Here is a 144,179-nt window from a genome sequence, read left to right as displayed (position 1 = left end):
CAGCATTTACCAGCAAGTAGCCAATCAGATGCTAATGATAGCATAGCTATGATGCTAACCGGGGCCTGAGAGCAACTCACATGGTATTTTACCTTTTTGTTCTCAGTTTGATAAGAGGCTAGAATTTTTATTTATTTTCCCTGTTGTCTTTCAAGCCACTTTTCATAAATTCCGAAGTGAGAGATCATCAATTTAATTTTTAAACACTGGCAATTTTACAAAAATTGGAAGCTAGGTTTAAATCTGCCCTAACATTTTCTGGAATCTCTCATCTGGCGGTGGTCTCACAGCTGTTATCTCGCTGGATCTCACTGGTTAAAGTTGTTAAAAACAAACAACTCGAATGTTAAAATCAATATTCAAATGTAAAAAAAAAACCACCACAACGGCGCGACTGTCTGCTTAGCGGGTGGGCGCGTGCCTGTACTGACTGCACTGCTTTGATTATTTGCTGTTTCGTGCCAAAGAAAAGTTCCGTGTTTACAGCACAGCTCGCTCGGAGCATTCAATGTCGGTACTGTAACACTTTCAGTTTCAATCACTGAATGAAGGCGGACATATTTGGGACAAGAATCGCGACCTTAAATTGCTTGCACAAAGCTCTTGATCAGCACTCAGCATTTGTTTATTGTTGTTGTTCATTTAAGCCACTTTGCGGAGAGAGATATCTCGAGATCGAGATCTGCGGTCTTGGCCGTTAGGTAATTTACCTATTTTGTGTAGGTAATATGTTAAATCTGTTTAAACTTAAATTAATTACCTATACAAGTAGTTATGTCTTGTTGTATTAATTTGTCCTGTTATTGACGTGACTAATGCGCAACCAGATATTCGAATGTTTTTTTTAAAGCGAATATTTCTTTTTTGACCAATTTTTACAGCCCTATCGGACACACTTATAACAGTAATGAAATAATTAATAATTGCTTTCATTTTCTTTAATTGTCAGAGTAGTTAGTGTTTTGTGAAAAACCGATTAGAAAGTATTGGCGACCTCAAATGTTCTCTTAAGATTAATATCTGAGCAAGATCGTAGAAGGTTTGGTTCTGATTTCATGACAATGAATTCTCATGTGTTTAAACAGGAACCAAGGTGCAGCGGAATCACAGACATCGTCTTGCCTCTCACGCTTCAAAGGGCACAGCAGGACAGTCTCCTCACCAGAGAACTCTTGGCCTTCCATGTTGTGCAGAATGTTAAATGTTACTAATACGTCTCACAACTACAGAATGTCTGCCGATTGTTATTTCTTTGTGTCATGTCACGCTATACAAGTTTTTTTAAAATAATTTCTGGCTCCTTAGAGAAAAAAAAAAAATCTGTGATTCTGTTGTAAGAAACTGCAGTGAACAACGCAAGACACATTTAAGAATGAAAAATTAGCTTTTGGAAGACGCCATACCAATTTTAATGTTCTTAATCTTTTTTCATGCCTTTGTATTGTGAAACATCATGGATACTAACATGATAAACATCTTTTTTTAAACCTGGGGTCTGTCTGGTTTTATCTGCTGATGTGTAAAAATATCCATCCATCCATCCATCCATTGTCAAACCGCTTATCCTGCACGCAGGGTCACGGGGGCCTGGAGTCTATCCCAGCCAACTTTGGGCGATAGACGGGGTACATCCTGGACTGGTCGCCAGCCAATCCCAGGGCTCCACAGAGACATACAACCATTCACACTCACATCCACACATCTACGGGCAATTTAAAGTCCCCAATTAACTTGATCCCCAGAGCATGTCTTTGGAATGCGGGAGGAAGCCGGAGAGAACCCACGCAGACACGTGGAGAACATGCAGACTCCACACAGAAGGGCCTCTGGATGGAGTCGAACCCAGGACCTTCTTGCTGTGAGGCGACAGTGCGAACCACCACGCCACCGTGCCGCCACTGTGTAAAAATAAAGACACACAAAATGGAGAGTAGAGTAAAAATAGCTAAACACCTAAACTATAAGTAAAAATCTGTCTGTAAGATCTGATAATCGCAGTTGCATGAACCTTTCTGTGGTTAACACTTTTGGATGTTATGTGATGTCATTCTTTACATGAACAAAGATGGAGTACCAAGGAAACAAATTCCCAAACAAATTCCCGTCATGGATTTCTCGCCATTTGGGAAGTGCAGCACTACTTTAACTTTCTTTAAGTTTACAGTGAATCAGCAATTCACCAGAGAAATATTTGCCTTGATTTGGAGCTGTTGTGTTTGCCTGATAAATGTTGGTAGAAGAGATAAATATATGGCCCTCAAGCTGCTAGCTCCACTGTGAGCTCTTTTGTTGTTTGGTGTCACACTGGTTACAGCCTTTAAAAGCTTTTTTGGTTGTTGTTGTTGCTAAAGGGATCCAAAATATTAGTTATGGGCCAGAAAAAAACAAAACGAGCTAAAAAGAAAACTAGAAAAAAGTTTAGTTTACATTTGAAAGAAGCCGCTATAATAGTCAACTACCAATTCTCTTTACTTCAGTTATCTGATCCATTGGTGATATCAAAACGTTGATAAGCAGTATTTATTTCTCTAGCAGTAAAGAACACATACAGAAACTGCATTGCTGCTACCAGACACCATTGTTTCGCCTCCGCAAATTGCACAACTGTAACAGTAGCAGCCTCGTGGGGAGGTGCTGCGCTTATGTGATTGGTAGAAACAGATTGGCTCAGTGTTGAAAACTGCATTTGCGAGGACATGAAATGACTAAAGTATATTGTATAAATGTTAGACGAATGTTTACTTTCGAGAATCTTTAACTTGTATATACAAAATATTCAGTGAATTTATTGTCATGAAAGTGTTGTACGGATAAATGTAAGGAATCATTGATAAATCTTTGTATTGCAGTTCAAACTTGGAGGAATGGTGTTTTTGAACTTGCCAAAATAAGGCTTTTACTTTGCAGAAATCTCCAAATCTGTACAGTGAAAATGTTTGATATTCATCATGGTAGTAGTCAGAGAGGTCCTTAACACAGGTGCATTGGTCTTGGTCTGGAACTATTGATCAATCTGATTTTATTGGAGTTCAAACTTTAAGAAAGTGTTTTTGAACGAGCAAAACTAGGGCTTTTACTTTGTAGAAATCTCCAAATCTGTACGGTAAAAATAGTCAGAGAGGTCCTTAACAAAGTTACATTGGTCTTGCCTTGGAACTATTGATAAATCTGTTTTTATTGCATTTCAAAAATGGAGATATGGTCTTTTTGAACATGCAATTATATGGCTTTTACTTTGGTGAAATCTCCAAATCTGTACAGTAAAAATGTTTGATATTCATCATGGTAGTAGTCAGAGAGGTCCATAACACGTGTGCATTGGTCGTGGTCTGGAACTATTGATCAATCTGTTTTTATTGCAGTTCAAACTTTGAGAAATGGTGTTTTTGAACGAGCAAAAATAGGCCTTTTACTTTGAAGAAATCTCTGTACAGTAAAAAATACTTAATATTCTGCATGGTAGTAATCAGAGAGGTCCTTAACACAGGTACATTGATCTTGGCCTATTGGTAAATCTGTTATTGCAGCTCAAATGTGGAGAAATGGTGTTTTTGAAATTTCAATTATAGGGCTTTTACTTTGGTGAAATCTCCAAATTTTTACTGTACAAATATTTCTATTATTGTACACCAGTAGTCCTGTACACGCTTAGTTCTATCATTGTCTGGAATTTGATATTTAAATAGCCTTTTTTCGGGTTACTTGTTTAATACTGTCAGCATATACGTACACTAAAATTCAAGCATTGGCTGAGTTGACCGTAGTTGACCACTATGGTATTGCACAAAAGTAGAATAAAAAAATCCAGGATAAGTGAAAAAGCACGGCTTGACTTGTGAGTGTGATCCGCTCGTCGCGGCTTAATCGTTTGCACGTTTGCTGAGCCGGGATGAGAAGGGGGAGCTGCAACTAATTATAGAAACGTATGAGGAGGTGAAGCATATAACGTTAATATGCAAAAAAGGGGGAAACGGCAGCTGTAATTAAACAGATAAAAAGTCTGGCAGACAATCGCGGAGGATTTTAAAAATATCTACTAAAGGTTGGCGCATGCTTCTGCGTCTGCGTCGTTGCGTCGACACACTCGTTTCAATTCATGGTTCTAATGACGGCTTGTATAAACGGTCATATTTACGCATTTCTTCCGACAAAAGCTCTTCAATCTGATCCGTTCTCTCGTAAACATCCTTCGTTTTAATAATGGCGGTATTGTGCTCTGAAACTGGAAATGTGAGACTCCGTAAAGGCTGTAGTTAGCGGGCCAATCGCAGCCTTCCGCGCTGCGGAAAAATTAGTTGACACACATAAGGACGCAAGGAGGTGTGAAAAGACACCCAAGGGGCACGCAAGGGGGTCTCGCGTCTGCGTCGCTCTGAAAACGCAGAAGCATAAACTAGGCTTTACTAGGAAAGTTCTCTATAAGCTGTGTCAAATATCTTAATATACAATTAATGTTCATACAAAACAAACAAGACTGAACAAAAACGATCCTGGCAACAGGTCAAGATAAAATATAAAAACATTTTGCAGGCTGATAAGTGCCTTAACAGTTTGCAAATGGTTTATAAATGACTGATTACTGACTGAAGATGCCTGCTCACATATTTTATCTAAACTGATTTTAGCAGTTAAGAAGGCTCATTTGTCTGGCGGGGGGAGGGGGGCACCAGCACCAGTGTTACGTGCCTGGTTTGTGTTTGCGCGTGAGTGGGTGTGATTTTCTTCAGGTGTGCTGGCAATGTCACTCCTGGACCTGATCAGCATGGGATTAAATGGCTGTGCCAAGCCAGAGTGGGGTGTTGCTTCAGTGGAAGCCAGAGAGGTGTTAGGTGCTGCCGTGAGGAGTTTTTGGGAGCCAGTGAAGGAGCCATACGCCATACCCGTCTTCTTTTCGGAGATTGTTTTCAGTTGCCTTGTGTTGTCTTCCATCATTAAATATCCTTTTTTGCCATTGGTCCAGATCTCCCGGGTTTATTATTTTAACTTAACACGCCTAGACACTTTAGGGACGTATCAACCAGCCTTCACCCCAGCTGAGGAATTGGCCTGTGATGGAAGGGATTCAGGGTGGGACAGCTACTGACTTTCACCTGCAGAAACTGTCCTCTTCATACATGGTGTAGAAGCTAAGCCAATGCTTTAAGCCACTGAGGCATTTTAACAGGAAACCTAATTGATATGCTGCTATTTTACCATGAGGGATGAATGAGAGTCCAATTGCTTTTCAGCAAATGAAAAGCAATTGGACTGTAAATGAGTCCATTTATTTGCCACATTATGCTTTAAATCACACGTTTCACAGATACATCCAAATGGAGCGTAACATACTAAACATGGAGCGTAACATGATACTAAACAGTGGTCAAAAACTGTTTTTTCCTAGTCCGGTTGGAAACACCTGACGAGCCCCCAAAGGCAAAGAACAAATCGCCATGGTTACTTGGCTCGGTTTAATTCAACCTGCTTTCCTGCAACCAAGTCAAAGCTAAATTCATCCAGGATGACCTAAATATCCCGGCTTACTCACTTATCCTGTTTTTGTGCAATAACCCTCTGGTTAAAATTAACAAGACTATTTGAGCGCGGATCAGCTTTTGAGGAACTGAGATAGCCTGTCATCAATCATCTCGTTAATTTGAGCTGGACAGTGGGACATTTGATCGACTTAGTTGAACCTCGTACCAGGAACAGGGCCCAAGTCCACTAGTAAGACTAGCTTCATGGGCATAACAGCTCACTGGATGGAGCTGAAGGTGAATCAGTCATTCTTGCATGCAGTAAATTCCCAAGTTCACACCACTACAACCGCATTGCTGAGATATTGGAGGAAATCCACTCAGAATTTGGCCTGTCAAATAAAAGCAGTTCAACATATGTTATAGCAGATGAAGACAAGAATGATGACACAATCGGATGGACTATCCTTTGCAACCATCAATGCTTCATAAGAAAAAGTGTGCAATCATCACTCATCCTACCACCTGCCACTCATACACTGAGCTTAGTGTGTACCACTGATGCAAAAAAGACGATGAACGACTCTCTCACACTCTCCCGCCTGAACCACACAGTCATGGGCAAGTGCTCAAATATGTGGAATGCATCAAAAAGACCCAAGACGGCAGATCTTCTCTCCAAAATGAACAATTTAAATGTTGAAAACACCAGCTGAAGAAACCGAAGGCCAGAAAAGACAGCAGATCACAAGCCACAGCAAAGCTGAGTTAGAGACCCTTTGTTTCATGGAAGACACCAGAAAATACCTACTTTCTCTTCAGCAGTACCCGCTTATCAAGTTCATTTTTGTTTAACACAACCCTCACTTTTTCAGCTCTGGTTGAGACTTCTCTTGTGTGCACGACTAATACTAATATTCCATTTGCATAAGAGGTAGTTAACACCAGAAATATTTGAAAAGTTGGGTGTTCTTAAAGGTGTCACACGCGGTGAGGTCAAGTTGGGGTTTTTCTTGTCTCCATGTTTGTCTTGTCATCTCCTGTTTTAATTTGAAAGATTAACCTTCCTCTCGTTTCAGGTCACTTGCCCCTCATGTGTCATCAGTCGAATTGTCTTCCCTGATTCGTGATCGTGTCCACCTGTTTCCCATTGCCCTCATGTGTCTCATAGTCTGCGTCTCCCTTTGTCTTGTGCCGGAGTGTTCGACCATTCGTCCACCCGAGCCTGCCACCACAGACGCAGTGTGGTAAATGGACTGTACTTTTATAGCGCTTTTCTAGTCTTCCGACCACTCAAAGCGCTTTAACACTCCATGACATCATTCACCCATTCATACACTGATGACAGAACCATACACAGTGACACCTGCCCATCAGTAACTAACATGCATACACTGTAGTCGCAGCTACAGGAGCAATGTTGGGTTAAGCGTCTTGCCCAAAGACACGACATGCGGGTTAGCCGGGCCTGGGTTCAAACAGACATCCCTCTGATTGGAGGATGACCGTGCTCCCCACTCACCCAGTCGCCTCGTCCCGGCTTGCCTTTCCTCCTTACAAGGGCATTTTTGTTTATCAGTTTTCTTAACATTGACCTCAAGCCTTTTTTATAGAACTTTTGGTTTTCCTCCTAATGGAGCGATTGAGGTTTTTTTAGGAATTCCTCGATGAAGCGATTTTCGGTTTATAGATTACATGTCATTTAGCTGACGCTTTTATCCAAAGCGACGTACAATAAGTGCATTCAACCATAGGGTACAAACTCAGGAGAACAAGAAACAAGAAAGTGCAATTTCCTCAAATAAGCCAATTTACAATTTGCTATAGATGAGTGACGTTACAAGTACAATTTAAGTGCTACAATTTGTTAGTCTTTAGTCGAGGTAGAGTCTGAAGAGGTGTGTCTTTAGTTTGCGGCGGAAGATGTGAAGGCTCTCTGCAGTCCTGATGTCTTCAGAGAGCTCGTTCCACCATTTCGGCGCAAGGACAGCGAAGAGTCGAGATCTAGTCGAGTGTTTTGCTCTCAGTGAGGGAGGGACGAGTAGTTTTGCAGATGCGGAGAGTGCGGGTTGGGATGTAGGGTTTGACCATGTCCTGGATGTAAGCTGGACCCGATCCATTCACAGCATGGTACATGAGCACCAATGTTTTGAACTGGATGCGGGCGGCCACCGGTAGCCAGTGAAGAGAGCGGAGGAGTGGAGTAGTGTGGGAGAATTTTGGAAGGTTGAAGACCAGTCGAGCTGCTGCATTCTGAATGAGCTGCAGAGGTCGAATGGCGGTGGCAGGGAGACCAGCCGCGAGGGAGTTGCAGTAGTCCAGGCGGGAGATGACAAGAGCCTGAATCAGTACCTGCGCTGCCTTCTGAGTGAGAAGGGGACGTATTCTCCTGATGTTGTAGAGCGTGTATCTACAGGATCGCGTTGTCGCGGTGATGTTGGGAGTCAGGGAGAGTTGGCTGTCGAGTGTGACGCCGAGGTTCTTAGCGGTCAAAGTGGGCGTTAGTACGGAGTTCCCAAAGTTGACTGTCAGGTCCTGGGTAAGCGAATCTTTTCCGGGAAAGAGAAGTAGTTCAGTCTTGTCGGGGTTGATTTTCAGATGGTGGGCGGACATCCACTGAGAGATGTCAGTTAGACAGGCAGAGATCCGAGCCGCCACCTGGGTGTCCGAGTGAGGGAAGGAGAGAATTAGTTGGGTGTCATCGGCATAGCTGTGGTAAGAGAAGCCATGCGAGCGAATGACAGCGCCAACAGAGTTGGTGTAAAGCGAAAACAGGAGGGGACCCAGCACTGAACCCTGAGGAACTCCAGTAGTAGAGTGGAGATAAGAGGAGAGTTGATTAAAGATAGCACGTTCAAGGGTTTTGGACCAAAAGGGAAGAAGAGAGCCCGGTCTGTAGTTGTTTTCTTCAGAAGGGTTGAGGGTGGGTTTCTTCAGGAGAGGGTTGACTCTTGCCTCCTTCAGAGAATTGGGAAAACAGCCAGATAACAGAGCGTTGTTGATGAGACAGGTGAGGAACGGAAGAAGGTCAGGTGCGATAGATTGTAGAAGATGTGATGGAATGGGGTCAAGAGGGCAGGTGGTCGGACGGGCAGAGGTTACTGGGGTAAGAATTTGGTTAGGAGAGAGGGCGGTGAAAGAGGAAAGTGAGGGCGAAAGGTGAGGTCGGTGGGACGCGAGAAGTAGGAGGTGGGTTTGAGAAGGAGGAGCGTATGTCAGCTATTTTCTTGGTGAAGTAGTTGACAGTCTCCCGGAAGAAGGGTGGAGGGGTAGGGGGTTCGAGGAGATTGGAGAAGATCGAGAAGAGTTTTTTGGGGTTAGAGAATGAGGATTTGATTTTGGATTGGTAGAAAGAGCTTTTGGCAGCAGAGATAGAAGCAGAAAACGAGGAGAGGAGAGATTGAAATTCAAGCAGGTCGTCAGGTCGTTTATATTTACGCCATCTCCTTTCCGACGCTCGCATGGTGGCTCTCATGGCACGGACCGGTTGAGACAGCCACGGAGCCGGAGGGGATTTGCCAGTCCGTCGTGTCGTAAGAGGGCAGAGAGAGTCTAGAGAGGAGGAAAGAGTTGAGAGGAGAGTCTCTGCAGCAGCGTTCGGATGCAAGAGTGAGAAGGAATCAGTTGAAGGGAGAGCTGATAAAACAGAGGATGCCAGCGAGGAGGGAGAGGGAGCGAATATTGCTAGATCATTTTATGAGCCTAATAAAGACTGCCTATTCTGTTCACCCTTCTGCCAGAGTCCTCTTTTAAGTCCAGGTCTGACAAAAGGGATCTAAACTGGCTTCTCATTGTTTGGTCCTCAATAATTATGTCAGAAAGATGTCAGTGGGAACCTTTATGATACACTGAACAATATGGTGTTTTTTTTTTATTTTTTATTTGTGGAGAATGCGGTTAAATAACTGCAATTATTTCCAGACACAAATGAAGGTTAATAATCTGCAGACTAGCGATCAGGAGAGAGGAGAAAATAGAAGGAACAGATCACTTAGTGCAAGCCAGACTGGTAATGCGATGAACACCAAATTAAGTTTATTAATGGTCCTTGAGACAACAACACTAGATCAAAACTCCTAGATGTACACAATAAATCTTTTTGAATTGAACTGACATTTGTTGTCACCAGAAGATCAACCCTGCGATCTTTCCTCTAGCCTCAGGACAATTGTTATATGCACTATTGATACGCCGTCAAGAAAATTTTATATCAATAGTGATTGACCGGGGGCAACAATGACACTTCCAACAATAAAAACACTGCACACTGTTAAGAAAGGCTAAAATAACCAACACAATTAATGATCCTGGTTAAAAGACACAACACAATAGAAGTGGGGAAGGGGGAAGCAACGGTCATCAAAAAGGCACGATATCAGTTTGTTATTTCTATAAATAGAGAGCAAGATGGAGGCACTAGAGCATAATACTAAACTAAAACTATGGTCGGAGAAAAAGAGCAGTGGCTGCCCTGCTGACCACTTAGTGTCACAAGTTCAGCCTGCAATGTACAAAACAGCCATTAATCAGAGTACCCATCATCCTTCTTATTACAAAATGCATAATATGCTGGCAAGCCCAACCTCCTAGGCCCAATGCACCTGTGCACCAGCAGGTAGGACTATAGGCTCACCAGGTCTGGTTCAGGTCTGACATTCTATCATAGGAATAAAAACATAATATTAATTTCCCCATGGTATGCAGGATGTAGATTAAAATTGCACAACCTACCTCCTTAGTATAGTTTGCACACACACACACACACGGTACTGGCGAGCAACAAACAGAGCAACCCAGACTTCAGCACATGCCGGACAACGAGAACAAACATGAGTTGCTCAACTCTCACGGGATCTCCTTTATATGGAGAGGCTCTCCTTGAGTTTAAGCCTCCCGCTCTGTGCTGAGGCTCCCAGGTCCGAAGGTCCCACCTCTCACACCTGTTTTCCAGTTCCTTTGTGCATCCTCTGATTGGATAACACAAACCGTGTATTAAAGCTTCTCTTACAAGAAGCTTTGTCAGATCTTCCTGCTGCTATAAGTTAGAAGGAACAATCTGTCCCTTTTCAGCTGAATTGAGTCATTGGACACCTGTCTGTACTTACAACTTGTTTTGATGGTTTCTGTATTCTTTATAATTGTTCTATGTACTAGTTAGTCATAAATACCTAATCACAAATGAGTGTAAGATCCTTTTGATTTCTCACAAGGGCATTATCCACAAATTTCCACCACATCCAACACCTTCAAATTGTTTGGCTTTGTACAAATCTAATCGTATTATGTGCAAGTCTACACTAGACCATAGAAGCAGACCAACTCACAGTCCTCCTCCAACTCATTTAGCATGGCAACATCCGTTGTGATAGTGGTGAACAAAGCAACCATAGTCTGTATTAGCGGTTCATACAGTGCATCCGGAAAGTATTCACAGCGCTTCACTTTTTCCACATTTTGTTATGTTACAGCTTTATTCCAAAATGGATTAAATTCATTATTGTCCTCAACATTCTACACACAACAACCCATAATGACAAAGTGAAAACTGTTTTTTGCACATTTTTGCAAATCTGTTAAAAATAAAGAACGAAAACATAACATGTACATAAGTATTCACAGCCTTTGCCGCGACACTCAAAATGTAGCTCAGGTGCATCCTGTTTCCACTGATCATCCTTGAGATGTTTCTACAACTTGATTGGAGTCCACCTGTGCTAAATTCAGTTGATTGGACATGATTGAGAAAGGCAAACACCAGTCTATATAAGGTACCACAGTTGACAGTGCATATCAGAGCATAAACCAAGCCATGAAGTCCAAGGAATTATCTGTAGAACATTGAGACAGAATCGTATCGAGGCACAGATCTAGCGAAGGGTACAAAAATATTTCTGCAGCATTGAAAGTCCCAATAAGCACAGTGGCCTCCATCATCCGGAAATGGAAGAAGTTTGGACCTACCAGGACTCTTCCTAGAGTTGGCCGCCCAGCCAGACTGAGCGATCGGGGGAGAAGGGTCTTAGTCGGGGAGGTGACCAGGAACCCGATGGTCGCTCTGACAGAGCTCCAGTGTTGTTCTATGAAGAGAGGAGAACCTTCCAGAAGGACAACCATCTCTGCAGCACTCCACAAATCAGGCCTGTTTGGTAGAGTGGCCAGACGGAAGCCACTCCTCAGTAAAAAGCACATGACAGCCCGCCTGGAGTTTGCAAAAAAGCACCTGAAGGACTCTCCCACCATGAGAAACAAAATTCTCTGGTCTGATGAAACAAAGATTGAACTCTTTGGCCTGAATGCCAAGTGTCATGTCTGGAGGAAACCAGGCACTGCTCATCACCTGGCCAATACCATCCCTACAGTGAAGCATGGTGGTGGCAGCATCATGCTGTGGGGATGTTTTTCAGCGGGAGGAACTGGGAGACTAGTCAGGATTGAGGGAAAGATGAATGCAGCAATGTACAGAGACCTCTCCGATGAAAACCTGCTCCAAAGCACTCTGGACCTCAGACTGGGGCGACGGTTCATCTTCCAACAGGACAACGACCCGAAGCACACAGCCAAGATAACAAAGGAGTAGTTTCGGGACAACTCTGTTCACTCTGTGAACTTCAACAAAGTATTGAGCAAAGGCTGTGAATACTTCTTTATTTTTAACAGATTTGCAAAAATTTGCAAAAAAACAGTTTTCACTTGGTCATTATGCGTTGTGTGTAGAATGTTGAGGAAAATAATGAATTTAATCCATTTTCGAATAAGGCTGTAACCTAACAAAATGTGGAAGAAGTGAAACGCTGTGAATACTTTCCAGATGCACTGCAAGTTATGCTTAATAGCAAAAGTAGAGTAGTTATACATTACTACCTCTCTTTTTGACCATACATGTGTGTTTGCATCCCTGGTTCACATTCCATACCAGTATTTGTTAAAAATTATTTGCGGCAACTAAAGAATGTTTTTGGGAAATTTGACATTTTACCACGGCACACAATGTTTCAAGGCACACTGGTGTGCCCGTGTTACAGTGGTTGAAAATAACTGCTGTATGCACCACAGCTTTGTAAATTCTGTATCATTCTCCAACCACTTGATGGTGCTGCTATCATTGCTGCCATCGAAGATGGCTGAGGCCATCTGTCAAAGAACGTCTTGAAGTGCTCCCTGCCCTCAAATACCTCAGTCGCCTTCGTCCCTTTTTTTAATTTGAATTTGATGTGAGTCAAGTCCAGTATATTGTTCAAGTGCAAAAACAGAAAGTACTTGCAAGATTTTACTATCTCAATGTCCATTTCCTGGATTTTAACTGGTTTTACCCAACGGAAATCCAACACCACGCTTTTGAGTTTTACCAGATCTAAGGTGTATGTGGAGAAGAGGAATGGAGCGGGTTCCTTGTGGGGCCCCAATGCCTCAGGACACCAGCTCTGACTACGGTATCCGCCCGTACTGACGGTTGGTGAGAAAATCCAGGATCCATCAACAATTCTGAAGCATGCAGATTGTTATTTTTTAATTTGTTCAATACTTGGACCAACAGAGCTACCAACTCACACAGGGAGGGCCCTCTATTGGACTAAATGGTTTCCTGGAAGTTTTCCATTCAATAAGAAAGTACCCTCCTTGGTGAACCCCCACCCCCCTCCCCCTGGATTCCTGTCTGGTATCCTCACAACATACTTACTAGGTTCTGCCATCTGTTAATTGATAGAACCCGGAACGGACGTTTGTGACTATTTCATTTGATTTTCGGCTGAAAATAATCCATCAGGTATCACTCTAAAGAGCTGGGATATAACCCGCCGGCAGTTTTAAAACTATTTCAAAACACTCCTGATAACAAGGCGGAGCAACAGGAAACGCAAGCTGCTTGTCTGCAGGTAGTAGTTGCCAACAGATTCTTTGTGTTTGAGGTTCAACTTCTGTTACAGCAGGACTCAGGAGGCCAGCTGTGCTGACATAGCTGAGAACAGCTGGGGCGTAATGAGACATGCAGGACCTGCACACACTGCAGGTTTATTTGGGTCACTTTAAGACTCACCGAGACCTCAGCAGCACTAACACAGAATTTTAATTTTTTTTATTAGCTATTAAACTCAACGCCATTCTTTTTTGCATGTAGTTATTCCAGTCTCAACAACATCTTGTGGGAAGGTGAATAAACAGCATGCTACTTATCAGTAATATAAACATGAGTACAATCAGCCACAACTGAAATATGAATGTTTGCATGATTGAGCACAAAAATACTTTTTTTCACACAACATTCGGTGGAGCAAGGCTGGTTTGCTCTATTAGTATTTGGACACACCTGTAAAAAAAACACAAATAGGAAGCACAAGTTTGGCTATGGGTGTCCGGACTCCTCCAAAAATACTAAAATGTGACATCCGCACACTGGTCCGGTTGTTGGTCAAAAAATTAAAAGCAAAGAAAATAATTGTTAAAACTGCAATAAATACACTAATATATATATATAATGTGATGACTCCGTTCATATCTATATACTAACTACATACTGAAAAGTAAGACAAAGTCAACAGGTATTGGCAAAGGGGATCGGTCCTAGGTGTCATCTAATCAGTGTTGTTGGCTTTCAGGCTATTTGGTCATTGCACCAGTTTAACTTATTGATATGTTGCCTCTTTCCTTTTTATAAATTGCATTTAAGGTAACGAGACTGCATTTAGACGCAGCATCGTGTTGGGCACATATCAGCTGTCCTTTGGGACAACAGGATGCGACCTCTCACCAACAGGAAAAGGATATGAGCTAACAGTAAATGGATTTCTTCCTTGGAGCAGCCTTTTGTAGGTCCACAACCAGTAACCACATTTGGCCTGAGTGACCTCATCTCTCATCAACTACTTGCTTAACAAGACAAGAGACACACAGTTATACATGTAAGTAAGCAGAGGGAGGATCCGATAGAAGAAGACTTGATTCTTCCCGTTTGTTCTGCTTTGTTTAGCATTCCTCAGTGTGTTTACAGACTCCTGATTTGTCAATATAATTTATTAGCAATGCTTTGATTGTTTGCACAAACAGGGCAGAGTGTGTGTGTGTGTGTGTGTTCATCTCTCTATTTATAATCCAGTTATTCTTGCTTCGCTGAAAGAGATTAGAGAGCAGATCACAAAGAACACAACTCAGAGCTATGTAAAATTCAGTTCACTTAAAAGTGGCAATCTGTCAACACTACGGCATCATTATTTTTTTTCACACTGGTTTTTGTCATGAATCACCCAAATCAAATATATGATTGCATTTTTTTCTTTCTTCTGCATTGTGCATCGTAACCCTTTCAAAAAACACGCTATTGTGTACAATAGCACCGGTCCTTGGTCCGAACAACGAAAGCAAACCGTTTTATTCCTGCAAGTGCACTCGGAGGACCAAGTTAAATCAACACAAAGGTCTCTTCAGAAAGAGCTAAATCAGCTTTAGCCGGCAATGGGCTAAAGTCAGCCGCTGTTATGGTGAGATCCTCTTGAATCGAACACAACATCTAAACAATTGGATCGTAGAAGGAGACAGGAGTTGGCGTTGGTGGAGTTAATGTACTCGTATCATGCAGAGTTTTTTATAAGCGCTTTTTTATGAGTGCTTTGAACAGACAAGTCACTCTTCCTGCAGAAGAAGCTGCCGTGTTATATGGCGTGACTATGTCCAATCATCACCTCCTCTTGTATCGCTATAAAACACTCACGCTGACATCGATCCAGCGCTTACACGTCGAAAACCGAAAATCTCCTCAACACCTTGCAACATCCATAAAGAGCATCACAGTTTAAACCCGGGGTGTCAAACATACGGATCCGGCCCGCCGGCGGGTCCAGTGCGGCTCGCCGGATGACTTTGTGGTTGTGTAAGCCTGCTATTCCTAAAAAGTCCACTGGGGGTCGCACTCCGAGTGAGTGCATGCGTTAGACCAGGAGGATCGATGACAGCGTTCCTTCAGCCAACCCCCGTCGACCAGACCATTATTATCCTGGTCCAGCCCGCGTGACATCTAAGTGTATAGACAGTAGACAGTATGTGGCTGCCTACCTAAAATGAGTTTGACACCCCTGGTCTAAGCTCTACCATCATGTGTGCGCAGAGTGTTCAAATGAAATGCATAATCAAGGATGTCCTATAATTCCATACATTCAGTATTTTGGAAAACGTTCAGAATGTAAAATACATTTAATTAGAATGCCCTGCAGGATTGTTAAGGCATGGGTTTGATGCAGCCTCCCAAGTGCATTGCTATTACACATGTCCATTGTGCTACCTTAATTAAACCACATAAAGATGACACCAGGCTACTACCAATTTACCACACACAAATGGGGCGGTTGGTTTACAATTTGTATTCTGACAATGAAGGAATGTTTCCATCATCTTGGTGCAGTACCCCCCTTTTAAAACTCACCCCATATTATGCCTAATGGTCAGAAAGCTTGTTAAATGACACTCAAATCAAATTAATTGCAGTCAAAGTATTATGGTATTGTGTAAACAGAAAAAGTTTCCTCACTGAAGGGACTATTCAACTGAACTTAAAAAATAAAGAAGGAAGAGGAAACGCTGCAGAGGATCAGATTATCATCCTCGACTGATAAAGCAACTGCCGTAAGTGTGTGTGTGTGTGTGTGTGTGGGCGTGCGCGCGTGGGTGCGCGTTTGCATGTGCGGAAAGTCATAACAGGAAAAACACATGGCAGAGACATCAGCAAGCTGTAAATCAGCAAGTTGAAAGATATGACTTCTGTTTTCATTTTCAAAGTGTGTCAGAGCAGCAGTAATAACATCCTTGCTTATCTCATCCCTCTTCTCCACTCTGCTGCTCTGCAAATACATTCACATGTTCTTGCAATTTTGAAATCAAGATTGTTTTTTATAAACAAACAAAAGCAATTTTGGCCATCTAATGAAAGGAGTATTGAAAGCAATCTGCAGTGCGTGCAGCAGAACATATGATATCGTCTTTTTTAATCAAAACTGTGTGCCTATGTTACATGAAATGTAGCACGACGGCCGACACTTGGCCTTGGACCTGAGGCAGAGTTTAGCACTATGCGATGCTGTCTGGTAAACACACTGCTTTCTAACTTGTAGTCTTCAGTGCCAACTGAGGCTGACTCAAGTGACATCACATCAGACTCATGCATATCCTCTTGTCTATGTCACTCTATTCGTGAGCAATTACAGACTAGATTGGGGTGTGACATTTAAAAATGGTCAATGTGCTACAGCAAACTTTTGAAAAGTTAAACTCATCGATCTGCATAAATAGTTATGATTATTGATTATCTGGTACTTTGCATTAATAAAGTAGACAATAACAAACATTTTCCAACACATGATGATTTAATGAAGTTGTCACAGTGACATGACATTTTGTAGTTTCCTGCCTCTCGTTGTACCTCGTTTAGCTTCACTTTCTGCTCTGTTGTGTCTCTCCTGTGATTGTCTGCCATGTTCCTGATTTTCTTCCTTTTGTCCAGTCACCGTCACCTCGTCTCTTGTTGGTCTCGTTGAGTTTTTGGTTTGTGTTTATTATTGCTATTGAATGTAGATGGGTGTCAGCCCTATTTTTTAAGTTTATTAGTTCATGTTGCAGGTCATAAGGCACCACCCTTCTGTGTGGTTCTACGGTCTACTTTGTTTTAGTTTCAGTTTGGAATTTGGACTATGGATGGATTTATGTCATCCATTGGAATGCTCTGCGTAATTCATTTTTCTTGTTTCCAGATAACCAAAGATAACTTTCCCAGTCTGCACATGTACATTATATTAGATATCTAATCTAGCCGGCCCGAACTCCGTCTCTCTCCGCATCCTGAAGCATTGTGCTGACCAGCTGTCTCCGGTGTTCACTAACATCTTCAACACCTCCTTGGAGACATGCCACGTACTAGCCTGCTTCAAGGCCTTCACCATCATCCCTGTTCCCAAGAAGCCCAGGATCACAGGACTCAATGACTACAGATAGATGTAGATACACACAGAATATGTCCCTTCCTCACTCAGAAGGCAGCGCAGGTACTGATTCAGGCTCTTGTCATCTCCCGCCTGGACTACTGCAACTCCCTCCTGGCTGGTCTCCCTGCTACCGCCATTCGACCTCTGCAGCTCATCCAGAATGCAGCAGCTCGACTGGTCTTCAACCTTCCGAAATTCTCCCACACTACTCCACTCCTCCGCTCTCTTCACTGGCTACCGGTGGCTGCCCGCATCCAGTTCAAAACATTGGTGCTCACGTACCATGCTGTGAATAGATCGGGTCCAGCTTACATACAGGACATGGTCAAACCCTACATCCCGACCCGCACTCTCCGCTCTGCAAAACTGCTTGTCCCTCCCTCACTGAGAGCAAAACACTCGACTAGATCACGACTCTTTACTGTCCTTGCTCCGAAATGGTGGAACGAGCTCTCTGAAGACACCAGGACCGCAGAGAGCCTTCACATCTTCCGCCGCAAACTAAAGACACACCTCTTCAGACTCTACCTCGACTAAAAGACTAACAAACAAATTGTAGCACTTAAATTGTACTTGTAACGCCACTTATCTATAGCAAAAAAAATGTCCCTATGGTTGAATGCACTTTTTGTATTGGGGCCAACAGGTCTGTAGATGATGCTGTCAACATGACCCTCCACTGCATCCTCCAGCATCTGGACTCCCCAGGAACCTACGCTAGGATCCTGTTTGTGTACTTCAGCTCTGCCTTCAACACCATCATCCCGTCTCTGCTGCAGGACAAACTCCCCCAGCTGCACGTGCCCGGCTCCACCTGGAAGTGGATCACAGACTTCCTGTCCATTAGGAAGCAGCACGTGAAGCTGGGGTAACATGTCTCAGCCTCCCGGACCATCAGCACCGGTTCCCCCCAAGGCTGCGTTCTTTTCCCTCTGCTCTTCTCCCGTCCGTCAAGCTCCTGAAGTTTGCAGCTGACACCACCCTCATTGCACTGATCTCTGGTGGGGATGAGTCCGCCTACAGGTGGAAGTTGACCATTTGGTGTCGTGGTGCAGCCAGAACAACCTGGAGCTCAACGCTCTAAGGACAGTGGAGATGGTTGTGGATTTCAGGAAGAACAGAGCCCCACCCTCCCCCATCACCCTAGGTGACTCCCCCCCGTCACCCTCGTCTTTAATTCCTTCCGTTCACCCAGGACCTCAAGTGGGAGCTGAACATCAACTCCATCACCAAGAAGGCTCAGCAGAGGATGTTCTTCCTGAGCCAGCTGAAGAAATTCAACCAGGCAAAGACGATGATGGTGCACTTTTACAAGGCCGTCATCAAGTCCATCCTCTGCTCCTCCATCACCGTCTGGTACGCTGCAGCCACAGCCAAGGACAAGGGCAGGCTGCAGCGCGTCATCCGCTCTGCAGAGAGGGTGATCGGCTGCAATCTGCCGTCTCTTCAGGACTTGTTCGCTTCTAGGACCCTTAAGCGAGCTAAAAAAAGATTGTAGCCGACCCCTCACCCCGGACAAAAACTTTTTGTGCCTGGCAGGAGGGTGAGGTCCATCAGGACTAAGACGATGGACACATAAACAGTTTCTTCCCGTCAGCAGTCAGGCTCATCAACAGAGCCCGGTCCCCCACTTACTGACACTGTCATTCCACCGGTCACTTTCACTTGTCACTTTCTGTTCGCTTGTGCACTTTATTATTTTTTTTAATTTCTAAATATTTTTTAAATTGTATTGCATTATTTTTAAACTAACCCATAGCCTTATACTACTAACTCATAGCATTATATTTTATTTTATTCCTCGTGAACTGTTGTCTTGTCGTCCATTGTCGTACTGTCTGCTGTTACGCACCAACCGCCAAGACAAATCCCTTGTATGTCTGACATATTATGGCAATAAATGTTTCCTGATTCCTGATGAGGAATCCATCCTAGGAACCTGAGGATGGATTAAAAAGTTAAAAGGAAATTAGATAGATAGATACTTTATTGATCCCTCAAGAGGGAAATTTTGGAATTAGTTGGCTGAAGAAAGCTTGTTACTTGTTGTTATGACTGGGGTCATATGTGTAGTGTTTGTGGGTTTCCTTTTGTGTCTTTTTGTTTTCGCTTTATTCAAACAGGGATGTGCCACCACCAGGCGCGGATTGGTGGACTGTCTCCCACCCGTCCTGTGATTGGCTGCAGCTGGCATATAATGGAAGCCAAGATGGCGTCTGAGGCAGAGCAGGCCAGAGCAGGGGAGGACAGCAGCAGAGCACAACCCTCCTCCTCCTCCTCCTCCTCCTCCTCCTCCTCCTCCTCCTCCTCCTCCTCTTCAACCAGCCAGCCACTTGTAGCATACCGTGAAGCCGAATAAGTATTCTGTTTTTCTTTGGTTTTCTCCTGTTTTAAAGTAGTTAGGTAGGTAAGACTGATGTCATTATTTTTCTCCTTTGTTTTGGTAGGTCAGCGTCTTATTTTTTAGCTAGGTTCGTTTTTTTTGGTTTGTTTGTTATATTGGGGATGGGCAACAGCGAAGCCGTGGTTTGTTTTTTTCTCAACATACCGGGTTTTTCTCAACCTAGAGCTTTTTTTCAATAAATATCCCCTATATAAACTTAAAGTGTGTGTGGCTACTTGGGAGACGGGGAAGATCTGGGCCTGTTCATGTTGCACCTTAGGCACCCCTAGACTGGGGCGTAACATGAATTGGGGGCTCGTCCGTCTTGTCTCGCCTCGTTTTCCGTGTTGTTCTATGGAAGATTTTTTGTCTGGTTGGCAGTGATTTGGTGTGTGGGGGGAATTATGGAGTTTTCACTGGATGAGTTTGTGGCTGGTCCATCTTTTGCTAAAATAAAAAAAATGTAAGAAAAAGGACCTGTTGATGGTGGCAAATTGTTATAATGTGCAGGTGCCCTACAGTGCCAATAAGGCGGAGATCAAACGGTTGCTGTGTGCAGAGTTGGTGGAGCAGGGCGTCATACCTGAACCAGCTACTGATGTTGCTGTTGCGGGCGGCGTGGCGGGTGACTCACCGATGGCAGACGTGAAAGCGGCAGGGGCTGCTGGCATGCTCGCTACGGGTGTAGGACTTGAGCCGGTCATAGATCCTGTCATGGGTAACATGACCAAAGAGGATCTCCGCATAGCCCTCCAAATAAAGGAGGTAGAGACCAAAAACAGACAGCTAGAGGTGCAAGCAATGCATCTGCGCATCAGGGCTCTCGAACTGGAAAAGGGAGCCCCGGTAGTCTCCACCCCGATGTCTCCTCTTGACCGCAGTGCTATTTCTACTCCGGCTTTTGACATTAGTAGGCACATAGCTTTAGTCCCTCCGTTTCGCGAGTCAGAGGTTGACTCATATTTTAGCGCTTTTGAGCGGATAGCTGCTGCCCTGAGTTGGCCCAAAGAGTTCTGGTCCCTTCTTCTCCAGTGTAAATTAGTGGGGAAAGCTCAAGAAGTCTGTGCCAGTCTGTCTATTGAGGATAGTCTTGACTATAAAATACCGAAAAAGACAGTGTTACAGGCCTACGAGCTGGTCCCGGAAGCATACAGACAAAAATTTAGGAATAGTGATAAAACTGCTAACCAGACATATGTTGAGTTTGTGCGTGACAAGAGCATTCTGTTTGATAAATGGTGCCAGGCGTGTAATGTTAAAAACATGGCGGAAATCAGAGAGCTCATTTTGCTTGAGGAATTCAAAAAGTGTTTGCCGGAACGAATTGTGGTCTATTTGAACGAACAAAAAGAATCATCGGTAACGAAAGCGGCTGTTCTGGCTGATGAGTTCATTCTAACTCATAAAAGTGTTTTTTCTATGCCGGCGCCTCGCGTTTCTCAAGTAATGCCTGCGCGCAGAGTTCCGTCGCCAAAGATGATGCGTAAAAGCACCTCACCAACAGCGGGTGAGGGCCGCGAGTGTTTCTATTGCCATGAGCCAGGCCATTTGATCGCGGTTTGTCCGATTCTTAGGAAAAAAGGACCACACAAAGGTACTAAACCTCCTGCCGATGTGGGTTTCATAAACAGTGTCACCACCGGTAAAACATACTGAGCTGTTACCTGAAGAAAAATACGCAGAGGTTGACCCTCGTTTCAAGCCGTTCGTATCTCACGGGTTTGTTTCTGTAACTGGCGAGCAATTGGAAAAAGTGCCAGTAACTATTCTTCGAGATACAGCCGCCTATCATTCCTTCATGCTGGCTAATGTGCTGCCGCTCTCCAACGAAACGTCGAGTTCTTCTGATTTGCTAGTGTGGGGAATCAAAATGAGAACTTCATGCCCCACTGCACATGATTCACTTGCATTCAGCGCTTGTGTCTGGACAGGTGAAAGTTGCCGTGCTCCCACAGTTTCCGATTAGGGGCGTTTCGTTTATTTTGGGTAACGATTTGGCCGGAGGAAAGGTGTTTCCTCTGCCCGAAGTAGTTAGTGACCCAATTTCGCCGGTGTCTGCTTGCTGTTCACCCTTTGCCTCTTCTGCTGTGTCTGTGCCAAATCTGTTTCCTGTGTGCGCAATTACGCGTGCACAGGCTCGTAAATTGGGTGAAAATGTGGATTTGTCGGAGTCGTTTATGGCTACGCTAGTTGAGGGTGAGCCCTCCTGTTCAGTGTCATCCGATGAGTGTGAAAATGTATTAAAATGCATCAATGAGTTTGATCTATTTCCTGCTGACACAGACCTAAGTTTAAATGTGACCCGAGAAATGTTGACTAAAGCCCAGATGAGTGATCCGTCTCTAACTTCGTGTCTGTCCTCTGTTGTAGCCGCCGAGGAAGACAGCAAACCAGTTCGTTGTTTTTTTTGGACAACGGTGTCTTGATGAGACGGTGGAGTCCCGACTCCAGTGAGATGTGCGCTGTAAATCAGGTGGTTGTGCCAACCGACTACCGAGCGCAAATTTTGAGTCTGGCAAATGACTCCAGCTTAGCTGGCCACCTGGGTGTTAAAAAGACGTACCATCGTGTGTTGCGCAATTTCTTTTGGCCCGGATTAAAAACTGACGTTTCGAAGTATTGCCGCACCTGTCACACATGTCAAGTTGTGGGAAAGCCCAACCAACCTGTTCCGCCGGCTCCTCTGCATCCGATCCCGGTGCTTGGTGAGCCGTTTGAACGAGTGTTGATAGATTGTGTGGGGCCGTTACCCAGAACTAAATCTGGACATCAGTATATTCTAACGGTGATGTGCGCCGCGACGAGGTATCCTGAAGCTATTCCCCTGCGCACTCTCGGAGCAAAACCAGTCGTGAAAGCTCTCTCTAAATTCTTTTCAATGTTTGGCTTGTCTAAAACTATCCAGAGTGACCAGGGCACGAATTTCATGTCCAAATTGTTCGCACAGGTAATGAGAGAGCTAAAAGTTAAACATGTAACATCAAGTCCTTACCACCCGGAGTCTCAAGGCGCACTTGAGAGGTTCCACCAAACCCTAAAATCTATGTTGCGTAAGTATTGTCTTGAGTCTAACCGAGAGTGGGATGAAGGTCTCCCTCCTGTTATTTGCCGTGCGTGAAACTCCTCAGGAGTCTTTGGGGTTCAGTCCTTGTGATTTGGTCTTTGGCCATACTGTCCGCGGTCCCCTTCGGCTACTTAAAGAAAAGTGGTTAGCAGAGTCGCCAAAAACTGAACATAAGCTGCTAGATTATGTCAGTTCTTTTCCTGAGCGTCTCAATTATGTGTGTCAGTTAGGCCGTGACAACTTGTCACAAAGTCAAGCTAAAATGAAGAGTCGTTATGACAAAAAGTCTGTCCTCCGTGTCTTCCAACCAGGTGACAAGGTTTTGGTGCTTCTTCCGTTGCCGGGATCCAGTTTGCATGCTCGGTTTTCGGGTCCGTACACGGTGGAGAGGAAAATTAGTGACACTGACTACGTTGTTCAAACTCCAGATCGGAAAAGAAAATCTAGAGTGTGCCATATTAACATGTTGAAACGTTATTTTTCCAGAGTGAGTGAATCCCCGTTGTCTCTTGCTGCGCCCGTGATGTCCGTGTCCGCTACTCCTCCTCAGTACCACCTAGCCGATGATGGGTTGGCAGAGAAAAGTTGTTTGATGCCGGCCTCGCGTTTGAGAAATTCAGAGGTACTGAGTAATTTGGAGGGTTTTTTGGCCCATCTGTCGGACTCCGCTCTTGCAGATGTTAGGGATTTGATAGAGGATAACCTGTTGCTTTTCTGACCATCCTAGGCAAACGTCTGTCCTGTTCCATGACATTGACGTGGAGGGTCACAAACCCGTTAAGCAACATGCGTATCGCGTAAATCTGGCCAAAAGGGCTATGATGCAGCAGGAGGTGAGCTATCTGGTTGAGCATGGATTAGCTGTTCCCAGTACTAGTGCGTGGAGCTCACCCTGTGTCTTGGTTCCGAAACCCGACCACACTCCTCGTTTCTGTAACGATTACCGAAAAGTAAATTCAGTCACAAAACCTGATTCATTTCCGCTCCCCAGAATGGAAGATTGCATAGATCGTGTAGGCTCCGCTAAATATGTGACAAAGCTGGACCTGTTAAAAGGTTACTGGCAAGTACCGTTAACGCCACGGGCCTCAGAAATTTCAGCTTTCGTCACACCCGATACTTTCCTCCAGTACACTGTTATGCCATTCGGGCTGCGTAATGCACCCGCTACTTTCCAACGGTTGATGCGTATCGTGTTATCTGGTGTAGAAAATTGCGAAGCTTACTTAGATGATGTTGTTGCTTACTCCTCCACCTGGGCCGACCATCTCCACACATTGTCCCTCATTTTCAGTCGTCTCCGTGAGGCCTCACTCACCCTCAACCTCGCAAAATGTGAATTTGGTAGGGCCACTGTTACCTATTTAGGTAAACAGGTAGGTCAGGGGCAGGTGCGTCCTTTGGCTGAAAAAGTGCAGGCGATTATTGATTTCCCGGTCCCCCGTCCAAGAAAGCGTTGCGCCGTTTTCTTGGAATGTGTGGGTATTATCAGGGTTTTTGTCGAAACTTTTCGGACGTTGTTGCTCCTCTCACAGGACTTGTGAGTCCTTTAAAATCGTTTATTTGGTCCCCCGCCTGTCAAGCTGCCTGCGAGTCGACCAAGGCATTACTGTGCAATGCACCAGTTCTCGCGCCGCCCTGTTTTACGCGACCCTTTAAGTTAGAGGTTGACGCCAGTGCGTGTGGCGCAGGGGCTGTCCTCTTGCAGGAGGACAGTCAGTCCATTGATCATCCCGTGTCTTACTTCTCAAAAAAGTTTAATAAGCACCAGCTTAATTACAGTACCATTGAGAAGGAAGCTCTTTCGCTATTGTTAGCCTTACAATATTTCGAAGTTTACCTTGGGTCTAGTTCACAGCCTGTCTCGGTATTCACAGATCATAACCCATTGGTATTTCTGGCTCACATGCAAAACTCTAACCAGCGGCTGATGCGCTGGTCTCTCCTTCTGCAGGATTTTAACCTGCAGATCCGCCACAAAAAGGGTACGGAGAACGTAATCGCAGACGCCTTATCCAGGTGCTCAGCTTTATAGGAAGTAAACCTTTTTAGGGGAAGGTTTACGTCTTGGGTGTGGGGGTGTTATGACTGGGGTCATATGTGTAGTGTTTGTGAGTTTCCTTTTGTGTCTTTTTGTTTTCGCTTTATTCAAACGGGGATGTGCCACCACCAGGCGCGGATTGGTGGACTGTCTCCCACCCGTCCTGTGATTGGCTGCAGCTGGCATATAATGGAAGCCAAGATGGCGTCTGAGGCAGAGCAGGCCAGAGCAGGGGAGGACAGCAGCAGAGCACAACCCTCGTCCTCCTCCTCTTCCAACCAGCCACTTGTAGCATACCGTGGAGCCGAATAAGTATTCTGTTTTTCTTTTGAGTTGGTTTTCTCCTGTTTTAAAGTAGTTAGATAGGTAAGACTGATGTCATTATTTTTCTCCTTTGTTTTGGTAGGTCAGCGTCTTATTTTTTAGCTAGGTGCGTTTTTTTGGTTTGTTTGTTATATTGGGGATGGGCAACGGCGAAGCCGTGGTTTGTTTTTGCCTCAACATACCGGGTTTTTCTCAACCTAGAGCTTTTTTTCAATAAATATCCCCTATATAAACTTAAAGTGTGTGTGGCTACTTGGGAGACGGGGAAGATCTGGGCCTATTCATGTTGCACCTTAGGCACCCCTAGACTGGGGCGTAACACTTGTTTTCAGAATTTATTGCTTCAGGAGTTGTTCCATTTAATTAATGTCATGTCAAGCTTGAACAGGACCCAAACGCAGACTGGATTGGTGGGGTGAACAAAGATCCAAAAATAACGAAAAACACCAGTAGTCCAAGACGTTCTGGTTTCTGGGGCTCGGTGGGGAAGAGTCCAGCAGGGTGGACGACGGTAGTCTCAGGCGAAGTCCTGGCACGTAACGATCCGGCAGGGACTGGCTCTCCGGACGGCTCTTAAATACCCCCCTGATCGGGAACTGGAGCCAGTTGCGTAATTGCCAGCAGCTGAGCGTCCTCAAGGTCCACGGCCCGTTGTCATAACTCCTGGAAAAACATCAACAGACGGCCGCGCACACCAACAACTTGATCACGGCGTGGCTGTCGTGACAATTAATGAATCTTTGATGACAAGTTTAGGGCGGCTCCTTTGGCCAAAAATTGATCCAAAGCGGATACATTTCTAAAAAAGATATGCAGTCTAAAATCTGTAGTGGCCACCACAGCAGTTACTTACGGAGGAGCAGGGTCTTCGAGATCATTTGACTGAAGGCCAAATGTAACCCTTTTGATGTCATGTCCTCCAATGTTTTATGAAAATAAAAATAATGTACCAAATCAAACAAAGGCCTTGTGGTTGATACGCTGTTCATCTCGTTCAAAGTTTCGTTGAGAAAGATATGCCCAGGTAAATATCCCACCCCCTGGGTCCTAACGTAGGCTGCCTATTAGCTGTCTGCAGGGAAACGGCGCGTTTGATGGGCGGATGCAACTCGTGTCCGCAACGGGTCCCCCGTTTGACGATGAGATATCAGTAGGCGCGGAGGATATGGTGTGAATGGCCAAAACTGGAGCTGGCTCCAAGGCGGAGCTTGCAGACTGACGCTGGATCCGCCTTGGAGCCGACTGCAATAGGAACACACAGGGTTACTATTGTTACTTTACTCAGACAGAAATTAAATGAGTTAATTTCCAATCCCTGACTTTAAAGTTGAAAATACTTCTCATAATCAAAAAACGAGACGATTCAAAGAGTCTTCCCTTAAAACTAGGAGGTCGGGCTACTGAAATGTCTTTGGCCTCTTTATTACTGTCACACTCCAAAGCACTCAGTTCTTTCACAATGATTTAACTCACAAACAGGATGTAAAGTCAAAGGTTTCTGACATTGAGAGAAATATGTAATAAATCATAAGAGAAAGTAAAAATGAGATAAACAGAGAAAACAAAAGGAGGAAGACATTGAACAATTGGAATGTGTGCTTTGGTGTCCTGCCAAAAAAGGATTTTTGTGTGTGCGCGTGTGTCTGTGTGTGACCGCGGAATTATCGTGTCACATGTGCTGGCAGAGATTTCTAAAAGTTATCTAGATGTTGTTTGTTCCTGTTTTATAATGTAACTTGTCTTTACATAATTAATTTTTATGTTGAGATTTACAAGAATTCTGCTATCCCCCGGTGATTTTTTTGCATCAGCTTTCGCTTCAGAGCTGGACGCGGGGGGTGGTATCTGGAGCTGCCTCCGCCATTCTTTCAAATCAACACTCTGCCAAGAGACCTGCCCTCCTCTGACTCTTGCATTGACGACAACTCGGAAAATACGGGACAAACCCCGTCCCGTATTGATTCAAAACAGGACAAGCTATTTTATTCTCAAATACGGTACGATTCTGTATTTTAAGGAATGGATGGCAACCCTAATCCTGATGCACTACTTTAGAAATGTATTTTGTTGCTGCAGAAATCTGTTTTCTGATTGCACTGTGAATATTAGTTTTAGTTCATCACAGAAATGGCACCTTGTGGGAAAGTACTGACCATATAAAGTAAATGTTACACTGTAAACCACTATGAGGGTGGAGGAAGTCAATTGATGGGAATGCTTTTAGTATTTATTCACATTTACTTCCACCTTCTCAGAAACGGAATGAGAGAACTCCATGCAGTAGTACATGATCTAATCAAACCACTGTGGCTGTTGAGTAAGTAACTCTTACAACAAACTGAGATTTTCACTACCCGACAAATAGATGATGGGACTTTTCTGGGAAGACATTTAAAAGCACAAATGTTGAAATCTTCTGTGGCAGTATTAAGAGTTTTTACGGACAGAATAGATGATGTGGGTCTACATCTTTCGTCCTTAAGTAAATACTAAAAAGCGGGTGACATTCTACAGTAAAGTTGCATCAATACCTAAAGGATTGTGTGTCGTTTATTTTAGGTAAACACTAAATTATTTGATTGTCACACCATAATAACTTAAGGTTGAGCCGGAATACTTTTGAAATGAGGCATGAGAATCTGATAGAAGGCATCTTGTCTTCTGACAAGGCATGTTGGAACAGACACTTGATTGTTATTGTCATTGAAGGAGGACAGGAGCAGTTTTAGGGAAATTAAAGCTGTAACTAACCAGCAGGCATGAATACGTACTTGACATAACAAGTTAACAAGTGACCTGCCCCATCTGTTGCAGCCACAATTTGAATAGCAATTCTCAGCAAAAGCCTGTTTCCCAAATGCATGCAGCAGAATGGCCTGAAGCCTAAAGCACAGCGCCTCAGCAACAACAATGAGGTCATTGAGATAAAATCCAACTTAATTCCACTGCATGGTTGCTTCAGACAGACACACATATTCTGAAGGTGACGGTCCAGTGAATAGCCAAAAGACCACCTATTGTTGTAATAGGCTAACCCCTGGGCGGAGAAGCGCAATAATGTATGATTGTTTGCTGGCACCTCAACATGTAAGTATGAGTCCTTTCACGGCGGAAAAAATCTCACAGCTGAACCAGTTTCGGTAGCTGGTCAGCATACCGAACATCTGGTGGAAAATGCACAAGTTCAGGTAGTGGGATCTTCACTGTCTTCTAGGGAACCAAGAAAATATGTAAAATGTTCTCATGGGATTTTTGATCCGGCTCAAAGGCCACAACAAATTCAAGAAACCACGCTACAGGGATTATCAGCCGACGATGTTTATTCTCCAAATTAACCGATTAGACAAATGAAACCGCCATTGCGCTGGGGAACAGGAGAAAGCCAGAAGTCACGCCCAAACACTCAGAAAGGGGCAGGTTTTAATGCACTCAAGACAGTGGCCAGCTGCGTCTGATCTGCCTGATGGCCTCAGCTCCACTCCACCAGAAAGTTCACCCTGTAACACACACACACACAGACAGACACACCCACAAATACCCTGGCAGTGGCCCTGGGGCCGTCACCCCAAAGTCCCCCAAACACTAGTACTTGCTCCTTTCGCCTTCATCCTGTAGCCTCACAACTCATCTCTGCAACTGGTACCTGGAAGCGATTTAAGAGTGAGATAGAGACACCACAATGAAGAACTACAGAACGATCACTGACATGGGGCTCTGGACAAATGAGACAATACCCTGTTTAAATCCGAAAGTACCTCAGAGTTCTTACGCCAAACCAGTTAACAATGCAGAGTCATGATTTGGTAAATCCTCCTCACAAGCAGCTTCACTGCGAGACAAAACTGTGTTACCAACACACTGAATGAGGATCATCTGCCCGTGCACTCAATTCCTGAGATACCCGAGTATGATATGCCTTCAACATTGATTTTAAAGTTTGGTGGACACGTTCCAGCGCTCCTTGGCTTTGCGCATGGTACGCAGAAGACTGGTTGTGCTGCACATGCAACAGTTTCAATACCTGTGCGAACAAGTGAGAGGAGAAATTTGACCCTTGATCCCTCTGAATGGTTCTAGGTATGCCGAAGATGGATATGAACGGACCCAGCGCACGCACCACTGATTTTGCTGTTAGCGGGCGTAACGGATATGCTGCTGGGTATCTGGTGCTACTGCACATAACAGTTAACAAATACATCGCACCCGACCTTGAATGAGGAAGAGGGCCTACACAATCAATAATCAGGTGCTCAAATGGCTGGTTTACAACAGGAATCGGATACAGGGGAGCAACTTTCACTTTCTGATTTGGCTTACCAGTTAACTGACAAGTGTGGCACGTTTTGATGTAGCTTGCAACACTTTTCTTAAAAAAATGTCTAAGGACCCGATCATGCGTTTTACCAACCCCCATGTGCCCCGACTCATCATGAGCAACACGCAAAACCAAATCACGAAATTTGGAGGGAACGACAATCTGATACACAGGATCTCCAACAAAGCTCTCACAATGTGGCACCCACTTCCGAACCAGTACATCATTTTGTACGAAGTAACCATGTGCCCGATCTTTCACCTCATCCACCCGCAGAACAGACTGAAAAAGCTCCTTCAGGGTTACTTCGGCTCTTTGCTCACGCGCCAATTCACTATGGGAGACAGACAAGGGAGTGTTAGACAAAGTCATTACAAACAATTCAGATGCCTCACCCTCTACGTCTTCCACCTCTACAGACTCTGCATCATCAGTGGCCCGCTTCATGGCGCGGGTCACAGCGCAGGCCGTGAACACTTCAGGAAACTGCTTTTCATTCTCATCAGGGCTGTTACTACCTAGCCGTACTGGGACCACCACTGGATGTACCGGGCTATTCCCCAAACATTCCGTAACTTAAACGCCACGCAGTCTCTCTTCCAGTGACTGTATTTATGACAAAAATGACACTCAGAGTCAGACTCCATGATCAACTCTCTGTTCTCGAGGAAAACCCCCACCTGACGTCCTAGAAAAAAACATCCCTCCTGCAGGTGCAACATTTCCCCCAGACAAAGCATGCGTGCGGACATCGACACCGCTACCTTGTGGGTCAAGAAATAATCATCCGCAAGGGCAGCAGCCTCCCTTCTGTCCTCACCTTCCGTTCACTTATGTACATGGCAATTCGTTCTGGGACTGAATTCTTAAACTGTTCAAGCACCATCCAGTTACACAAGTCATCAAAATCCTTCACTTCTGAGGCCAAGCACCATCGACTAAAGTGCATCCCCAAATCACGGGCAAATTCAAGATTTCCTCCTAAAACGCTGACGGTATGCTTCAGGGACTAACTCATACGTTCTCAGTACAGCCGTTTTAACCGTGGCATAATCACCGCTGTCTTCCAGAGACAACGAGGAAAAAACCTCCTGAGCACGCCCAGTTAACACACATTGTAGCAAAACGATACGGTCTGAATCAACCCAGCCCCTCGCGTCTGCAATCGACTCAAACAACGTGAAGAATACATCAACATCCTTCTCACTAAATTTAGGCACCAAGCGCAAACTATTCAAAATATCACGGGAATTATCGCTGCTTCGAGCAAACTCTTCATTCCTGGAGAAGTCATAGAATTTACCTTCTTTAACTAACCTCAGTCTCTCACTTTCCAACTCTAGCTTTGCCATTTCGGTTTGTTGCCTCATTTTTTCTAGTGCCAACACTTTCTCAACTTCTGCTTGCTGCCTCATCTGTTCCAACTCCAACTCTTTCTCCAACTTCATCCGCAATATCAACATTTCTTTTTGCTGTTCAAAGTTTAAAGCTACACTATGAGCCATATCCTGCGAACACCCATCCAAACCCAAATTAGTAAGATTTAGTAGTGATTTTTGTACAGGTGTTAAAACACCCCTCTCATACATATGTGCCTTTATAGTAGATCTAACATTTTCCTTTAAAGTTCTGTCGCCTACACTGATTTTATAATGATCAGCTATCTTTAACAACTGATCCCTAGTACACTGATCCAAAAATTCCTCCAAAGGAATAGCAATGAACTCATCTACTCCTGCCATGATGATGAACACCACCTGACAATGCACAACAGCAATCATTCCCCCGTAAACAAAAGAATGTATAGTATTGACCTAAATAGTGCGCAACAGAGACCACAAAATAACCTCAAAATTGAGCATCCCCTCTAAACTGCCTAACCCGTTCTATCTAACTCAACCCTAGTCTTCAGGAGTTACTTGCGGCAGGTATTTACGCACTAAAACCCAGTAGTTTGGTTAAGCGACCAGCAAGCTGGCAACTTCGCCACAACCATGGACGTCCTCCCGAGACAACCGCTCCAGCCACTTTCACCCCACACTACATTCCTGTGCACACGAATCCTAAAGAGGAAAACGCGCTATTCCTACAGGGGAATTGGCTCAATATATACATTTGCGCAACCAAAAAGGTCAACACTTACCTTCCTTGTCCCGTGACTAGACAGAAACCAACATGCACCAATGATTCCAAATCATTCCACAGCCTGGTAATTTCCCTTACGTGGGTTTCCACACAAAAAAACACATCACTTAACCTCTGCTAATAGTACAATTTCCAAATTTGTAATTTTGTGCAATGCAAAATTAATTGGATCTAATTATATGTTTTAAATGAAAGATTCAGAAACTTCAAATTGTCAATGTTTCGAAGCTAATTGGCATAATTACGGGAGCAGGACCACGCCTCCAACTCTTCCGGTCCCTGTAAATACCTCCCTAACCCTCTTCCCATCCTGTTGATGCATTCCAAACCAGAACGGAGGTCAGGGAACACACGCTTGAACGTAAGCACTACTAACGGCCACCTTATCTACGTTATGTTAGGTAACCCCTGACACCGAAATGCCAACGCAATTTTCCCCTTCAGACGACAACGGCAATCTCTTCAGAAAGGACCAGCACTCTGAAGTTTCCAGGATAGTATAAGACCCGAAAATTCAATCGGCGTCTCCTTGATTCAGATGGCGCTTACCTCACCAGAGAAGCAACCAAGTAAAGTAAGCCAACCTCACCTGGCTATTCCAGGCTCACAACACCTAACGTTAGCCAGAATCTCCATCGCCACGCTGCTAGCGATCCCCATAAATCTAGCTTTAACCAATCTCCAATTGTGCAGATTTGTGTACGGTGCCTCTGAACTTCTCTTTAAATGCAGCATTGAATTTTAATTAAATACCCAAGGCATATGTTTTCGAGTTAGTGAAGACGTTTTTGCATTTGTTTTTTTATCTTTTATTGATGTGTTCTTGTTTAACTGCAATTTAAATATTGATAAAATTTTAAGTTATTGTTTACAAACCTCATAACAATTCATCCAAGCCAGTTGGCTTGAATTGTGTTTCAAGTGTTTCCTGATGCTTCTCGGTTAGATTTACATTTATGTGCACACTTCTGACAGAAAGAAGATGAATACTGATTAAGTGCGTTGCATCTTGGCTGATCTCCCTGCATGCTCAACGTGTGGGGATGACAATTACTACGCATTGCTTTGCCTCCTGCCAGGCAGCAGCTTGTTCCTAAGACCTTCAGATTCCTCACTGTCACTGTGTTATTAGGACTATTCATTTATTTATTTGTGATGTTTCTTACTTCATATTTTTCCCTTTTGGGGATCAAAAAAGATTATCCCAACATCTTATTTTTTATCTTGTCAGCTTTCTAATGTTATTACATTTCGTTTTACAGTTATTTTAATGTAAATAGTTCACTTGATAAAGGTTGTTGAACAACAATATACAATAATTAAAATTAGTATAGAACAGAAGAGTAAACAAACATACTGCTTAAATTAAAAAATATTCTAAAAAGAAAATATCTAGGGAGTATTTATGGTTGATGATTATCTTTGACATACACTCACCGGCCACTTAATTAGTTACATCTGTTCAATTTCCTGTTAACACAAATTGCAGCATTTGGTGTAGACAACATGTAAGCATGGATCTATCCTGCCTTGTATCGGTAATGGTTCAGGCTAGTGGTGGTGTAATGGTGTGGGGCACCAAGCGTTTTTTTCAACTTATACAATTGCTCACTACCCGCAGTGCACTGCAGTTCTGCCCACTAGTGGACAGGGATTGCGCGACCATATCCCCCCACCCCTGTCGGACGGTTATTTTGCGCCGTGTTTATCCGCCACACCTCCAAGACCGCAAAATATTGTCTAACATGAAAATGGTCCATGAGGCAAAAAAATTAAGCATTGTTGAAATGCGGCAGCCTACCTGAGTATGGTTGCTGACCATGTCTATCCCTTTATGACCACAGTGTACCATCTTCTGATGGCTACTTCCAGCAGGATGATGCACCATGTCACAAAGCTCACATCATCTCAAACTGGTTCCTTGAACATGATAATGAGTTCACTGTACACCGTACGTACACACGTGGCCAGATCTCCATCGAATAGAGCACCTTTGGGATGTGGTGAAAAGGGAGATTCGCATCATAGATGTGCAGGCGACAAATCTGCAACAACTGCGTGATGTTGTCATGTCAATATGCATCAAAATATGTGAGGAACGTTTCTAACACCTTGTTGAAAGTATGCCACGAAAAATTAAGCCAGTTCTAAAGGCAAAATGGGGCCAACCTTTTACTAGCAAGGTGTAACTAATAAGTGGCCGGTGAATGTATAAGATAAGAGATATAATACCAGTGTAGGATTCTCTCCCAAGATCCAGCTCTCTTTGGTTTGTCTTAAAGTTTCTAAGCAATCCCTTTCGGCTAATCTTGAAATTCATTTTTTAGGCTTGACCCTATCTACGAATAGGGGTCACATTGAGATGAGTTAATGATTCCCTGTTGTCCATCAGAACCAACTACCAAAATTTAAGGAGAAAAAATGTCTGTTTTTGTCATTTCACAGTTACCATGTTTAGCATAGTCTTTGTAGGTAAGGGTTGATGAGTCAAGAACAGGACTGAGTCTAATGTCCCACATAAACCCAACAGATCATTTGACATGTATTTAGCTTGAATGAAATTCTTGTGCAAGGCATTGATCAAAAACCCTAACAGAAGAACAAGAAAAAACAAGAATAATTTAGACATTATACAATCAACACAGTAAAGATATTATACTAAAACAGATACAAGATGTATTTCCAACAAGGTTCTAAAAACAGTTTTAACTGCAGGTCGACATGGAGGCTGGAGTTGACTGAACGGGGCCGTGTGGTCATCGCCCTGCACCTGAGGTTCAGATGCAACGCCGATGGCCCCCTTTCCAATGTGTTGGAAGTCTTTGTACAAACTGTATGCTTAATATTAGAAATGCTCCAGTAAATGCCTCAGTTAACCGGCTGCATGATGCACTGGAAAGTTAAATAAATTAAGCATTGATCTGAAATCGGTGTTTAATTGCATTCTTATTTACCAAACTCTTTTCTGTTTCACATGAATAAAAAGCTTAACACAAAACTTATACATGCAACTAATTACAACTTCCTCAGTTATACAGTTTACCACTTTGAATTATTTTTGGAGGGGTTTTGGATGGTTGGTTGGATATTCAACCTATGCTTCAAAGAAATTGTGATTGGCATGCTTCCACCTTTGATGCTACCGGTCTCAGCCCGAGCTTCCACCGTGTCCATAGTCTTCTCTCCGGGGCTCCGCTTGTCATCTGCGGTTGTTTGTGGTACATTGTGGAAGTCCATGTTAACACAGGGGAAAGCATGTGCACCTCACAGAGAAGGGCCAGCAGGGGATCAAACCCTGGCCCCTCCAGCTGACAGTGCCAGCCTCTATAGTTCCCATTTCAACCAATGTTTGCCTGTTATTTTTGGTGTTTTTTTTTAACTTATTTACCTCCCACTGTATATGTACAATGTTGTGTTTTCATCATAATGTTAGTGTTGGGCATGTACTCCTGTAACCAGATTTGAATTGGCTTATTCGTTGAGTGCAGGACAATGACTTCAGAGGTGGAAAGTATTCCAATGCAAAACAGCAGCAAGGTAAGAGGAAACCATTGAAGATTTCATTTCCTTGGTCCCTTTCATTTTCAGGCTAGTGGGACTTTGGTTATAGCCGTTTTAGCAGAGTTGCCTGACTGAGGATGTTATAAAAATGGTATGCTAAGTAAGTGCTGATGATAATAAGTTTCTATCAGACTGTTCCTAACTTGTTATGTTGGATGAATGAGGCCCTGTGTAGTGGATTGGTAGGGTTTCACTCTAAAAAGCTCAGAAATCAACCTTCCAGTGTGTGTTGTTGGGTGAGGGAGATGTAGGGGGGGGGGAGACAGGTGCTGCGGTTCTGTTATACTCATCATTCCCTTGGTAATGTCCTTCCAGTCGTCACGCCAACTCATCCTCCTGAAAAAGTTCCCACGATGGGCGGGGTCAAAGGTCGGCACCTAGGCGGATGTAAAGAGGGAAGAGGAGCACGATGGTGGGAGAGAGATGGACGGATAACATGTCACTGATCTGTCTGGGATATTGTTGATTTGAGGGGGTTTTATGGGTTTCTTTTGCCTTTTTTTTCTTTGTCATGTCTGTGAACAAATCAAACAAATTTCATATCTACCAACATGCTGTTCATCAAACGTTTGATGTTATGTGTATTGGTTCTTTATTTGCAATTTCTTCTTAGACTACAACTTAAAACTCTTTTTCATATGTAGAGGTACAAAGATATATATTTAAAGGTCCTGCTGAGAGGCATGTGGCGTGTGAAATGTCCAATTTAAAATGATTGATTTTGCATCCAGATCCAAATTAGCTATATTGTTAATAACTTTGTTTCTTATTAAATGTTATTGGAGGGCAGATTCTGAATCATTCTGCCAGTTATTGACTTTTGCATATAGACTTAAGGTATTTTTTGTGGCTATATTGGCAAAATTAACCATTCACATAAAAAACAAAATAAAGGTCAATAGAGTAGATTAATTCATACAGATACATCACAACCCTGGATTTAGCAACCACACCCGTACACACAAACCCATACAAATACACACACACTCTAAACACCAATAAACTAGACTCTTGCTGGCCCCCGCTTCCCGTGCAGTGACCTGCAGAGAGATGGGTGGCCCTCAAAGATTTATGCCTCTTAAAACGTTGAGGTCCAGCTGAGACCAAGCAGGTTCGTATGGGGAGTAGAGGGGTCTGTCTGTGCGTGTGTGTGCATGTGTGTGTGTGCATGTGTGTGTGACCACAGTTGGCGTCTGCTTTCAGAAGCAGTTCCTGTTCCACGTTGAAGCTAAAATCACTTTCTATCCTGTGAACAACAAGTTGAGAGCTTTGTCAGACATGCAGGTCAGACAAGTCTGACAACTGTCCAAGCAGCAGGAAGTGAGGAAGAGGAGGATGTGAAGGAGGGGGAAAAGAGTAGAGAGAGAGAAGAAGCAGAGGAGAGAAAGAAAGAGGACAACGTCCGGCTCACACAGCTTGGTACTGTGGATGGAAGGTTTTCCTGTCTTAACTAATTGAAATGTATCATTATATGTACAGTACATGATAATACAAGTTTTCTTTTGTGCATACGGTTTGAACATGTAATAAAGTACTTTTGTATGCATACCTTTAATTATTTATTGATATAAATATCCAAATTATCCACTTTATTTGCAGGTCAAAATGTTGTTCATGGCCCTAGAAAACTATGCATGTTCTTAAATTAGTGTCAGGGTATTTTCTAAATGAAAAGGTAAGAGTGGATTGTATCTAAATGGGATGCAGTTGTAGCTGCATCCCCACTGGTCATAAAAGAGTACATGCTTGTTGACATTTATTTCGTCCTCTCATGGAAAACCTTCAAAACTAGAAGACACAAAACAGCTTCATGCACAAACACAAAGGAAACTAATACTCCTTCAGTACATGAAGGCAACCAGTACAGTTATGTTGAAATAGCAATTTTTACATAATCAGTTGGTAGACCAGCAGCAGATACTTTTGCCTTAACTTCCATTTCTCGCGTCTTTCTGAGTTCCGCTTAAAATTCCAGATCGTAGGGTCATATTTACGACAGCAAAGTGGTTTATCATAAAAGTAAAAAGGGCAAAAAGTTAACCGTTTTTCCACAAAGTAGGTTTCAGTAAATGCAAGCTATTACAAACTACAAAATAATGACAGAAGTTGCAGAAGTCAAGTTTACGGTGTTGTTATGGAAACGTATACAGGCCACTCTCAGCTACAGCATCAGACAGAGCATCAGTATGGTGCACAATTCTGGAGAAGCTCACATTCCTGACCGCTAACCACGGCTGACCTCTAACACTTCGCTCCCACTCTGCCCGCCTGTCTATTTCTGCTCCTCTCTCACTTCCTCCCTGGATGACCTCTGACCTTCCTAAGTCACACTAGCTGATGAGTTTTCTGTTTGTGTTGTGACTTACCGCAGTGGTCCTCAACCACCGGGCTGCGCACCGGTACCGGTCTGTGGGCCATTCGGTACTGGACCAACACAGGAAGAACATATATGTATACAGTGATCCCTCGCCACTTCGCGGTTCACTTATCGCGGATTCGCTATTTCGCGGATTTTCATAATGCATTTTTTTTTTTTTGGTGCATTGTGCTCTGCATTCTGATTCGCTAAAAACTCACTCCCGCTTCTTGTATCAAAACATGCTACGAATTGTGCTATCATTTTGTCGTCTCGTGCAGTTATGTGTACGTACATAAAACAGCTTGGCAAATTTACATTAGGTTGGCCAAATTATCTTGTAATTTCGAACATCTCCTAAACCCATAATGTCGACGAAACGGCCTGGACCGACAAAAGCACCTGCGGATGGGCCCAAACGGCGGAAGATGCTACCTATCTCAGATAAAGTTAAACTTCTGGACATGCTAAGGGAAGGTAAAAGCTATGCAGCCGTTGCTCGCCATTACGGAATCAATGAATCTTCCGTTCGTTACATAAAGAAGGAGGAAAGAGAACACTGCAGAGCGCAGTCAGGATGCAGCGGCCCAGTCTGAAGAGCAGTGAAACGGCCTACACGTGAGTCACTGTATTTGTATACATGTAATAGTTGCTAATTGTAAAAAAAAAAAAAGAAGTTTTCTATTTCGCGGATTTCACTTATCGCGGGTCATTTTCGGAACGTAACCCCCGCGATAAACGAGGGATTACTGTATATTTTTTGTCATTTGACTTTTTTTCTAAAAAATGTTTTATTTTGTAAATTGATCGGATTCTCTACTATTTACGTGCGCTGGTCCCTCTTGACCTATTTCCTAATCGTTACCCCCCACGAAATATTGTCTGACATGAAAATGGTCTGTCTTGAAAAAAAAGGTTGGGGACCCCTGGTTTACTATATCACAACTTGGAACTTATTTTGGTAATTTTACATGCAAGAAACTTCTTGTGATTTTATGTGTTCCCATGTCTGAAATAATCATTGTGACAGAAAGAGAAACAGAAAAAGACTTGATTCATGTTCTCTTTCATTCTGGCAAATGTCTCACATGCATACACCACACACATACACTGACTGTCATGCAGGATTGAGGGCAGAGCAATTGTGTGTATCCAAAACAAGCTGGGAAAGAGAAAGGGAGGAGAAAAGGTCAGAGGTTGAGGACGGTGATGGAGTGATGACAGGTGAATGTTCTTCACCCTCTCTCTTCTTTCATCTGCCCCTCTTTTTCTCTTTCCCTCTTTTTCTTCCTTTCTTTTCTCTCTCTCTCTAAGTCTCCCTCTGTGTCTCTTACATTCTCTTTACGATTTCTGTACTGTCCTCCTTTCAGTTTGCTCCTTGCTCTAACACTAAAGTTGATGTTAACGGTAATCAAATGTGTCTTTAGTCAAATCTGATACTAGTTTGTCATATAGGTGTTCAATTCAATGATACAACTATTAAAAAGATAGCTCACTAATGTTTCGCAGAGCACAGAATGAAGTTACTGTCTGTGTGTGCGTTTCACAAAATCAGAGATTGTTTGTTTGGTGTTCTATGTATTTTTATTATCAATGCTTGAGTGATTAAAACAATGGTTGGCACAAAGTCTGTGTTAGAAACACATTACTTCAACTACAACTCATGAGAAAAAATAGAACATGGGATCGTACATCGTATACTTCTATCATAATGTTCTATGCCCTTGTACACTTTTACAAAGGTCTTGCAAAGGGTTAGAACATAATGGTGGATGTATTTATTTCTGATTCATGAAAAATAAATCTTTATTTTATCAGCAGTCAGATGACACTTACACTGTTGACCTGCTATCTCTCGCTAAATATTCAGATTATGTCGGTGTCTCAAAAGTAAAAGTACTCCGTTGATTCTGTTGGTTTTCATTTCCACCAGGTGAAACCCAGAGGAGTCCACAGTGAGTGTGTGTGTGTGTGTGTGTGTGTGTGTGTGTGTGTGTGTGTGTGTGTGTGTTCGTTTGTGTGTGTGTATTTGTTTCAAAGAGAAAGTCAAAAAGGTGAACAGCAGGTTAGTCAGAGTCTGAAGTTCTCTTTCCTGTTTGTTTAACTGTGACATGTGACAGCAGCTACTCATTAACCAGGCGAAAATGCTAAAACTCTTGAGAATAGAAAGTAAAAGTAAAATAAAACAAACACATAGTCATACCAGAGCATGGGGTAATGACCGGGCGTGAAAAGAGCAGCCAATGTCTAAGTGCCTTACATTTCTTCTAATGCCAATATGAGAAAATGACTGTGGTGGCGGGCGTGGTTTTGGCTCGTCTGCAGGGGGGAGAGAGCGACGGAGTGAGCGAGCAAGACGCCGGGAGACCTAGCTGCTTTTTCAAAGAAACAGGAGAAATAAAAAGGATATTTCACTTAAAGCTACTGTGTCGTGCCGACTCTGTACCCCCCAAGAACCTACGCCGTGACAGTGGCACCCAACGTAGCGGGGAGACGACGAGCGACCGCAGGGGATGCCGGCTCAGCCGATCATGGCGCTGGGACAGATGATCGGCGAGCTGGCGGTCATCCAGCACGACCAGGCAGAGACCAACCGGCAGTTCCTGGGAGGACTCCAAGCCCAGGTGGGAAGACAGGCCCAGGCTCTGGAGCAACTGGCGGCGCGACCGGCCGGACTGGCGCTCCATCAAATGACGGCGGAGGATGATGCGCAGTCCTTTTTGGAGGCCTTTGAGGCGATGGCGGAGGCGTGCGGCTGGCCGGCGGAGGAGTGGCCAGTCCGGCTTTTGCCTCTCTGGTCCGGGGAGGCGCAGACGGCGGCCATGGGGCTGCCACCGGCGTCCGTGCGTAAGGCGGTCATCGACAGGCTGGGGCTGCTGCCAGAGGACCACCACCGGCGGTTTCGGCAGACCAGGTTGGAGCCAGAGGACCGGCCGTTCGTGTACGGACAGCGCCTCAAAGACGCCACGAACAGATGGCTGCTGCCTAACAGCGACGGGGGGGTGGATGCCGTGATGGAGAAGGTGGTGTTGGAGCAGTTTGCGGAGGGGCTCCCAACCCGGACGGCAGCGTGGGTGAAATACCGTCCGCCGACCCTCAAAGCTGCCATCACCCTCGCGGAGGATCACCTGGCGGTGCACCCCAGCAGACAGCGGGACCAGGGGGTTACGCCATCCCCGGCCCGACCAGCACAACGGGGAGGGGGGCAGCAGCAGCCGGTGGAGCGACCCGTGCCGGCCCCACAACGGACATCGTTCCTCCCGGCCCGCTACCCACTGACAGCAGAGAGCTCCGGCGCCCTTCCCGACCCCACAGAGGGGCTCTCAAACGCCGGGGCAGGTATGTTGGAGGTGTGGGCAGCCCGGACACCTCCGGAGAGAGTGTCTGCTGATGGAGGTGGGACAGGTGATTCGGGTTGCCGGCGTTCCAACACCCTCCCCCGGTCCGGGAGCGACGTACCGCGTTCCGGTAAGAATCCAGGGGGGTATACGGCAGGCGATGGTGGATTCAGGCTGTACGCAGTCTATGATACACCACAGCCTGGTTCGGCCCGGGGCATTGGTGGAGGCATCACGGGTGAAAATAAGGTGTGTGCATGGGGAAGTTCACGCGTATCCCATAGTGTCCGTGGAATTTAGGCATAGAGGGAAAAAGCATAGTGTGAAGGTAGCGGTTAGCTCCCGCCTGACGCACCCCGTAATTTTGGGAACAGATTGGCCAGGGTTTAATAAGCTAATGGGGCTGTCCGCGGGGGTGCGTTCACGACCGACAGGGTTATGCGGTATGTGTGCGGTGCTCAGCGGTGACGGAAGGTTGTCCGACGCTGCAGACGGGGAGGGGGAGCCAGCGGAGCCTCCCGTAGAATCTCCGCCGGTTCCCAGGTTTCACTCCATGGAAGATTTTCCACTTGAGCAGTCTTGTGACGATACTCTACGCTCAGCTTACGACCAAGTGATTAGGATTGATGGTCAGTTGGTGCGCCCTAACACAGCGCAATCATATCCACACTTTTCATTGATTAGGGACAGATTGTATAGAGTGAGTCGTGACACTCTGACGGGGCAGGAAAACACCTAATTGCTGGTGCCGAAAAGCCGTCGGGAAATGATTTTCCAGGCGGCTCATTATAACCCGATGGCGGGGCATATACGGGAAAACACTACACCGGATAATGACCCGATTTTATTGGCCAGGCATCCGGCAATCCTGTCCGGAGTGTCAATTAGTGAACCACCCGGCCATTCCGAGGGTGCCGTTGCGTCCTTTACTGTTGGTAGAGGTCCCGTTCGAACGAATCGGCATGGACCTCATCGGGCCATTTCACCAGAGCACACACGGATATCGCTTTGTGTTAGTCATTATTGGATTTTTATTATGGAACGCTTTATCCGGAATCAGTGCCATTGCGTAACATTTCTGCTAAGAGCGTCGCGCAGGCTCTGTTTCAGGTGATCTCCCGAGTTGGAATCCCTAAGGAGATTCTGACTGACCAGGGCACCTCGTTCATGTCGCGCACACTGAGAGAACTTTACGGGTTATTGGGCATTAAGTCCATTCGTACGAGCGTGTATCACCCACAGACCGACGGGCTGGTGGAACGTATGAATAAGACTGAATGAAGTCCATGATCCGTAAATTTATTAGCGAAGATGAACGCAATTGGGATAACTGGCTTAATCCTCTGTTGTTTGCAGTGCGGGAGGTTCCCCAGGCCTCCACGGGATTTTCTCCCTTTGAACTTTTGTTTGGCAGGACACAGAGGGGGGTGCTGGACCTGATTAAAGAAAACTGGGAGGAAGGTCTGAGCCCTGGCAAGAACGAGATCCAGTACGTCCTGGACCTGCGAGCAAAGCTCCACACACTGGGTAGGATGTCACGGGAGAATTTGCTCCGGGCCCAGGAACGGCAACAACTGCTGTACGACAGAGGAGCCAGGCTGCGACAATTCACACCGGGAGAAAAGGTACTTGTTTTACTTCCTTCTTCCAACTCTAAACTCCTGGCTAAGTGGCAAGGGCCCTTTGAGGTCACACGGCAGGTGGGGGATGTCGACTATGAGGTGGTGTGATCTGACCGGGGCGGAGCTACGCAAATATACCACCTAAACCTCCTGAAAGCCTGGAGGGAGGCGGAGTCTATTGCCCTGGTGTCTGCGGTATCAGAAAGAGAAGAGCTGGGGCCGGAGGTGCCAAAAGCGGCTAATCCCACCCCGCTCCCGTACGAGGCCCGTCTCTCCGAGGACCAGAGAACGGACATTGCCCAGTTGCAGAAGCAGTTTGCTGATGTGTTCTCCCCCCTGCCAGGCCGGACCGACCTGATAGTTCACCGAATCGAGACTCCCCCGGGGGTGACGGTAAGATCACGACCCTACAGGATGCCCGAACACAAAAGAAAAGTGGTTCGGGGGGAATTGGCTAGTATGTTGGAGATGGGGATAATAGAAGAGTCCAACAGCGCCTGGTGTAGCCCCGTCGTTCTTGTGGCTAAGAAAGATGGGTCGGTACGGTTATGTGTGGACTATCGCAGGGTGAATGATGTGTCGCAATTTGATGCTTACCCAATGCCCCGGGTCGACGAACTCCTGGACCGGCAGGGCACTGCACGTTTCTTTACGACAATTTAACCAAGGGCTACTGGCAGATTCCTCTGTCTCCAGAGTCCAAGGAAAAAACTGCGTTCTCCACTCCGTATGGGTTATACCAATTGACCACGCTTCCCTTTGGCTTGTTCAGTTCCCCGGCCACATTCCCGCTCCTCCATACCCCTAACTTTTCTTTTCCCTTCACTCTGTAGACTGACGCATCGGACAGAGGGCTGGGGGCCGTTTTGTCCCAGGAGGTGGGGGGGGTCGACCGCCCCGTCTTATACATCAGCCGGAAGCTGTCCGAAAGGGAGGCCAGGTACAGCACGGTCGAGAAGGAGTGGGACGCTCATTCACCCTCTGTTCGGACCACGACCCGCTCCAATGGCTCCACCGCATGAAGGATACCAACGCCCGGATCACTCGGTGGTATCTGGCTCTACAGCCTTTTAACTTCAAGGTGGTCAATAGGCCGGGGGTGCAGATGGTCGTATCAGACTTCCTCTCCCGCCCTCTTGAGGGGGAGGGGGGGGAGTAGGTTAGGCCGGTGGGCTTCCTGGCCTAAGTCGGGCGGTGGGGGTATGTGGTGGCGGGCATGGTTTTGGCTCGTCTGCAGGGGGGAGAGAGGGGGAGTGGCTCAGGGAACGGTGCCAGGTGAAGGCAATTGGCCTCAGCTCAGCTGATTGTACGTTGATTATGTGTTCAAAGAAACAGGAGATATAAAAAGGATATGTGCCGACTCTGTACCCCCCAAGAACCTATGCCGTGACAATGACTTTTAACTGACTCAATACCCAGTAAACATTGGGAACATGAGTTTATTCTCTCAATTGCTAGTTTTAAGTCTTCTTCAAAACAGCATGATGTTCGTTTAGCTAATGATGCTCCATTAGAGTAGAATAGATGATAATGCAGGGTATGCTTTTAATGGTAAATGGACTAGTATTAGTACTTTTCTGATCTTCCCACCAGTTCTTTATTACTACATCAGGTATTACATTACATTCATGCCAAAGTCACACACTGCAGGCTTTAAATAAGTGAGTCCACTAGCGTGGCCGAGGATCGGTCCCCTGATTGAACGATTGGCATTCTTATGACGCATGTACTCACCCATGTTTCATGTGACCTCATGTGACCACTTTTTGTTTTCTATTAAATACAATTTGTACTGTGTTGTAACCTGCATATGTCATTTACAGAGATGATACAAAATAAATGGTTTGCATGGTGGTGTAGCCTCACAGCAAGACGTTCTATTCCGAGCTTGTAACCTCATTTTTCATGAAGAATGGTTTCCCCCCACAGCCTATGTTAATTGATAACTCGAATTTTCCGGTAAATATGAATGTGAGCGTGAATGGTTTTCCACCTATCAGATGGGTGGATTAGAAAGAAATGCTGTATGTTTGGCAAAACGTTCAGTGCTGTAGCAAATATATTCAGGTGTCTCACTTTTGCTGTGCTCCACTAACAACATTTAAAAAATGTTATAAATGCTTGTTGTGGTTGTTCTTGTGATATCACATCTTGTATTTTCCGAGCAGTTCCCACATTATTTTTCAGGAAAAAGGAGGTAATAGAATTCCAAATGTCTTGTTACCAAAATGAAAGCATCTCAGTCATTACTTTCTTATGAGGTCACATATATGTTGAGAATTGGTGATAAGAGAGCAGACAGTCACTGAACACAGGAAATAATGTTTTTAAATGTATTTATGAAAAAATATATTTCATTTTGACTGAGACAACAGGCACATTAAGCATAGACATATATACAATTCTCTTTCATAAATCCGACATTATTTACAAAAGGAAAAATTAAATAGGAAACTATCTTCTGGGTGATATGTACACATTGCATTGGTTTCTTAAATTAATGAAGATAGTACAAAGACACGACTACAGATATTTTTGGTATCATAAGGAATAAAAAAGATGTAAAAAAACACTCTATTTGGAGCCCTTCAAAGTTTTCTTTTTTCCTAAATATACAACAACCCTGATCAGTGACTGGCAGGTTGCGTCTTGGAAATGTTGCCCTTGTCTCTGCTGGGATCCTGTTTATTGGTTGTGATAGCATTGGCTGAAGGCAGCGTGAAAGAAAAAAGCATCATTTTTTTGTTGCTTTTTGATTCATAGAAAAATAAACTTTGATGATGTACTACAATCGAGAAAAAACGTATATAACGTAAAAGTATTTATCGCAGGAAGACAACGGTAAAATTATTTTTGTAAGATGAAGCTATGCTACACTTTCTACCAGACTGAAACCTGTTCAAGCCGAAACATTTTGACTGCAATTAGAATCAGGGATAAATTGTACATAGGAGGGGCTTAAAAATACATCACCAGTCGAAAGACCTCCAGTGGCTACAAATGAGGTTTTTTTTGGGCTCATAAAGCAACAACTTGAACACAAGATGAAAATATAATCCCTCTGTATTCAGGGGTCCTGCTGTAGTTTTTCATAAAAAGAGGCACTTCAGAGTATGTTTCTTTTTACAGGCCACCATGTGATTCTTCAAGAAAATAAAAAGTTTTCAAGTTCAGCTCTCAGACAGAAAATATTAAAGTTGTTTGATTCAAAATAAACAATCTGTCTCCTTTTCCTGTCAGCAGGTACACTGACTATTTGATTAACACATCATACTGTGAGATTACACGCAAAACGGTGATTGGAGAGGATAGCTAAGGCACCGGTTTCTCCGATTGGTGGACACATCCAATTATTTTTGTTCTCCCAATCTTGATTGATCCAAAGAACAGTCAGATATACTAACAGAAATATTATATTAAGATATAAAGTACAAAAAAAGATAATAGTGCAAATGACGCAGGTTTTTGACTCTTCCTCTTTTCTCTCATTTGTTGCTCTTTCTTTCTTAACAGATTGTCATATGAACATTGGCAGCATTGAAGCAGAAAAAAGTATTTTTTTCTAGTTTCTTTCTGTTGAGCAGCAGAAATAAATATTAAATAAAATAAATTGTGTTGAATAGATCCTCGGGGGGAACACTTTTCAAGCCTTCAGCATAATAGATCCCCTGCGGTATGAAACCTGGAGCTTATACCTGAGAATGACACAGATTTCCAGCAGTTAGTCAGCAGCACAGCTTCTTCTGGGTCCAAAAATATACAAATAAAATATTTTGCATTATTGTTTGTTATCGGCATTTCTTAACATTAAATAAATGTTGAGAAATTATTCAAACGTGATGTATAAATATCTGGAAGTCACAACATGAGACTGTTTCAGTAAATAATGTGATACAACTCAATCTGACATGAGAGTATTATCAGGCTCCTGTAATATTGGCTTGATAATTAACAGCGTCAGCCTTCCAATTAACAACAAACTGATGTATAAAATAAATCCAGTGATTTAATTATTTACTTTTTTAAAGAATCTTATTCTTCTGGTGAATATTTATTGTACTTTTGTACAATTTTTTTGTAGGAAATCTGGAGGCTAAGGAAGAAGTGTTAGTGTCATACTTTCTGGCAATTGTTTATACGTAACCCCTTTTTATCTGTTCAGTGTGGCAAAAGGACCAAATGGTAAATACAGTAATTCCCTCTGCATATTTGTGTAGGTAAATGTGTCCTCACCTCAGTAGCAAACACACAGTGCTCCATCTCCTCCGGGATGATGAAAACTGGGTGATACAGGCCGTCCTTGGAAAAACTGAGAGGAGGAACGATGACGGACGAGTCACACTTCTTACTGTAAGACAAAGGAGGTTGGTAAAGCCACAACAACAAATATCCTAACAGAAATACTTTGTGAAGGAGTATGAGCACTGGAATGATCTAATAACAGACAAACATACTGCAACATTGCTTTAAAGAAGAAAACATTTAAGACAAAAAGAAAAACACTGAGAGCCTTTAAAACCATCGTGGGGTTCTTACGGGTCAAACTTGTTCCTGGCCATGCGCTGCTCGTCTCTTGCCAGGTTACAGTCTGCCATTTGGTTCTTAAAGATGGCATTGTTGTCGCCACCGTTCTCCACCAACGCCGCGTCCTTATTGGACACTTTAAGTTGTCCCCCCGGAATGAGGAAGGCCTCCTTCTCTCTCAGGCTACACAGCGGCGCTCCTGGTAAGCCCCCATTATAGGATCCACCCCCACTGACCAACGTGTTGCGGTTGTTTGCCGTCTCCAGGTTGTTCTTCACCGACGTGGTCATGCCTGTTAGCTTCCTGCCCCGTCGGAGCTGACGCAGAATGTGGATGGCAGCGAAAACGAGCAGGGTGAGCGTCACCAGGCCGAGGGCTACGGCGGCAATCAGAGCAGAAGGGGCGTCGGGATTTCCTGGCGGTTTTGTTGTTGCCATGGGGACGGGGTACTCGCAGCGCGCGCCCATGAAGCCCAGTGGACACTTGCATACGGGGCCAGTGAAGTGGGTGTAACACGCGCCACCATTGTGGCAGGGGAAGTGGTCGCAGGAGCTGATGCGCATGGCGCAGTCCTTACTGGTGAAGCCTAGTGTGCACGTGCAGGTGAAGTCGTTGATGCCATCGACGCAAGTGCCGGCGTTGAAGCAGGGGTTGCTGGCACAGTCATCAATGTTGGTCTCGCAACGGGAGCCGGTGAAGCCGGCCCGGCAGCGGCACATGATGCGCTTACCGAGGTCCAAACACTGAGCGCCTGAGAAGAGCAGACAAAGGAAGGTTTTAGAGAAAAGACACCTAAAAGAAAAAAGGTTAATAACTGCAATGATTAGGAGGTACGAATCTGATCGCCGATCAAGATAATAATTATTAATTATTGTAGCTCAGGTTCTGGAGAATCAAATCAAGCAAAAACTATTGTGCCTTTTTTTGAAAAATGGGAATGCAAGTTAAAGCTTCATAATAAATCACTAAAACCCAATAAATGGAAACAAATCCACCTAATAAAACAAAGAATGTAGTGAAATGTATCAGCAACAATTAGAAGGTCAAAGAAAAGAAAGGGGTATATAAAAGAATACATATTTTGTTTTTTTACTGATCTAAAAACTAATTCACTAGGAAGTGACTGAAAAAAAAGTAATGCTGTCATGTTAGGCAGTAGAACATACTGAAATCCCAAATTGAAACCTCTTCAACTCTGAGGAAAGTTAATATATAGTGATGTTACACATCAAATTAAACAGCAGAACCGAGCCATATTTTCTGTGGATGGAGGTTACATCTGATGGTGGTTGTCCCTGCAGTGGTCCTGTCGTACACTTGGCATTGTTGTCGCCACCGACAGTACTTGCAATACTAATAATTCCTCTGCAAATTTGTAATTATCTATTTAGGTTTATACAAATTAAAACAAATTGAATTTAAATCAATTTTTACATGCTCCAATACCACTGAAAAACACCACATAAATGAATGATCAAATATGATAACGTTAACTCACAAGACAAAAATTGGAACACGTAGCTGCTTGTAACATTTGTAGCTCAGCGCTACTTTGGGCTAAACACACAGCTCTCTACAGAAAGAGACACACGGTCCGCACATATGCAGCTCACCCCTCTTTGGTTGCTGACGAACATTGGACATTGGCAATCACTAGCGCAGCGCACCTATATTTATTTTCATCATTCCGATGCTTATTTTGCAGCTATTTCTATTAATTTGTTCGAAACCAGTGGCAGCTGGCCAATAGAGGGCCTTTGAGCCTGGCCCCGCCTTGAGCCACAAAAAAAAAAAACATACATTGTGTAAATGTGTTTTTGAAATATGGAATATGACCAGTAGTATTTGAAAAAGAAGATATCTGCTCAAAATAAATGCTTCTCATGCACATCCTCTCCGCCTGTCTGCATGTCTAAGAAGCAGGCAATTACTGACTAAAGATATAAAAGAGTGACATATCATTTAGCCAATCGTCCTAGCGTCCTAAAATAGATTCAGCCATTGGCCATTGTAGGGTCGATCCCAGGCTGCGCTCTTTTGGTGCCTTTTTAACAACATGACAATGGCGAGCAGTATTCTCGCAACCCAACCCGAACTCTGCTCCAAGAAAACTCTGCTCCAAGACCTGTTTGAGAGAAGAACTTTGTAGTAAAACAGCTGGACCGAGATCAACCTGACCTCAGAATCAGACAACAGACTGGCGTGAAAGGGAAACCGCACATGCAAAGCTTCTGGAGAGACTGGTAACGTGCACCCGGAAGGTTTGTCTAACTGGATGCAGTCCTAAAACCTTATTTTGCTTCCAATGCTTACTTAAATCAATGGGAGACAGATCCAGCATGAACATACACAGGAGTATAAGACATGAAGCAGTAGTTCAAAAAAATAAGAAAAGACTAGAACAGGACACACGTGGATACCTAACCATTTTAGGGAACGTTAACTTGCTTCCTAAGGAAACACAATGAGGAGGTGGATGAAAACAGGCACATTATATCCAAAATAATTGACTGCGTGATGTTTTGTGGGGCTTTTGAGTTGGTCTTCCCTCACCACACTAGGTTCATAGGAGCATCTTAATACATATATACATGTTCTATTTATATTATAGTATATCTATTATGATGATGTATATGATATGGTAATTATATCATGTTTTACTGAATATTATAAATATAATATTCAGTAAAACATGATATAAATATATATACTGGATTGCATGAATAGTATGTGCATATTATGTTAAGTGTTGGAATAAATGTTAAATACTTAAAGTAATAATGCATGTTTGATACCTTATTTGCATTAAATTATATTGGGATGTTTGCTGAAATTGAAGAAAGGAAATTCCACCAGCTGCCAATGTTCGAAACCTTCACAAATGTCTAAACAAAGTGCTAAGCTTTCATTTGAAATTTCATTTTGTGGTTATTTTTGGAATATGTATAGAGGTTGAAAAAATAAAATAAAAAAATAATATATATATATATTTTTTTTAGACCCTGAAACTAGTGTATTATGATGTAGTGAACACCAAAAGTGATATACAATTATTATATTTTGCCAAAATGTCCCCAAATAGTAATTTTGGAAATCTCGCCTGAACTACAGTATGTCCTTCACAATATATAAAGTATTCTTTGCAGAGAGAATGTTAACATATTGTGCTGTGATTTGATAGAGGTTTAGAGCTATAATATTATTATTAAAAGGGATAATCATCATAATCAAGTGCTTTTATTTCAGGCCCACATGAAACTTTTTCATTTGTGTAGTGCGGCATCTACATTTTGTCTTAAACTGCAACATATACTGTATATACTGATACTAACATATCTGACCAAAACATCACGAGTGTTCTCTTAATTATAGCACTTAGATTAGTCAAATAGACCATATGATTGCAGAGATATAAAAGTATGCAAATTGTTGTTTGAAGGAATTAAGTCAATTGTATTGCTATTTTTTTTCAGTAAAAAAAAAGAAAAAAATAAACTAGTGGAAAAGTGAGGTAATATGTACTTATTTTAGAAAGAAAAACCTCTATTTTATAGAGGTTATACATTATAATACAATTAATTCAAAACAACAAAGCTATGACACATTTCATTAGAAACCTCCTGAGGACATCTTTTCCACCGTTCGGAAGGTTCACTGTAGGAGATTTGTAAATTAGGACTATCATTTACAGACTCTTTCATCCGACCCCATCTTTTTCTGCACGTACTACTGAAGGATTACAGGAAAGGAAAGGATGTTCCTTAAGGCTGGCGCATACTTCTGCCATGTCGACGCACTCGTTTCAATTCATGGTTCTAAAAGTCTTGCGTGTAGAGCAATTCACCTCCAGAACAATAGGTGGAGCAACGTGTTTTGTTGAAGACGACCTAGAGTCACGTCTTTGTGTGTGGAAGTCGTTGGGTTGTTTATTTATTTATCATAGACTTTATTGTCCCGTGCGTCGACACTGCTGCGTATTTTTCTCCACAACTTTGTTCCCCTCGACCGGCAAACCGGCGTTTGCGGAGATCTCCCTCCGTGAATCAGAGGCCATCTGCGCGTCCTTATAGTCCGCCAATGACGGCTTGTAGAAGCGGTCATATTTACGCATTTCTTCTGACAAAGGTTCTTCAATCTGATCCGTTCTCTCGTAAACATTCTTTGTTTTAATAATGACGGTATCGGGCTATGAAAACGGAAATGTAAGACTTCGTAAAGGATGTAGTTAGCAGACCAATCGCAGCCTTGTGCGCTGCAGGAGGCTTGCGTAGCTTTTGACGCTACTCTAGAGAAATGGGTCGACGCACGCAAGCACGCAAAGAGGTGTGAAAAGGCACGCAAAGGACACCTCTTGCGTCTGCGTGTCCTTGCGTCTCTCTGAAAACGCAGAAGCATAAACTAGGCCTAATGCAGCGACTGAGCTTCTGGAGATGTATTACTGGTCGATGTAGAGGCACACAGCGAAGGATTCAACACTGCTCAGATAAAGTCCATAGCTCCATATTTGGTTGTTAGGTGCATGTGATGTGTTGCAACACTGAAAAACAAACAGCCACTTGGCAATTGTTAGGGTATTTTTTTCTCTCACTGTCAGGCTTACTGAGAGTGAGGAATGATTGCAGATAAACGATAAGCAGGCAGTGGTTCTTACATGCTAATGAGGACCAGAGGGAAAACTGACTGCAGTTGTAATATTCAGGGATAATACCATATTTGGTGATGCCAGTTCTGTCCCTGCAGCTGTCTGATCGTGATTATCGTGAATGGCTCAAACTCCATGCAGTGTTCTTTTTTTTAATCCTGTGAGTACCAAGGATCTCCGAATAATTTCTGCCCTTCCGGATAAAGACACATTTGCCAACCGAGCCTCAGCAAAACCTTGAAAATGCATCCACATTCTTTAAGTTATAACACCAGTGTTTTACCTGTACAATTGCTGTACAGGTAACCGTTTGACATATTCCAAACCATCTTGTCTTTCATAATGTTGTGAAAATCAACCTGCAGAGACTTGCACCTTGTTACTCATCCCAATAATTGTTATGGTACATCTTATCTTTTTTGTGAAAACAAAATCCATTTATCTGAATTTCCATCTGCACGGTGCTTTTCATGACCTGGTAAGTCTGACATCCTAGAAAAGTAGGAGCAACAATGGAGCAAACAGGGATCATTTTAGATGGATAATGTAATTTGGTTTCTTCGGCTTATTTTCTTGCACTTTTCATGCACTTCTCACCAGCGATAAACACAGCAGAGTGTAAAGAGTTTCATATTCTAAATCAAGAACAGATATCTGCAGTGCTGACCATGATGAATCACCAATGGATCAAGTTTCAAACCTCTGCAAGCTGATTAAACAAACTAAGAGTAATGGCTGCCTGCCAGACAGGAAGTAGTCGTTTAGGTAGAAGGAATGTTTTGGGGAACTGCTGATTCTAGTAAATTGGAAAGTAATTTAAGTACACCGGATACACATACAGTTTGCATGCCACAGTGACCAGGTGTTAGGTGATCTCATCAAACTATAAAATCAGGCATTTCAGGATTTTAAGTCAGCCCGGTACTGACTGCTGTCTTGGGTTGGAATCCTGCCAGAGAGGCCTGCAACCAGGTAGAGAGAAAGAGTTCTCTGGGGCCACTGCTAAAACAAGCTTGTTGACAATAGCAACAAAAAGGTTAAACTTGTTTGGGTTGTCAGGCAGAAGTAGATAAGACACAAGAGACTCCTACGTGACAATCAAGGAGTTTATCTGCTCTCTCAAACATAGAAATATCTAATGGGAACCAAAACATTATGAGTCCATCTTTACATAGATTCCGGGCTTGACATTAGCACCCATCCACCCGGTCGGCCGTTTTCTGGAATAATAAACTCATGCAGGGTTCTCAAGCCTCATGCAATGACCGCGACGCACCCGCATTTCAACCAGTTCACACGCCATACCTTCAGAAGGAAGAGCCAACCAAGTTGTCCTGCTAACGTTGTTTTGCACATGTATAATTTTTCCCTTTTGGCCCTGTACGCTCGTTACTAAGTAACATAGACGCGAGGACACAAGTGACAGGTGGAGGCTTAGAACATGAGGAGACCTGCTCAGTGCAAGGCGAGGATGTGGGGGCACATAGCAGGTGAAGGAAAACCCGTAACACAAAAGAGAGAAACTGAAAATGAAACTGAAAATAAAGAGAAGACAAAGAAAAGACTGTTCAACCAAAAGTGGAGGTCCAGTCGAGAACGGCTGGTTTACCAGTCAACAAAATAATGTATTGCACTGATTGTAGGACGTACGGCAGTGAAAAGGTTAAGGGGTCCCTTTTTTAGTTAGGCCCAGCAATTTCAAAATGGAAACAATAAAGGACCATGAAATTTCCATTTACCAGACGAAGACAACAAAGTAACCCTGCACCAGTCGTATGCAATGAGCTACTCTTTTTTGTCTTTATAATAATCAGTTGAATATGTTTTCATACAAAAGGAGCTCGGTGCACTTATAAGAGCTGAAGATTTGGTGACTGTACATATTTATAAGGTTCATTTACGTTTGAAAGGATTGTAAATCTAATTTACTTCAAGTAACATTTTTTTGGCAAAACCGTAGTCACCTCTAATCAAATTAAACCAACAACAAAAATTGTGGCTAATGAAATTGCTGAGTGGCTAGTAACTTTGGAAAACCACTAGTGAGCAAAAATGTTAACGTCAAGCCCTGTATAGAATAATTTAAGACAATGATCATTTGAACTGAATTAGATCTGAACATTTCTATTCCAACTTACTTATATGCCCTCTAGTCTAGTGGTTCTCCGGAAAAATACATAACTTTTAGAGGTCCCTGATTTGGCAATATCTTTACCACCAATACTAATCACCAAATATTGATGATCCCTATCAGCAGATCTTTTTGTTTGATGGTCGCAGCTCGTCGACAAGGATCCACGCTTCTTCTTTTTTTCTGTCCTTGTCCTACCAATAATTACAACCACAACTTAGCATATATCACCAACAATTCTAAATGTCATTCTATGACTTATAGTCATGTTATAGTCATTTATACTGTTCATTTGTTTTGGTGGGCCCTTTCTCAACAATACGGCAACACAGTTGCACCAACAGCACTTCCTCCTGAGGTAATTAAATCATTAAGAAGCATGCTTGTGTTTTGTATATCCAAAAAGCTTGGGCATCCTTCATTCTTTAAAATATTGTTTGCAAATATTAATTGCCGTTTGAAATGATTGTGTTTTCAGTTTTCATACACTTTAGAGATGCAATAGTGCTTTCAGATGGGTTTCACACAAACATTCCTGTGGGTTTTCTTTTGAAGACCATCAAAAATTACCTGCATTGAAAGACTAGTAAGTAATTTTTGAGTGACTTCAAGATCAAAGAGTGTCAGGTTCCTCTTTCAGAACGGCAAAAAACGATCTCTGAGCGGCGTAGACCTACCTCCTCACCCAAATGCAACTGCAAATCTCGTAAATGTTTTTTTTCTAACTTTACTGATATATTAGCACAACACAACGTCTTGAAAGTAGCACAGCGGCGTAAATAAAGTGATGTATCTTTTTTTATCTCTGCAATTTCCTTCTAACTTCCTTGCTTCCTAACCGCCCCTCCCCACCCCTGAAATGCCACACACGGCTGTTCCTCCCCTACACGTACGCAAATATGTTTGTGTATGCACGCACATGACGGACAGAGAGCACCATGGGGAGCCGAAATGTTCTCCCGACTACTACCTCCTTGTTGGAAACCTCGGGGAAACACGTGTATTTTCAATCTTGATCTCATATTAAAAAACTGATGAAAACGTGTGTTATGAATACAACTGATACTAAATTTTCCAACACACCTTGATTCTTCAGTTTCAAAACGCATTTGGATGAGGAGGAGAGTCCATGTCGCTACATGCCGTTTTTATATCGATTTTTACGCAGTTGTGAAAAAGGAACCTGCCACTTTTCTATTCAATCACAGTTAAATTATGATCTTCTGGAAAATTTGCTTCTAGAAATCTTCTCTAACTGGACCTCTTTATATTTTAGTTGAATACACCTGGTCTAAGAAGTGGTTCTCAAATGGGGGTACGTGAGCTAGATAGAGAAGAGATATCTTTTTAAAAACCATTAAAATCCTTAAAGTTGTGTAATGAAGATTCAATAAAATATATGACAAGACAAGTTCATGAATCTAATTTTATATTTAGCAGGCTATTCAATTTAATTATCCTAAAACCCCTGAGTCAGCAATGTGTATTACCTATTTTTGTTAACCAAAATGCTTGAGCTGGTTGCACAACTTACAGTAAAATCCTTAACAAAAAATGGAAACTGTACTGAATCACAGAAGGGACTGTTCAGACAGGACGTTTGATGGTTTATGATTAATTTGTCACTAATTAACCAACTTCAAAGTTGGAAACTTTCCATGGGAATTAACGGGACTTAAAAGTAAATATACAGGAATTAACATAAAATAGACTGGAAATTTGGTGGTAATTTAACTGTATTTACTTTGTCATACATAACAACATTTTGTTTGTCATAAGCAGACACGCATGCAAAAATTTCTTGTACAAATTCCGAAAATTGAATTTTTGACTTAATCCATTTGTGAATAGAACTTTATCCTTTTCCTTTTTTTTATTCATGATAACTTGCACTTTTTGATGGACCCCAACAGACGGGAATAATCAAACTAAGTGCTTCCCATATGTTTGACAACATGAGTGGGAGGGAGGTGCGTACGCGGAAATGAAAGCATGACCATGTTGGGAGCAAGCCCATGTGTGCGCTCACGTCTCTGTGCCTATTGGAATGTGCTCTCCCATGCTTAGAGATAAGTGGATAATTGTAAACGTAAAAAAAAAAAAAAAACTCGTTGGGGGGGCAGGGCGCATCCCTATCGAATGGTAGGGGAATCGGTATAGTGTACTTTTGTGTTGACATACATACATACTACTCTCACTGCTGTGAAAAGGTTAGCCTACTGTGTACAAATATATTTGGTATTAAAATTCACTTCAGTTTACCAAGTAATCGATATGCTAGGTAATGACGAAGACGTTCAGAAACAACACGTTATGTTTATGTTTCTGGCAGACCAGGTTCCCAACTAGCTGCATTCAGGGTCCAGCTGAGCCAGGCTTGCTTGTTATAAACTACCTTTAAGATCCCTGTTAAATGCTTTTGCAAAAAACCTTTACAAAGAAAAAAGGTTATAAAAAAGTTTCTGGAATGTTTGAAAATTTACTGTAAACGTTCCGCCCCCTATGCAAACCTATTGATAGATAAATAAAATTATTGACTGATAATCCACCCTTCATGATATAAAGGCGTTTAACCAAAGTCACACGGATGCAAAAATACAGTATAAACCACCTGAAGGGTTGTTGACCCTTCAGGTGGTTTATTAAAAGAACAGGATGATGCAGGTTCATCCAGTCGTAAAAATGTCTCTATGAAATCAAAGAAAGACAGACTGGATTTGGTGCTGCTGATTCATGATGCAACTTTTGTAATACACTCTTGCAAAAGTGATCAAATCTGCAGTGCGAAAGACCTTTGCATCATCATTGCAACTAACAATAGCATGCCTGGGCCCGTTCCTCGTACGTGGTTCAAACAGTCAATCAAATCTCCTATTAGTTGGGCTGTCACAATAACTACTTTTTGTTGTGCGATGTATTGCACCAAAATTAATTGCGATAGACAATATTATTGTAACTCTCGGACCATATTATGCCACTGGTGACATAATGACAACATAATAGCATTATACTGCAAGTATGCAAAAACGTTTTATTTTACAGAATATTTAGACTTTAGAAGCGGAATGTGGAAAAATATATCCCAAATAAATAAAACAAATAAATTGTTTCGAGGTTGAAAAACTGAGTGGGATGGTTGTTTTTAGGTGAGATTTTAGGTTAGTTATGTTCTGTATTCTCGTTGCCACTGATTTTAAACAGTCAACGTACCGGCTCGTTCCTGATGATTGAAGTCAGGCTATCTCGGTTTCGCGATGGCATTTAAAGACTCTCGTTAATCTGAACCAGACTTCAGTCATCAGGGTAATCGCAATCATAATCACACGTGCCACTTCAAAGAGGGGGGAAGCGTCGATCACAGAAACCGTGGTTTTCTAAGCTTATGAGTTCAAGAGTTTCTTATTTTGATTAAACTGTACAGTAAAGGTTCATACCGTTGGCGCAGGGGTTGCTGCTGCATTTATCGATCCTCTTCTCGCAGTTGGAGCCTGTATACCCAGACGGGCAGCGACAACTGTACCCACCGACCACGCTCTCCGTGCAGGTGCCTCCGTTAAAACACGGCCCGTCTGCGCAGGTCATGGCGCTGATCTCGCAGTTCTTCCCATAGAAGCCTTGAGGGCATTCGCACGAATAATCATTCTCCAAGTCCTGGGGGGAAAGACGAGAGGCGATAAGAGGGGAGGAGGTGAAAATCTTTCAGCCTTCTTAAATTGCATGATTATTATTTTATGCGCGCACGTGTCTGAATGAGGGCACGTGTCGGGCCCAAAAAACAAAACAAAGTATTCCGGACCTTCTTGGTGGAGCGTGGTGCCCCCCTTGTTCAATGGTTCAGGGTTAACTGAATTGTGTGCTTATTCTTGAAATGCGAAATGACTGAACATTAAAAGAAAAATATATTTAGTTATACAGGCTGATGGATCCAAACCCTTTAGAGCTTGGTGGAGCTGAGTGTAGGACTAAAGCTTCAGATCTGGGGACTGGGCTTACTTTGCAGCTGCCGCCATTCTTGCAGGGGTTGCTGTCACACTCGTTGGTCTCAATTTCACAGTTCTTGCTGGTGAACCCGGGCCTGCAGGTGCAGGTGTAGCTGCCCTGGCCGGTGTTGGTGCACGAGGCATCGTTCTTGCACGGCTTGTGGTTGGTGCAGTAATTCAGGTCTGGGATTTTGATACAGCACAAGTGAAACAGAAACGTTTGGTAGGTACAACTAAAGCGAAACATTCCTCTGGAAAACGTCAATCCTTTTTTCAAACATACTCTTCTTGTAAAATGTTTCTTAGGTATGTAGGGCAAAGGTTATGTAGCAACAGTTTTACAGAAGAATGAAAAAGATGAGTGACCTTTGTAGGAGTGTAGTGACTGCTACTATTTTTTTATTTATATTTACTTCTCTACCTTAAAATGGATCTCAGTTTGTCAATTCCAGTGTCCAGCACAAGAAGACACCCCTACTACCTTAAACAGCATCATAACATAACACAATATGACAAGGAATTTGTTGGCATTTTAATTTAGCTTTTGAGGTTGAAAAATGTCTAAGAATAGCGTTCTTCTATTTTTGCATGAGGATTAAATTAAGAGAAAAAGATTTTTAATTTTTTCTTTATCCCTCAAATGAAGACTATACACAGCGTGAATATGAAAGTAAAACCTGCAGAAACTATATGGCGTAGAAGCTATAAATGTGTAATACATTTTATGTTAAAATTTAAAAGAATTAAGTAGGGCTGAGCGGTATACCGGTTTCAAATTTCCATACGGTATGAATTTTTCATAGTCATAGTCATAGTCGTAATCAATGTAATAATAGCAGATAAATGTATTGTCCACCGCGTACCGATGGGGCCCAGCGGCCAGAGCTACGTCGCTCACGTGTATTGAGATGGAGTAGTGGTTATAATGTTGTAACAATAATTAATAACTCACAACTAACGCTCTTTAACAGGGTAAAACACCACAATGCAACACTTTGTGACACATAAACAATTTGGAACACGAATAGGCCTAATTGTAAAATAAAAATTACCCCACCGAAGTAACTCTGTTGCTACATCAAAAAATTGAAAAGAAACCAGAGATGCACCAACACTGTGTGCTGTTTGGGGGATTTTTGGTTTAGAAAAATCTGACCTAAGTTAGATCAGAAAACGATTTAGCAAAGTTTGTTGAGCCACTGGTATTGCCTCTGATGGCAACACTAGCAGCCACAACATGCTAACAAGCTAACAAGCTAACGCGCTGGCCAGTAGCGAGCAAGTTAGCCAGCGAGCGGTGAACAGCAGTGCTTTTCGGTGTCAATGAATGAATGCGTTAAAATACCGGGATATACCGGCATACCAACAGAATCAGGCTAAATAGTGTGAATTTTTGGCCGTACCCCTCAGTACTGGAATTAAGTTCAAGAATGAACGGCCTTGCGCACACACAGCTTTTACTTCTCATCGACATTAGCAGGCAACAATTAGCTAACGGACAACAAACATCTGCAAGAACATGATGAGAATACTGTAATAGAAATAAACATAAAAATGGACGCATGAGCTAAAAACATATGATAATTCATTGTCATTATCACTTAATATAAATTAAGTAGTCCTTAATTAATTATATCTGCAACAGTTAGTCGGCCAATTGTGACAAACGGCCGGACCACATCCAGACTCTAATATATATAGTGATACTTTGAAGGCTGGTTAACAGCTGACTTGATACGTGTATGCTTTAGTGGCAACATTCCTCTTTGTGTTGTTCACTTGAAACGCTTCTTTTGGGTCCCAAGACTGAGAGGTGTGCGTTGACGTCTGCAAGCCGCTGGATGATCCAGCTACCCACCTTGGTCACAGTACAGTCCTCCCCATCCCTCCCGACAGTTGCACTGCCACGGCTGCAGGCAGGTCCCGTGGATGCAGCCGGGGTGTCGGGCGCACTCGTCGCAGCGCTCGCCCTGCCAGCCCTGCCGACACACACACTCCCCGGGAGACTCGCACAAGCCGTGATCCTTGCTGCAACCTGCAGCACAGATGGCTGATGGGAGGAGGAGAAGGAACACACGGAAGGAGGGACGTCGAAGAAAGAGAGAGAGGGGGAGGAAAAAGAAAAGAGAGAGCATTACTATGAGTGCATGTGTGTCTCATGTTCTTCGTTCAAATCACAGACCACCCCCCTCCCTCAAGGTTTAACACACACACACACACACACACACACACACACTCACCCTTCAAGTGCTTGTTAAGTACTGACCAAGCAGCTGGCCCACACAACAAAAGCAACACATGCCATCTCTTTTCACGCACGGCAGCTCACATTAAGCTCCAGCGCGTGTTCCTGTTAAAACGTGCAAACCAGGGGCCCAACGGGGCCCCGACTGTTGAGCTAAAAACAAAAGGAGCAGACCCCAGAGCCAACACACACACACACGCATTGGAAACAACAGAATCTCTGAGATCCACAGCCACCAAGGAGAAGCAATGGCGTTGACAACTGCTTGACTTAACAATTTTAAGCCCACCGGACAAATAAATTAAGCGCCAAGAGTCCCATTCTTTAACCCTCCTTCCACCCACAAGCACCCCCGCCACAGCCTCCCTCCCAATCTGAAGAAACGTTAGAATAAAAGCAGGAGGGGGAGGAGTCGGGAAGAGGGTTCACAAGGCTGTTAAGAAAACGTTGCCCTTCTCAGGCAATGTTGGTGCTCTGTAGAAGCCACGCTGATCTCAACCTGTCACTCATCAGGTTGGCTGTCGAAACTTGTTCTCTTTATTTCATATATTTAAAATAATCTTCACTGTAGGAGCCCTTTACAAAACTGTACATAGAAACATGCCAACTTTCAACTAAATAACATTTTAATTGGAAATAAAATTCAGAGAAATACTATTAGACTTTTTTGAAATACTACAGTAGATAAAAAAATCTCTCAGTGTCATAGAATAACTGAGTTCACTATTAAGACACATATTTCCCGCTTCTTTCACCGATCTAATTTTACAAAAACATGGTGATGCCTTTGAGGACTCTCTCTTGGAGTTGACCCCTTTTATCAGTTATGCGCATCAGGCTTTACATCAGGGGGATTCAACTAAAATTTAAAGAGGTCCAGTTAGAGAAAAGTCCGGAAGATCATAAACTATTTAGTGTGATTAAGTAGAGCGATACAGTTGTATCAACATCTGCATGTAATCAATACACGACTGACGATTCAAACGAATTCAGTACGATTAAAAAACTCAATTGACAATATTTAGTGTCGCGTAACAAAGAACTGAACATCTATGTATGACTGCAAATATAAATATTGTTTACTTCAATTCAGAAAAATAAAATAAAGGGAAGAAATCTTTAAACATTCCAGAATATTCCATTTTCGGTTTCACATTTGGACCCGCACAGACTTGATTGGTCAAGTGGGAACATGTGGGATGTCTTAACTCGAATCCAAATGGTTTTGGCTTTAAGCCAGTAACGTAAAGACTACCAAAGCTGCGCCGGTTGAAAAGTGCCCCGTCAGGTTTTAAATCACACCCGTCGATATTAGCTTTAGGTCAGGGACGGATGGGACGGCTTCTGGGTCCGGATTTGGACCGCGGCCCACCAGTTAGTGACCTCTGATCTGGATGTTGAAAAGAACTGCATTTTCAAATGGCTTTGATCTGACACCACATCATTTGGTTACATTGAGTCGTTGTCCGCACTCACGGTGAGAGCAGTACACGCCCGTCCAGCCCCCCAAGCAGCGGCGGCCTCCGTTGTCGTCGCAGGTGTAGTGGCCGAAGGTGTCGTTGCGGGGCCGGCAGTAGGACGAGCAAGCGTTGCCGTGGTAGTACTCATTACACACTAAGTGGTAGGAGTAGTTAAGCTCGCTCTGGTTGCCAAACTGCACGCCCTGGGACCAGTCTTCCCCAACTCTTAGTCTGTGGCGGGTCGCCAGCCGACTGATGAGGTTATTCTGGTTTTCTGGATGAGCGAGGGAAGAGATGGAGAGACTTTGATGTCTTGTGACAGATGAGGAATTATTCTAAAAGAAATAAGTTGACACTGTTTAAATGTTACACAATCACTCTCATATTATATTATATTCCGTGGGGAAATAAATGTTGGTCTGTAATGACTTTACAGTGACCTGATGCTCTCTGCTTTGTAATAAAAAACTTCTAGTGCGTTAAAAATGGATAATGGAAAGTTTATAGTATTATCTACCTTCTATCGTGCTAGAAGATGAAACATGAGGAGAAATATAAGAATTTACTCTTCAAACAAGGACTCCTGCATTACCGTCTAATCAAACGTCAACACGCTTCTCTATTGGCTGCGCTGACGCCCCCCTGTGGTGAAGAACCAGCAGTTACCTGTAGAGTCCAGACCTGAAGACTCCGCGTTCCAAGCTTCAATGATCAGCGCGAAAGTCTCCTGAATGAGTTGGGAAGGCTTAGTCAATGGTGTAATCTAATATGTGAGCGATTATTGACCATGACCACGTTTAAATAAGTTCAATTTCGTACATTTTATACACAAGAAGCTGTCAGTATTTATTATAGAAGCGTTCTGTAAAGAATGTTGGGAAGCACATAGATTAGCGCAGCACTTGTTAAAGTTATGACTTTGTTAGACAAACCCTTAGATGTGAGTCACCTACCGGCCACTTGAAGCTGATGTCCACCTTGACGGGCGCGCTCGCGGATATGGATTTGGGGTCCGCGCCGAAGATCTCCGTGAACGCGATTCCGTACGTGCAGGGCGGCTCCGGTTTGGTATCGTCCTGCGAGTCCTGCGAGTGCTTGAGGCACACGCGGAAAAAGATCTGGCAGTCCTGGGTCTGGAACTGACAGACGCTGCGCGCGCTGGTGAAGGAGTTGATCTTCAGCTCGAAGACCGCCGAGGAAAAGATCTGATAAGGGGCACGGAGAGGAAAATAAAACTTCATTATGCCAAGAAATAAAAGATAAGTGGTAACCTACGGAATGAATGAGCATAGATACAGTACAGGTTCACTCGCCCTAACTTTGCAAAACATGTAACGTTTTCTTATTCCCGCAGATAACTATTATATATATATATGACGTCAGACTGTCCGGACTGTATAATTGACCAGTTACATAGATGCAAACATCTGATGTTTGCTTTTTTGTAATCCAAAAACAACCAAGTCAAATGAAGTAAATGTGTAAAAGCGGCTCGGCGTGCTGTGCGTATTGACGCACATCGTCCGACCTGTCCGCATTCTGCGCAGTGCCTGCGAGAGAAAACTAGAGCTGAATTGGTGCGTGTGTGCTGTCAGTGCGACTCACCGTCTGCGCCGATACGAACAGCAGGAGACACGGCAGTAAGGAGCGCGCCATGGCTCCGGGGGGCACAGCTCCGGAGGTCCGAGGAAGAGGTCGGATAAACGCGTAAAATCCACACCGGGTCCGAGGGAGACGGCGCGGAAGAGATACAACGTTCAGACGCTGCGGGAACAAATCCAGAAATACCCAGAGGGCTAAAAGTCAGCCCGTGCGCGTGTCAGCGGGCTGAATGAGGAGATCAAAAGGTATAACACGTAGAGAAGAGTTCCGCTATGCTGCTGAACTCTGGACTGTGCCAGCAGCGCTTGCTCCTCCTGCTTTATACCCAGGAGCAACAGGAAGAGGGCAGGGGGGTTGGGGAGGGGGTGGGGGCGCTGCAAAAAATATCCACCTGAGAAACAAGTTCTCGTCCACCGTTGAGGTGAAGGAACTCGGTTCCGTCAAATCGAAACTGTCCCTCTTTTCTCCTCCGACATTTACTGCGGCGGAACTTCCTGCCCGACGGGCTCGTGTCGCCGCTCCTCAGGTGCGGCAGATCCGCAGCGGGACCCCGCGCACCCAGCGGCTCTACTTTATCCCCCCCGGACTTCGACCTGCAGAGCCGTGAACCGAGGCCACTGCGACGCTATTCAAAAGTTTCTGCAGGTTGCATTTCAGACTTTGACCTTCTAAATGTATACATGCGATATGTATTGTCTACATCCAGTTGGAACCAACTGTGATTGAGGGTGTGTCCCGGTAGACTAAAGTCAGGAGTGAGGGGTGTTTCTTTCAGTGTGGAGGAGTCTTGCATTGGGGGAGGCGGGGAGTGTGTGTGTGTGTGTGAGAGTGTTGGAGGGGAGTGGGGGTGGGGGGGTCAAGCTTTGATTCGCTGTCAGCGCCAAGGAGACAATTACAGCGGCAATGGGACAAACTGTCGGGCGGCAGCTGCAGCAGCCTGAGCGGCCAAACGCACCTTTTACTGCGTCCCGCGGCCAAACGGAGAGCGTTCACACGCACGCGCACACACACACACACACGCACGCACACAATTACTATTGCATTCACCAAATCCATGTCAGAAACCTTTGGAAATATTACTGCCATGAAGTAAATCGATAAACACAAAAACAAGAAATATATTTTAGTGTAGCGCCTACACGGATACATACACACATACGCACAGACAATTGGGTGTCAGCTGCATGGACATCATTAACAGGGCCATTTACAAACTGTGATGTATGTGAACACATTATTTAAGTGAATGAACTTTGAGTCCACTTCCACCTGGTTTCCATATTTAGTTGGTTTACACTACATTTTAGAGTAAAACCTCTTTTGACATGATATGACATGTACAATAGTCAAATTCTTTGACGTCCCGATTGTGGACGTGATCCTGCTTTAACTGTTAAAGCAGGATCAGATGCACTCATGTAAACCTGATGCTAGATCTTGGACACCAATCAGTATTTGGGAGTTAAAAAGTTATTGGTCTGGTCAAAACATAAACAAACCGTCATGATGGAAGATTTAATGGGAGCACAAGTTGTCAGTGCTCTCTGGTGGAAAAATAGTTAGGCTTTTCTGGTTGTTATTGGTTGACTGATGCATTTTTGTCTGAAGTAAAACTGGTTCATCAACATAATAGACCTTTATCCTACTTCCATATTTGTATGACAATGTAACAAAAAACCCTCACCTGACCACAGTTTCAGAAGGTTCAGTGAAAACTTTGACATGAATGAGAGAAACTGAATGTTCACTGTTAGGAAGTGAAAAAAACCTCTGCACCTCCATATCTGTAGCCGTGGTAACAGGCTCTGTACCCTGACCTGCTCGCTTGCAACTTTTCTTCAACACACCCTGGGTTTTTTCCGTCCCCTTCGTCCTTGTTTATTCAGTCCCTATCAAAGTCACTCATTAGAGAAGGTTTGGATTTAATTTTGATGTCAAATATCACTGATGGAACATAATTCCCATAACATGGCAGACTTCATGTTGATATTTTCAGGTGTGCAGCTGGAGAATGTAGTTTTTGTAGTACCTGGTCTCTGCGTGGTGGGTGTGTTTTAACAGCATTTAGCTGTATATGTTGAAGCAGCTGAAATAAAGCCACTGGATGGTGCTTCGCCACAAGATACCATTAAAAACCCACAGTATTTTAACTTTTGAATTACCAAACAAGGTATTAATAGGTATTACAGTGAAATATGTCTTGGATATATTTTTTCAATGGTCTTCATTTGCTGAGTCTATTTAAAATATAAAGCCTACTACACATCACGTCTCAGAGATCAGCTCTGAGTTTGCGCAACCAGCGTCTCCGGCGTCTAATATGAAAGTAACACTATAAATAAAGCCGCCCACAGTAAGATAAGGGTGGCAAGTAGGCTACATACAGTTTGTCTGTTTGTGTGTGTGTGTGTGTGTGTGTGTGTGTGTGTGTGTGTGTGTGTGTGTGTGTGTGTGTGTGCAAACTGCTTTTTTCTTAGCACTCGCCACCCGCCTTGCCCGTTATTGTTATTTTAATAAGGACCGCGCGTGCCCCCATTGTCCCCCCCCCCCCCTCCCTCTTCATTCTAACCCCACCCATGGCACGAGGCACGCTTCATACACACACACACACACATGCATAAACGTACACACACACGCAGACACACGCACACACCAAGCCGTCTATTGTCACCCTGTTTGTATTCAGACGCGTGTTGTGTGCGTGTGTCTCTGGCGGCTTAAAACAAAAGCAGCAACATTGATGAACGATAGGATATAAGCCGGCACGCGGACTGTAAACAATGAATTACACACTCAAAGCTTCATGTCTGTGCCAAATAACAACATCAGCCGTCTGTGGTCGTCGCAGTAAAAGGAAAGATGTGACTGCACGAATTCAACACCAATGCAATATAGTATGAAGGTCACGTGGTCTGTAATATAATGAGTGCGATTGGAAATGGAAGTTGCTCCATTGAATAATTGTACCGAGGAGGAATACACGATAACCCACCGTGTGTATTAGTACTTCATACTATCCTGGTGTTGCAGTCATATTACTGGATCTGACTACTCGTCATCACTGTGTTGTATCAGCGCATTATCCATTATATGGATAACAACATTTGCATTTGATCCCATCTTCATGAGTTCGCGTTAGCTCAGACCTTCATATTTACAGTATATGAATCGCACTCGTTAGTTGGTTGATCCGCTGATCAGCTGATCTCAGATATGGTCCCTTCCCTTTGCACTAAACGCTCCATGTCTGCTCTTTAAGACACGTTGTATGTGAGCCAGTCAGTGTTAAAGCAGTGCACTCGTGTTTCACTCCCTTATAAGAAGGAGCACAGAAGCCACGCACGTCAGCACGCGCAGCGCCCGCTCCCCGCAGAGCTGGAAGCGTCGTTCACACGTGCGTTCGATCACGCGCCATCTGCTTATTGATCTGCCGCCCGCGTTTGATCGACACAAAGGACTGTCACTTTGGTAGGTCACGCGCACGTCAGCGCGTGGTAGTTCCGGGCGCGTTTTCACTTTTCACTGTTTGGGTCAGAACCGTAAAAAGTGTTTCATGTGCCTGTGTAAAATCTGTGTGAAGTCCTGCACTCAGAGTTTTACCCAACTACCGAAGTGAAAGTCGTTGTGCAGAATACTTTATGTCAGAATGAATGTATGAACTATGAATACAAATCAACAACAAACAGAGTTCTCTGCATCGTTTTACATTAAACCCCCTTTGTCCCGCCGCACGTGTCCAAATGGTCCGAACAGAGGCACGAGCTTCTGCTGAGGCGAGAGAACACACCGCGCGTGCCCGGGAGGAGACGGGGGGAACCGTGGGAGACTTTCTGAAGGTGTGAGCGAGCAAAGGGGACCCAACACATTTGCGCGAGGTGTCGGGACCGACACCTCCACAGACACGCGCAGACCGCGTGAAACAAACGGCTACACGCAACCTCAACACGTGACAATTTATGACGAGCCTCCGATCGGACAATTACAGGTCCCGCCCCCCGATCCCGTTGGGACAGTGATGCTGAGGTATTTCTGCTCGCGATCATTCACAGAAAGACAAATCATTTTAATGATAAATACAGATTTTACAAACATTTAATACGGTCTTATTTGACATCCGCATCGTTTATTTCTAAACATAGATTTGATAGAAACATATCTGTGGGTAACAAGGGAAACAACTTTTAGAGTGTTGATATTTCTGATTGAAACATGTGATAGAAAAGCCAAATCAATACAGTTTATCAATCGTAAGTCCACATGTTGTTACACTCATTCAGCTACAGCCTCATCCAAAAATCAAAGAAATTCACCACATGAGGAATAATAATAATAGCTCCATACAGAAGGCTAATATCAGCCTTTCATTCGTAGCCCAAATTACTGCCATCACATATTTCAACAACGTGTAGCTCTCAGATATAATAATTAATTTAAAAATAACCCATAACAAACAAGAAAGAATTATCTGATACTATTGTGTGATTATTGGCAGCACTGTGTGTCTATTAATTACATTTGAAATGTATATTTTGAAATAAGTAACTCAACTATTAATAATCAGTGGGCCAAAATGCCCCCCACCCCCAAACATACACAAACTCTCTCTCTCTCTCTCTCTCTCGCATGCACTCTGCAATGGGCATCATTAAGGATTTTGGCACGTGGTCGTCTGTCTGTTAAGGGGGGGGCGCTGGGGACAGTTTGCGAGTAGGTGTGAGGCCTCGCCACCCATGCGCCCCTCTTGTTCGCTGACTTCACACGCTGCTGTCAAACAATGTCATTAACATGACAGGAATAAAGGGTTTTTTTTCTGAATTTCACGAAGATATCACCAAATCCTGCTGGGTAATCTGACTCTGCAAAAGAACTACGACTTGGGAGACAATTTGATTTCCGCTAAGGACAAAAGCCCAAGCAGCAGCAGGAGCTCCACAAAAACGGTTCAAAGACCAGGAGAATATTCTGGAGTGGCCAAGTCAAAGCCCACATCTCAATCCAATGGAGAATATTTGTGGCTGGATTTAGTGAGATGGTTCACGCCAAATGCCCGAGCCACCGGATAGAGCCTGAGCTGTTTTCATTGAGGAACAGAGACAAATTGCAGCAGATGTGGCTGCCTGATTGAGACATATAGACTCAGTGCAATGATTCCACTGTGATTTTATGTAATGCACAAAACAGTCCATTATCTGGAAGTCGGGTGAGAGAATCTTTCCACAGGACAACAATTAGCTGTGTACTCCATAAATCTGGCCTTTATGGAAGAGTCGCAAGAAGAAAGAAAGAAATCCCATTTGGAGGTTACCACAATCCATGTGGGAGACACAGCAAACATGTGGGAGAAGGTGCTCTGGTCAGATGAGACCAAAATGGAACCTTTTGACCTCGATGCAAATCACTATGTGTGGTGAAAACCCAACACTGCCCACCACCCTGAGCACACCATCCCAACAGTGAAATAAGGTGGTGGTAGCATCATGCTGTGGGGATGCTTCTCTTCACCAGGGAAACTACTCAGAACTGAGAGAAAGATGGATGGAGCCAGATTCAGGGCAACCCTTGGTAAAATATGATGCAGTCTGCAAAAGACTTGAGACTGAGGCCGAGGTTCATCTTCCAGCAGGTAAATGACCTCAAGCATACAGAGCTACAATGGAAGGGTTTATATCAAAGCATGTTCATGTTTTAAAAGGGCCTAGTCAAAGCCCAGACCTCAATCCAATTGAGAATCTATCGCAAGTGAAAACTGCAGTTCACGGTTTCCATCCAATCTGAGCGAGCTTCAGCTTTTTTGTCATCATTTCAATCTCTAAATGTGCAAAGCTGACGGAGACAGACTTGGAGCTGGCAACGAAAGGGGGTTCTACCAAGTATCGACTGAGATGGGTGCATACATATTTGTTCTCATTATTGTTTGTGTCACAATGAAATGTATTTTGTACCTTCAAAGTACTGTTCATGTTGTCTTGATCAAATGGGAAAAAGTCTATTTCATTTGATTTGAATTCCAGTTTGTAACAGTACAAAATAGGAAAAGGTCCAAGCAGGGGTGAATACTTTTTATAGGAATTGTACATTCTAAATGTGCCGGTATAAATAAGTATTTAAATTTGATTCCCCTTTCAAAAACTCCATTCATAAAACAAGTTTTGTGTTTCTATTGCGGTTATCAAAAATCTATACTATCACAAACGGTGGATACAACAGCACTATTGAGAAATATTTGGTGTTGTACAGCAGAATGGAATAAACCAGTGGCAGAGAAAGACTTGAAGAAGTGCATCAACTTTTTCTCCCTGGGGACTGATGGCAGATCAGCCTGTGATTATCTAAATATTATTGTTCATATCTGATAACTTAACTTCTTGTTCACATTTGTTGAATAAATAAATATGGAGTGGGGATAGTAGTTGGGTGAAGGATGTTATTAAATGTTATTAGCACAATATCAAATGTATTCATGCCGCCAACCCTTTGACCCTTTGCTATGACATCATCAAAATGTAACCAGATGAAGTTTTACTGCTGTTTGATCCAATAGCATGCAGTCCTCAGACATCTAGTATGTTAAAACAGTAGCATTTCATTCTTAATCCCAAGGCTGGATGAGCCTCCACAAACCCCTCTGAACACAGCTGGAAGTCCCCCAAGCTGCTTTTCCTCCGTCCCTGCGGACACTTTGGATAAATAAGAGAAGCCGAGAAGACCCACGGGGTGAGAATCCTTTAAGCTGGGTCAGGCTGATCATCCGTCCAAAGAGAAACAGCTCCTGGTTATCTTCATCCAGTCTTTGTTTTCTCCACAGAATAGTCATGAGGTCATAGGTGGATTTTTGTATCATCCCCAATGACATTTTGAATGAGTTGGACGATTTCACTTTTTGTGAAGTCAGAGGTCTGCGCCGCTGCTGCTCCTCTGAATGTGCTTGTCGGAAGAGTATTTGTGTCGATGTGAGCTCCTCAATAAAGGAAACCAACCACGCTCATTTAATGCCTTTGAACACCGTGTACAAAACACTGTGCCACACATTATTTTGTTCTAGCAAAGTGTACAAAATCAGGATTGACTCGCAGTTAAACTTCATTTGTTTCTTGCTGTTTTTCTTCATTATTTACGATCCGTTTTCCCGTTAAAAACTAATTTCCATTTGTTCAGGATTATTTTGAAATAAAGTTTTTCAAGCCATCTGGTTCTGAATAGGACACTCGAATAAGCTCAATAAAACAATGTACTCTTCTATTCTCAAAGTAATTGAAATAAAAAAACAATACATGTATAAATATACATGTATTGTGTATTTAGAATGCCCTCATTGGACAGACACTACAGGAGGATTGTCCGTGACAGCCTGTGGACATCACTTACTATGCAGCCTGCAGATGAGGCCTCCTCATGGTGAAGACCAATCTGGAGATTCCTTTACTTTAAAGCACCAAATCCTGCCTCTCTATGTCCTAAATCCATAGCCCCAGATGCAATTAGGGGGACTGTGGTGCATGGAGTAGAGAGCAGGGAAGCGCAAGGTTGGCGACTTGAATCCCGGCGGCTTGAATCCCGGCTGCTCCATGTCGAAGTGTCCCTGAGCAAGACACCCAACCCCTAACTGCTCCCCGCATTTAAAATAAATTAATCTAAGCGAGAGAAAATGTAGAACTTATATAACAAAATGATTAAATGAAACTAAGGCAACTTATTTGTTTAAATAAATCAAAATGATGGGATACAAAGTAAACAGGAAAGCAGGAAAACCACTGACACAATAGAGAATTGACTAACATGCAATTACTTGGATTTTGTACCATGATACGTTATTTCAAATGATTGACATCGCAAAAACAGCAGTATTTTAGTTTATTTTAATTTTCATTCTTGTTTGACAACCCTAAGCCTGCTTGGTGCAGAGGCAGAGAGGCAGATGGAGGCGGAGCTCTCGCTGCCTCTGTGGTGCAAACTGTGGCGACACCTTCACAGATGGAGGCTTGTGAAGCAGGACTCCAGCAGAGAGGGAACAGCGGGACAGATGCAGAGGTCTCAAGGCTCCGCAGGGTTCCTGCTTTAAATAGCACAACGTGCGCCATTCCTCAGGTTGGGTTGGAATTTAACTTTACGGTTCATTCGGATTGAAATATACAGAATAAAACTCAAAGTGCTTCCTTTAAACCCGTGACGTATTACAAGGTAGGCATTTAAAATCTAAGGTCAAGTCAATTACTCTGAGAATAGAAGAGTACATTGTTTTGAGCTTATTCGAGTGTCCTATTCAGAACCAGATGGCTTGAGAAACTTTATTTCAAAATAATCCTGAACAAATGGAAATATGTTTTTTAATGAGAGAACAGATCATTAAATGAAGGAATAATAATAATTATGAAATATAATGAAGGAAAACAGCAAGAAAGAAATGAAGTTTAACTGGGAGTCAATCCTGATTTTTTATACTTTGTTAGAACAAAATAATGTGTGGCACAGTGTTTTGTACAGTGTTCAAAGGCATTAAATGAGCGTGGTTGGTTTCCTTTATTGAGGAGCTCACATCGACACACTCGTTCAACAAGCACATTCAGAGGAGCAGCAGCGGCGCACGACCCTCTCCTCGAGGACGGAGGCATCCACCTGCAGAGGCCTCCTCGGCCATCAGGGAGAAGAGATGTTGGAAGTTTGCTCAACTTTATAGAGTGCTTCTGGATGAGCTGACATAATGTTGCTTAAAGATGAACACACACATTAACACACTGTAGTTTATTTAGACTCAATCCCACACACACACACACACACCGTCCTGCTGTCAAAAATACTCAGAATACCACATGTGGATGGATCTGCCACTGACAAACAAACACACTTTTTCCTTCGGTTTGCTTAATTTAAAAACATGGCCGGCTGTTAATTGCTGGTGACGCTGTACATTTGTGTCACCAGCGGGAACCAGTGGCGTCTGAGAGACAGGAAGTCAGACCGCATTGATCTTCTTTTATAGAATTTGTCATCGATAAGGAATGAAAGCACGTTCCTGTGCATGCCACCACCAGCCAGCCAGTCTTACATATTGAATAGAATTGAATAAACTATGAAGAGCACTACTTACTGTTTATCTTTATTTCTTATAAACATTATTATCATTATTTTAACATTTTCAGCCTGTCAGCACAATCTGACACACGGAGGAATAGAAGATAAAATTAAATAGACAATCTGATGAAGTGGTGTGGTGCAGAGCTCTGCTGATCTCAGGTCAGATCCTGTGGGCGGCGGGGCTAACCAGAGCTGGAGTGGTGATAGCAGCGCTAGTCTCAGATCAACTCCCAAGGCGCCAACAACAAGAGTTTATCCTGACCTGGATCCTCTTCTCTTCCTCTTTTAACCAATCAGCAGCTTGATATGCATCACTTCACATCAAGATGACCAAAGGGAGGGGGCCGCCAACGCCCAGCCTCCGTGAGAACAGGAAGTGCCTCTCTCATTGGTGCAGAGGACGGCCAATGTTCAAACACCGCAGAATGAGACGTGATTGGCTGTAGGGGCGCTCGGTGGATAGGTATCCCCTCTCCCCTCCCCCTTTATCTTCTGGCCCCTTCCCTCAACGCGGATGGCGAGCTGGGCTGCAATTGGTGGAAGTGTGAGAGGGGGGCGGGGCTCACTGCTGCTTGGAGCGCCAGAACCGCGACGCGATGGAGCCGAGGGAGAGTCCCTGTTTCTTCTGCTGGGAGAGCTCGGCCAGACGCTGCTCCTCCTCCTGAGGGAGGAGACAGACCACCATGGGGTCAGATCAAACACCACGGGGAGCAATCAAACCCCCGGTGCGCTCCATTCGTCCTCCTACCTGTGCCAACTGAGCCTGTCTGCGTTTGAAGGCCTCGATGGGGTCCTCCTCCAAAGCGTAGTTCTCCAACACAGAACGCACGTCATCCACTCCGCTCAGAGCAATAGCTGCCAGTAAGGAGGAGGAGGTGGTCAAACGGCAGAACATACTTTTTACGTTTATAAGGACATTTAGTACTTAAGATCATTCCCTGAAACCTCACCAGGCCTCGTTCACAAACATTTCTGTTACTCTTCAATGCGTCAGCCAGAGAGAAGAACTTTGGCTCATTTGTTGTAACTGCGTGAGGCCTGAACACACATGTTTTGGTATTTGTTTGTCCCATTAGTGGTCATCTTTGACGTCACATTAATTGGTGAAACAGTAAGACTCTACACGGTCAGCTTGATTCCTTGGATCCGGATGTCATCGTTTACATTTACAACAGAGATGCGTAGTGTTGCTTTAGGTACTAGTAGTAATAACAAGTCACTACCAAGTGATACTTTAAGTAAATTGAACACATTTTCACTTACTAGCACAATGTCCTTTAACATCAAACTAGTACATGCATTTGCTCTCTTTCTGACACGACTAAATAATTACACATATGTTGTTTATTTAATCTGTAGAAAAATGACTAGTAAGAGCAAAAAGGAGGGATGGAGCCAAAGGAAGCCTGGACAACGGGGGCGGGGGTCTTACTCTTAAGGAAGTTGGCGAGGTCATAGAGCGCCCGATCCTCCGAGTTGCCGTCCCACTTCTTCAGCGCCATGCCGTTGAAGGGCTGCAAGCTGAACGCCTCCCTCTTGCAGTCCACCACGATCACCTTGCTGGTGTCCCGGTTCAGACAAGACACGTCCTGCACACACAGACGGTCCAGATGATCAGAGAAACACCGTGCTGACCTTTTTAAGACCTGATCAAATACACAGCTATATTATCTTAATTATACTTAATGATAATTAGAATTAAAACACACACTTTCTCTGGTAGCTCCAGCTGGTGGTGACACGTGTATGTGTGCATAACAGATGGAGAGGGACGTTGCATCGTCCCCATCGCAGCGCTCATCTGGTGCCCAGCCCCACACAAAATGCTATGTGTGTATTTGTGTGTGTAAACCCCCGCGGACTGATCCATCCTCCTCCTCCTCATCACCAACGAATGAAAGACGACCCTTTCCTTCACAGTGTGTGCGTTTGTTTTGTAAAGCCAGCATGAAGGTTCAACTGCGTATGTGCGCACTCACACAAGTTAACAGGACTCCAAAAGAACCACAGGTTGTTGGTCAAACAGAAGTAGAGGACATATTTATTCAACCAGTTAGTTTTCTGGTCTGTTTGCCGCTCAACTAAAATTAGATTGAGTGAACCCGTCCTAAGACAGATACACCGTGGAGGCCCTCTTTAAAGAATTATTGATTAGAAACACTTAATAAATCATTTCACTATCCTGATGAAAGGAAACGTCTTATTCTCGCCAAGGCTTGATTCATTGAAACATGAACAAGTTCTTAATAAATTCAATCAGCAAACAGCTCTGGAAACCACAGGTCGAGTGAACATGTTTGAGTGGCAACGCACCAATAAGGAGGTCACAGCCTTATAAGAGGAAGCACCTCACTGTGTGTGAAGGTGAACCTCATTTCCTGTAATTCTCCCTGAGAGCAGCTATTGCATTTCAATGTGTTGACCCAACTTTCAGTTTCGTCCGTTTGTGATAAAATCATTTAAAGCTTCGCTGCAGGACAGTGGCTGTATACGTCTCTCAATGACAACTTTCCCCTCCGGCTTTGTCGAGAAATTAAGTGACATGAAAATGGGGACAGGACAAACTGACTGTAGGGCTAATTAGCAGCGCTGCTGCTCTGTTTGGTCACAGCTACTACTCCTTCGCCCAACTACAACTTATTTATCTGACAAATGTTAAATCAGCTATGAACAATAATGTTAAAAACATTCCATCTGTGTATTTTCAAGCATCTGCTTTGTTTATTATAAATCAATCATTTGCCGTGGTGTCATTCTCTGCTTAAAGTTGCAGTTTTATGAGTTACGCCTTTAATAAATAATGAAATAAATAAAAACAAAAAAGGCAGTGAGTTGGTCATTGTCTCCTGAAGTAACCGTGGCGATGCCGGAGGACATTAGACCTCTGTGCATGGACAGCAGGTCGCAGCAATGCCAACACAAAGTGGAAAGTAAGACAGTTAATCCAACTGTTGTGCTGCGTTTCCTGTACCGCAAACAGACAACAAACAATAAGACGTCTGACGCTCAGATGCAGGCCAGCAAACAATAGCTGCATGCTGGTCGGCTCCATGAGAGGCTGAGGAAGGCTCAGGGACAATCCGTGTGCTGCTCATGGTTTTTACATCCATCTGACACGATGTAAGACAGCAGAGCTGACGAACGTGATGCTTCGTGGGGAGAGGGGTGGGGGGGAGTGGGGGGGGTATGAACATGGGTCATGAAGTCTAATTAGAGTGATCAGGACTATTTTACCATTACTGTATCATAGTCAATACTGGAATACATTTAGCTTTCACATACAGGCTGAACAAACAGCTCCACATATGGGACGGGGATTTTAGACGCAGAAAAAGAGCAAACATTTGTTTTCGCTAACGTGAATTTGATCTGGATTACAATCGTAGATGGCAGAAAGTGCACATCCATCAATCTGCATTTATTACCTTTGTCTTGACACATGTAGCATCTCTAACTCTCCCTTAGCATATGGAGCTTTAATAACTCTCTCTTAGCATCTGTTGCGCTCAGTCTGTCTTGGCGTTATGGAGATGAGATGATAAGTGTGTCCTCTTCCTGGAAAGTAGGTTAAGCAGCTTCTTCTCCAGACTGTTCGTCAATAAAAAGCCAGGGATGACAGTTGGAGGGGGGGTGACAGGAGGAGGGGGTTTGGTATGAAGGAGGGAATAAAATAAAAGCGGATGAAGGAAAGAAAGGAGAGCAGGGGTGAAGGAGGGTGACGGGGAGGTGAGATAAGAGGAAGAGCTAAAAGAAGGGAGGAGGCTGAGGGGTTAATGAGGCCTGAGAGGGAGACGGGGGAGGAGGAGGGAGGTCTATTGTGAGGAGGAGGAGGAGGAGGAGGGTCAATGGTGGCAGCAGAAGGCTGCCATGGAGAGCAGACATGTTGGTTTATAAAGGTGTTTCATGGCTACACGGAAACAGGAATCCTTGGTGATGAAAGTGCTGCTGGTTGCCTAAATAAATGAATATATGTGAAGCTTAGGCAAAGATTCAGTCAGGAAGACTGGACAGGCCGTGCCTTTCCCTGGTGGCCTCTTCTCTTAGGGGCAGGGTCGGGTAGTACTAGCCAACCAGATGTGCGCACCGTTACTGTAAACCAATTGCATGGGTGCAGGCAAACGTTAAAAACTGTTCTCCCCTCTTTTGCTGTCAGTTGTCATTTCAGCACGCACCACCGAGGGGATGCGGCACCCGACACCCCTAATCTACAGCAGGACCTGGCATATCAGGAGATTGGACTAACTTATTCTCTGTTGTTTGGAGTCAGAGCCCCAAACAGCATTGCAATACAAATATTTATGCCTATTATAATAAAGCATTTCAACATGTCTGGCCAGAGGATGTGACTCAGCAGCACTTGAATGAACAGTTTAAACAATAGCAGTCTTCGGAGTTTCCTTCATACAGCAAGTTGTAGTAGACAAGATGTGGACACACACACACACACATTACCTTGACATGATGGCCCTCCATATAGTGTGTTGCATCTCTGAAGAGACGATACATAACGAAACCCTGAGGATCGATGCTGTCGATCAGAGGATACGCCGTCTGGGGACACACACAAATGACAATCAGTGAGCTGAGGTGCTGGTAGGTGGAGTTTAACATAGAAATTATCCAGGCTAGTGGAGTCTTTTTGTTTCCGTTTGTTTTTGCTAAGCTAAGCTACCGGTTGGAGTTTCCTATTGAATGATTCTTCAGAGAAGGTATTGTTCTTCTCATCTAACAGGAAGCCAGCATATCAGCACTTTTCAAACTGGTCCAGTAATGCTGTGGGTCTGCAATCACATTTAACTTTAGTGACAATACAATGATTTCTAAATGAAAAGATGTAATAAGAAGACAGACCCAAGTTACATTCGCTATGTGGTTTTAAAACAGGATGCTTCCTCAGGAAGATTTCTCCTCCTGAAGACAGCCAAAAGAATCAGCTGCAGCTGTGATGTCATCAGAGGATCAGCATGACTGAATCCTTTGATGGCTCATTCAACGACAATCTTTGCCAAAGCATACAGGTGTGTGTGTGTGTGTGTGTGTGTGTGTGTGTGTGTGTGTGTGTGTGTGTGCTGGCAACTCACCATTGGGGATGATTTTTTCTTTTTTTGATACCGGTGCTAAATTGATACTTTTAAAACGATGCCTGAACCGCTACTTCTTTACCTTCAAACGATCAACAGTATATTAACTGTTAAGTACAGTGTACAGTGTTTCCCCTCTGTAAGCTGGAAGTGTATATATTAGTTGCAATTTGAGGAATATTAATCATTAATGATGCAACACAAAAGAGCGGCTCCAGCCACATCTGCATATAGTTTTTCTACTGTCTGACAAAATGTATTATTTGTATATTGAGTTAACGCTTTGCTGCGTAAAATAAAGACAAAATGAAAAGAATTAAACAAACTCCTGTAATTTAAGTGATGAAATGAAGTCACTGTGTCTGCAGCTCAATGCGGCTAAATGACAACGGCAATATGGCGCCGGTTTACGGTACCCAACCCTACTCACCATGCCGGTCTCTGCAGTGAAGATGACAATCTCGTAGAGCGGTGCGAGCTGCTGGAACAGGTAGTCGATGCCTGGACGCTTCTTAAACCGCCAACCCGTCGACAACTGGAAGGTTAAAGAGAATGAGACAGTAAGTGAGAGAAAGTGAGGGAAAGAGTGAGGGAGAGTGAGTGAGCGAGTCAGTGAGTAACTGATTGAGACAGGGTGTGTGTGTGTGTGTATATAGAGGTTGAAAAGGAACTTATCCTCATACCATCGTATGTGCGTATTGTATCTAACAAAACAGACACTTCTTTTCCGGCGTTTTCTACAGAAGACTAAGAAACGCTGACGCAGCACTTTCTCTTTCAAAATAAACTCCCGTCCTGACAGGAAACCACTGTGTTAGATCTCCTCTGATGGGCTCAGGAAAAGGTTGTTGTTTGGGTTAAGAGAAGCACGGAGGAGCTACGTAGCTGCGTTACCTGACAAATAAATCCACACTAACGGCTGATGTCACATGGAGAACAAACAGCGCCCCTCTCCCCCCGAACAGTAGGCTGCACGATTATGGCCAAAAACCGAAATCATGATTATTTTGATCAATTTTCAGATCAAGATTATTCATCACAATTATCAATTCATTTCAGGGACAACTTTATTTGCAGTTTCATGTTTGAAATGAACAAGAACACTGCTGCCACTTCCATTGTTGCGCTACATTCGCACATTTTTGCATCAGACTGGTCCTTATTACAGTGGATGTCGTGGAGGGAAACGTTTTTACCCTAAATTAAATCCACAGAGCACCGCTTTCACTTGCAAGTTGCAAATCTTTGCATCAAAATAAAACATTCTGGTTCACCTGAAGCAAAATATAAATACATTTTTTACCCAAAATAAAGGGCCAACAAAAAAAAGAGGATTTATTTAAATAGTATTTATTGGACACATGTCTTTGGCCAAATGTAATGCAATTGCATCATTTCAGTGTGTCCCGTGTAGTGTGCGCTCTGTTCTGTCTCTCTGCTCTACCGGACTCTCTGCATCTCTCTGCAGACAGAACTTTCTTTGGGGCTGCCGCTGCAGAGTCCGCGCATGACTCCTCCCTCGTGATTCTGTTGACTGATATTTGTGGAAGCGCTTGATTTGATATGTAGCAGAGCAACCATTTGAATCGTCATTATTGCTGACGATCGGGCTCATTTTATTGTGGCAATCTAAATTGTGATTGTGATTAAAATTCTACCAATTGCGTAGCCGAGATTAACAGGCCGCAGGAGTCGATTTACGGCTGGAGTACAGCCACAGGTAGGTGGACAGTGTGCATGTGCATGTCTCAGCACACAGGTGGTGGAACACACCTCCATCACACACTTCATATCCTCCACCTGTCCGAATAAATGCAGCAACCTACAGTGGCGGTGCTCCGTTATCCACATTTGTAAAGTTCATCATATTTAGACACAAACACAACCCCTCGGTTCGTTGGTTGAGCTCACACTACAACCAATTAGTATCCCACTAGGTGGGGGGTTCGATCTCACATGCATGTTGAACTTGCACTTTACTGTGATGTGGAACGTGGAAACCTCCGGTGACTAACACGCAGCCTTTAGGGCCGGTTAGGTGACCAGGGAAGACGTACCGACCACTCCGGGTGCAGCAGGACGTCTGTGAGCTCCAGCACCAGCGTGTAGGGAGGCTGGTAGTACGGCTCCTTGAGAGGGTCCGGCAGCAGCTTTGGGCTCGTCGGCTCGATGATCATCTGACCGTGACATCATCAACATAAAAAGGCACACACACACACACGCACATTAACAAAGAGCTCAAAGGTTTGTAACCAGCTGTTTGATAAGAATGTTCTTTTTCCTTCCTTCAATAACAACTATAAAAACTGAGAGTGCCAATGGATGATTTATTTATTTGTTGCTTGAACCACGGCTTTGTTTCCCTGACCAAAGCAACATCACATCTAGTCTAACGGAAGCTGAGGAGAGTACGACGCGGAGGTCAGATAGTCAAAGAGAAGGCAGATGACTTCTGTTCATAAAGCAGCCAAAATAACCGTTCTGAAAACCTCAAACAGGAAGCAGAGTTCTGCCGATGTTCCCAGCAACCTCGTGAGGGTTTTTAACAACGGCACAATAAGAGTCCTCTTCACATTGAGGATTCCCTCCACCACGAGAGTTACGACTCTACTGGTACTCTAACCACTCTAACCAGTATAACTACTGTTCTATCACAGCAAAAAAACGAATGGAATGAACGGATATTTGTCTTTTCGAAAACGTTAATCTGAATGCTCCTGAACAGGCAGAATCCCAACCATCCAGAAGTGAATGTAAACTGTCAAAATGTGGTGTACATTCATCCCACATGTGGACTGGAGGAAACAGTGATAGCCGCCAATCTTCCACTTAGAAAACAACTTGCTCCACCTCTACGCAGTTCATATATTATAACATTTAATTATATTTTCACACACAACATTGAAACTGTTCTGCAGCTTACTCGAAAATCTGGATGTCCGACTCACCTGTCTGTAGTCCTGGAAGTACTTGAAGGTTCTTTTCAACTGTTGGACAACCGGAGGCTCTGCAAGAAAGAATAAAACACTGGTCATCAGATGACTAGAAATATACAGGAATAATTACATTTTATTCCATTCATCCACATATAAAGGGTGAAGGATGAGGAGTGTCAGAGGGGTACTCAGTAGGCTCCATGAGCGGAGGTGAATCCGAACGAGGACAGCGACAGTCTTAATGGGTGCTTAAAACTACAACTCCCTGAGGAGACTCCTATGATTCCCCAACAGCTGATAACATCTGAGCCTCAAACAAGTGGCAAGCCAAGCTGAATATCAATAGCATGTGCCTCACATCTGAAAGTACAGCTCTAGATAGTCTGATTCACATTATTAACGTGAGAACACAGAATCTCCCAAAAATATGCAAACAGGCTCTTTCTTTTCAAAAGGGATTAATTTAATTATTTGCTTTCTGAACATAAATCGGAAGCCTGTAATAGGGGAGGAAAAATTACTTGAAAATTTAAATAATTCTACTTTATTCATGAACTGAAGTATTAATCCTCTTGTTTACGTTTTTATATCATGCATTTACATGTTCTCCTGTGACTCAATCATTCTGCATAAGAAATCAAGACACACCAACACAAAACAATGAACTACAACCACTGTTATTGATGTGAAATGGGACAAACACCCCCCGCTGAAGCGGTTCATAAGAGAAGCTTGCTGACGTTTATTTTAGGAGGAGCCAGGCTGGATGAGCTGGGATTGTCATGACGATGACCAGAGGCTCAGCTGATCACTTGTATTTATCAAGACTGGGGAGCAGGCCCACAGGCTCCAAACTGATCAACGAGTTTGAGGCAAGGTCAGCTGACCCTGTTAATAACACCTCCAGCTGTCAACGCGGTAATGGCTAATAAAGACTCATGTCTCCCTTGGGACTCATTGAGGCAAATGGGACTACAATAGCAAGATGCACACACAGGCACGCTTCACACTCGCCTTCCATCTCCGTCTAAACACACATGCTGACGGCAGCAGACTCAGTCCCGGGAGACTCAATGCCCCAGAGTGCATAGCAGCGTACCGAAGCAGGAAGCAGAAGCCATCTGCCATGGCCGCGTTGTGATGACGCGCCGACGCAATCCCACGTGTGGATCTGATCATATGTGTGTGTGTGTGTGTGTGTGTGTGTTAGCGTGTGTTTGTTAGCAGATGGGGAAGTAGATAAACATCAGGGAAAGGTCAGAGAAGATGGATGTAAAGAAACTCAAAGGGAGTTTGATTCATTTTGACAGAAAATTTGCACCTTTTCAAGAGAGCACACGTTAAGAATTATTTGTTTAAATACAAATACTGTGAATTTATGATTACCATGCAACTCGCCAACAGAGATAATCTTGAGGGCGAGTGGATGAAGTCCAAAACAGGAAAAGGAGGCGCTGCGACTCGTTCAGTGCGTTTACAGAGACCAGAGAATGGCTGGTCACCGGGCAAAGTAGCTTCCATACTCTAGATCCTATGAAGAGTCCCCTTAAGCATCTTAAATACACAACGCAGTGGAGGAAGGTTTAAGCTTGGATAACAGCATTCTTCGAGCATATGAGCCCTATTACCTGTAAACCACATTCATACCCAAGAGAAAGAGTGTTTGTGACTGGCGGTCCTAAAGCCATCTTCACCCCTCTTCTTAATGTCTTGGTACGACATATTTTCACACACTCCGGCCGGCGTGTTGAGTCTAGATGATACACGAAGCTGTGAGCTTTTAGAGTAATGTTTTCAGATCGCGTAGAGATAAAATGTTTAAATGATGTTAATTAGTGCGTGTGTGAGGTAGTGGAGATGGAGGAATGAACAGGAAAGGAGTGAGAGGAAACACAGTATTTGTCATCCTGAAGGGAGGAAGGTAGCGAGGTGGCCACTTCCTGTCCCAGCAATGCTCTCCTCGTGCCTCAACTTGTTTGTTTTTATAAGACACAGAGCGAGTTTTACACCTGTGGTTCTTGCACAAAATCTGGCTTGTAGTTTGATTAATGAACAGGTTAACTGATATTCTTTTAAGCATCACATCTATGCAGATTGTGTATGGTTGATGATTGTGTAGTTCTTGGTTTAGGAAAGGGTCACCTTGATGGTCTTAGCTCTTCTCTGAGAGAAGTATGTGTATGTGTGTGTCAGAGCACGTTCTACAGAGATGATTTAGCTTATTTTATCGCATTTCGGTCAGCATTTGTTTGATGACGATAAGGAACTCCATCATGGGGGTGTCCACATGTAGGAGGGGCTGCCGTGTCACGTTGCTACTGGTGGACTTCCTTACATGAACTTCTGAAATGCATTAAACAACCTCTATTCTTAGCTTCAAACTTAGGCTCTTCCCTTCACAGATTGCAGTGTGCTTCCCATCGAGGCCTACAAAGAATAAGTGGTGCCAGATTTCTTTTGCTTTTACAAAGTTCTTAAAGCTGGAGTCTGACAAATGACAGATATCCCATATAGATGGATTATCAGTGGTGACCATTAGTCCACAATCAACGAGCGACACTCAACAACCATGTCAGAAGAAAATGCTTTGGCAAACAGGAAGCCCCGGGACCAACAGCAGTTGGAATAAGCGATTCTCTGGCAAATAAAAATGCTAAATCAAGTAGAAGCAGATGGCGAAGGTCAGGGGAGAAGGCTACAGGAATTTAAAGAATTCTTAAAATAAACAATCCTTTAACGTTGTTGTTGTTTGGAAGGAGTGCCGGATATTTTAAAGTGAGGAATTCTTAAGTGTTCAGATGTGTTGGAGGGTGGAAAAATAGAAAAAAGCAGAGTGGCTATAAACAATTTCACTGTGGCCGGATAAGAAGGGAGGGAGAAAGTATAAAGGAGGGAGGAGCTGTGCAAAATAATTAGGAGAAATGGGAAGCATAAACAGGAAGAGTGTTGACACTCTCTTCCTGTTGCAGCATAGACTGGAGGAGAAGGGTGGAGTGGTGGGAATATAGAAAAAGAAAGTAAAGAATGGAGGACAAAGAAAAGGATAGGAGGGGACAGACCGTGGGTAAGAAAATGAAAGATTGAAAAGAAAAGTTAACTAAGGAGTAAGTGCTAGAGGAAAGGACGCAAGGACAGAAGAAGGAACAACAAGGAGGATTGAAAGAAGGAATGGCAGGACAGACGGAAAGGTCTGAAAGAAGAAAGTAAGAGGATGGGGAAAACATAAGGAAGACAAGAGTTGAGAGGAGGAGAGAAACAAGGGAAGAAATAAAGAGAGAGACACTAGGTGTGGAGCGAGGGACGGAGGGGCCTTCGGCCCAAACAAAAGCTGCAGTCAGGCTCAGCATCTGCTTCACAACTACCCCCCCCCCCCTCCCCTCCCCCTCGGCTGTGTTCTATCCGCTACAAACGGCCTCTTTAATGTGCATCCAGGCCACCGGGCCTCTAGGGAGGAGAGCGCGTGCTCATGTCAGAGCAGCAGTGGCGAGCAGGTGCACAGCTCCACATTTACTTTGTGTTAACCACCAAATACACTCATTCAGATCATGCACAAGCGCTCCCGTCCAACACACTTTAGGCAGCGGCTCCTGCATATTTAGGACAAACATTATAATTATCATAATATTTTTCTGTGTGCTATATGTTGAGGTGTGTGTGTGTATTCATTGAACACACACTAGCAGATCATTGTTGGCCTGTGAGGATCAAAGGTTGTTATGCAGGTCAGGAAATCCAAGGGGAGAGCTTTGTGTGTGGGGATGTGCGTGTTGACGAGGTGTTATCTTTCCTGGTTGCTATGGTATCAGTAGCGGCATTCCATGTGCATCATGCACATGGAATGCCGCTACTTGGTAAGTCAAACATCTCCCATTTGACCCATTCATTCATCAAGGCCTCCATCAACCAGCCCTCTGCCCACCGCCTGCTGCTCCTAGAGCTACCGGCTATACTGGAGGTAGAGAAAGGGGGAAGATCCAATGGAGGGTAGGAAGTGAATAGGTGGGAAGGTAGGTAGGAATATGAGAGAACAGGAAGAGGAGGGTGAAGGATGCGATGCCGTGGAGGAAGAACCCACGTGGAGAGTTTACAGGTGAGACTGGAGCAAACAGAGGTATAGAAGACGATGAGAAAACAAGATGAATAATCTTTGCTCCTTCACCTCCCTTGTTTTCTCCTCCTCTTCTATACCGCTCAGGGATCATGACCTTTTACCCTGCTCCTTAAGCTCATCTGGGAATATTTGGCCCTGGCCCCTGAGAAGCCAATGGACTAAAACATGATGGCTCATCTCCAGGAGCCAGAGTAGCATTCTGTTCACAGCACATGAACCTCCCCTCTATTCTGGAAAGACTAAATCAATTGCAGACTAAATCCGGTGAAGCAGACTCAATTATCCATCGATATATGGAGTGTGAAGACGAAGGACTAGGTTCCTGAATTAGACTCATTAGGGGATGACTGGCTAGCTAGCTACCTGCTAGCTCCTAGCTGATTTCATGCTACAGTTCCAGAACACTCCATGAACAGCAGAGCTTCGTCTACGTTACTTTAGCATTAAGGTGAGTACTGTAATGAGTCTGGTGTAGCAACAAAAACACAGTAATGTTTAAGTTCTAACAAACAGACGATACGTGTCTGCTAGCGCTTAACGTCAGCTAAACGACATTTCATGTAAAAGCAAACGTAAACAACCATGAAGCTGAACCGAAGAATTTGGCGGTAGATGAAGACTCACATAGTTTCAGTAGTTCCAAACACAGCTGGTCACAGCAGTTTAGAATCAAACAAACAGGGGAAAAGTTTTTGGAGACAATTTTCAGCGGGGAATTAATCCCCATTTGGTGCTTCAGTGAGTATTTGGGTCAGCGGGACGGTGCGCTTTGGACCGCGTCAAACTCAACTACTGCGTGGGAGGGAACTTTAGATTGCGTGGAAACAATACACACTGTGCGTGAGAAACATATGTGGTGTTTAAATCGGATTGATCAACTCTGCTCTTAAATTAATTCCGATTGCCTGCTGATAACAAGAATCCATTCGTCAATACCGCGGAGCTCCCGAGGTCCACGTCCCTACCTTCTGTCTACAAATCAATCTGTTCAGCCAGCTGTGCATCCATTTATCCACACATCGCTCCATGCTCCCCGGTCGGTCCTGACCACACCTCACTCACTTTTCCTGGCGTTTACTTTCAGCCCCTCGAATAGAACCAAACTCGGGCCAAAAGTTCTGATCATTTCAAACAAATCTGAAAGTTTTTAGTCTTGAACATCAGAAAATACGTGTTCAAAATAAAAACAAGTGGACGAAAAGTAATTGAATGTAGTTGAATCATCTATAATTTTTTTAAATAAAATATATTTTCATTCTTCACCTATATATATATATATATTTTTTTTTTATATTCGCTGAATTACATTTTTCAGTTGCAGATTTTATATATTCAGATTCAAATCTTTTCACTTTCAAACTTCAAACAGATAAGCCTGAGGACAGATTGGGACTTCCCGGTTTAAGAGCTGGTCAGCGAAGCATTGTTAAAACACAAACGACACCTCTCTGTAAGCGTAGTCGACAATCAGCTACAGCCCTAATCATGTTACCAATACGGACTGGTCTGGGAGCTGGACGAATCACATTGGTCTTGATGGGCAGCCACCTGTGAGACAAGTGCGCAGGGGCCGTGTGCAAAGCGACATTACTACGGTTACGGAGAGAATTGTCGTTTGTGTTTTAACAACGCTCCGCTGACCAGTTATTGAACCGGTAAGTCCGAATCGGTGAATATCTTTCAGAGTTTACCGAACGTCATCACACGGAGGCTGCGCTGCGTTCACAGTTGTATGTGATAAAATTCATGTGTGGTTGATAAACGGTACAATCTGAGATTGACAAAAACAATTTGCTAAAAAGAACTTTGTCACTGGCGTCAATGGTTCCAATCCTAAAAATAGTGTTTACAAAGTGTTGATTCATTAGGGCTCGCTGTGACTACGTTTCCTGAAGGCAACATGGTTGAGGAATGTTTTCGTCCTTATTTGTCGAGTTGTCACTCATGAGTACACGCCCCTATGAGTTGATGCCCTGCACCCTACGAGACATCAAGCCCTAAAGTCTGAAAGTGAAAAAAAGATTTAAAACTTGAAAATATAAGATTTGAATCTGAAAATATGGGGGGAAAAAAATGTAAAAATATATATTTTATTCCAATTAATGATAGAACTGAGTCAAAACTATATTCAAGCCAAAAATACTTTCATCCACATATTTTTATTTTGAATACATTGCTGTATTCCTCAAAGTTCCAAAGAGACCAAATACTTTAACTTTCAAGTTCACATTTGTTTATCAAAATGATCAAAACCTTTGGCCTGGATTTGGCTCTTTACTGGACCAATGCAGCAGGTTTATCCAGCGAGGACTTTGATGGAGCCAGAAAGCGGTGACGGAGACAGATGGACAGGCGGACTAGTAGACGTAATTAACTTACAGACTCAGGGGGAGGAATGAATAAATGGGAGTTTGGTGTTCAGAGGAGCACAGAGTGGACCTCGGGGACTACTTAATGATGGGTGGATTCAGGAGGAAGGATACGTGCAAGCAGGAGGCAGACTGCCCCTCAGGGGGGGAAGGAGACGTATTTATGAAATGAATGTTAGCAGCAGGCCATCACAACTTGTTTAGCAACAGTCAGACTGCAGCGGATTGATGGGAGAAGTTCAGCTCAACAAAACAGGATGTTTCATCACCAGGGTTTGTCAGTTCTTAAAAGCACCACAGCTGGTTCATGACTGCTAGTGTACATGCTAAACATTTGAGAGACTGCGGACAGAGAGCGCGCGTTCAAACCCTGAACTTAATAAGAAAATCAGCATTTTGGTATAATTGTAACAAACTGCTTCCTGGTTTAAAGTAATCCGGCGGATTTTCAGACTACAAATGACGGGGGTTCAATTAAGAATGCAACTTGAATGACAAGGAGATCCAAAAAGTTTTAATTGTTAAAAGATGTTATGTTCAGCCTCCAATATCAGCAATCAATGTGTGGAGAGTAGTTCACAATTGAAATATTTCATAATAACTTTGATGATGTCATTTTAAGGGTGACCTCTGACCTGCACCCTCTCCTGGGTCTCTCCTGACAGGATAAATAAGCTAAATCTAATCAAGACACCTAACCCCTAACTGCTCCCCGGGCGCCTTTACGGCCCACTGCTCCCACTGTGTGGGATGGGTTAAATGCAGAGAACAAGTTCCTGTATGTGTAAAATAATACAAAGGGTTTCTACTAAATACCGGTGGACCGAAACCGAAATAAAGTAGAAGAAATAAAACATGAACAACCTCTGCTGAGATAAAAACTCTGAGAGGAATAATGTCAACACAGCCACATGACCCATTCACTATGGGTTAGTTTTGCTTAAACAAGTCTAGTTATGAAAAAAGGAAATGGAGGGAACTTGTACGCACACAAACCGTTAAGTGAGTTCAAACAGTTCAAACTCACCTCTGTCAAACTCATCTGGAATCTGTCAGGGAGGCAGAAGGTGAGAAAGGTGGTCAGAATCATGAGCACGCATCACATCAATAAACCAGTGTTTGTGTTGACAGTAAACATGTTGGCATCACATCAAGAACAGGCAGCGTGTGTGGTGTGATCACTCAAGAGTTTTTGTGTGAGCAACAGTCCCTTCTCTAACAATCGGAGGCTGGAGGGCACACTGACATTTCATACAACAAACAAGTGATGGATCATATTATTGAATATTCAAAAGGTAAAATAATCATTTTTGCAGAGTGGAAAAATAAATGAAAGAGGCGACATTGTGAAAGAGTACGTAAGTATAAAGAAATAGGGGATGAAGAAGAGGTTGATGAGGGAAGGTGAGAAGGAAAACAAGGAGACTCTGGGCCTCAGCACACAGACATGGTGTCTGGCTCCACCAGGTGGCCACAAACCAGATGTGCACATACAGATATATCTGTACTTTCTATGGGACACATCTCAAAGTTTCTATAGGACAGATTTCTGTCCCTAATTAAGTGACCCACTAGAAATGTAACTATTCAAGAGAAATGTTGCTCACCGCTCAAAAGGAAACATGATGGCTTATAAATGTTGTCACCTGTGTAGCCGCACTAAAATCTGTCTCCTTAGGGGACTAAAATGAGTTTGCTACAGCAGCTGTTACTGTGCTGGTACCGACAGCAGGACGACTGCCAGCTGCAGTCAGCATCTCCAATCACATCATTTACAGAATGAAGCCATGAGAGTGCTGCTTAAACTTCCTCTCGTCAGCAATGAGGAGAGAAGCAGATGCTAACAGACGGGGGGGGCTGGGGGCAGTAAAACACGCCTCTTTAACCTCCACGACAGCTTGGGACGAGGAGGGAAGCAGGTCTCTCGCACACCGGGCACAGAAGACACTAAACTACTGAAATACTCTAACACCTAGATATGTGCTTCAGTCGGCACAGAGTGCAGATCCAACATGCCTAGAAGCTGTCGGGATTTGTGTGTGTTGTGTCATTGTGAAAACAAAATTGTTGACATTCCAGGGGGCGGTGCGTGCCTTGTTTATTGTCTTAATGTGATGACTGACTCCGACGAAGGAAGGAGAACGTCAGCCGTAAATATTTAGTCAAATCATTTCCCAGAAAATGTACGAGGCGGATACATCTGAAACGGCCTATTCCTGTAAAATGAGTGGGAGATCACTGTACTACAGATGAATTACCATCTGGATTGGAATAGGTCATTACATTTCTGATTACAAGATCTGTTTAAACCATACAAACTTCTGAATCATTAGAATTATGTAATGGGGGAAAAACACAAATTTAGAAATGTTGACGTTTACAGACGTCAGTGTGGTTGAAATGTATAAATGTAGTGCTGCTGTAATTAAACATCTAAGGGAAGAACAATATCATTGATGATATTGTTTAACAAAACCTGATATGGGATCTGTAAATCTCAAGACTCTTGAGTTCCCACACCGCCCCCGGTCCCGTGATGGGAAAGTCTCAGGAAGGGGGGGTGATAAGTGTGTCCTGCCCCCTAAAACCCTGACATGAAGAAGTGTGTCGTCTGAGCTGGAGGCTCCTGACAGGATGTCCAGGTGGGAGAAGTGTGCTCTGCTCTTTGAAGTAAGGCGGCAGCGGCCCCACCATCCCCAAACTAAAAGGACGACAAAAGGACTGTCCAGCTTTCCCACGTCCACACCTCACAGCACCATACGGGGAGTTTGGCCAATACCAAAGAGGAAAAGTTGGGTCTGATTGGCACTAAAGAGCGTCCGCAAAACAAAGTGCTGAGTTTTGAGGAAAAATACATTTGGACGTATGAATAACATGATGCTTTGTCCTGCTTGCATGCAAATGTCCATTACTGTTGGGATACTCTTTGGTTCCAACAAAATGAGCCCAATGAGGGAAGTGTGCCTTTTCAAGTGGCCTGTGTTCCCGTGCCGACACCTTTGGCAGCAGGTCGTCCCAGACAGCTGTGAGCTGCTCAGGCTGCCCTCTACACAAAGGAAGCATTAACATCTGGATGGACTGCTGGTATGGATGAAAAGAAATGGAAACATTTTCAATACAAACTAATCTCAAAAGAGCCGCTTGCTCCCTGTCAGGGGCATCTTCATGTGTCACAAAGATGAAGACTTTAAGAAAAGATCATTTTCTGATATGAACATACTGCCAAAAATTTCTCAGTGTTTTAATTACAAATTTAGGAACATAATTATTTTCATTTCTACTTCATTTAATGGAATAAGTCCTTTATAAATGAAACCCTTCTTGGCTACGTACTTTGCGTGATGGACTCTGACTGACCGATATAGCTCGAGGTCAGTCACTGCGTGTGCAAGCTGAGCCGACAGAGGAGTTTCAGACTGTGTTGATTGTGTGACGACACTTTGCTCAGCATCTGTCTATTAGACAGCGTGGAGTTACCGGCCATTGGCATGTGAATTGGGATAAATGGGCACTTTGATGATCCCGACTTCCCCAAACTCACAGCCCAAACTGACGCCGTTTCTCAGTTACCCGTCAAGTGTCCCGCCTCACAACTGGGACCGGCGGTGAGAGAAGTGTGCCCCTCGCTCTCCCGCGCTGACGGCTCCCTTCACACACACACACACACACACACACCTCTGGATGAACGGGACACACGTCACAGCTGCCTGTGAAGTGTGTCCTTTACGGTGTCGCCGTGCGACAGGAAGGGCACCACCCACACGCAAGGTGCGCAAAACACAGACCACGTGACCCACAACACCAGCTGGGTGCTTGGGAGGGTCCCATCGGAGCTCGCGCAGACACAAGCATCCCAATCCCCCGAGCCTTAAAACAGTGTGTGCGTGTGTGTGTGTGTGTGTGTGTGTGTGTGGGGGGGGGAAATAACTCACCATGTTTCCTTGCTCGTCCACTGAATTGGTGCCTAAAGGAAGGAGAGAACAACAGTTTAAGGTCACTGAAAATAAAACAGTGAGTGGTTTCGAAGTGACATCAAATAACCTTCAGGGTTGATATTTTTATTGTGATTCCACAGACAGACGAATCTTAAGGCTGATACTAACTTAAGGAATATATTCAAGCAAACATGGCCAAAATAATTATACTACTCCTAAAATGTTAGATATAATATATATGATTTTTTGGACCATTGCTCAGACAAACTTTCAATGTACACTTTCATATATTTTCTAAAATGTTAAAGTTTAACACTATTCACTGATAATGAATTGTTTCTGCAGTTTTATGAATGTATAAAGGAGCCTGCACGAAGAGCGGAAAGATGCTTGAATATTTACAGGTGTGGGTATAATAATAATACTACAAATAACAGCTCAATCAAGACAACACCCCAAATCATTACAAAACAAAAATAGATCCCAGTTCAGTATTCCACTTGTGCGACAAAATGATCCACATTCATGATTCCAGAAAACCAATAATATGAGGAAAGAAGCGGGAGAAGGGAATAGTTGAAACATTGTAGATGCTAGATCTCAAACTTCCAAGAAAGGAATGACAATTTAAAATGTAACTCCATCCCCGTCATGCCAATACCTTCATTTGAGTAATAAGAATTTTTTTTAAACGCCAAAGTAAACGTCAGAGAAAACCGCAAATCCAAAGTTGCTTTCTCTCAGAATAAAAGAAAACTAACTTGCTGTTCTGTGAAGACTTAAAGCTAAAAGGGGGAGACTTGCAGGGGGAGGGGCTGCCTGTCCGTCTCCCCCCTTTTGGGTCTCCCTCTAAAGCACATCACTTACTACTCGTTCGTCAAGAGAAATCCTTGCTTGAAAGTCAAGCTCCAAAAAAAACACTGCTTTCACAGGCCGCCTATTCACATCTCACATGCTTTTCTGTGGAGGACACGTTCTCCCTCAGCAGCCCCTTCGACTGCAGACTTAACTCCACTTGTGTGTTTGCTGCCTAAATAACGGATGGTTTGAGCCTCGTTACTGTTCTCCGTCGGACTCTTCTCTGAAGACTAGCTGCTTGCTGCTGACTGACAGCGGATAGCTCCACCCCTCTGTGGGCCGTCCCTCTAAACAGGAGCGCAGGGCGGGAAACCAATCACAGAAATGTTTTACTCATCAGTGGTTCCCAAACGTTTTTCTATCAGGGCCATTTGAGGATAAAGACATTGGAAGACCCCCCCAACTGCACCCCAGACACAAATTGAGTGGTCCCTTGTTTCTTTTGAGTTAATTGCTTTATACACTATAAAAAACCATGTGTTTTTATTTATAATAATAATACTAATAATAAGAATAGCTTTGTTACATTTTTAAAACATATTTTAGTAGTACTTCAAATATTAAAATTGAAGCTGGGAAGCGTTTCTCTTCCAGTGTTGATTTCATCGACGAAAACTATGCCGAAAATTTTTCGTTAGCGACCTTTTTTCCATGACTAAGACGAGACTAAGACGTGACGAAAACAATCTTAAAAAATAAAAATGAGTAAATATATTCTAACTTTCGTTAACGAGAAGACGAGATGAAAATGTTGGTGGTTGACGAAGTCACAATACTTTTTCCCCCTTAAATTCGCACGAAGCTAACAGACAACAGACAGGCAAAGTACGGCGGTTATTAACGCGTCATGATGACGTCATCCACGAACCCAGAACGCTCACATCGGTGGTTCTTGTGCACCGACTACGGACCGCGACGACTTTTTTACGCTTCGGCGAGTTTGAACGTGCGCTTCCTTAGTTTAGCTCAGCTGTCTCGGTTTAGCTGCCTGTTAGCAGGCTGAAGCCGCGCTGCTTCACAGAAACATGAAGACCCGTTTAACAGACTGTCGGACCTTTCTGCTCTGTTCTCTGGCGAGTGCAGGCAGCGTTTCCTCGGTGGATGAGACGCTCCGTTACAGGCTTCTCCAAACACGTCTAACATAATAAACTCATTGCAGGTTCACGCATTTCAACTATAGTTCACGCGCCAGATCGTGAGAAGACGGTGTTAAACCGTCTCGGCCACTGTACGTTCGTTACTAAGCAACATAGAGGCGCCACACAATCGACAGGTGGATCCTTTTGATAGAAGTGCGCAGTGCAGGTGAAGAACGTGGCGGCACAGCAGGTGGAGGAAAACCCGCAGGACACAAGAGAGAAGAACTGGTCATGAAACCAGAAAATAAACAAAGAGAAAGAAAAGACTGTTGAATGAAAAGTGGGGGTCCAGTCTAGAATGGCTGGTTTATGATGCAGCCAAGAAAATAATGTATTGCAACGATTGTAGGATGTTAAGGGGTCTCTTTTGTTGGGACAAGCAATTTCACAGTGGAAACAATAAAGGACCATAAAGTTTCCGGTGGCCATGGCGAAAGCATTGTAAACAGACAAAGACAACAAAGTGTTGCGTTTAGGTCCCTGGTCCTCATGAAGTTGTTACACTTTTGCCAATTTGTTTAATTCCCTTGCAAATAAATGCTTTGCTATTTGTTAAAATCCAAATCCTTTCATGTAAAGATTTTTCACATGTCATTTATATCAGCTCACACAAACACTTCAACCATTTGTTCTTGGCCCGGCTCCTCGTCACATTTTACAACGAGTCAAAAAGTTTGCCGACGCCTGCTATAGACCTGTCCTAGGAGGGACATCTAATGGACAACCAAGTACTGCAAGCTGGACTATTATGCAGCTGTAGACACAACACAGGGGGTCCCTGGGCCTGAGAAGGGAAGAAAAGGAGTTTAATATGGCTAATAAATGGGACTAAAACTAGACTAAAGCTAATTACATTTTAGTCTAGTTTTCGTCGACTAAAACTAAGAAGGATTAAAATGACTAAATGTGACTAAACTAATATGCATTTTCGTCTAAAGACTAAGACTAAATCAAAAATAGCTGCCAAAATGAACACTGTTCTCTTCATATATTGACAAAAAATTACTCTGGTTAGGGCTGTCAGATTTTATGCCAGAGATTACATTATTACAATTAATCATTCAGCTTAAAGCCAAAATTTTCCCACACCGGAGCTGAAGATTGCGGCTTCAAAACCAAATCCATTTGGACTCTTTCATCCTAATTTGCTCGGCTGTAGACTTCACAAAAAAGAACTCTTCATAACAAAGTGGGTTCTCGGCTTCTCTTCGCCTGTGGATGTCCGCAAAGTCTGTGTGTCTGTACGCTGTCTAAGCCCCCCCTCCGCTTTGGACAAAGACATAAATCAATATATTGATTATCGCAACAGGCCCAACCTTGGTTATTATGATATAAAACAGACATCCGAATATGTCCATCAGGGCTCTGGGAAACTGTAGGTCTCATTATTCCAAATATTGTTTGACTAGCAGAGGACTACCTAAGGTGGAGTGCTCAGTACTGGAAATATTCATTATTAGCATCAGACGCTCAAACGTTGTGGCACTCACCGAATAGGTAGACCATGCCGACCGCCCCGCCGACCCCAAAGAGTCCCGCCAGCCGAAGCACCATCTTCTTAGCATAGGCAGTGTTCTCCTTCTGCTTCTTGTCCTCCGTGTGCTCTCCCTTCTTCTCGTCCTCCCCTTCTTCAGGAGGAGGCTGCCCCTGGTAGAATAAAGAAAACTAAAATCAACCACAATAGGTGGGGAAAGTACCTGGCACGTGTTTGTTCTCACTGCGGCCCACAAATCAAAGTTCAAACTTCTTGGATTTAACAAAGAGGACACTGCTGGGGGCCCAAAGAAAAACGGACTAATTCTAAATAGTAACAGCCCAGCTGCACTGTGGATGTTCGGTGATGACAGGTGGACACTTTCAGGACTAGAAAAAAAAAAAAGATTGGTGGATGGGGGTCAAGTTAATACCGTTTTAAATCTTTTCAGTCCCTTAATTTGGGTTTGTAGGATATATACATGCACTTAAAATGTAATTATTTAGTGAAGCAAAATGAACACTGATATAGAACCATTGATGTTTGATTAAATAAAATAATAGGTTGTCCACTAGCAATTTGAAATGGACAGAAATGACAATTTAGGTGAAAATCTAATCTAATCTCAGAAACCTGAATAACTTGGTCAGCCACACTGAGTGCGCCGCTAAACTGCACTTCCGGGGAGGTTTAACTGATCGCGGGGAGGAGGACAGGGGGAGGAGAGGACACAAGAAGGGGGAATGGTCTGTTCTGACCTTCAAACCAAACAAACCTTGGCTTGTCCCCACAGTGTGCGTCTCAAACGGCTGCTGCAGCTAAAAAAAAGGACGGTTTGTCAAAGACGTTCAGTGCGAGTGACCCTACAGAGCGCGATGAGCCCCGAGATGTGACACAGGCGGGCTGATGCTAACTAATTAAATGCTAATGGTCATAGCTTACCAGGGCAAAAGCCCACCTAATGCGATTGACGTTGGCTTGTTGGAAAACGTACTCCGACGTACTGTCTCGGGGTAAGCCTGTTACTAATGCGGTGACCCCCCCTCTCCCTCAGGCGTTACAGCCGAACCACCAGTAACAGTAAACGCATGCTAACATTAGCTAGGTAACCTGTTAGCTTCCCTAATGTCAGGTCCATTCATTCAGCAAACACGCATGTGGAGCGGATATGTAATATCTATGAAGTATACATTCATAGTGACATGTAATATGAGAATATATAGTCACTGAAGCCTGCCGCTCTCTGTTTGAAATTGGTAGGTGTAAATCAGCTTTTAGCTTAAACTTGAAGCTGGAAATGTAAGAAAAGTGGCTCTCATTTGAGCCACACTAACATCTTGTCCGGGCGGGGTTTTACGCCTAAGAATTGCAGTGAGTTCGCTCTCCCCGCCAACACTGCTGACAAGTTAAACAAATCAAGCGCACACAAGCAGGCTCGCCGTCCCACCTGACTCTTGCTCTGCTGCTGGAGTCTCTGCTGGAGGATAGCCTGAGCCAGTCCGCCCGTCGCACCGCTCGTTCCTGCCGGCGGGTTGTCAGTGGAGAGAGTCCGGACAATGTCCCCCACAGACATGGAAGAGGCCCCACTCCTGAGCCGGAGGAGGCCCCGACTCGCTCGCACACACATGGGGAACACAGGCGTAGCCGACATGTTGGATTGTCGCACAGGACTCGCCGGTGAACGCAATGTGAAAAGGACAAGTCTTTGATTGGCTGGGGCCGGTTTGAGCGACAGGCAGGAGGAGCTCTCTGATCAGCGAAAGGCCAGAGCCGTCACTGCGAGAGGCCACATGGAGAGGGGGTGGGCGGGGCGTACAGCGTCCAGCCCAATCAGGAGCAAGAGTGAGTCTGACCTTCGATTGCGACACAGAAGTGCCATGTTGGTTTATGGCAAAATGCCCCATGTCTTCACTTACATCACCTGTATCAAAAAATCATTGCAACCCACTATCAAACATAACAGCCTTACAGTACATTTAAATGGTGTTTAAATCCATATTATGTCATAGTCTGTATATAATGGTATACCCATGCTACACGTTTTTTTCTATTATATTAAATGTTATAATGAAATCATCTACTAATACCAATAACAATACCATGACTCTTTCTTCATTTACTATTTCCCCATCACTGTCTCTGGGAGTTACAAAATGTGATAGATTGCTGTTGTAAACTGTGGCCACCAGAGGACGCTGTACAGTCTAATCCATCATGTATGCCTCTTTCTAAAGGCTCTTCTGTCAGTAAACTGTATATAAACACTCTCATGGCATCAATCCCACCTTGGAGGTCCTGCAAAGATATTCCACCGTTGTAGTAAATATGCAATTATAATGTTCTGTATTGGTTTAAAAAAAGCAGGAAACAATACACCATTGCACTTATTATTATTATGCACCAATTACCAAGCCAAATGAATTGTATGTGTAACGTACTACGTCAATAAACCGCTTCTGACTCTAACATTTTTTACGACATCTAGAAATTGAGGTATTTTATAAGACAACATTGCATTTCACTAATGATGACCAGATCTACGAGGTAAAGCAGTAGACTCACAAGCCACATCTTGACCTGCATTATCTGTAAAGTCTGCAATTGTATCCAACTATCCCAGTTCCCTGAAGCAAATTGGACATCAAGTCCACGACAAACAAACTGATACACAAAACCTATTGGTCGCCTACCCTCCCCCATAATCCACCAACACCCCAACCTCCTGGGGCTCATAAACAACGGCACGGTGTGAGGGGGATTGGTGTGAACCTGAAAGCGATCCTAATACTACACTGGTATCCGCTCTGCCCTGTCAGTGTGGCAGCTACCGCCTGTCACTCTGCTGCTTCCCCAAAAGCTCATTCAGCTTCACCTTTTTGGTCTGAATGGAGGCCACCAGAGCAGCAAATGCCTTTACCTTCTCTACTGCCTGCCAACCAGTACCTCCAAATAACGTTCTATTTGACAGGCCTTCTTGTGCACTTCACTATAGTTCTCCTCTCTGTAATCTCCACTGAGAGACGGTTCAGGTTCAGATTGGTTCATCACATCATATTCTGATTAGTTTATGGTTCATAAGGGGGAGAAGGGGATGCAATGGATGTCCTGTGTACAGAATGAATGAATGAATGTAAAAGATATACAACACGTGAAATAAATATGACAGAAATACTACTAATAATAACAGCAACAGAGGATATAGTAGATCAACAACGATTAAGTGATGTTTTTAGCTATAATAATGTGACTACTAATGATAACTATTACTAACACTAGCAGGGGATATCAGGCAGGACCACGGTCCAGATAGAACCACGATCTATGAGAGAGAGAGAGGGCGAGAGAGGAGGCGAGAGAGAGAGAGAGAGAGAGAGAGAGAGAGAGAGAGAGGGAGGGAGAGAGGAGAGAGAGAGGGAGGGAGAGAGGAGAGAGAGCACCAGTCAGTGTTGTTCCTGCTGTGGATCAGAGAGGAGATAGGAGCATCATCACTGAACAGCCAGCTGCTCGTGTCCAGGTAAAAACACCTTCAGCTCAGTTTGTGACGCGTTGATTGCTGGCGGTCATCTGCGTCTCGTGTTTCTTCTGAGGAGATGGAGATGCTGAGTCACCGGGACGTTCAAAACAACCCGCATTTTGACGTTGCTCTGGCGGTAGAAGAGCATCGTGCGTTTTTAGCATCTATTCGGGTCTGAAAAGGCTCGCGTTTCTTGTGCGTGTGCGCGTGATCCGTTGGCGGGGCGTTTTTCTCTCGCCGTCTTCATCACTACGCACATCGGTTTCGTTCGATCCCGTTGGTCTTTGTGCTCGTTAAGGTCGCCCGATGGGCTTCCTCTCTCCGCCTGCTTCTCCTCCCCGATATTCATGTCTCCGGTTTGCATGGTCGTAAAATGGAGGCTGGATGGAGGAGGAGGAGGAGGAGGAGGAGGAGGAGGATGCCATGGCCTCCGTCTCTCACGACGTGCGTGCTGCCACACGATACGTGTTTGTTTTGTTTAAAAGACGTTTACTAAAATGATGAACGATGCGTCACCGGCGAAAATACGTTAAAACGGGAATTTAGAGTGTGATTTAACTTCATTCACACGGAGACCATATTTAACACGTCAGTTGTTTGTTCACCCTGTTTTTTATACTAATATTAGCATTTGTCATTACAAATCCTTAATAAACCGCCTGCAATGTCCTCAGGTGTCCAGTATTGTAGGTCCCAGTAAAATGTGGACTAAATAGGACGTCTTTTTACCCCTAAAAAGGCTCCTCGACAATAGGATAAAACATCAATAGGACAAAAAAAAACATGCAACACAGTTTCCAATGAATTAGTATTTAGCAATTTGAAAACAACAGGAAACATGTTCCTAAATATGATTAGAGAATTACTGTGAATGCAGCAGATCCTTTTCCTTCTTTAAATGTTTTTGGCAAAGCCAGGAGTGTTAAAAAGAAATAAAAACCAAGGGTGCCTCTGATAATATCTGTAAAGGAAAAAGATATAGAGGTCGCCTCTATGTTACACTAAACACACTGTTTTGACACATCACTCCCTCCCCATCCCGGCCAAACAAGTTGCTCTATTTGTGTTATGAAATGGCCCTAAAAGTGACATTCCATGGTCTACAGCGACAAATCATGAAGCCAGTCTCATTAAAAAGCCAAAATGAGACACACTCACTGCAGACTGCAGTACGCTACATGCTAACATGCTAACTCTACAAGCTAGCAGCCTGTCAAACATCAAGAGATGCATCAAACAAAACCAATGGTGCTGATTTCGGTTTGCTTCATTGAAAACAACAGTAGTACTTCCAAAGTATGGAGTTAGCGTGGAGCTTTGCGTTTATTTTGTAAGCTCCCTCACCTCGCTCCCACTGCGACCAGTACCACCAGTGCGACCAGTACCACCAGTGCTATCAGCACCACCACTGCGACCGGTACCACCAGTGCTATCAGCACCACCACTGCGACCAGTACCACCAGTGCTATCAGCACCGCCAGTGCGACCAGTACTGTATAGATCCCTGTCAGCCTTTTAAACCTGCCTTCGTCCAGGGTTTGGATTTGCTTTCCAGGCATGCATACAAATTATCACATATTTCTTCATTTGAATTTTTAAACACACAGTTTTAGAATACGTGTGCTACAAAAACATATTTGGTGTAATGAAAGCAAGGAGAAGGTTCATGGAGATATCTAGCAGTTGAAATACTGTGTTATCCTCTTAATACTCTTAGAGCTCAGGGAACAAACATCTTACTGAAGGTTCTTGAGCACCGATTTTGATATCTGCCAAAATGTTTGTGATCCTTATTATCGTCTGCTGTTTGCTTATCTCTCGTTCGTCTTGGTGAATAATACCGACACACAGACACCATCTTCCAGTGCGGCCATTTTATTGTTGCTCGCCATGTGTGACTGACCCGCACGTCAAGGAGCTTGTTGGGCTGAGCTCAGCATATGTTGCCAGCAGTATAAGAGTTCCCAAGCAGAGCTTTGTTTTCTGATCTCCTCCATTGATCGCCACGCACTGGGACAGTTTGGCACTGCCCTCCGCTGTTACCCATCACTCCCACTGTCCAAATAGAACAACAAGATCGGTTGTTAAAAATATGCAAAAAAAAAATGCAATAAGCACGTCTCTATTGAAGCCTAACCCATATGTCAGACCAAATGACCCCATCGCTGATTGATTCGGCCGTGTAATATATGTTATGTACAATTTAAGAATTCCCATTTACTGGTCAAAAACTACGTAATACATGAAGATTTTGGAGCACATCCATTTTGGGATAAGGCTTGAATAGCTTAGTCTTCATTTTTCACATGATGATGTTTTTTTTATGATGCACGTCTCTTCTCCGTGTGCACACTGTCCTGTGTATGTGTGTGTCTGTGCTGACTCATGGAGTTGTGTTGCGTAACCTTCACGTTGGCCTCAGCTGAGTCCTGTTTGAGGAGGTGATCGCTGTTCTGCCAGCTGACACCCTACAAACTACAGACAGATTGAGGAGTTGTTTCTAAGGCCTACGGGAAGCTGAGGAGAGACACAGTGGTTGTTTTCATGTAATTACTATTGGGAGGAGGGCGGCGGGGGGGCTACCAGGAAACTAACTGGACTAAAGGAACTTTTGGAAAGGTTTCCTCAAAACGCTGGTTACACAAACTGTGCATCCCAGACTACAGAGACTTTTTAAAAGATGTATGTGTATGTGTGTGTGTGTGTGTGTGTGTGTGTGTGTGTGTGTGTGTGTGTGTGTATGTGTGTGTGTGTCAGATATGGGCAGACAGGTAAAGAGGATGGTTACTGGCGGGCCTCGTTCTGCTCGCTCTGGTGAGTCATCGTCCCACCGCCATTCACAAAGTGCAGGTGCAGTTTGCGAGTTCCTTCTTTGTGACTCAGACAACGCCGAGTTAGATTCCTGTACATCTAATGCTGAGGTTCAGGGCCAATGTAAGTGTAGGGGAATCAAATCAATTTCAGCAAACATTCCAGGTGGATTTTATGGAAAAACTGGTATTAAAAACACATTACTTCTTGATGAAAAAAAGCTCTAAATAACATTTTGACAGTCTTATTTATTCCCACTTACTTGTGTCTTATTTGTGTCACCCTCACAGGTAATTCAGTATAATATAAATATATATAAAATAATCAGTGTGTTACAATGTATACTGTATGACAGTCGTCTCGTCTGCTTGAATGGCGATAAAATCTGTGCACCTTAATTCCTCCAGAATGTCACCCCGCCTGTGGATACCAGCTTTGACGAGAACACACAAGCTTGGGGCAAAACCAATGTTGCCACAGGCAGAGTCTATTGTATTGTACTTTTTATTTAATCAGTTTAAAGTCGTGGTTCTAAAAGGCTTGCGTGTGTTGCAGAGCAATTCCCCGCCAGAACAACAGGTGGAATAACGTTTTTTGTCGAAGGCGACCTAAAGAGTCACGTCTTTGTGTGTGGAAGTTGTTGGTTTGTTTATTTATTTATCATAGACCTTATTGCCCCGTGCATCACCACTGTTTCTTTTCATCACAGACACATTTGTCCCGTATTTTCCTCGGCAACTTTGTTCCCCTCGACCGGCAAACTGACGTTTGCAGAGATCTCCCTCCATGAATCGGAGGCCATCCGCGCTTCCTTATAGTCCACCAATGACGGCTTGTAAGAAGTGGTCAAATTTATGCATTTCTTCTGACAAAAGCTCTTCGATCTGATTCGTTCTCTCGTAAACATTCTTCGTTTTAACGGAAACGTGAGACTCCGTAAAGGATGTACTTAGCAGACCCATTGCAGCCTTGTGCGCTGCGGGAGAAAAATGGATCGACACACGCAAGCACGCAAGGAGGTGTGAAAAGGCACGCAAGGGACACGCAAGGGGCTCTTGCGTCTGCGTGTCCTTGCGTTGCTCTGAAAACGCAGAAGCATAAACTAGGCTTCAGACCCGCCTCCTGCGGGCAGTCTTGAGATTGCCACTAGCGCAGCTGAAACGCGCATAAAGACAGGCTGTGCATATGACAGGCAGGGACGTGCGGCAGAAGCACATATTTTCCTCAGATATCTTATTTTACAAATATTATTGGGTCCATACCATATTTCAAAAACTTAAATATTGCCAATTTTTATAATATTTAATATTATCTTTTTCTTTTTGGGCTGAAGGAGGGGCGCTCCAAGTGGGGCGACGCCCAATTGCCCTCTATTGGCCAGCCGCCACGTGTGTTACGCTTGTGTACAGGGCTCTTTTCAGAATAAATCAGGCGAGAATCTTTCACGTGGAAACGTGTAGGGATAAAATGTGTGATGATGGAGGAGAATATTGAGGTTGGATGATGGAGAGAGTCTCTGCTAGATGGACCAGTGTCTTGTTGATTTGCTAAAGTGCAGCCTCAAGAGAGGCAGATTAACCGCTAATGATGGACAGTGCTGGTGTTTTTAGGCTACCGCCATTATTGGGTCGATAAGCTCGCTCTGCCCTCGTTTTCTCTGTCCTGCCCACAGGAGACGAGAGACCGGACAGGTGTCCCCATCAACCCTCAGCTCAGTCTTACTGGGGCTCCGAGGTGCTTTTTGATTGGATTGGTAATGACGGTTCGCAGTCTTGACTCATTGAAAAGATATAGACCCTGACAGCACCCTGTGCTTGATGATTTCATCAGTTCTGTAGAGGTGGATAGTTTTATTATGAGCAGCTAGAGCTGTTTTCAGGTACGAGTCTTGGTACCCAGGCCCAAGGAATCAGGGGTCCGGCTTACTACTCACAATTACTTGAATCATTTCTGTCATAGGAATTGCATGATTATACATTGTTCATTCTGTACACATGGCATCCATTGTAGTCTGTCCATCCCGGGAGTGGGATCCCTCCTCTGACGTTCTCCCTAAGGTTTCTTCCCTTTTTTCCCTCTTGGAAGGGTTTTTTTCATTTTTTGGGGAGTTTTTCCTGTGCCGATGGTGGGTTTCGGGACAGAGGATGTTGTATGTGTACAGACTGTAAAGCCCTCTGAGGCAAATTTGTAATTTGCGATTTTGGGCTATACAAAATAAAATGACTTGACTTGACTTTGTTTGAAGGGCCAGTTTGTAACATTTCAGTTTAAAATAGGGCATCCTGATCACATCTGTTTTCCACTTGGATATTTAGAATCTGCTTAGGAATTTATTTTCTATTATTTAATTTTTATTAGCCTATATTTTCTTCACAAAACTGCAGCAAAGTCCACATTTGCGCTGCAGTAATCCTCCATAAGGAGTGAATCATTTTGTAAATGTTTCAAATCCCTCTATTTGAAAAATGTGTAGCACAGGTTATATGTTGTGTAGTTTTTTGTAGAGCTGCACAATTGATCGAAGGTTTTCATAATTACATAGCTGTTTGCTTCTCACAATGAAATGAACACAATAAACTCTTTAAAAGGCTCCTCTAATAGAAATCAATGTTTTGGCCTCTCGTTTGGGCGGCTTTCATGCTGCAGCCTGTGAAAAACGTTCCTCAAAGTTGCGGCTGCAGTCGTAGAAGAGTCATTTTGATTGGAACGTTTTACATCTTGGAGATGCACGTAAATAAGAAGCAGTTTTATTTTGATGCTCAGATTTGTGAGACTGATGAGAAGGAATGCAGCATAAGTTGAATGGGAAAGTAGCGTTCTGTTTATTTCAATGTCAAACAATATTGTAATGTACAGTTCTTGAAATGAATTGTCGTGATAAAAAATCCCAAATAATATTGAGTATCATTCAAGCATGTTCATGCAGCCCTCTTACCCCATGTGCTACGGAGGGATGAGGCAGGAACGGGCCGTCTTCATCTGCAGCCTGAATGAAGTTCTGAAGTTCAGATGCATGTTTCACCTACAGCAGTTCTATTTAGGGGTTTTACAAGATCAAAACGTGGAACCTTGGGACCAATGTTGATCTTAAATAAGTGTTAAGTCAGGATTGTCAGATTTATGTCTCAAGTGTACAGCCTGCATTACTGGATATCTTCACATTTGTTGGAGGATTTATTGAATTAGTAGCTCAAACTACCTGTTTAAGAAGGGTTGCTAATGAAAATGACCTATGACACGATAACGGCCAGCAGAAGATAAATGTGGCGGGCCGTGCATTTCATGAATCCACCCCTTAATACCATCCTTATGACGGCATCGCTAACTGGCGTTGGGGTCGGCCGACCTCTTCTTGCAATGTCTAGCTTTTATTGAAACGTCCGTCTTGAAAACGCCGTTGTAAGAATATCTGCAATGGATATTTTCTACTTCATCAGCCATTGTGGGATGAACAAAAACAGCTGGTAGACATACAGGAATGAGCTCGTTCTGGTATTTAATCAAAAGACGTGCTCAAGCTGACGTCATTGTATGCCTGCAAGCATGTTTGTGGAAATAATATATCAAAATAAAATGTATATACTGATGGTATTTAGGTCAACAGAGAATGGCTCTGACAACACGCGACTGAAATATTATCCTGCATATTGATGGGTTACGGTGGACGACCTTGTGTTCCTGCTAAAAACATTTGCCATTATAAAAATTGTCCTCTCTACCCTCTGACAGGCCCAGCTGTAGCATCCCTCACCATGACTAAAGAGGAGAACCTGGAGGTCCAGGAGAAAGAGAGGCATGACTGCGAGGAGCAGGAGGAGGGGAAAGTCCAGAAAGAAGAGGAGGAGGCACTGACCGAGGAGGAGGAGGAAGAAGAGGGGGAGTATGAGCTAGAAGAGGAGAAGGAGGGAGAGCAGAAAGCAGAGGTGGAGGATGAGGATGAGCAGGGAGAGGAGGAACCGGAGGAGAGAGAGGAGCAGGAAGTAGAGGAGGACCCACTGGCTTGTCAGGAGTGTGACGTCGATCCAGAGCCTGAGCTGCTGTCAGTGTCCGAGTACCAGAGTCCAGTTCATGAGCCACGCCGACGAGCCATGGTGCACCCCTCCGCCCAGGCCCCGCTCCCCAAAGACTACAGTACGTCACACCACCTCAAATACACACGGCCCTAGTAGCTTATGTAGATACTGTTCACTACACACTACACACAGTCCTATGCAGATAATATTATACCATCTTCAACACTGCTATCAACCTTAACTACATACTGTACTTTATGTACATAGTGTTTTACCACCGTTAAAACTGCAATACCACCTTCAATACACACAGGCTTTACCACCCAGCCTCAAACCACCACCCAAGTCCCTTCGCCTGGGTGTCCCTTACCTAAGGTCTGTGCTAGGTCATACCACCTTAAAAACATAATGGTACTCCTCTCTATCCAGGCATTACTGCTCAGGATACTATTACATAATACAGTGGTTCTTAAACTGTGGGGTGCGTCATACGCTCTCGCGAAAACTTGATCTGCTCGCTCGAAAGTATGACTTTTGGCAGTGTGTGGGCGGGAACCAAAGGAGGACGGGCTCTTCTCTGATTGGTCCTGGTCGTTGAGGCTTTGAGTCTCGTCGGCAGGCACGTCACTCACTTCAACCAAACTCCGGTAAGTAGCTACATATATGTATGGTGAAAACTTATATTTAATGACGAACCGAAGTAACGGTACCCATTAAACCGGTTTTGATTAAATACTAGTGGTGATTAGGGCATTTGACCCACGGTCACTTTATTTATTCCATGAAAAAGAGTCAGTTCTCGGGACATAGTCACTGTTATCTGCCAGTAGGTAACATAGCTAGCTACTAGCTAGCTTTAAGCTTGCTGCTCCACCATACATATATGTAGCTACTTACCGGAGTTTGGTTGAAGGGTGGTGGTGAGTGACGTGCCTACGAGACTCTGTCAAAGCCTCAACGACGAGGACCAATCAGAGAAGAGCCCGTCCTCCTTTGGTTCCCGCCCACACACTGCCAAAAGTCATACTTTCGAGCGAGCAGATCAAGTTTTCGCGAGAGCGTATGATAAATTCGAGCGAGCAGACTTGCGAAAACCTGAAATTCACTCAAATAGACGTTTCCTCGCATGTGTGAGTTTTGTCATTAAACTGACGCCATAGGTGCGACCCTTTCGTGGGGCGCGGAGGTATTACAGATGGGGCACGAGGGGCTGGGGGAAATGTCGATTCTTTGTAAAAAAAAAGTTTACCTTTTATTTATTATTATTTTATTTATAATCCTTTATTAATCCCACGTGGGGAAATTATTCTCTGCATTTTACCCCTCCTTAGTAATTAGGGAGCGTTTGAGTCCTGCCCTTTTCCCCACGCAACATCCCTGACAGAGGCATGCAAACTATGGAGAGAACACAGATCAAATCGCACTGTAAAACATCAAAGCCCTGTTTAGTTATACTAAGCTATTTTTGACAATTTTTTTTTTGCACATCTTTACTTTGCGTTGTTCCAACAAAGTTCAATTTTATTTGTTTGTTAATTGTGCTGTGTGCAACACACAGGCAGTGTATTAATAATAACACCTCAACCATGTTGGATATGTAATTGTTATTTTACCTGGATATTTTTATCAAAGAAAAAATGGTACATATGCATTTTTATATAACATAAATTGGCTCACAGTATTGTCCCCTTTAAATCATATCAAGCAATTTGGACTTATTTGCAGTTGTCCAGTTGTATTGTATGTTATGGATAAACAGTGAGCAGGCAGATGGGCTGGAGGTCAATGCAGAGTCCGGCTTCTAATTTCTACTAAACAACAAAATGCAAAAACAATCACAATCAGTTACAGTAACTTGAGCAGAGTCTCTGTGCGCCTTCACATAGCTACAACACGCACAGAGAGAAGCATGGAGAGGTGAACAGTGAGGAAATGATCCAAATCATAGACCTTGGTGGATTGTCCATGACAACAGTCCATATCAGTGACAACTGATAAATATCCTTGGAAAGCTCTGGAATGACTTGTGTGGACGATAGGCTCATTGGTATTCATCAGACAAAATCAGGGCCGGCCAGCTCCATTATACACTCTGCATTTCCTCTCCATTATCCAGCAGTGAATACAGAGCCGTCTTCCTCACCCACACCAGGGTGTTTTCTGTCTTTAACAGGCTATCATTTACTAAAATGAACAGGTAGCTTACATACTGAAATATCAAATATCAAGTTATGGCAGAACTGATGGCCTTGCAGATGAAAAACAGGTTTTTCCTTTTGCAGGAATGGCTTTGAGTTTGATTGACAGATGGTTCATCCTATCACCTGCCAGGTACTCTTTTGTCCATGCAGATTTCATGTCAGCTTCTCATATGGCTCTATGTGAGAATAGATCAAATCACCCTCACCATCTGTCATACATGAGGAAGGATTTTCATTATGCTATGCGTGTCTCCTCGATTCCTTGAGGCGGAGGAAAGGAGGTAGGCAAGAGACAAAGAGACGAAAGGAAAGAGTGGTGGAGGCAACAGGCATTTAATAAACAAGACATCCTTGCCTCTTAACTGTCATTTTATAGGGACATTCATTAAATATGACGTCTGTCCAGGCAGAAACCTATGGTTCTAAGGAGTAAAGCCTTCCATGTTAACTTGCATTCTCTCTCATGCTACCAGGGACAACTAAAGAATAAGTCAAATTGTATAGAAGTCTATTAGAAAATGACTCTACTTCTCTCTTGATCTCTTACTTCAATAAACATTGTAAACAATAAACATTGTAAACATGAGTTTATGGGTTCAATACAAGTTACAAGTCTTCTTTAATACTGCATGATGTTATTTAGTAAATTATGGTCCATTTAGAGTCAATTAGACTATAAAGCAGGGTGTGATTTAGGGCGCTGCAACCTGGCCTCACTCTCCTCATCTCCATCCGTCTCCAGCCTTCACCTTCTTCGACCCCAATGACCCGGCCTGTTTAGAGATCCTCCTGGATCCTCAGACCACCATCCCGGAGCTGTTTGCCATCGTGCGTCAGTGGGTTCCCCAAGTACAGCACAAGATCGACGTCATCGGCAGCGAGGTAAGAACACACAAACACAAGCACACTGAAGCACTTGTTCAGTGTCAGTTTGCTGTTCAACTTCTTAGGCACAGTGATCAGCCACACAATTAGACAATCATTCCCTAACCTGCATACAGGTCCCACTGCTGATGCTGTGACAGTTTCAAATTATCCTGATGACAATAATTGTAATGCAGCGAGGAGTTTGACAACTGCTGGAATACAGTGTGAACGCTTCCATTCCATTAACTGTAATATTACATGGCTGCTTAATCTATAACGCATAATGATTTTGTGTTCACTCAACTCAAAAAGTATCATCCTTCTGGCAAAAATCCTTTCAGCTCGTCTCCTTGGCCTGTATTGGCATCTGGCTCAGATTACTGCTGTCACTTCACCAGGAGGCACATGCGAGGAAACCCGCATTCTGGTTTACACCTGCGGGCGGTTTCTGTACAAACCGCAGAATACTGTACATCATTTGGTGCACTTTATGCATCCCCTCCCATATCTTTATGGGAAACTTTCTCCATGACCCTCCCGTGAATGCACATGCATGGCACGGAAATCGCAATTTGCTATTTTAAGTCAACAGACAGTCAGCGCTTTTACCTCAGTGCGGCTTGTTTATTCATGCGGCATCACAAAAACACAAGGATTATTTCTTTTTAGTTGAGTTCGGATTTAACACTGACACAAGGTGATGCTGATCCAGTTAAAATGCTGCATGAACTTCAAACTGACAGACAGAGCAGAGAGAAGTGGTGCAGAGGCAGGGAGAGGCTAAAGGGAATGTCATGGAGGCTCTACCATGACTCGGCAGAACGCTGAGTCAGCCTGGACCAGTGACATGACAGAAATGACTCATTCAGAAAATTGCTAATATTTTTACTTGTAGTACAACAACAACAACTATGACGCATTTGTAATATCTCCCACTTGGTGATAATAACAATGAAACTGTCAGCAAACTGGCACAATCTACAAAATGTTTCCAATATTCAGCGGGCAAAAAAGGGGCCACAGACAATGTGCAATTACAATAAATCATAACCTCCTGATACATTTGAAAAGCTCAGAAGTGTGTTTTTCGAGAAATTGTGACCTGGTTAATTGAGATAATAATCCACAGACCTTGTTGTGAGCAGTTTCGTTCATGGTACTTTATAGCTCAGAATGTCCAGAAAGAGACACCGCTGTTGAGTTTCAAATGTATTTTTTGCCCTTCAAGCACCACAGGCAATGTGCCACTTAGTCCCATTGTATTGGCAAGAAGGCAGACAAAAAGCAAGAGGACAAATATGTATTTTTAAATTTTGGAGTGAACTGTTCCTTTAAAACTCCTCTCCATTGGTTTCACTTTTCAGACCCCGAGGCTTCACCTATTTTATACCTCTGATGATAAATCATTCAACGAGATGAAATGAGTGGGATGCTGCATTGGAGTCGTCACCCTTAATCAGTCGCCCACTTTCTCCTGTCACTAAAGTATTCGTAGAAGGAACAGACATTTAATCAAAGAAGCTTTGATGCTGGGTCAGGTCCGACATGGTAGCTAACACATAAACGCCCGCTGTGAGTTTTTGAGTGAAACTGCACTGAGCCAAGAAGCAAATGATGTGAGGTTGTCCATCACGTGCCGCTCTGTTTCCCTGTCTCAGATCCTGAAGCGTGGTTGCCATGTCAACGACCGCGACGGTTTGACTGACATGACGCTGCTTCACTACAGCTGTAAGGCTGGAGCGCACGGAGTTGGTAAGCTGGTATTTAATACGGATACAATCAGTCCAACTTGTTCAGCCACGCTGCAGCATCCGTAGGGAGGTTACCGGTTGAATTAAGAGACTGGTGTTATTTTTATCTTATATATATCTATATAGAATAACAATTTTCTCTTTTTAATCGATTCATTTTTATCCAGAGCCGGGAGAAACACTGTCACATGTTTTTTTCCTCCCACCACCGGGCTAAATATCAACATTATTAACAACCCATTTTCATGATTAACATTCTTACACATGCAACATCATATGTTTTTTCATGACACATTACTTAAACCATCGATTTAGTTTCAAATACATTTTCTGTCAATCCACTAATTGATTAATGCACTTATTGTCTGTTGCACATTATCACATGTTTTTCATGTGTGGTAGTTTATTTCTCGAACAGACTGGACACAGATGAGGTTGGAGTCATAGATCAATTTCTATCAGAATTCTTTAATGGGAAAATTAATGGGGCGTAAAGCACTTGAACTGTCTGAGAGAAAACATAAAAACCTTTGAAAATATCATGCGAACATCCGTGTTAATCAATTAACTAAAGTAGTCAATCAAATGTAGTCAAGTGGAAAATGTCCTTAAGACAATCACGTCCTAGACGGGCGTAGCAAAATTACTCTAGGGACCACAAATAAAGGCCAACATCAGTTCAGTCAGTGATGTCGGGGATCTGTGGTGTGGCGGGCGGCGGCGGTGGCGGGGGAGGTGCATCTTTCTTATCCTCCTAACCCCGGTCCTCACCGCGTGTGCAGGTGACCCGGCGGCGGCGCTCCGTCTCAGCAGCAAGCTGATCGCTCTGGGCGCCGACGTGAGTCTGAGGAGCCGCTGGACCAACATGAGCGCTCTCCACTATGCCGCTTACTTTGACGTCCCGGAACTGATTCGAGTCCTGCTCAAAGCCGCTAAACCAAGAGGTGCACACAAACAAACACACACACACACACGCACATCACACAGCAATCAAAACTCATGCTCAGAATTGGTGGTTAGTTCTGACTCTTCTTTTGCTCTCTCCGTAGTGTTGAACTCCACCTGCAGTGACTTCCACTATGGCACAGCCCTCCACATCGCTGCCTCCAACCTCTGTGTGGGTGCAGTCAAATGTCTCCTAGAGCATGGAGCCAACCCTATTGTTCGGGTAAACTAACTATTTTTGTAGGCTCAGAATCTCCCTCTAGCTTGATGATCACCATATGTTTTCACTTCATTCTTCTCTTCTTCTTCATTCTTCTCTTTTCATTCTGTTGTTTCGCCTCAATCAAAGGGGAATTCACCTTGCTCCTCGTGTGGCCTGTAGTCATAGATGTAATCATCTACCATCTCTCTCTGCAGAACGATAAGGGCCAGGTTCCAGGGGAGGTGGTTCCCGACCCGATGGACATGACTCTGGATAAGGCAGAGGCAGCCATGGCGGCCAAGGAGCTGAAGCAGTTGCTTCTGGACGCCGTCCCCCTGAGCTGCAACCTCCCGAGAGCCACACTGCCCAACTACGACAACATCCCAGGAAACCTGATGCTGACCTCGCTGGGGCTGAAGCTGGGGGAACGTGTGATGCTGGACGACATGAAGGTCAGAGGCTCAATGACTCTCAGGGATGTTAGTCCATCCCAAGTCTTAAACATAGAACGGAAAAATATTTTGCTGGAATTTTAGACCAGCTGGTTAGCTCTGCTCACGTAGCAACAGGCATTCACAGAATGTTAATCACTAAGTATTGCCCCATGCACTATAACCATTGGCAATAAAGATTCTTATGACAAAATTATATTTAAATAGACGTAATGATGAACGGTTAGCCACCAGCTGCTCAAGAATGAATGCTGCCATGTCTGCTTAATTCAGCTTGTTGATGAGCTCTGGCGGAACTATGTCAACAAACACCTTAATATATATTGGAATCAATTAAAATGTCCTTGGCTCTCATCGCTGTTGCAACCCAAGTCCAAGTTTTCCAAGTAGGAAAAGCAAGAAACATGAAACCAGTTGGAAGCGCTAATACGAGGCCTCTAGGGATCTGATTAACCTTCCAAAAAGAAAAATAGGAAAGATGAGCTCCTTGTTATGTAAAAATCATCTGCGTCCGGCTCACAGTTTACAAATTGAATGAAACAATTGGCAGAAACAAGAGTGGTGGTTTTACTGGTTGTCCAGGACTGGGGAGCAGGACTGGTGGCTCCTTCTGGGCAACTGTGATTCAGTGGTTGAACGTTGTCGTCATTCAGATCAGAGGATCGACAACCTCGAACCCCGGTTCCCCTGGTGCATGTCAATGGGTTTAGGGCAAGATGAAATTGCTTCCATTGAATAGGTATGAATCTAAGCTAGAGTTCTGATGCGCGGCCATCAGGGTCTGAAAGTGGATGAATGAGTGAATAAGGATATGTTGTCTTAAAGCATTTGGAGCGGTCCGAAGACAGGAAAAGAGATGCACTAGTCCATTTACCATTTACCATTCGTCAGTCACATATGTTGTGGTCACAGCAAAATGAACTTCAGTTTTCCACAGACCATACCACATTCGCATGGACACATGGAGCCTGTGGCAAACTAGGCCGTCAGAATCAACCTGCTAGTAACACATTTAGTCTAATTTCATAGTTGTCCGATTTACTTCCTTTCAATGAAATCAACATGTGGGAATGCTTCCTGCTGGACCAGCTGTTTGTAAATGACCCTTAACCTAGTTTGGCACATCTGTACCCCCCGAACATTTCAAACTAAAAACACCCACTCAGTTAACTCGACGGTTAAACATGATGTTAATAGTATATTTCTGGTGCTTTTGCTCCAGGTGAATGCATTCCTACTGGACACATTTAAATCTTTTTTTTTTGTGTGATGGCTGCCTTTTGTCCTTCACACCCTCACAATGAATGAGCTCTGAACAGTGTGTTCTCACTGTGTAGCTCCAGAGAGACCAGAGCAGAGACGTCGACCCGCCTGCAAACCTCAGACAGGTTGGTTGGATCGGGCGCCGGCCGGAAAACGTAGACTAACTGAATTGACTCCAGCACAACATGCCGCCTTCCTGACACGTGTCCCTCCACCTGCAGCTGTGATATTGTGTCTCCTCCCTTTCCCTTGTCATAAAATACAGCAGCAGACACTCTGCCTCCATGCAGCCTAACCTAACCTGATCTCTGCAGTCATGTAAGTGGCCCGGAGAGTTTTCACCCCTAACTTTACGGTCCTCCGTCTCTGTATGTCTCCCTCAGTCCGGCACGCTGAGGTTTTGTGGCACGACAGAATTCGCCAGCGGTCAGTGGGTTGGCGTGGAGCTCGACGAGCCGGAAGGAAAGAACGATGGCAGTGTGGGCGGCGTGCGCTACTTCATCTGCCCTCCTAAACTAGGTAACTGCTGTCATGGTCCCCGGGAGCCAGCCCCCGAACCTCTGCAGAGACAGCTGTAACTCCTTTTCCCAACTGCTGTCTGCAGGATTTGAGGGTTTACTGAGTTGTCGTTTCTGCCCTGCAGGCATTTTTGCACCGGTGTCAAAGATTTCCAAAGCTGTGGATCAGGCCCCTTCATCAGTCACCTCCACCCCCAGAACCCCCCGTATGGACCTGGCCTCCCGCCTCACCCGGAAAACCAAGAAGGAGAAAGAGAAGAAGGAGAAGCCCAGAGCGAAAGGTGTAGCTCTAATCTCTATGAATGCCAATCAGGGATTCTGTTCTCATTGAAGAGAACAACATTTAATCCCAGATTTCTTGACGAGTCATGTGTGAATCTCTGTGATAAAGGATTCTGTTTTCTCTGCGTTCTCAGCCCAGAAGAAGAAGTTGTCAGTAGCGAGTCTGGATCCAGAAGGAATGAACGTGGAAGTTGGAGACCAGGTTCTGGTGGCAGGACAGAAACACGGCATCGTCCGCTACTACGGGAAGACTGACTTCGCCCCAGGTCTGTCTGCGGGGCTTCTCTGACATTATTGCTGTTGTAACCAGATCATTTACTAATCACTAGGCTGATCTGAATGAACGATGTTGGTTTCATCACATACTGCATATTGAACAGATGTGCAACATGACCAAATACTGTGATTAATAAGGTAACAGTTTGAGAGTATTGAACCTCCTCTTTTTGTTTGTGTTGTACTACTGTTCTTGTGTTCTACTTACTGATTGAATGTAATTAGATACTTTTAAAACACTTTCTTGGGCCTTATGAAGGCTAAACTTTACGCAAATGTGAATATAAACAATAGAATAGAAAAAACGCTAACATACCATCATATGTCACTTTTTACACTGGCTATTGTGTTGGAGTTGTGTGGAGTTGCATTTTTGTAAAGGTCCAGTTTTTTCCTAAACTGGCCATTGCACAAAAAATCTATTTTTTTCTTAAAAAATTTACAAACAATATGGCCCCCCCAAAAAACGGTTGATACAGATCAATTGAAAATAAGCGACAAAACAAATGTAAGAAAACACAACAAAATGTATTCAAACACAAGTAATTAGTTTCAAACATCGTTAAAAAAAATTGATATTTTCACAGGAAAAAACCCCCAGTTGGTATAAACCACGCTGCTGTGTACTGCGAGAATTTTCCCACCGCGGAACTTATAAAGGATTATCTTATATTATTCTTGATTTACATGTCATACAAATTAAAATAACGTTTTCAAATACCCCCTAACCCCATAATGTACCATTAAGGTGGTCTCCAACATCTAAGATGGTTTTCTCGCCTAAATAAGGCTACGTATAAGAACCCTTTTGTTTCCTTCGTCTTCTGATGGACTTCTTGTCTTCCTGACACATCCATGACTTCAGCATACGTGACTCGAGCTCTCTGTGTCCCTGCAGGTTACTGGTTCGGTATCGAGTTGGATCAGGCCACAGGAAAACATGACGGCTCGGTGTTTGGAGTCCGCTACTTCAACTGCCTGCCGAAATATGGAGTGTTTGCTCCACCCTCCCGGGTCCAGAGGTAAGACACCACCAAACCTGACCTCGTCACACTGTTTAAGTCTGGCTAAAGCTGTGGTGCAGGAAGGGCAAAGCGTGAGGATGTAAGGACTGTGAGTGGAGAGTGATACATGAAAATCCAAATGTTCAAGCCTGTGGAGGTCTGATGCTGTGTCATAATCCCTCATATACCTGGAAGAATTCAGTTTACTGACATTTTCTTCTCATGCATTCTGACAGTATCCTCAAGCCTCTAAACAACTAACTGTTTTCATCAGAATCGGAGGCCCTAAAGAAGGCTTCCAAAATGACAACTCCATGGTGAAGAAAGTCCACCAAGTCACCAGTAAGTACCTTCACTCTGAGTGTCTGAAGAGGACCGTTTAAAATCCCTTTCTTTGGAGAGCAGGTGTGCTGACTGACCATTGGGCATATCTGAATTTGCATAGTCATGACCTCAACTATATGCAGATGTAAGCTGTCCTTTGTAATGCACATGGTTAAATGGGACTTGCTTCAGGTGCTCATTGTTATTGTTGTTACACTCTTTACTAATATTACATTCTTTGCAATGAACCAAGAAGTGAAAAATTTCGCTTCTGATCAGATGGATTGTTGAATCCCAAATGAGACATAGACTCACTGTGTAGGATTCAGTTCAGTAGTGTTTTCTTTTGATAGTGCTTCTCCTATTAAGTTTAGTCTACTTTACCTGTTGGAATGGGTTTTTTCATACCTTGGTTGTGTGTAGCGTAAAAAGGGCTACAAATAAACTTCCCTGTAAACCGCATATCAATGGGTTGTGGGTTGTGTTGTGACAGGTGATACAGCTCGGTGACCTTTATATGGACCCATAAACGTCCTTTTTGCATTGAAATCACTAACTAACCAAGACTGCTTGTCTTTGCTTGTGTTCTGAAGTGTCACAGCCAAAGCGTAACTTCAACACGATGCGTTCCCCTAAAGACCTGACGTCTGAGAGCTCCATATCCAGGTGAGACTGCTAAGAATGAATGAAGTACCAGAACACGTGTTTACAACTTTTACAGCTCAAGATGGTTGTATGATTACAGAGTTGCAGTCGTATGATATTACTAAGTACATTTATTCCGGTACTTTAATGAAATACAAAATATAAGTATTTAAGTACTTCCATTTATTGCTACTTTATATATCTACCGCATATCAGAGGGAAATATGGTACATGGAAATCCCATGTACACGTATTACATCAGTATGCAGCACAAGTTTTACTGAAACCACTTTACCCTCCGCCTGTTTCTTCATCTTCTTTCTCATCCCTTCCGCTCATCTTTCTTTCTCTCGTCCTCTGCCTCCTCTTCCTCTCTTCTCCACCAGGTTGCTGTTCTGCTGTTGGTTCCCGTGGATGCTTCGGGCTGAGATGCAGTCCTAACTCCTCCCTCCTTCTTCCTCCTCTGCTTCTCCACCTGACCGATCTCACCACTCTTCTCAATCTTCATCTTTACTTTTAGCGTTCCTCCCTCTCCGCCTCTTCACTGTCAGTCAGACTTCTCGTAGTGAAACTCTCTCTTACTCGGCCTGAATCCCTCTAATTTATCCGTTCTATAGCAAAATCTATAGTGCCTTGTATCCGATTAAAATGTCCTGCAATCCTTTCATGAAACTGAGCTAAAGCAATCACCCTGAAATATTCTCTTTACGCGTCCCGTCATTTTGTCTTGTCATCACATCGTCCCAGCTCGTCCAAGTTATCGCTTTATTTGAGACATCCGTTTGTGCATGTTTGGCTTTTGCTGCAAAGTCATTTGGGTCTCAACAAATTTAGTGGTTGGCACCAGCCGTAGTTTACTTTATTAACGAAATGTAATTAATGCTGATGCTTTGACCCATGGTTGTACAGTAATATCAATGACGTTTGCCAAACAAATTCCACAATCGCAGATCATTCTGAGAGTTGAGATGGGGCTGCCAGTTGTGAAAGAGCCATTAAACGCGTTAATCTTTGCCACTCCAACGGTGGAAACTGCATCTCACTCACAAGAAACAAACTGTGTGACGTTTGTTCTGCACAGCTCAGAGCGTGTAAAGCTATACTGCATCTAGATGTGGCTGCTGCTTGCCTCTCCTGAGACAAAGGCATCAACCCTAGAAACCATTATAATTCTAGACTGCGTGTGTCATCACCTGCATGCTTCAATCTCAGATGTCAAATGAATTCATTAAGTTTTTTGTGTTTTATCAGTGTTACCATCATATTTTTTTATCGTTCAAATGTATGCAACAAGTGTAATTTAAGCGTAGTTCTTGCTCTCTTTGAAATATGTCCGGCTCTGAAGTTTTGTTGATGCCAAAATTTCCTCTCAGCAAATTAGAACTCTTTCTCAACACTTGAAACAAAAGGCTGGATTTAACTTTTTGCTTCATCACAAAAAGAAAAAGATTCAGTTAACGTGGTCATTAATAAATAAAGTTAGTAGACATAATAGTGACACAACGGCTTGAACAACTATCATTATTAATCTGTGTATTGCATCGAGTCCGAGTTTAAAGACAGTATATTATGGAATTACTGTCAAGAGCCGCAATCATACTCTGTTAACCAAAAGTGCTAACAAACCCAAAACCATGACCTTCTTTAAAAAACTTCAAAATCTAAATAGGTTTTTTTTTCCTGCCTTGCTACATGTGATATTGAAGTCTCTTGTGTTTCTAATCCTGTCTCTGCTGCTTTCATGCTTGCGTCTGAAAATTGTTTGGTAAGCAGCGCAGCTCTCATCAAACATTCCTCTCCTCCCTTTTGGGGTTTTAAAATGTCCCAACGTCCCAATCTAAACCCTGAATAAGGTGCCCAGACAGGCCATGATATTTGTAAAAGTTCTCCTCTCTGCTTTCTCCCCAACCTCTATCATCCCTCTTTTTGCATTCAAATAATACTTTTCTTCCTTTTGTGAATGTGGGCAAATGTGAAAAGACAAAACACGACTTATACCTAAACATGCGTGTGGTCACTTGATGTTAAAATCTCTCTTGAAGTTTGATTTACTGAAATCAGCAATATGTAACCAGTGTACCTGTCTCTGTGTGGACGTGGTTCTTGTGTTGATGTCTCTTTACACTCTGTGATCAGCCTTCACGGAGCAGCGAACACGCTCACATGTTCACATGTTCCGAGGGCGGAGCCTGTTGGGACCAGACCCTCAAAAGCCGCTAACCTTACTCCGGCTTTCTAACAGCGCGTATGTCAGGGAGTTAGTTTGCCCAAAGGTCTGCTGCTCAACTGATTTTAACAACTTGCTAAGAAGAAGAGCAATCCATGGTTCCCACATTTTCGGATTTCTGAGTTCCGAAACAACTTTCTGTCCCGAAACACCAATTTAGATTTATTTACAATTTGAAATTGTGTACAAAACAGACATGTTTCTGTCTTGGAAACGCTAAATTAATGTCACCTGATATCAAACCCAGAATATTTAGATTTTCCACATCCGTCTTAGTGAAGTCAGACATAAACTCGGCTTTAGGACACCTAGAAAAAATGCCCATGCATCAATTGGTTGTCAGAACTGTCCCTAACGTTCTGTAAGACAATTTCTTTAAAAAATTAGAATCTTGATATCATGTACACAATATGGCATAATATGACTCAAAGCTTCGTTTTCCTTCCTTTCTGCTGCTGCCAGAGCAAAAGAGATGGATCAACCAAATCAACTTGTTGTAGTTTACATCTCGTTTTCATTTTAACCAGTGTGAACCAATGTGCTGCTGCAGCACGCTGTTCGATGCTAACGCTCCACTAAGAGAGTTTGTCTTTGTACAGTCAACGTACAGTACAGTCAATATGTCCCAGTGAAGACTGTCCAGTTGAACTTGGTGTTCCTACTGCTGTGAAATTGTGGATATTTCTCTGGTTTAGCCACTAAGTATCACAAGTGAGTCTCTAGATAACTTTTTCAAGACCTACCAAATGTCCCTCAAGCTTTTCTCATTCCAAATTCGATTTGTTCGACCGTGTGTCGGAGCCATCGTACGTAAAAAGTGATACATTTACAAAATTCTAATCATCAATTCTCTCACAACCTTGCTGGACTTGCACTGGATTAACTAACTCTAAAATTATGCCACAATCAATGTTAAATTTATTCAAACGGCCCATGGAGTGTTTATGGGGTATACAAAGTTCACATATGGAAATAAGTTACATTATCTAACACTCATCATAAGTATAACATTTTTTACTTATGACCCTTAAAAATAAACCAAATGTCTTTATTCTTTGACTTCTGTGGATGAAATACCTTAGAAATAACAAACGCACGAAGTCGAGCGGTTTTATTTTATATAGATGTCAAGTTATATTAATCGCTACAGTAGCATTTAAAGTGTTGACCTTCATCCCAGAAATAGTTTTATTTACCCAATCTGTAATCATCGTTTTTACACTTACGCTAGTCCTGGTATGTCGTATAGATTTGCTCCATTTCAACGACTGTGCTTTCTGGTTTTGTTTGACCACTTGTTTTACCATTCAATCTTCTTAAGAATATACAGTGTATAGCCTATATTTTGATAACTTCACTAAGTGTACTTTTCTTTTTTTAAGTGTTTGTGTATTACTTTGTGCCCGATTACAGTCCATGTGTGTGAGTAACTCCTGTTTTAAAATTGAGTGAGGCTAAACAGGAAACAGGGGAGAAGGAGCATCAGACGTCTTCATCCTACAGATACTCACTGCATGCTTTCTCTCTCTCTCTGTGTCAACTTTCTCAGTATTTTGTTGTTGGGTTTTTTCAATATATGTATCTTATTCTCAGCAGCATGGAAATGCTCCTAATAATAACAGTGACAACTTTATGAACATAATAAAGAATTTGATGTTGTTTTTTTTACCTATGCTGTCTATTGCTTTCACACATATTATTTTATTCAGTTATGAAATAATACAGAGCTGTCTTTTCACCACCCAACCATATAACAGACACAAGCACATTCCGGTATGGGACACAGCTCTGTTCAGACGTCAACACGCACTAGGCAGACACACCTAGCCCGACCGTTGATGCAGCGCCATTTCAGTCCTGTGCGATCCGTACACCATCCGGGTAACTTAAGCCCTAATGCCGTAAATACCGTATCCTGCGCTGGCACATCATGTCAGGTCAGGTATGGCTATCTAAATACTACAATTAACTTAACTACTAGCTGGTGTACATACAGGGCTTAAACTACTAGAACTACAGTTAGCATTACAGTTAGTAGACTACAACGACACTGTACCCCATGCTGAGTCTCACAGCAATGACGTCCCTAGTGTGACATCTTAGACATCACTCTTTTACAAAGAGACTGTCACTGTTAGATCAAAACATTTTAATTTAGATCTAACTAGCTTGGACTACTACGTCATCCAGCTGAAACCTGGTTGGTCTCTGACAACAAAAAGTGCACATTTTTAGTAACAATGGCCGTCATCTTGAAAAATAGTGGCCATATTTCATTTTTATTTGCACTATTGAATTCATCGTGCCAAAGTAAATACATGTTGATATCTGGACAATTAAAATGTGTCCAGCTATTCAAGTTGTACACAAAAAAAACTTTTGTTCACAGTTTTGCCGACAGCCATCTTAAAAAATGGCCGACATCCTTAATTTTCAAGTGGATACCAGCTTATTCTGGAAAAGTTGTTCCTAGGCATTATTCACGGCAAATGTAGTGCTTGTATCACCATGTACAATATTCTTATTTAATATTCACTTAACTTGCACCACTATTGTGTCACATCAAATGTGTCTGATGTGACACAATGATGTGACACGTGTGGGCTGGTGGTTCGATAGCCGATGCTGCAGAAGCTTAGAGCTTGTTGTTATTGTCTAGATAGATAAACACAGCAATTCAATTCAACCCACCAAACTGTCAGCTTGTTATGTTACCCAACTTGTAAAATGAAAATTGAGTGAAGGAGGGCACCTTAGTAATTCTCTGTTCTGCCGCTAATTGAATCCTCCTGTGTCTAAAATGTTTCATAACACAACGTGAACAGTCAGAGGAATTACACTTTGTGCATGGACCACAATGGAACCTGGTTTAAAGAAAAATACTTCATTTAACACAATGCTACTTTTTTTGTTTGAAATCCTCCATTATTATCTATTATGACTTATGTGGGTAGTGCATCTATCACGGGATCAGTCACACTTACACTCAATGTATTTCTAGAAATGTAACGAGCATCAGTTAATGGGACGTGTAGAGTATAAAGTCACATTGTCCTGCTACATGCATCCAGGAGTGTTTATTCAGGAACCAGGCTGATTTTGGAGGTTTTAGTCCTCCTTTTGGAGAACCATCTACTCAGCGTCAGTGGAATTGAGGCAGATGCTTTGATTCTACATACATTAGGGAAAGAAATGTAAGCCCTCACGTGTTTTAAGCGGTGCTGGAGGTACAGCCCTTTGGTGTGGTGACGGTTCACATGAATGATTCATTGATGGGAATTTGCCTATAAAACCTTTGATTCTAAAGGGAGGGTGATTTCCACCAGTACTGACCAACAACTAAACAGGGTATGTTCTTCCCTTACATGTGCCCTCATGGCCAATTGTTATAATGAATAACTAATATTGAATAGTTTATACGTGTGCAATCACAGTGAAGACACCATTTGTAATTCTACAACTATAATCTGTAGTTGCTGACTTGATATATACAGCTCAAAATAACAACACAAGCCTAAATTCAATTCAATTGCATTTAATTTTCATTGAAGCACAGATGTTTACACACCCTTACATGATCATTTTAATAATTTAAATAAAGAATAATTTAAAACAAAAAAGTTACTAAAGACTTGTTTTTAAATACAATCTGACGATCTATATCAAAATGAGAAGCTGACGAAAGAAAACAGAGCAATCTGTTTCTATATGAAACCAACAGTCGAGTTTGTGCCAGAGCTCCTATTGACTATATTTACTAGCGATTTACTATAACTGGAGATTAAACTACAGTAAAGACCAAACAAGCCTTCGTCCAGAGTTATTTATCACACATTTTTTCTTATGGCTAAAACCGAGCATCCACCCTGCAGAAGTGCCCCTGAGCAGGACGTTGACAGATGACCTTTGACTTCTGATGGCACGAACACGATGAGTTTGACCTCCTAGTTGAAAGCGAACAGTCTGTCGGGTTCAAAGGAAAGAGGTGAAGAACTTATTCTCTTCTCCAGCGCTCCGGGGAGGTGAAGAGGGTTTCACCTTTGACCCGCGCTTCCTCCTGGCTCTGCGGTTCTTAAACCACACCTGGAAGCATAAGGAGAGACAGAGGAGAGATGTTACTGCATGTTCTCTAAGTACAACTATATTTTCCTGGAGCCAGAGTGCTGCGAGGAATCTTCATTTCATGTTTTTATTAAAATGTGTGTCTGTAGTGTTTTCCACATTATATTAGACACAAATTAAGGCCTTTTTTGAAAGACAGTAAAATAGAGAATACATCCAGTTGATTACTAGAAAAGCAGTTAATTTGCCAGTAAAGGACTTGATAAACATGTTTCCCAACAACGGACCCTCGGGTCGGACTCACCCTGACCGTCTCCTCGCTCAGCCCGGTGCTCCTCGCCACCTCCGCGCGCGCCTCCGTCGCCGGGTAGTCCGTGATCTCGAACAGCGACTCGAGCCGCTTGGTCTGACTGTCGGTGAACACCGTCCTCATCCGGGCCTTCTGCCGCAGGTGCGACTGCGCGGACCCCCCGAGCCGGTGGAGCCCGCTGTGGCCCGGCCACTGCTGCGCATCTGGTGGAGCAAACACAACCACTAAGTCAACGTATTCAGAGCGAACCGACACTTACTTTTAAAACCATGAAAGTAATTGTAAGTTGAAGTAAGAACAGTTCCAGTGGAGTTCGGTGTGAGGTACCTGCAGGCTGGTGCGCGTGCACTCCGGGGTGTGGATACATGCTGGAGAAGTGTGTGTGATGGAAACCGGCTCCATACGGGTAAAAGTCTTCGCCGAATCGCATTCCTCGGTGCTGCAGACAGTATGCGCCCGGGAGCTGGACCGGTGCCCGAGGCCAGATGTTCCCGGAGTCTCCACCGAACCCGGCGGGGATCTCTTGGAGAGGACCGTCCGGGGAAAACTCCATCACCGGCGGCTTGGGTCCGAGCTGCGGGGAAAGGATGCGCTCGATGCTGAAGTCCGATGGTCTGCTTGCGTCCATGATGGCAGGTTCCCAAGGAGCTGCTGGTGACCTCTGAGCTCCGAGGAGCCTCCAGTGTCCAGTTTTAAAGTGGAGCAGAAAGTCCATCAAACACCTGACGGCTCTTTCACATGTTAATGCGATGCTCGAGCCCGAGTGTTTGATGGCTTAAGTTCGGTCCGACATGAAACGGAATCTGGACTTTGATTTGACCTGTTGGATCTGAGGTGTGATGTGATGATGGGCCCGGCTATGGATACTGTGTATTTAAGGCTGCAATCAGTGGTTTTGTTTGTTTAATCACCTGATAACTTTCACAAACTTCAAAAGACTTCCTGCTGATGCCACGATCCGAGAGCCACCGACACCCACCTGGTGCGCGTGCGTGCTGAAATGGTTTGATTCTGTTCCAAAGGGTAAATGGTTTATTATTTTCGTTGCAGATTTAAATTATATGTTGGTAAATTAATTATTTTTCAAATAATCTATGAAACGACACACTGTACACATGAAATGCTCAAACTGCTTCACAATAAAAAATGTAAGATGAGGAACACGAAAACGGATATAATGACGTTATTAATAAATAAAATAGGTAGCACACTTGATAAAAAAGATTAAAATACTGTAACTTACCAATTAAAAATGAGTACACATAATGCACAACATGATGAAAAACCAAACTAATTGAATACTAATAATATTGATGATCTGTGATTTGGGATTTAAAAGCTGCAGGACAAAGCTTAAATGTTCTGATCAGTTAAAGCTGAATGCAGAATATGATTTAATTTGTCTTTCCTCTGCACTCTCACTTGTTTTAGGGTGTTTAATGAAATGTAGACACCACACAGAATACGAATCACAAGAACCGTCTTTTACGTATGTCAGAAACATTTGGCACATCAGAACATGGTTTCCATCACTTGCTCTTCACGGAGACTGTTTATCTACAGGGTCATTCAGAATCTGTTTTAATGCATACAAATGCCGAATCTGAGACATTCAATTGATTGGTGTTGATTTTTTCTTATATTTCTCATATTCTCTACCATTGCAGAATTCTGTTGAGATCTGCATACATTCATAGTGTAAAGAAAGAAACAGCAATTTTGACCCTTTTAATGTGTTACAGTTTGAAAATGAGAACTTATACAGATTTACTTTAAGTAAATCCAAACAATGTTATTGTTTAAATATCTATAGTCAGAGATAGAATACAACATACAAGAGTCTAAAGTTAAAATAAAACTAGTTCAAAGTGAAAAGTATTAAATATACTCAGCCTCTATAGGTTTCTGGGGTGTGATGGGATGTGATCTCAGTCTGACTTCTGAGGGAAGATCTGTTAATGATCAACAGCAGATCAATCAGAGCCCTCTCTTTTGACCTTCCCTCATCTGATCAGTCGTTAATAGTCATGAAAGCAACCACAGATTACCTCCTCTGCCCAAATATCAAAGACCACATTTGAATATTACAATTACCTCGTTCAATAAGAAGCATAATGCGACCAACTGCTCAAATACAACCATTCACATCAGGTAAACGCACTTAACAATCAAAGAGTTTATCAGGAGTTCAGGAAGTGTTTGAAGTCAGACATCAGTTAGGGTTTCATCAAAAATACATATGTGTTTTTAATGCTTGGGTGATTAGAAGTTAGATTATATTTGAGACAATTTTGTACAGGTTCCTCGAATTGAAAGTATATCAATTAAACTGTTCTATACGAGTAATCCTAGTGTGTTTCAGATGGGAACATCTAGTGGTTAAAAAAGGGCCTCAATTTAATGCTGATACTTCCATGACCTTATAAACAGCAGCAAAGAGAAGATTGGTTATTTTCTTGGGTTTTCTTAATGGTTGTCAAAATCAAATCAGATCAGATCAAGAAGTTTCACAAAAAATGGTTTAGAAAAACGTCCTGTTAAAGGTGCAATATAACTTTTTGCACTGTTACCAGTAGTATATAGCCTCTACTTTTGCGCGTGCATGTGACCTTTGACCTCAGTCACATGCCAGAGGGCGTGCAAGAGGGAACTTTTGGGGGGTAGGAGGGGTGGGGGGGTGGGCATGTGACCGCCGCCATTTTGACCGGAAAAATGCGTCATTGAACTTTTGGGGGGTAGGAGGGGTGTGGGGTGGGCATGTGACCGCCGCCATTTTGAAGTCATGCCCCGGAAATGCGTCATTTTACGAATGGATACGTAAACCATTTTTGACGATGATGTGCTTGGTTTTGATTGGAAATTTGCCATATCAGTGGGTGTTTTATGCGATGGGCGTTAGTTTTGACCGGAAACACGGGACTGTAGGAGGGGTTTCATCATATATATAGATGTGTTATTCACCTCCACCACCAACGCACTCATTTTGGCCTCATCCGCTGTTGCTGCTGCTGTTGCTGCTGTTGCTGGTTCCGCTACTATTGCTGTGCACACGGATTCTTTGCAAAATGCAGGCTGCATATTGCATGGAGCAGGCCGCAGAGACTGACATAGGTATGTCTACAGAAAATAGCCCATGCTATACAGATGTAGATGCTTCCCAGAGCCGGAAAAAGCGTGAGGGATGTCTTTCTAGAGAGCCGGCTGTAGAGCTAGAGCTGGAGGGTGTTTATGGGTACGTGTATAATGTTAAATACTATGATGGCACGGTCACTATGATTTCTAGAATCAAGGCCCAAGACAAGCTAGGAGGGGGTGTTGGTGAAACAGTTGATGATGAGGCTGCTGTGGGGGGTCGACATGGGTGTATGTCTGTAAAAGATTGGCAGCAGTTTCGATCAATTGTCTGCATAGATCTTGAACAATCAGGTTTTCTAGAATCTCTATACTCTGTTCAGTGGTATAGTACAACAGGGCCTAAAATACACCATCTCATGGCAGATCGGTACAACAGACGCCCTGACGATTTCATTTTTTTAAACGTTTGTGAAGACAGAGAGTATGTGGTAGCTCAAAGAGGCCGCCGAGGATGGAGAGAGCATCCGTACCCTCTTACCATTGAAGAGTTTAATATATGGTTCCCCCTCGTGTTCTTTGTTCAGTGGTGTGACTGGCCCGCTCTGCAAAAAGTGTTTAGTCAGATTGACAAATCTATCCAGAGAGACAGCGTCAGTAAGGCTTACGGGGCTGTTAGAAAACGTCTTGTTTACGACAATACACCGAGCGGTGTGCAACCTGGTATATCTACTACCATGTGTAGACCGAAAATAATTCACCCCTCAATCATCTAAAAGAATGACAGGTGGGTTATGCTAATGTTGTGTGTATATATATATATATATGTATATATATATTTCTGTCACTGATGTTAATTCATGCAGAATCATAAAAAAAGAAAAACATTTTTTGTTTAGTCTCTGAAATCTCAGGGACCCAGGGGGGATGGACCCCGCCCACTTCTCCTTCACCTCCAGCTCTGATGGTTCACACCCCGCCTCAGACTCCGCCTCCCGGACCGACGGCCACACAAGAAAAAGAAGAAGAAAAGAAGCTCTGTGAACCTCACGAGGTGTTTAAGGATACTGCACGGTTCCTAGAATACCTTAGAATCGGGGTGCTACATCTGTTGAACAAGGTCTGGGTTAAATATAATATAGAGATCTGCTACGGCTGTCAAACAAATAATCCCAGTCAGAAAAACCATCCGTGTTTATATCCATGTGACTGGTTCTACGAACTACACTTTGATCCGCTGATGAAAAGGCTCTGGAATGACAACTTCATATCCGCCATCCTCCTGTTTATGGATATGAATGACCTTCAGGTCGATGCAGACCGCATCCAGGGGGGTGCGGAAGTACTTCTTGACGAGCTGAAATCTGGAGGCAATGCGGCTGAAAGTATCCAGAAAATGTATGATACACTGATCGGGGAAGATGAACTCAAAATGAACCAACTGAAAAAGCTTGGCAGGTTGTGGGGAGAAGTATCAAACCCGTATGAAGCATGGGAGGTACCCGATGATGATGATGATGATGATGATGATGATGATGATGATGCGACAGACATTGATGCGTAAAAACAATCTAACATGCTAAAAACAAAAACAAAATGAAATCGAAAATGAATGAAGTTCTTGAGTGTTTTTATAACTGAAAATGTATTTTTGCTTTTGCAGTGGGGCGAAATACTACTATACTATCAATCTGCTTGTCACATGTTGTACAAGAGAAATAAAATATGTTGTAACGAATGAACTGTCGGGCATTTATACTTTGGTATTATCATGGAAGGGACTCTACAGAAGATTTATCTAGACCCAGCCCATCCGGGAGGGTTAGGCAGTGTGTCTAAACTTCGCAATGCGGTTGGAGAATGTACCGGGGTGACGCCGTCACTATCTAGTGTTAACGAATACCTACTAGCGCAAGACGTGTACACATTACACGCCAAGGCAGCCGTACATTTCCCGAGGAATAGGGTTTTGGTCCGCGGCATTGACAAACAGTTTCAGGCTGATCTAGTTGATATGGGTGAATATGCTGAGGAAAATGATACTGTGCGGTATTTACTGACGTGTATCGATGTATTTTCCAAATATGCGTGGGTTAGATGTCTTTCTAACAAATCGGGCCTCACAGTCACAAAAGCCTTTAAAGACATTCTGAGTGACGGACGCATACCTGTGAAACTTCAAACAGATGAAGGTACAGAGTTTTATAACAAACACTTTCAGCGGTTAATGTCACAGTATAAAATTACGCATTTTTCAACATCGAACGAGACCAAGGCCAGCGTGGTGGAGCGCTTTAACAGGACTTTTAAAACCCGCATGTGGAGATATTTAACATCCGTTAATTCACGAAGATATGTGGATGTAGTACAGGAGCTTGTCGAGGCCTATAATAACTCACACCACAGGTCCATAAAGATGCAGCCATCAGCAGTCAATAAAGACAATGAGAAGGCGGTCTTCATCCAACTGTACAAGTTGTACCCTCAGAAGCCAGTATGCTTTAAATTTAACAAGGGCGACACCGTGAGAATATCAAAACTCCGCGGGGGATTTAGGAAGGGTTATAAACAAACATTCACCGATGAGCATTTTACAATATCAAGGTGTATAGCCCGAGATCCTCCGGTTTATAAACTAACTGATTGTGCAGGGGAATTGTTGAAAGGTACGTTTTACGAACCGGAGTTACAAAAAGTAATTATAGGTAAAAACAAGATGTTTAAAATAGAAAAAATTATGGATAGAAAAATCTCCAGAGGCAAGAAGCAGGTCTTTGTGAAATGGTTGGGATGGCCCGAGAAGTTTAACTCCTGGGTCTCAGAAAAAGACATAACGGATGCTTGATAAAAGACACATGCATGCATCTTGAGAGTTCACTCTTAAACCGGCCACCATAGGACACGGCACGATGACCCAGAATGGTTTTTATGTTACACTACCTAGTAACGCGTCTGCTCAGGTTTATCCTAAAAATCAGATATGGAACTACAGGACAAAATTAGCCAAGGCCATTGTTCTGAGCGAACCACATGAGGTGGGGTTGGTAGAATTCCAGTATCCGAGAGTGTGGTACAGTTTTCCGAAAACAGATGCGGTTGTAAAAGTGTACAATGGTAAAAATAGGGTTAAATCGGCCTTTACTATGGACATTGGGGTTTATGAGTCTATACAGGCTATTGTTAAAGCGTTTAATGCTCGAATCAGCACTAACACGCAGCTGGAGGGGGTATCTATGCATTATAGTAGTGTTAAAAACCGCGTATACTTTCTGGGGTCAACAGAGGATTCAACTATAACCTTTGTAGGACGGCTCGCGACAATATTGGGGTTTAAAGATGGGGAGGCTTTTCCCCTACCGACTACTGACAGATCCCACATCACCCCCTATCCCGCCGATATACATGCAGGTTGTTACACATTTTACATATATAGCGATATTGTCGACTATCAATTAGTGGGGGACAGCCATGTACCTCTTCTAAGATGTATAAATGTGGCTGCCGAACAACGACGCATACCCACTCTGACTTACGACAGGCCGCAATACACATCTCTCTCCAAAAACGTTATTGATGATATTGAGATATCCATAAAAAACGATCAGAACGGATACATACCCTTTTTATACGGAAAGGTCATAGCGAAGCTACATTTCAGACCTATAAAACAGCGTTTCTGAAAAGAAGAAAACAAGTGGAAGATGAGGAATAGCCACTACACACACGACGACGGCCGATATATGGCATATTATATGAACCAAGCCGGCGGAGAACTACCGGGATTTATAGGATCTCAGACACAATATGGCAATGGTTTGGGGGGTATATTTCGGGGGCTGCTCAGGATGGCCCTTCCTCTTTTAAAACGGGGGTTCAGCCTGGCTAAACCACATTTGAAAACAGCCGCTACTAACATCATCGGAGACGTTGTATCAAATATAGCCAAAGGACCGTTCTCTGGGGCTCAACAACAACCAGAGCAGCAGCAGGGTCACGGCATGCTAATACACACCCGCAGGGCTTTGAAAAGACCCCCCACAGGCAGGGGCGGTGCGGGGCCAGGGACCAAAAAATGTAAAAGGGATGGTAGGAACAAGGCGGGAGTCAAAAAGAAATCTGGCACAGCCCGAAGAGGTTCTCAGATAAAACGCGCCCGGATTTTGGCTAAAGACATATTTTAGAGGTAGAAACTATGGCGCTCATCCATAATCAGTCGGCGGAGTGTGTAAAGTCTGAACTGGATCTCTTTACTGTTCCTTATACACAAACGTCCATAGAGAAATATTCCTTCATCGAGATCCCGCCAGTCTCATCCATTACAGACAGAGGCCCTTTGGAGTTTCATATTTCGGCCAGCGGTGAAGATTACCTGGATCTGAACGATACCTTTCTGTATATGCGTGTAAAGATAACTAATGCGGATGGGTCCAATTTAGCAGCCGATGCTGATGTCGGCTTCATAAATTACCCTGGATGTACCTTATTCTCCCAGGTTGATATCATGCTAGGGGACAGGCTCATTTCACAATCTTCAAACACCTACCCATACCGAGGCATAATCGAATGTTTGCTTAATTACGGGAAAGACACCCTGGAGACGCAGTTTAGTACAGCCCTGTTTAGTAAAGACGCCGCGCAGCATATGGACGAGACGTCTATAAAAGGGGACAACGAGGGGCTGGCCGCGCGAGGAGGACACACCGTTGAAAGCCGTATAGTGGAGTTAATTGTACCAATACATGCCGATTTGTTTTTTCAAGAGAAGCTGTTGCTTAACGGCGTTGATATTTCCTTGAAATTTATACGGTCAAAAGACGAATTCTCGCTGATGACGGCTGCAGCGGCTCAATACAAGGTCAAGATAGTCGCCGCTAGTGTATTTGTAAAAAAGGTCTCCGTAGCTCCGACGGTCCGACTGGCGCACAGCAGGGCTCTTCAACACACAAACGCCAAGTATGCCATCGACAGAGTAGCGCTGAAAACATTCTCCATTCCGGCGGGGACCCGAGTCTGCAACCAGGAGAATCTATTCATGGGCCAGATCCCTAAGTTTATTGTTTTAGGGTTTGTTGACAACGAAGGATACACGGGTAGTTATACACGGAATCCCTTTAATTTCCAACACTATGACACCGAGTTTTTAAGCATTTACGCTGATGGCCACGCATATCCAGCGAGACCGCTACAGCCACTCTTCCAGAGCGGCCAGTACGTGAGAGAATATTACCACCTGATTCAAACAACAGGTCGACATTTAAAAGACAGATCGCTGGCTGTAACACGGAGTGACTTTGGTCACGGTTACTCGCTGTTCTGTTTTAATCTGGAGCCTGACGACGGGCAGTCGGGGAACGTGTCACTAATCAAGACGGGGAATGTGCGCCTGGAGGTCCGCTTCAGAACGGCCCTTCCTCGTACCATAAATATCATATGTTATTCTGTTTTTGACTCCGTTATCGAGATATCAAACCAACGACAAGTCTTGGTGGATAACTTTTAAACACCATGAACACCATAGAGTTGACGAGTATTGTTCGAAAACGGGTTGTTAGGGGGGTCGATTTTATGGGCGTGTTAGCGTGTGACCAGCTGCCTATGAAGGCTTTGCGCAAGTATCCGGTGATGACTATTGTAAATACGCACCCGTCCAGCAGCCCCGGAGAGCATTGGTTGGCGATTTATATCACAAAATACAAGCATGGCTTTTTCTTTGACAGTTTTGGAAACCCTCCTGATTATGAACAGTTTCCAAAAGAAATAGTTAATTTTCTCAATTATAACTGTACGACTATGTCTTATTCTAGGAAACAGGTTCAAAATAATTTTACTACAACCTGTGGCCAACATTGTGTGTTTTTTCTATGTTATATACAAAAAGGCTGGTCTTATTCACGAGTTTTAACTTTGTACGGACCTAATCTAGTCAATAATGATGCGATGGTCTGTCGTTTTGTTAACAAAATCCAACCCTCAGGGTGTTGTGAGGATGCTTTTACGTGTGTACAATGTGTGATCTAATGATAAACTATCCTGTGACGTTTTATGAATAAAATATATAAAGACAACTTTCAGCAGTGAACACCAATTTTATTTTCCATCCACAAAGAACAGACTAACAGATAATACAAAAGCATTACAAACACTTGTGTAAAGTTAAAAACAAAATAATAATAATACAAAATAAAATAAAAATAATATGCATCCAGTACAAGCTTAAAAATAAAAAAGACATGTGTCACACAGTAATAGCCAAACAAATCTTAAAAATCTTCCCACGAATCATCACTCCTAAAAAATTTGGTCTTTAGGGATTTAGGTGTCTTAAAGGGGGTGCTGTCTATAGATCGGCTGGTCCTAGTTTTTGTTTTGAATGACCCCGAAACATTAAAACCCCCGTCATAAACTGCATCACCACCCTTATATTCAGCAATAGACCTCCTAACCTGCGTGTTGGGGATAGCGGATAGGGGGATATTTAAATCAGCTAGCGTTTTTAAAAATATCTTCCAACCGATAGGTCTAGATTCGTCTAAAACATTATACGAGGACGTGACACTTTTCACCAGATCATACAGATGGGTGCCTTTGATCGTTTGATTGTTGACAACGATCTCCCCTCGGTCTGTCCAGGATATGTCGTTTTTTGCGTGGTTCAAAGCATCCAAAATATATTCGGCATGTTTTTTACTTTTTTTAGGTATGTGCCTGATCACATTGCCTAAAATCACATCTTTTCCTGGTACGTCATCTGCTGAAACGACAGGATTTGAGCCCGTGTCACTTTCACCGGAGGGTAGTGGTAAAGGCAACGCCCCCTTCTCACGCTCTCCCTGTCTCACCACAGCCAAGTATCTTTGTAAAATAACGGAATATTTTTTGGCTTTTTCGTACATGTCTGTATCAGGTTGATTCAACACGTCAATCATAGCTCTATCAAGCTCATTTTGCACCGCCTGTCTTATAGACTCTCGTTGATCCTGCTGCTTATAATGAGGCTGCTGCTTTACCAGGCCAAGCTGATGCTGGGGGACCAGAAACATTTTTTGGGTGTGCTCCATTTTTAGCCCCTCCTATTGACAAGACTAATTATAAACGGAATAGCAGCTCCTAATAACGGTAATAAAAAGCCCCCCGACTGGTTGAGGGTCTTTTTCTTCTTGGTCCGTTTAACTTTTTTATCCGCCACCAGCCGGATAATCTTCTTCTTCTTCTTTAAGAGGGCGAATTGTTTGTCGGTCAAAGGAATGTTACCTCTCAATACATTGAGTGCGATCTCACACAGAGAGTCGATAAAATCCGTGCTGGCATTATTAACAATGACACGCCGCACACGAGGCGTAGATTTATATATCAACTCCAACAATGACAAATTCCTCTGCATGCGTGATGACATTTTAGCGTTATTAACGCCTGTTTGTTTTTTTGGGGATATACACAACCTGTTGGTCCGATAGCAAAGCCGTTCTGAGTCTTAAATGTTCGGGGGTCAACGCTTTATAATCTATGAGAAGATAGCCATATGATTGTTGGGTCGCATCGTTAAAGGCCTCTAAAAAATATTTAGTATTACCCGGAAACATCTGTCTGGCCAGTAGTGTGATTTGATATTTATCCCTAGGGTTTTTAAACAGAATGAGATAGTTGGTGTTTAAACTAATAGTGCGACTAGATTTACCCTGAATAAATAAATTTTGTACTAAATATATACAGCTGAGATTTCTATGATGTACATATTTGGTAAAAACATTTTGAACTTCTATATTATTCCCGGCATCATTCATTAAATCGTCTATAATGAGTAGATTGTTTTTGGCAGGAGGTAGTAAAACATCATCGCACAGAGACTCTGGTAAGCCCTCTACAAAGTTAATGTCTCTGGTTTTAAGCAGTTGATCATATAAAGGCTGCCAGCATGAATAAATGTAGACGACATTGTCAATACGATGTGAAATAACCCTCTCAGCATTTGCAATAATATCCTTGACAAAAAAAGTCTTTCCACAGTTTGAAGGCCCACTCACTACCAAACTAAAGGGGTGTTGTAGTCGTGCATCAAATCCTTGATCGCTGTTAGTATCCATAAGGAAGGGTCGTATAGTCAGACAACACCCTCCGCTTATTGTACACCACTCTGACTTGCTTAAAAACTGTCTCGTTTTTAAGATGGAACTTCTTTTTATCACGCCTGATAGTTTCAGACACTGTGGTCAAAGTGTGTGTGTTGTGATTGGTTACATAAGCCTGTACGAGGCCAATCAGTGACTGGGGGGTGACGACGGAGGCGTTTCTAGCGTTTAATGTGACGCCTTTACATTTGACAGCTGTTTTACCCTGTACCGTGTTATAGGCATAGCATTTGGGTCCTCCTGATACAAACTCTGTGATGTAGTCTTCACTAGGCAGCCCGCATATGTCTCCGCTGTTTAACTCATCAGTCAGGTCACCAAGATATGCCCCCAGGGGCGGCACCCAGTCGCTCCCTCTCGATGTAAAGACAATGCTGTCTGTGTCACAGTACAAGACCCTCTCCTGCAGTTTGTCTAACAAGTCGTAGAGCATCAATCTGGCATGGGCAGTTGTCAGGGCTCCTATAAAGACGTTTACGTCTTTTATACGGGAACCGCGGGCGTCTGCATGTCGCCACTGTACCAAAGCCACGTCATCTGAGATAAAACAGAATTGTCGCACATCAAAGTGGTCACTAAACATCAATTGTGTGAACCGAGCCGGATCTGTGATCAGCTCGCATGCAGGCATATTATTGCGCATACTAAAACGGCCCCACAAAGAGTTTAGGAGGAGTTTGTTGCAGCTTCTCATGGCTTTGTTGACCCTGATTTTGTCAGGGTTTAATTGAATGCCTTCCTTTTCAAAATAGTCTTTGACATATTTCTCCTTGTCGTCGGGGGTTTTAACATGGCCAGGGTAGCCTGACGCTTCCTGTTTACACTTCATGAATGTCTTCACATACCCGCTGAACAATGTGTCTGTTTTGTTGGGGAAATGCCAAACTTCATCAATGGACACAAGCCTGTATCCCTTTTCCACAGCCTTCTGCAGTTCAATTGACACCCAGACCCCCTCCAGCAGTCTGTCTCTGTCTCCGTGAGTGCACTCGCCACTCTGATTCAAATCCTCAGCACATTTGCCACACAATGGGAACATGAGTTTGTCATGACATCTGTATGGTAGGACCGGGTGAAACAGCCCTCTGGGCGGTAGCACTGTGCACTTTATGAGTCCAAAATACTTGTCAATAGACTCAAAATCCTTCAGGATAACCTGAGGATGTCCAACTGGATACTGCTTTTTAGCCTGAACCGTCGGATAAAGACTGGTGAAGTCGTAGTACCTGATTTTTTCATCAGCACCGATCTTGTGGTACAGCTTCATAGCGTTTGTACGTCCCCCAAAGAGGGCCTTTCTAGGCTCTAGACGCTCACGCTTTTTGTAAGTAACCATAAAAGCCTGTACAGCCCCGCTCGTCCGTTTTAACGACGACCACTCACACTCCCACATCACTACAACTCGCAGCCCGTGTTGTTTTTGTAGAGAATATATTTTGTCCATGAACACCCTGTATTGTCTACCGTAGGTGATTTTTGTAACAGGGTTCATGTCGCTCTGGACGTGGCATTTGACACATCCGTGGAAAAAACATCCCGCAAATTCATAGCAAGTGTTTGTTACAGAGTTATAGCCATCCACATAGAACGGCTCAAAAAGCTGTTCACCGTGATTGAGAGCATGTTTAATCTCAATATTCTCTGTGAGGGCCACATATTCAAGCCATTGCATCGATACATCAGAATACGTCTTATTCTGAGCAGTGTATGCCCCCTCAAACGTTAGAGCAACTGTGTCCTTTGGGAGAAACAGGGTTTTGAACACCCCCATGCAGCTGGATGCTAGGGTGGTAAATGAGAAGGGGTCAAGTTCCGTGCACTCTATGAATGTCTCACGATAGATGCTGCAGGCTTTTCGCAACACTTCTACATCGTTAACACAGTAGCGTCCGATTTCTTTTTGGAAGTCAAATGTTCCTCCTGAAACGGTATTATACCATTCCATGAATCTCGCTTTATCGCTATCACTCATATCGTCAAAGCCGTAGTAGGACGGATCAGGATATTTACCGACATAATACTCATGCTCCCGGGTGTTGAACTTGTGGGGAAAATAGCCTTTCTCGACATCACTGAACCCTAGGGCAGCGGGGGTTTTTGACAATCGCATGGGAAGGAAACTGAATGAGTCAATCCATCTCTGCCGGTATGACCTGTCATACATCAGTATCACCCGACTCCCTCTCATGGTGACTTGCGGAGTGATCTTTTGTTTGACAAAATATTCCAACAGAATATAGTTGTCAAAGCCGGATGCGTTGTGGGCGATAAACGTGTAGCCTTTGTATCTAGGTCTTCTGTAATACTTCACAAAGGTGTCCACACAATTCAAAGTACTGAAACAAAACTTTTTTCCCTCTAAATCCATAGCACATACATAATTTGCCTCGTGTTTTCCGTTATGAAACCTTGTCTCAAAGTCAAATAATATGTAGGTTGTTTGCGGCTCTTTCTTTTCAAGAGGCTGAATAAAACACTCATGTTTATCATTGCTCTCCAACTGTTGCTCACCACAGTGGACGCAGACTTTTGGCGCGCATTTGTGCGCTTTTTGTCCTGCTTTGTATGTTTTTCCACATGCCTCACAGTATTTCATAGCATCACAGGGGATGAGGGCATGGACGCTTTCTGGCCGCTTGTGCTGATCAAAACAATATTTCGACTTACATATGCGTTTACAATCACCGCATTTCTGTGTTTTACCCAGCTGTGTACGACACTCTAATGTAAAACACACATTACACAGCTGTTCACAGCTGTGGTATAATCGATGTTCATAGGCTTGGTAGCAATACTGACATACTTGTTTTGCCCCAAAAAAGCCTTGCTGGTTTTCAATCAGGTGATAATGGTCATTGTGTAGATATAACCAGACTGTCCGGGGATGAGGCGCATCGTGGGTTTGGAAACACTGAAGTCGTTTACGACCTGCTGCTGCATGGTGGAAGATTATGATTTTCACACCCAGATGTCTTTCGAAAGCATCTACATCGGAGAATGAGACCTTGTGCATTGGTCCAAAACCCAACGATCTATGTAGTTGAGTTGCAAATCTCACTTTATCTTGCAGGGACATGTCTGGATGATTAAAATGTGCTAAACAGAGCGAAAAGCACAGGTTATTATCAGTATTGTCAGGGGTGTGCAGAAACCGACCCTTCTTTGATAATATCACATCATATGGGACATTTGCTAATTTTAGATAACCCCCACCGTTTCTGTTTTTAGCTACGGTGATCACTAATTCCAATTCATCATCCGTTATAGTCTCATCATTGCTCTGTATCACTTGTGCAATTTGCTCCATAAACAAGTCAGAGTTGTACGACTCGTTTACGCGTAGAACAGCTTGTATGTCACTAGCCAATGAAGGTCCCCGTAACAAAACGTTCAGCACACTACCAGCCGGAGAGGCCTCTACAGCTCTATCAATTACACCCGCCACTATTTCTCTGACCATGTAGGGGATTTGCTCGAGGTCAGTAAGATCCACGTTTCTGAAATCAACCCCTTGTCTAAGCTCAAATGCATTGAATGAAGGCATCTCTCTCATGGTGACTGTCCTTCCCTCTATGCCTGAGGAGGTCTCACCCCCCCTCATTATCTCCCCTCCTCCTGTTAGTGTATCATCATGCCCCCCTTCTGTTCGGGCCTGCTCCCATGACCCTCCCTCATGACCCTCAGCAGAACCCCCAACACCCTGTTCATGCTCCACATCTCCATTTGCCCCCATCTGATTCAGCCGGTCGTCACATATTTCTGCCAACACACACCCCCCAGCCCCTGCATCATTGTCTGTGTACACAAGTGGGCCGTCTGCATGATCCAACACGTGGCTATTTGCGCCTGTGGTATTAAACCCTGGGTCTAGGACACTGACCAAGTCTGCATAGCCGCTATCTAGATACGATGAATGTTGTTCCGTATAATGAATTCTGTCAACATCATGAAAAGCTTCGGCAGGGTATGCAGCAGCAGCAGCAGCAGCAGCAGCAGCATCAACGCGCGATCTCTCCACCAGTGCACGTAGGCTTTTAAGCTGTTTCTCTGTATTCTGTAACAGGACCCTATACCCATCATCATTATTATTATGGTTATCCCCTGATCGATGTATATCACCCGTGCCCCTCTTCAAAAATTTTCTGGGGGGAGGCATACTACACGTCTGTATTGTTTATTTAGACACCACCCCTTATAGACACCATGCCTAGTAGATCACCTTGGATAAAATTTATTTGTAAGTAGAGCTATGATAGCTTCACTGGATGCATTCTGAGCTATCAGGTATTGTTTTATGGAACAGCCGTTGGCGTCCTGTGTTTGTCTAGCCTCCTCTTGTTTCTTACATAGATCGGTTACTATCTCTTTTAATGCGGTGTTGGAACGCCGCAGTTCACTGATTTCATTTATCAACTCTACATATAAGGGGTTAGCTGTGTCCCTCGGGTGCACAATCACCACCGTGGGTTCTGTGGGTATACCTGCTCTGTTTTGTTGAAATGGGGTTACACACTCTGCCGATGTTGCTCCTATTGTAGTACTCTCTTCTTCATAGTCACAGACCGCCTGCAGCATTTCCTCGTCAGTCAAACATTCTGGATAGTACCATGTGTCCTTTGTTGGTGTAGACCGGTCAATCTGCACCCTGCTGTACAAGCATACATGGTCAAAACATGTTATAAAACAAATGTCTATATATATATATATATATATGGATGATGTCACATACCTTGTAGAAGGTCTCTCAGACTGGACACCCGTATGTACTTTTTTTTTTTTCACTGGGGGAGCATAGAATTATAAAATCATTTGAATGATTCGTCAAATAATAAATATATAGAAAGCTTATATCATACTGTCATTTTCCCTACCTGTGCCAGCTCCCTGGTTGGGGCACGTAGTCGTTGTTGGTAGACAACTGAGTGCAGCAATCTCCTTTTCCAGTTTTTCAAGACTCCCATGTATAGGATGCGCGCTGTCATCTATTTCTAAAAGGTATAAATACCTATTAAAAAAATATATATAAATATATAAAAACAAATATGAATCACTCGACATAGTACAATCTTTAAAGCTTTTTATTTTTATTTTTTAATTTATACCAATGTATGTGTGTATATATATATATATATATATATATATATATGGAAATGGCTTAAATGTGAGGATGCACCAGTCTGCCAGGGTGTCAAGAAGTGAACCGTGGCTGTATCTATATAGTAAGGATCCTGTTTTTCACACACCAGGGTCTCAGTGGGGGTGGGGGTTCATATGTTGATTAAAACTAAACAAACTGCTCACTGTTTACCACATAAGGACTCTGTTTTTCTCCATCCCTGTGGGGCTCTCAAGCTATTTAGGGTTTAGCACCGTTTGGGTGCTGAGTGACATTATGCGACCCTAAGTCGACACGCTTGTTCCTCGTTAAAAACTGTATGTTTTCCTGAGGGTTTTTCCTCTGTTAGGTTACAATGTGTGTCCTGTTGGCTAAGAAGAAGATAGCCCCCTAGTTCATGCATTAAGCTGTTATTTTTGAATCTGAACAGAAGCACCAGTGTCTCACTGGTTTGTGGTGGGACCTCTCATACCATTGAAGAGAAGCAGAAGAAGACGTTTGGGGGTTGGCCCCCGGCTTGTGTACTGTGTCACATAATGCTACACTAAGTCGGCATATGTGCTCCTCGTTAAACCTTAAGATGTATGTTTTGCTGAGGGCTTTCCTCTGTTAGGTTACAAATTGTGTTCTATTGGCTAAGAAGATAGCCCCCTAGTTCATGCATTAAGCTGATATTGGTGAATCTGAACAGAAGAACCAATGTCTCACTGGTTTGTGGCGGGGCCTCTCATACCTTTGAATAGAAGAAGAAGAAGACGCCACTGGGACCACACTGGGATAGGCCTCTGCTGTTTCACTAAGAATCCTGGAGCGTGAACCATTCCAAAAGGAAAGTTCGATCGAGGCGCCAAATAACACATCTATATATATGATGAAACCCCTCCTACAGTCCCGTGTTTCCGGTCAAAACTAACGCCCATCGCATAAAACACCCCCTGATATGGCAAATTTCCAATCAAAACCAAGCACATCATCGTCAAAAATGGTTTACGTATCCATTCGTAAAATGACGCATTTCCGGGGCATGACTTCAAAATGGCGGCGGTCACATGCCCACCCCACACCCCTCCTACCCCCCAAAAGTTCAATGACGCATTTTTCCGGTCAAAATGGCGGCGGTCACATGCCCACCCCCCCACCCCTCCTACCCCCCAAAAGTTCCCTCTTGCACGCCCTCTGGCATGTGACTGAGGTCAAAGGTCACATGCACGCGCAAAAGTAGAGGCTATATACTACTGTTACCAACTTCAATTTTAATATTGAAAGTAAATTCACTTGAAAATATGTTTACAACATTTAATAAACTATTAAGTTGAAAAGTAAAGTGATATGTAATAATTTTATGAATAAAAACACACGTAATATATGTTATGATGCAATTAGTTCAAAACAAAGAAGGAACTATACCCTATCTTTGTTTTTCCGGTTGGGGGGGCAGTTGGGGTCGTACAATGCCCATATATCCTCAAAGGGGGCCTTGACAGAAAACGTTTTAGAACCACTGATCAAGGACAACACATCTACTAGATTTAGGATTTCACTAATATTTGAAGTTCTGATGGGCAGGTGGCACCTAGCAAGGTAGCTCCAGTCATCAGTGTATGAATGGGTGTGAAAAGGTGAATGGTGACTTAGTGTTAAAGCGCTTTGATTGGTTAAGAGAATAGAAATGAGCCATGCAAGTTTAGTTTATTCATTCTTTACCGTGCTGTTTGTGCCTTTAGCATATTAGTTATGAGCCACAGGCGGACAGTCATTGAGAAGCAAAGTGTCCTCCATCTCATATGTATATATGACAGCTGAATGGGGGGGAATGGAAGCTAAAAATAACTTCAGCCCCAAATTTGACCAATGGGAATAGGTTAAAAGGTTGAAAAGAACCATGCAGGAGGTGTCTTTTATTAAATAAGCAACAATGCAAAGCCGGGAACACACCGACATTCATGTCATTTGTGAAAGTTTTCATTTCTGGAAGGTTTCAATACTGAGCAAGGTTGTGAAAATAAGGACAAACTAGAAAATGCATTTCCTGCTGAAAATGCGTTGGAATGCAAAAAGCTGAAAGCTGAAATGAACTTTTTAAAATAGCTGAAAATACAGAAAGTTGAAGGGAATTTGAATACATTTGCTGAAATTATAGATATTAGAAAAGCTGAAATGAATTTGAAATTGCTGAAAATACAGAAATGGGAGAAGCTGAAAGGAATTTCAATAGATTTGCTGAAAAAGCAGAAATGAAAACAGCTGAAATAAATTTGAAATATTGCAAAAAAATACAGAAATGAATAGTGAAAAATTGCTGTTGATAGAGGCATAAGAATAGCTGAAATTATTTTAAAGAACTGCTGAAAATACAGGAAGTGGGGAAGCTGAATTTCAATAGATTTTCTAAAAACAGAAGTTGCAGGAGCTTAAATTTGTTTAAAATTGTTTGTAGTAATATTAGTAGTAGTATTAGTTATAATTGTGGTATTAGTAGTACTAGCAGTAATAGTAGGTTTAGTATCAATAGCAGTAGAAACAGCTGTAATACTATTAGCCATAGTCGTATTTGTAATAACATTAGTAGTAGTTGTAGTATTAATAGCAGTAGAAATACTAGTAGTATGGTAGTAGAAGTATCAGTTGTAGTACTAGAAGTACGAGTAATATTCGTAGTGGGAGACAGAATGTTTGTTATTCAAACTAAGAAGTTTTTAATTAATAGGCCTCATCACAAACATTACAGTAAAAATTCCCTCCATGTGGCTTTTATTTTGAAATTATTGGATTGGGTGGGTTGGGGGGGTGTAGATAGAGGGAGGGAGGGTGAGAGGGTGAGGAAGGGAATGGTGGTGAGGAAGAGAGGGAGAGGGGAGGAGAATTAGACTGACTGAGAGTGATTAACAGTAAGTAGAGGTCAGGGGGGAGGGGGGAGGGGGGGCGAGTGTCTTTATCATATTGGTCTGTTGACAGAAAGCATAGCTGCGTCATGTGACTCCACTAATCACTTCATTGGAGCAGCTGTGAGTCACACACAGAGATACTGCAGCGTGTTTACGAGTAACCACGGCAACGGCGCACCTATTGGATTGGGTGGGGTGGGGGGGTGTAGATAGAGGGAGGGAGGGTGAGAGGGTGAGGAAGGGAATGGTGGTGAGGAAGAGAGGGAGAGGGGAGGAGAATTAGACTGACTGACTGACTGAGAGTGATTAACAGTAAGTAGAGGTCAGGGTGGAGGGGGGAGGGGGGGCTAGTGTCTTTATCATATTGGTCTGTTGACAGAAAGCATAGCTGCGTCATGTGACTCCACTAATCAGGTCATAGGAGCAGCTGTGAGCCACAGACAGATCCTGCAGCATGTGAGTGCTCGTAACCACGACAACGGCGCACCTGTGCTCATTAACGGCTGCAAAATGCAGAGACATGGCAGCAAGTTACACAGAATCCACACCTCACACAAATGAGAACCAGCGCAAAACTATAACAGCTATCTAAAAAATACGGCGTTTGTATGAGACCCAAGACTCTACCGAACGCGTGGATGTGCTTTTTATGTCTGTCCGGTAATAAATACGGCTCCTATGGCCGTTTACAAAACGTGTACCTTGTGGATTTTTGTGAGAAATATGTCGGCAGATTTGTATTGGAGCCTATGGGGCTTTTGGCAGAGGTTGTGTCACTCAAACACTCCTTGCGCCAAAACTAAAAAACTCTGGGATTCCATGAACACATTAATCCAATCAGCACAACCATACACTCATTAATCTGAAGAAATGAAGCCTCTAGAGTGTATACTTTGGCTGCAAGGACAGAAGTTCCATACTTTTTTAACCAGATTCCTGCGATGCCCCACACTCTAGCCCGCGAGCTCTCCACTCTAGCAGACGCAATACACACTCATGTAAAAGTCAGAAACGGAGCGAAGAACTAGTGAAACATAATCAGTGATTATGAAAAAAGTACAATAGATATCAAGAAGCAGTTTTTTTCATAAAATAGTTGAGACTTGTGTGAACATTTGAGAGTTGAAAGGGTGTCTGTAGCTGAAAGATTTGCAAAGCTGAAAAATCTGAAAGTTGAAGAAGTTTAGGAGGATTTGAAAGCAAACTCCATTTGAAAACCATGTTAAAATATTAATGATTATTGATTTATATAAATTCAAGCATAAGAGGTAGAAAGCTGAAAAGTCATAGCCCTCAAGCCAGAAAGGAGCTGAACATTTTAATATTTGAACGGTTTTAATAGCTGAAAGTGTGAAGGAGTTGAAAGGTGGCGCGGAAGAAATAGAAGAAGTTGAAGATGAAGAACTAGAAAAGGCATTTCCTGCTGAAAATGCGTTGGAATGCAAAAAGCTGAAAGCTGCACTGAATATTTAAAAATAGCTGAAAATACAGAAAGTTGAAGGGAAGTTGAATACATTTGCTGAATATTTAAAAATAGCTGAAAATACAGAAAGTTGAAGGGAATTTGAGTACATTTGCTGAATATTTAAAAATAGCTGAAAATACAGAAACTCGAAGGGAATTTGAATACATTTGCTGAAATAAAAGATATTAGAAAAGCTGAAATTAATTTTAAATAGCTGAAAATACAGAAATGGGAGAAGCTGAAAGGAATTTCAATAGATTTGCTGAAAAAGCAGAAATGAAAACAGCTGAAATAAATGTGAAATATTGCAAAACAGAAGTTGCAGGAGCTTAAATGAATTTTAAAAAGTACAGAAATAACAAAAGCTGAGATGAATAAAAAGAGGTTTAAAATTGTTTGTAGTAATGTTAGTCGTAATTTGGGTATTAGTACTAGCAGTAGAAGTCGGTTTAGTATCAATAGCAGTAGAAACAGCTGGAATACTGATACTATTAGCCATAGTAGTATTTGTAATAACATTAGTAGTAGTTGTAGTATTAATAGCAGTAGAAATACTAGCAGTATGGTAGTAGAAGTATCAGTTGTAGTACTAGAAGTACGAGTAATATTCGTAGTGGGAGACAGAATGTTTGTTATTCACACTTAAAAGTTTTTAATTAATAGGCCTCATCACAGACATTACAGTAAAAATTCCCTCCATGGGGCTTTTATTTTGAAATTATTGGATTGGGTGGGGTGGGGGGGTGTAGATAGAGGGAGGGAGGGTGAGAGGGTGAGGAAGGGAATGGTGGTGACGAAGAGATAGAGAGGGAGAGGGGAGGAAAATTAGACATACTGACTGACTGAGTGATTAACAGTGAGAAGAGGTCAGGGTGGAGGGGGGAGGGGGGGCGAGTGTCTTTATCATATTGGTCTGTTGACAGAAAGCATAGCTGCGTCATGTGACTCCACTAATCAGGTCACAAGGAGCAGCTTTGAGCCACAGACAGAGATCCTGCAGCGTGTGAGCGAGTAACCACGACAACGCCGCACCTATTGGATTGGGTGGGGTGGGGGGGTGTAGATAGAGGGAGGGAGGGTGAGGGGGTGAGGAAGGGAATGGTGGTGAGGAAGAGAGAGAGGGAGAGGGGAGGAGAATTAGACAGACTGACTGACTGAGAGTGATTAACAGTAAGTAGAGGTCAGGGTGGAGGGGGGAGGGGGGGCGAGTGTCTTTATCATATTGGTCTGTTGACAGAAAGCATAGCTGCGTCATGTGACTCCACTAATCAGGTCACAAGGAGCAGCTGTGAGTCACAGACAGAGATCCTGCAGCATGTGAGTGCTCGTAACCACGACAACGCCGCACCTGTGCGGCTGCAAAATGCAGAGACATGGCTGCAAGTTACACAGAATCCACACCTCAGACAAATGGGAACCAGCGCAAAACTATAACAGCTATCTAAAAAATACGGCGTTTGTATGAGACCCAAGACTCTACCGAACTCGTGGATGTGTTTTTATGTCTGTCCGGTAATAAATACGGCTCCTATGGCCGTTGACAGAACGTGTACCTTGTGGATTTTTGTGAGAAATATGTCGGCAGATTTGTATTGGAGCCTATGGGGCTTTTGCCAGAGGTTGTGTCACTCAAACACTCCTTGCGCCAAAACTAAAAAACTCTGGGATTCCATGAACACATTAATCCAATCAGCACAACCATACCCTCATTAATCTGAAGA

At 43.4% G+C, this 144,179-nt stretch overlaps 6 protein-coding genes and 1 long non-coding RNA gene across 13 annotated transcripts in view; 3 read left to right on the top strand and 4 right to left on the bottom strand.

Moving 5' to 3' along the window:
* The window catches only part of tpst1 (tyrosylprotein sulfotransferase 1), a 26,275-nt gene extending 24,788 nt beyond the window's left edge, over positions 1-1,487 (top strand). For all 4 annotated transcript variants that reach the window (XM_040183101.2, XM_040183115.2, XM_040183107.2 and 1 more), the window contains one exon: positions 1,086-1,487. The gene's annotated coding sequence lies outside the window, so the exon portion shown is untranslated. The remainder of the gene's footprint in view (positions 1-1,085) is intronic.
* Positions 1,488-39,985: 38,498 nt separating this feature from the next.
* LOC144404843 (uncharacterized) lies at positions 39,986-43,542 on the top strand. 2 transcript variants are annotated; one of them, XM_078098518.1, is made up of 2 exons: positions 39,986-41,076; positions 43,402-43,542. In XM_078098518.1, exons 1-2 carry the CDS (start codon positions 40,122-40,124, stop codon positions 43,404-43,406), a joined length of 960 nt encoding a protein of 319 aa, XP_077954644.1. In that variant the 5' UTR covers positions 39,986-40,121; the 3' UTR covers positions 43,407-43,542. The 2 variants fall into 2 exon arrangements, with proteins under 2 accessions (XP_077954644.1, XP_077954643.1); XM_078098517.1 differs by lacking the exon at positions 43,402-43,542 and adding an exon at positions 42,303-43,356.
* Positions 43,543-44,887: 1,345 nt separating this feature from the next.
* dlc (deltaC) lies at positions 44,888-63,478 on the bottom strand. Its single transcript, XM_040199348.2, has 10 exons — positions 63,156-63,478; positions 62,504-62,755; positions 62,217-62,277; positions 61,567-61,824; positions 59,704-59,895; positions 57,859-58,028; positions 57,300-57,516; positions 47,105-47,843; positions 46,802-46,916; positions 44,888-46,263 (listed from the first exon to the last, which is right to left on the bottom strand). Exons 1-10 carry the CDS (start codon positions 63,204-63,206, stop codon positions 46,258-46,260), a joined length of 2,061 nt encoding a protein of 686 aa, XP_040055282.2. The 5' UTR covers positions 63,207-63,478; the 3' UTR covers positions 44,888-46,257.
* Positions 63,479-71,876: 8,398 nt separating this feature from the next.
* timm50 (translocase of inner mitochondrial membrane 50 homolog (S. cerevisiae)) lies at positions 71,877-97,229 on the bottom strand. Its single transcript, XM_040201317.2, has 11 exons — positions 95,575-97,229; positions 94,144-94,300; positions 90,654-90,685; positions 87,749-87,770; positions 80,254-80,312; positions 79,363-79,482; positions 77,736-77,840; positions 76,677-76,775; positions 73,657-73,813; positions 72,973-73,079; positions 71,877-72,885 (listed from the first exon to the last, which is right to left on the bottom strand). Exons 1-11 carry the CDS (start codon positions 95,776-95,778, stop codon positions 72,787-72,789), a joined length of 1,161 nt encoding a protein of 386 aa, XP_040057251.2. The 5' UTR covers positions 95,779-97,229; the 3' UTR covers positions 71,877-72,786.
* Positions 97,230-97,456: 227 nt separating this feature from the next.
* clip3 (CAP-GLY domain containing linker protein 3) lies at positions 97,457-119,090 on the top strand. Of its 3 annotated transcripts, XM_040199770.2 has the most exons (15): positions 97,457-97,641; positions 104,182-104,583; positions 107,409-107,548; positions 109,192-109,285; positions 110,067-110,228; positions 110,334-110,452; positions 110,647-110,883; positions 112,221-112,271; positions 112,530-112,665; positions 112,790-112,945; positions 113,081-113,212; positions 114,121-114,244; positions 114,501-114,568; positions 115,144-115,216; positions 115,582-119,090. In XM_040199770.2, the coding sequence occupies exons 2-15, from the start codon at positions 104,205-104,207 to the stop codon at positions 115,634-115,636; spliced, it is 1,926 nt and encodes a 641-aa protein (XP_040055704.2). In that variant the 5' UTR covers positions 97,457-97,641; positions 104,182-104,204; the 3' UTR covers positions 115,637-119,090. The 3 variants fall into 3 exon arrangements, with proteins under 3 accessions (XP_040055704.2, XP_040055789.2, XP_077954641.1); XM_040199855.2 differs by lacking the exon at positions 112,221-112,271; XM_078098515.1 differs by lacking the exons at positions 97,457-97,641; positions 104,182-104,583 and adding an exon at positions 105,461-105,595.
* A 2,185-nt stretch (positions 119,091-121,275) lies between these two features.
* Positions 121,276-122,641, bottom strand: dharma. Its single transcript, XM_040195604.2, has 3 exons — positions 122,122-122,641; positions 121,789-121,997; positions 121,276-121,505 (listed from the first exon to the last, which is right to left on the bottom strand). Exons 1-3 carry the CDS (start codon positions 122,507-122,509, stop codon positions 121,395-121,397), a joined length of 708 nt encoding a protein of 235 aa, XP_040051538.1. The 5' UTR covers positions 122,510-122,641; the 3' UTR covers positions 121,276-121,394.
* A 14,864-nt stretch (positions 122,642-137,505) lies between these two features.
* On the bottom strand, positions 137,506-137,995 carry LOC120812219 (uncharacterized). The gene is made up of 3 exons (XR_013466830.1): positions 137,864-137,995; positions 137,722-137,773; positions 137,506-137,640 (listed from the first exon to the last, which is right to left on the bottom strand). It is a non-coding gene; the product is annotated as an uncharacterized LOC120812219 (long non-coding RNA).
* Between the last annotated feature and the right edge of the window lie 6,184 nt (positions 137,996-144,179).

Source organism: Gasterosteus aculeatus, chromosome 1, assembly GCF_964276395.1.
Source record: "Gasterosteus aculeatus chromosome 1, fGasAcu3.hap1.1, whole genome shotgun sequence".
Classification (NCBI taxonomy): domain Eukaryota; kingdom Metazoa; phylum Chordata; class Actinopteri; order Perciformes; family Gasterosteidae; genus Gasterosteus; species Gasterosteus aculeatus.
The sequence above is the reverse complement of the archived record's forward strand: the minus strand, read 5'-3'. Positions and strand labels throughout refer to the sequence as shown.

Excerpts from the sequence above, each read along its gene's own strand:
- LOC144404843 (XM_078098517.1), top strand. The coding sequence starts at position 40,122 with ATGCCGGCTCAGCCGATCATGGCGCTGGGACAGATGATCGGCGAGCTG. Across the intron at positions 41,077-42,302 it reads GAGCGACGTACCGCGTTCCG|TGCGGGAGGTTCCCCAGGCC; the intron begins GTAAGAATCCAG and ends TGTTGTTTGCAG.
- dlc (XM_040199348.2), bottom strand. The coding sequence starts at position 63,206 with ATGGCGCGCTCCTTACTGCCGTGTCTCCTGCTGTTCGTATCGGCGCAG. Across the intron at positions 61,825-62,216 it reads TTCAGGTCTGGACTCTACAG|AAAACCAGAATAACCTCATC; the intron begins GTAACTGCTGGT and ends TCGCTCATCCAG. Across the intron at positions 59,896-61,566 it reads GGGCGTGTACTGCTCTCACC|CCATCTGTGCTGCAGGTTGC; the intron begins GTGAGTGCGGAC and ends TCCTCCCATCAG.
- timm50 (XM_040201317.2), bottom strand. The coding sequence starts at position 95,778 with ATGTCGGCTACGCCTGTGTTCCCCATGTGTGTGCGAGCGAGTCGGGGC. Across the intron at positions 79,483-80,253 it reads ACTTCCAGGACTACAGACAG|ATGATCATCGAGCCGACGAG; the intron begins GTGAGTCGGACA and ends TGTCACGGTCAG. Across the intron at positions 76,776-77,735 it reads TCACTGCAGAGACCGGCATG|ACGGCGTATCCTCTGATCGA; the intron begins GTGAGTAGGGTT and ends GTGTGTCCCCAG.
- clip3 (XM_040199770.2), top strand. The coding sequence starts at position 104,205 with ATGACTAAAGAGGAGAACCTGGAGGTCCAGGAGAAAGAGAGGCATGAC. Across the intron at positions 107,549-109,191 it reads TCGACGTCATCGGCAGCGAG|ATCCTGAAGCGTGGTTGCCA; the intron begins GTAAGAACACAC and ends TCCCTGTCTCAG. Across the intron at positions 110,884-112,220 it reads TGATGCTGGACGACATGAAG|CTCCAGAGAGACCAGAGCAG; the intron begins GTCAGAGGCTCA and ends CTCACTGTGTAG.
- dharma (XM_040195604.2), bottom strand. The coding sequence starts at position 122,509 with ATGGACTTTCTGCTCCACTTTAAAACTGGACACTGGAGGCTCCTCGGA. Across the intron at positions 121,998-122,121 it reads GCACGCGCACCAGCCTGCAG|ATGCGCAGCAGTGGCCGGGC; the intron begins GTACCTCACACC and ends TTGCTCCACCAG. Across the intron at positions 121,506-121,788 it reads TGAGCGAGGAGACGGTCAGG|GTGTGGTTTAAGAACCGCAG; the intron begins GTGAGTCCGACC and ends TTATGCTTCCAG.